We start from the raw sequence: 125,924 nt of genomic DNA, 5'->3' as shown, positions 1-125,924 counted from the left end.
GGGCTATGTGCAGGGCAGAGTGTGAGGTATGAGCTATTGAAACAGTGTTTCAACCTCAGGGCATCCTTAATTATCCTTGCTACTGTTGCAGGCCTACAGTTCTTGAAATCCCACTAAGATGCTACAGAGGGCTTGCTTACTTAGACCTATTTGTGGAAACTTCTTAAAAGGAAATGAGAACAACCTTTTATGCCAGACACAAATCATTTTCTGGGTTTTTTAAAAAATAGTCTCAGACATTTAATGATTTTAAATGTTTAGACATGGGATAGGGACCAGATCAAATTAGTTATTCAGCAGCCAAAAAGTTGATGGTTACTTGTTCGATTTTTTTTTAACCTTTTATTTTATATTGGGATATAGCTGGTTAACAATGTTGTGATAGATTCAGGTGGACAGCAAAGGGACTCAGCTACACACACACATGTATCCATTCTCCCCGAAACTCACCTCCCATCCAGGCTAACATAACACATAATGTTACATAACATTGAGCAGAGTTTGCTGTGCTGTCCAGTAGGACCTTGTTGGTTATGCATTTTAAATATACTTGCTCAATTTTTAAAAGGTTACAAATCTAAAATGCCCCTCAGCTCAGCAGTAAAATAAATCAGCCTGCCAATTTACTTGATCCCTGGCAGGATCGAACCTGTCAGGGAGACGCAGGTTCTGTCCCTGGGTTGAGAAGATACCCCGGAGAAAGAAATGGCAACCCACTCCAGGATTCTTGCTGGGAAATCCCACGAACAGAGGAGTCCAGTGGGCTGCATTCCATGGGGTCTCAAAGAGACCAGACTGAGCACACACACAGAGACATCAGATGGAGGGACATGCACGGGAGTGTGCAGCCAAGACCCTTGAACTGGATCCTGGGTTTACTATGACCGTGACCTCTGGCATCTCCTCTAACTCACCTGTGATGAGTTTTCCTCATCAGCAAAATCAGAATTTATAAGAATTGTACAGGGGGACTAAATGAATCAGTATAAATGAAGCCCTTCCATCAGTTGAATGAACACTCTGTAAGAATGTAAGAACTCTGCACAGAATGAACACTCTGTAAGTGTTGGTACTGCCACTTCTGTTATTACTAGTTGTTTTTCAGTTGCTACATCATGCCTGACTCTCTGGGACCCCATGGACTTCAGCTTGCCAGGCTTCCCTGTCCTTCACTGTCTCCCCGAGTTTGCTCAAATTCAGGTTCATTGAGTCAGTGACTTGAGGATATTTATTTATTCAGAGAAGCATAGAGGAGAAGCATATCCTTAGGGCAGAGGATATTTCTTCACTGGACATGTGCAACTTTCAACATCTAAAGACATATATCTGTCTCCTTAAAGTGAACCCAGTACTCTGGGCCTTCCTGATGGTCTTAGTGGTAATGGCTGGACCTGAAAGTCAGCGAGAGAGTGAGAGCTACCAGCCTTACAGAGAAAGGAAAGAGCTGGGTAAGCTTGGAAGCCTAGTTAGGATATACGGGTGCAGTATGACTGTTCCAAAAAAATTTAGAGCAGATACTGTTTAAAACAGCTGTGGTACCACTGTATATAAAATAGATAATCAGCTAGGATTATCAGTCCTAGCTACAGTACAGTCCTGTCCTACAGTACAGTCCAGGAAACTATTCAATATCCTGTAATGACCTATGTGGGAGAAGAATCTGGAAAAGAATGGATATATGGATATGGATACATGAATCACTTTGCTGTACATCTGAAACTAACACAACATCGTAAATCAACGATGCTCCAACATAAAACAAAAAATTTACAAAATAAAAGGCAACTTAAATAATAGAACAGCTGTGGCAGATACTACTGAAAATCAAAAATAAGATTTTCAGTATAAGAAAATGATCTAACTTTCGTAGCACTTACAACTTTGCTTGCCAGTTGTATGGTTAAAAAAGTAAGAGGATTTAATTACTAAGATTTATATGTGAAATTTATATGTGAAAATATATGGTCATGAGAAACTTTATTCCTGTCATCATTGTCTCTAACACATAGAAAGATTTGCTTTTTTATTATGTCTCTTTAAATACATTAAGTGGATTTTGTAGTAAATGTGTTAAATGTATACATTAAATATGTGCTTTAAAATACATTAACGAATCATTGATGTTTTGCTTTTATTTTTGAAAAATCTCAGCATCTTTTTCACTTATTTTAAAATTTCAGGGACTTCTCTGGTGGTCCAGTGATTAGGACTTTGCCTTGCAATGCAAGGAGTTTGAATTTCATTCCTGATCAGGGAGTTAAGATCCCATATATCTCTCAGCCAAAAAATCAAACATAAAACAGAAACAATATTGTAACAAATTCAATAAAGACTTTAAAAAAAATGTCAACCCCTCATTCTCAATGTGGATTCCCACCTCTTTGATAAGATATGGGTCATTCACAATGAATGCTTACATCTATCTTTTTTTATGTCAGATTACTTTGTACCTACCTTCTTAGTTTCACCTTCCATCCAGGAGCCAAAAATGAACTTACTGTCACAAGGCCACACAATGCCCAGCAGAAATATCAGGTTATTCACATGCCAGTTAACTCATGTGCATATTTTAAATGTAAGTGCAAACATTTCCAACCAGGACCAGTAAGTAACTGGCTGATAAAATAATGTCACTCTCTTTTATGACTTCATATGTCCTTACATGTGGAGTCCATCTCGGAAAATCAGAGACGAGTCAGCCATCTAAGATGTACAAAGAAGCACTCCATGTGTGTCCATTATGTGCTGGAAACATTTACTAAATTATTCTGACACTTTCTTAGAGCAGGTGATAGCTTAGTCACTAAGTCGTGTCCAACTCACTGCGATCCCATGGACTGTGGCCCACCAGGCTCCTCTGCCCATGGGATTCTTCAGGCAAGAATACTGGAGTGGGTTGCCATTTCTTTCTCCACTTTGCCATTTCCTTCTCCACTCTTAGAGCAGAAAGAGACCTTATTACCCAATATTCTAAAGCCTGGAACCTGAGACATGACCAATCCAGGGACCAATCCTGAGCTAGTGTGACAGGCTGGAGCAGAGAGGGTACCATCCCCTCTCTTTGGAATCACCTGTTGCACAGTGAGACTTGAGGGAAGCTGTGGGCACTTTTTGGGGAGATACATTGTACCAGAGGGTCTAGACAGTCTTGCAGAGAGGAAGCAAGGCTGCTTAGGACTGGCTCATGCTATGCATGCTAAGTCACTTCGGTCATGTCTGACTCTGTGACCAGGGGGACTGCAGCCTGCCAGGCTTCTATGTCCATAGGATTCTCCACGCATGAGTACTGGAGTGGGTTGCCATTTTCCTCTCCAGGGGGTCTTCCCAAGTTATGGCTCAGAGGAGGGCAAAAGAGTACAAGGGTTCTTCTAGGCTACTGTGGTAAGGATGGAGGGCAATAACACCCACGTTCTCCACAGGATGGGAATGTACACTCGACCATGGTACCTGCTAAGATACAGGGAGTCAGACCCCTGACAGGTACTAGGAGCGCATCCAATACGGATGCTAGCGGTTGACCAGCTGGCTCCAGAGGACTGTCAGCCAGGTGCAGAGAGGGTGAGCTCCCTGTAGCCATCATCAGCCTGCTCGTCTGAATGAGACACCGGCACAATCGAGTTGGATTGCAGCTCTAAATGCTCAGGGGAAGCAGCTCATCGCATCACCCCGGTATGAGTGCAGCTCTGAGGGAGGAGACCTGGGCTTTGGGGGGGACCAGCTTCCTGAGCAGAAGCTACTCTGAGAAATGGGAGCCTCGCAGGGCTCTTCAGAGAGTGGCCAAACCACAGCTCCAACAGGAAATGGGCTGTGTGTGCTATAGGCAGGACACAGGGCGCCTCCAGCCTCACCTCCAGACCACAGCGATAGTGATCACAAGCCAGGCTGGGAGTGCCGAGACCAACACTGTGTATCTGCGAGAGACTTGTGAAAACCAGCTTTCATCTCTTTGCAACCTACTTTGTGGTTGCCCATACCATCCAGGGGACACATGATACCCCAGTTACACAATAGCCACAACTTGGTGTGCAAGTTTAATAATGGTGAGAACCTGGAGAGGCTTTCACATAGAGTGAAGTAAGTCAGAAAGAGAAAAACAAGTATTGTATATTTACACACATATGTGGATCTAGAAAAATGGTACAGACGAACCTATATGCAAAGCAGAAACAGAGATACAAACATAGAGAACAAGTGTAGGATTCCAAGAGGAAGAGGTGGGCTGGGCTGGGAGACTGGGATTGACAGGTATACACTACTGATACTACGTGTAAAATAGATAACTGATTACTGTAGAGCACGGGGAACCCTATTCAATGCTCTGTGGGGACCTAACCAGGGAGGAAATCCCCAAAGATGGGATATGCCTGTATGTAATACTGATTCATTTTATTGTACAGTAGAAAGTAACGGCATTGTAAAGTAACTATACTCCAGTAAATAATAATAATACTTAGTGGTTAACATATTAAATCAACTTTCAAATTGGGTTTCAGGAATCCCAGGGTTCATGAGAGGTGTCTCAGTGAATATCCAGGCAATGGGATGGAGGGAGAAGGGCACATAGGTGTGCTGGACTCCAGACCTTTCCCCACCTCCCACTCCCTCCAACATGTCAGCCAGACCAGCACTGGTTTTACCCATTTTTATGTTGAGATTTCATGTGACAATTTTATTTGGCAAAATCAAACATGTCTGAATAGGCCATGTTTTAGATGTAATGAATGCAATCAATCCTTTCTAGCTAAACAGAAATAATTATAGAATTGGGTAGAAATGGAAAGAAATAGACTCTAGGCTAATCTTCCAAGGATATCTTCCAAAGTATTAAGTGCTAGTCACTGAGTTGTGTCTGAGTCTTTTTGACCCCAAAGACTGCAGCACAACAGCCTCTCCTATCCTTCGCTATCTCCCAGAGTTTGCTCAAATTCATGTCCATTGAGTCAATGGTGCTATCTAACCATCTCATCCTCTGCTGCCCGCTTCTTATGTCTTCAGTCTTTCCCAGAATCAGGGTCTTTTTCAATGAAAAACATATAGCATTATATGGCTCAGCCACACATAGTATTTACCTGGTCACAATGCTGTAAATATTCAACATTTAACTAAAATTATGGTATATTATTTGGAGGTGGAAAGGGAGGGAAAATGTGTTTGTGGTAGTGGTGGGTTTGGGGGTTAAAGCACAGCTTTCATTGTTAGGAAGGCAACAGACTATATATACTACTTTGTTCAAAGTCAAAGTTCTTAGAAAGGCAGGCTATGCTTGGCTTGCTCATTAATCCTTGATCCATTTGCTGCAGTGTGTGCGGGCTCTGGATCCCCAATTCTAATGGAAACTCTTCAATCCCGCTTGACTTCTCTGCGATAGCCCACAGTAGCCACCTCTCTTTTCCTCTGAAACTTCACTTGGTTTTGTGAGATTCCCTCCTTGTTTTAATGTGTGAACGTGTGCACGCTCAGTCCCTCAGTCATGTCCAACCCTTTGTGACTCCATGGACTGTAGCCTGCCAGGTTCCTCTGTCCATGGGATTTCCCAGGCAAGAATACTGGGTTGCCATTTCCTCCTCCAGAGGATCTTTCCTACCCAGGAATTGAGCCCGTGTCTTTTGAATCTCCTGCAATGGCGATTATAGTCTCCCTCATCTTACTGAGACCAGTCGGCATGACTGTGTCTTTTTTCCAGCCATATTCAGTGGTATATGTTTAACTAGGGGATAGAGTTAGTATTTTTCAAGCTAATGCAATCAAATAGAGTGTCAAGTGAACCAAGGGTATAGGCAAGTGACTGATAATGCTGAATGATGGTAAAACTTAAATTGGAAAATGCAGAAATGGCGGGTATCATATTGGTAAGACCAACAAAGATTCATGTGTGACCACATGATGTCACAAATGAATCCAAATTGGAGTGCTTCAGGGAATAAGCTGATAGGAGGAGACTTTCAGGGTGGAAGGTGCTTGAGATGGAAATCACAGAGGCACGTCAATTACTAGTAACAGAAGGTGTAGGAATAAATGCCTGAGGTAAGTGTGGAGGACAAGACATTTAGAAGAAAGGAAGTTGAAGAACTGAGAGATCAGGGTGTTTCTTGGATCATCTAAGTGAATATGAAAATTACCAAGAATCAGAACAGGGAATGCTCTGGTGAGTATAACAATAAGTGGGGTGCTAAACTCTTCAGGGAATGTGAAACTGAGAGGACCCCTGGGGGGCATTCCCAGGGACAGAACCCCATGTCCCCCACCTCTTGTCTATAGGAGAGCTTTAGCTGCCTAGGCTTTCCTTGAGTTCCAAAGAGCAAATTTAATCCAAGTGAGAAAATGTAAAAACAAAGGATAGCAATAAAGCAAGATGAAACACTAACAGTTTAGCCATAAATCTAAGTCAAGGACCTTTAGTTCCTCCTCAAGGGCTATAGAAAATTTACCTCTCCTGTCAAGCCCTCTTCAAACTCAGATTGAGCCATCAAACTCACTTTAGGAATCACCATCCTGAATCACTTTAGACTCAAATCCTAGGTCTGCGTCAGGATCTCTGAAGCTTCACAAAGACAGCTCCCACATCCCAACTCACTTGAATCTAGTTCAGTTCAACAGGCATTGAATACAGGCCACAGAAAACCCTTATGTTTGGCCTTTCCCTTCCAATCTAGACATATCTCTTCCCAGGTCTTTTTTTTTTTTCCTTTTTTTCATTTATTTTTATTAGTTGGAGGCTAATTACTTTACTATATTGTAGTGGTTTTTGCCATATATTGACATGAATCAGCCATGGATTTACATCTGTTCCCCATCCTGATCCCCCCTCCCACCTCCCTCTCCATCCCATCCCTCTGGGTCTTCCCAATGCACCAGCCCTGAGCACTTGTCTCATGCATCCAACCTGGGCTGGTGATCTGTTTCACCCTTGATAGTATACTTGTTTCAATGCTATTCTCAGAACATCCCACCCTCGCCTTCTCCCACAGAGTCCAAAAGTCTGATCTGTACATCTGTGTCTCTTTTTCTGTTTTGCATATAGGGTTATCGTTACCATCTTTTTAAATTCCATATATATGTGTTAGTATACTGTGTTGGTCTTTATCTTTCTGGCTTACTTCACTCTGTATAATGGGCTCCAGTTTCATCCATCTCATTAGAACTGATTCAAATGAATTCTTTTTAATGGCTGAGTAATATTCCATGGTGTATATGTACCACAGCTTCCTTATCCATTCATCTGCTGATGGGCATCTAGGTTGCTTCCATGTCCTGGCTATTATAAACAGTGCTGCGATGAACATTGGGGTGCAAGTGTCTCTTTCAGTTCTGGTTTCCTCAGTGTGTATTCGCAGCAGTGGGATTGCTGGGTCATATGGCAGTTCTATTTCCAGTTTTTTAAGGAATCTCCACACTGTTCTCCATAGCGGCTGTACTAGTTTGCATTCCCACCAACAGTGTAAGAGGCTTCTCTTTTCTCCACACCCTCTCCAGCATTTACTGCTTGTAGACTTTTGGATAGCAGCCATCCTGACTGGCGTGTAATGGTACCTCATTGTGGTTTTGATTTGCATTTCTCTGATAATGAGTGATGTTGAGCATCTTTTCATGTGTTTGTTAGCCATCTGTATGTCTTCTTTGGAGAAATGTCTGTTTAGTTCTTTGGCCCATTTTTTGATTGGGTCATTTATTTTTCTGGAATTGAGCTGCAGGAGTTGCTTGTATATTTTTGAGATTAATCCTTTGTCTGTTGCTTCATTTGCTATTATTTTCTCCCATTCTGAGGGCTGTCTTTTCACCTTGCTTATAGTTTCCTTTGTTGTGCAAAAACTTTTAAGTTTCATTAGGTCCCATTTGTGTATTTTTGCTTTTATTTCTAATATTCTGGGAGGTGGGTCATAGAGGATCCTGCTGTGATTTATGTCGGAGAGTGTTTTGCCTATGTTCTCCTCTAGAAGTTTTATAGTTTCTGGTCTTACATTTAGATCTTTAATCCATTTTGAGTTTATTTTTGTGTATGGTGTTAGAAGGTGTTCTAGTTTCATTCTTTTACAAGTGGTTGACCAGCTTTCCCAGCATCACTTGTTTATTGCCATGTTGCTCCCTCATGACGCTGTGAGCCTGGAGCTTCATGTGCCTGGAATATCGTTCATCTGCTCCCTATGACCTGTCTGGAAACAGGCCTGGAAGAAACCTCATTTTCTCTTGGAATTCTAGGTAGATTTGTGACCTGGGACGGATATGTTTTGGGGTTCATTCCTAGTTGTAACAACTCACTCCCTTTTTTCTCCTCCATCTCAGGCAAACACTTATTTTGCCTTCATCCCAAAGTGAACATAGTCTTCTTTTGCATTTTACATCACCCTCTAGATAAATGTAGAAACAGCCCTGGAGTGCTCACATGCTCAATGAACAGCCTTATCTTGAGGAAGGATGGTTTCTAGGGTTAACCAAGAAGCTTAATCAAGACTCTTTCTGACCAGGAAGCTCTCAGAGAGTCCTCAGGTTCTTATTAAGCGATTTTATTTGTTCTATGAAAGGAACATTAGTATTCTTAATTGGGATTTCCCACGTGGCTCAGTGGTTAAATAATCTGCCTACCAACGTAAGAGATGAAGGAGACACAGATTTTATCCCTGGTCAGGAAGATCCCCTGGAGTAGGAAACCACTCCAGTATCCTTGCCTGGGAAACCCCATGGACAGAAGAGATTGGTGGGCCAGCCCATGGGATCACAAAGGGTCAGACACAGCTGAGCACACACCACGCAGGGTGTTCTTAATTAGATGTTATATTTTGAATCTTTCTTTTAATCATAAATAGGTGCCAAAAAACCTTGGTGATTTTAGACTTTAAATTCATTTCCATGTCTGTATAAATAAATCATTGCTTCAAAAAAATGTCGATAGAGTTTTTTTTTTTTTTTTTCCTTTTGCAGAATTAGAAAAGTGAATCACAAGAAAAGCTTTAGGCCATATCATAAAGGTTACATTTTTGGGAGTTAGTTTTATAAAACAAAACAGAAAAACCCCAAACCCACAGTTGAGAAGTTGAGTTGAGTGCTAATAATCTGTAGAGGAAATTCCCGTAAAGGAAGTCGGCTTACTCACTCTTTCAACTAAACCTGACCGCAAACCTTATCTAGTCAAGGAGGTTGGCCTGGAGAGAATTCTAGATGCTTCATCTTTCGGTCATTTCCTTCTACTGACAGAGGCAGTTAATCTGATTTTTCTCTTTATGATCATAAATTTGACAATGTCAATGGTCATTTTCCTTTAGTAAAAGATTTTCCTTTTTTTTTTCCTCTCCAATTTTAGCTTATTATTTCTAAACGTGTGTGAGTTAAATGTATCTCTCTGGGCAGGATGACATACTGTATTCCTCTTTCAAAATGGATATGCTCACATTTCTTCATCAGATAGAAAAGCCGGCAGTCACTGAAATAAAGCCTTGAAGTTCCTTCCTCTTTTTCAGTGTCTTAAGGACAGGAAGTACAGGTAAGACATGAGTACATTTTTTTTTTCACTAGATTTCCTAACCAGCAAATTTAAGTTGAGAAAAGAACTTGAAACATTTTCAGAATGGATTGCTAATGCAGTTCCTTTTCATTAACTATTGTATACTGATAGGTGTGGTATTGAACTAGCAAATTTTATATCTCCATATATATGGAGGCCTCACATTATTAAAAAACTTGTGGTTACCAAATAAGCCTTTCTATAATGCTTCGAGTATATTGTGGGAAAGCTGGAGAGTAGAGGGATTTAAGGTGCTTGCTGAATTTCAACATTTGTCTTGACTTGACTGCCGTAAGATCGCTAAGAGTGTGAGCTACACTCTTTAAAAAAAAAAATTTATTTGGCTGCACCAGGTTCTAGTTGTGGCACATGAATGAGATCTTTAGTTGCAGCATGTGGGATCTAGTTCCCTAGCCAAGGATTGAACCCCAGGCCGCCTGCTTTGGGAGCTCAGAGTCTTAGCCACTGGATCAAGCTATACCCTTGATCTTCTGTAATTCCTAGACCATGGTAGATAAAGCTACCATGGATTATGTGAGAACCATAATAATATTAGTTGAATTAAATGGTTGCTATTTCACCAGATCAGATGTCTACATGTACGTGTGTTCTCTGCGTATAATCACCGATGATCCCATGGGAAATTGTCTTTGATGGTGGGATTCCCCTACTTGAGTCTCAGATTCTTTGTTGATACCTGCCTACTCCACCTGCCTTTCCTCTTCTTATTCTCACATCAAAAGTCTGGATCAGCAAAAATAATAATTCATCATCAACCAAAGATATTGAAAGCATAGTCTTGAACAACTAATTGGGGGTGTGTGTGGATCTTCAACAAAGGAAATATGGAAAGCAGGTATGGAAGCTGGTTTGGAGAAGAGACCCGTCAGATACTTGAAGTCACACTGTGACTCTCATTTCCATTTAAAAACTTTATTTATTTGGCTGTGCTGGGTCTTAGTTGCAGCTTGCAGGATTCCTAGTTGTGGCATGCAAACTCTTAGTTAAGGCATGTGGGTTCTGTTCCCTGACCAGGGATGGAACCCAGGCCCTCTGCATTGGGAGCACAGAGTCATAGCCACTGTACCACCAGTGAAGCCCCCTCTCATCTCCTCCTCTGAGGTGATGACATACGGTGATAGGAAAATTAGAGTCTCTGAGACCCTCTTCATATGGACACAAATTCCTCTTCTAATATTTCTAAGATGTGCAATTATTAATAGTGGAGACCACTCTTTCAGCAATGTGCGCCTTGGTTGTCCATCGGTAAAACCAGAAAGATAACAGCTGCCTTCCCAAGTATGAGCATAAAGTATGTAAACAGGCAGGCCCCAGTTAGATTCAGAGCTTCCTGGCTATTGTTTTACTCCCATGAAAGGCTTGCAGCCTGGTTTCTTTAAGTTACTCAGTGCATGATAAATGTTTGGTAAATGCAACTTGGGTAATTGCTTATGACTCTTGGAAGTGTTTTGGTGATGGTGGAATGGAAGGCATCTCATAGATACTGAAAGATCTCAAAGAGGGAGATGTTGACAAACAATACCCATTGAGTTGTCCCACATGGATGGGGTTTCCAGAATGGACTAGCTCCCATGTTCAGTTGACAGCAGTGCAGGCAATAACTGCCGTAACCTAGCACGGACCTACCTCCCCAGGCTCTATGCTTGTCCTTGAGTAGGACTGCCCAAGGTTGCTCCCTGGGTCACAGTGACTTCCCTGACACTTGTTTATATTTTTCATTTATTTATTTATTTTTGGTTGCACTGGGGGTCTTCATTGTTTCACGCAGGCCTTTCTGTAGTTGCAATGAGCAGCGGCTCCTCTTCATCGAGGTGTGCAGGCTTCTCATCGTGGTGTCTTCTCTTGTTACCAGGACAGGCTCTAGGCTCATGGGCCCAGTGATTGTAGCACACAAGCTTAGTTGCTCCACAGCATGTAGGATCTTCCTGGACCAGGGATAGAACCCCTGTCCCCTGCATTGACAGGTGGATTCCTGTCCACTTCACCACCAGGGAAGTCCCCTGACACTTGTTTATAATATAGAGCCCAAAGTTCTTCTCTTTGAGAATCTGATTTAATATGGTTTGGAGAGCTCAGACAGGTGAATTTGTAATAAGTGTCCTGGGTGATTCTTGTAATGGAGGTCATCTGAGAAATGCAATCCCAGAGACAAAGGCCTTGCCTAGAGACAGTCCCAGGCAGCTTGAGGTCCTAACCCAGCAAGTGAGCTTCTCATGGACAGAACATCTGTCCACTCAAGATTTGGATGGGAATTTCTGAGGGCTGGAGACTTACAGGTGTCGTGGTAGCCGATTTTCTATGATTGGTCATTGGTCATTCAATCATGGAATTGTGGAATGTTAGAGCTGAGATAATCTTAGAAATCGTAGAGTCTCATGATTTCCCCAGTCAGGGAACTTAAAAAAAAAAAAAAAAACCAGATTTCAGAGCCAAATCCCCAGAAGTTTGAGCCCCCTAGCTCTAAGGTGGAAGAACAACTATTACAGTCCAAATAATTTATTTTGCCAATAAAAAATCCTGAATTGCAGAGGGAGGCTAAGTGTCTTAGCTAGAGTCACACAGCAAGTTAATTGTCAATATTGATTTTTTTGACTCCTCTTGAATTCTTCTGCACTTATTTGGACAATAGAATCAATTATGATTTATGCACAAAGATTTGTCCTGGGTTTTGGAGATAAGATTTCTGAAACAGGATCTCTGCCTTTAAGGAGCTCCAAACCTGGTGGGAGAACACGGTAAACGAAATGACCAGACAGTGGTGTGGATAAATTCTGAATGAGGACTCACTGAGCTCTGTGTGAGCCACACCCTTCTCCTGGGGACTGTGCATCCCGAGAGACAGGTTCAGTTCCTGCCGGCATGGAGTTTTGATTCTAGTTAGGAGGAAAGTCTCTAAACCAAGATGTTTTTCAGACAATAATGAGTGCTAAGACAAAGTAATCCAACACTTGAGTTAATAAGAGAAATGGCTGCTGGCTGGTGCAGTGGGGAATAGGGAGGGAGGTAGACCACTTGATCGTGCCACAAGTGGTCAATGGAGGTCTCTCTGGGGATGAAGCACAAGATAAGTCAGGAGGGAGCCATATCAGGTCATATAGGGTTTGGCATCTGATGCTTTGGAATGGACTCTTTATCTCATGGGTGGAGGGCTGGTGAGGTTATCAGCACAGAAATGACATTCTCAGGTTTGTTTTCTAGGTAGGTGCTTATAGACCTTGTTTCCAGGCAGTGACTGGAGATGGAGATATTGTCCCTTCAGGGGCTTTGGGGGCAAAGGAAAGGCAAGCAGAGGCGGGAAGCAGACCTCATCTTGAAAGGCAGTTACTTACCCTGCCCTGTTCCTTGCTTACAATCTTGGTAAGAAGATAAGAGCACACCGCCCCCCCCCCACGCCCCCACCCCCGCCATTGTAACCACTGGGAATAACTGATGCAGTGACTCTGGTCCCCTAGGTCTTCCACCATCCTGTGAAGCCCTTTCTTCACTGAGCGTGCCCTCCTCTCAGCGGATCAGCTGCCAGGTGGAAACATCCTGACTTCAGGTCCACCCTGGGCAAACAGATCTGGAGGGAACTCCCAGTGTATATGACTCTTCGCCTCCATCCAGGATAATGTCTCTGTGGTTTTCTGGGTCTGTCTCTTCCTGCCTCCTCAGAGAAGTTGGTGCATGCTATCTCTCCTCACTCTCACTTACACTGGGCCTGCTACCCCTCCAGCTCCTTCTCCTCCAAGGTGGAATGAAGCCAGCACCGGCGGAAACATTTCCTTGTCCTGTCTTCTGTGCGCAGGGGAGCCTGGGGAGGGCGTGGCTTGTCCCCACTCTCCACGCTCCTCTCCGACTCCCTCATCCCCATCACCCTAAACCCTCCACGCTTGCGGATCTGATCGGCCATGGCCAAGCCTAAGAGAAGCTGTCCAGTCTTGCTTGCGCCCAAATTTTCTGTAACTTGACCATCAATATGGAGTCTTTCCTCCAAACTTCCTCTGCACTTCATGTCAGGGTGGTCTCCGTGTTCTATCTCCCTCACATGAGTAGCCCCTTCCACCATATGAGGACAGAGTGAGAAGGTGTCATTTATGAACCAAGAAAAGAGGCCTCACAGAAGGTAACCCTGCCGGTGCCTTGATTTTGGACTTTCCAGACCCCAGAATTTTGAGAAAGATGTTTCTCTTGGGTATAAATCACCCAGTCTTTGGTTCTCTGTTATGGCAATCTGAATGGCAAGAATGCACAGAAGACCTGTACCAAATAGGTCTTAATGACCAGGATAACTGTGATGGTGTGATCACTCACCTAGAACCAGACATCCTGAAGTGTGAAGTCAAGGGGTCCTTAGGAATCATCACTACAAACAAAGCTAGCGGAATGATGGAATTTCAGCTGAGCTATTTCAAATCCTAAAAGATGATGCTGTTAAAGTGCTGTACTTAACATGCCAGCCAATTTGGAAAACTCAGCAGTGGCCACAGGACTGGAAAAGGTCAGTTTTCATTCCAATCCCAAAGAAAGGCAATGTCTTCAAAGAATATTCAAACTGCCGTGCAAACCACGGGGTCACAAAGAGTTGGACACGACTGAGCGACTAAACAATAACAACAACCTGAATGGACCCGGGTACACACCCAGCAACCTCATCCCTCCTCTCTTTCAAATGGTTTGAAAGTTCCAACAGCCACTCTATTAACAAGGTGGACAAAACCACCATGAACACAGTCCAGGGTCTGACATTCTACCTTGGGGTGACCTCCTTTCCTTTCAGACTTCAGAGAATCCTTAGAAATGCCACCCAGCAACAGCGCTCCCTGTCTTTCTTGGGGCAGAGTAAGTCAAGCATCCTTTATTCTCTAACATCTTTTACAAGTCAGCAAAGGACAGACATTCTCATTTATACACGTGAGCTACAGGACTAGCTTCCCTAATGAGGATCTGACATTTTCACTCAACTTGGATCATCTTCTCAGGAAAACTTTCTCCTAACTCTTTCTAAACTGCTCATGAAAATATACGTGATTAGAAGTGAAGTGAAAGTCGCTCAGTCTTGTCTGACTCTGCAACTCCATGGACTGTAGCCTGCCAGGCTCCTCTGTCCATGGGATTCTCCAGGCAAGAATACTGGAATGGGTTGCCATTCCCTTCTCCAGGGATCTTCCCGACCCAGAAGATATCTGGGTGTCCTGCATTGCAGGCAGATTCTTTTCTGTCTGACCCACCAGGGAAGCCCGAAAATATACATACTTGGTCAGAAACTTAAGAAAAGGAAAAAAAAAAAGTATTCCAGGAAGAAATAGCATCAAAAGAACACACTGTACAGAGGGTAATTTCAAGCAGGACCCTGAGTCGGAGATGCCCTTCCTCCTTCAGTTGAGTAAGAAGTGAGATATGCAGGGACTTCCACACACCACTGAAAATACCACTCGAGTGTGGGCATGTGAGGGCTTTTGGGTAGGACCTGCCCTTTCAAAGCTTCCTGTGTGACTTGCGTTTTGATCGCTGGTTCCAATTTCTTCATTTCCCATTTCTTGATTTACAGAAATGAAGAGGATCCTCAGGGTGGAGCTCTGAGGGGCAACGTCCTCTACTCTGACCACAGAACCAATGTCCTGCAGTGATGACAGGGACCCAGGGAGAATGATGCTTTATTTGGGTTGGATATTTCTTTGGCTTATCGCAGGAGGGAGCATCAAAGGACTGAATATTCCAGGTAGGGGTTTTTCACTTTTCCTGCTGAACCTGTAAGTCTTATGTTCCAAAGTAAAAGTGACAGATATTCTGTGATACATGAGAAAATGATATAATTATCCAGAGCGCTTCCTTTCTACTGTTAAAATGCGGGTAGGAGACATGATTGGGCTGAACAGATTTGAGTTGATTCCAAGCGTTGATGGAGAGCCCAGTTACCCTCACTGAGTATTCAGTGGATGCAACTCAAGAGGATTTACAGGTGGGTTGGCCATCTCTAACAGGAAACCTCCATTACTATTAGTGATGCTGAAGACCAGTGGAAGGGAATTAGACCTGAACTTCTTCCCCTCACAAAATGGAAAAGAAGAAGAAGAAAGACACCCATGGGAGTTTAATTCTTTGTGAAACCAAATACTCTTTGGAAATATAAGTTAGAGTGTCTTCTTTTTTTAAAATTACAACTTCGAATATTTATTTAATAGAAAATAGGCAATTTCCAGTCACTGTTTGAAGATAGAGTTACTTTTATTTTTATTGGAATGTGATTGCTTTACAACGTTGTGTGAGTTTCTGCTCTACAACACCGTGACTCAGCCATATGTATACACGTGTCCCCTCCCCCTTGGGCCTCCCTCCTCCCTCCCACCCCACCCCTCGAGGTCATCACAGAGCCCCGAGCTGAGCTCCCTGGGCTGTACAGCTGTTTCCCACTAGATATCTGCTTTATTCTTGATAGTATGTATGCACCAGTGCTATAGAGTTTCATCTTCTAATGTGTTTCTGTGTTGTTTTGCTTATTGTGGTTTTCAGGTTGCTTCACTGAAAAGCCGCTTAGAACATACTCTGCAAGGTGTGGGGAGGAGTTTGTCTTGTTTTGTGATTTGCCAGAGCCCCAGAAATCCCATTTCTACCACGGAGGTCAACTGTCACCCACCCGAGGCTCTGAACACCTGCCTTGTAGTGGTAATAAGAACCTATCTGATGTCCAGTGGTACCTGCAGCCTCAGAATGGAGACCCAACAGTAGAAATCACTCAGAATGCTCCTCATATCATCCAGGAGAAGAGCACCCTTCATTTTCTGACCACAGGGATAAACCATGCTGGGTTATACATGTGTAGACCTAGGATGAGGTAATGTCTCAAATGCATTTCTCTCTGCAAACATCTCCAAGTCCTTTACTATCTGAGTATAGCATCTGTGTTCATGTTGTTGCTGTTGTTGTTTGGTTGCTAAGTTGATCCGACTCTTTGTGACCCCATGGACTGCAGCATGCCAGGCTTCTCTGTCCTTCACTATCTCCCAGAGTTTCCTCAAACGCATGTCCATTGAGTTAATGATGCCATCCAACTATCTCATTCTCAGTCGTCCCCTTCTCCTCCTGCCTTCAATCTTTCCCAGCATCAGGGTCTTTTCCAATGAGTCAGCTCTTCAAATTAGGTGGTCACAGTATTGAAGCTTCAGTTTCAGCATCAGTCCTCCCAATGAATATTCAGGGTTGATTTCCCTTAGGACTGACTGGATTGATCTCCTGTGTTCACGGGACCTTATTAACTTTCCTAGGAGCCCCCAAGAGAATGCCTGCTGTGTCTGGATGATCTTAGAAGTTAAGCCCCAAACAAATATGTCCTGTGAGAGTTCTGTCTCACATGAGCAACACCTTCTTCTTGGTAGCATGAGCTCCATTTACTGCCCAGGTCTCAGCCACCAAAGTGATGCACAAAGTCCAGAGGTGACCTGGTACCAGGTAAGAATAACTTCTCTGAATCTGATGCCAGAGTTTGTCTTTATGGTAATAGCTCTTTAAGTACATTATAGAAGCATGGGTTTGAATCTGAGGTCTAGAGCAGGAGTCCCCAACCTCCAGAATCTAACGTCTGATGGTCTGAGGAGGAGCTGATGTAACAATGATAGAGATAACATGCACAATAATTGTAATGTGCTTGAGTCATCTCAGAACCACCCCCTCCCCCCACCCGGGTCCATGGAAAAACTGTCTTCCATGCAACCTGTTTCTGGTGCTGAAAATGTTGTGGAACCACTGCTCCAGAACTTCCCAAAGCATGGCCTCATGCCTACGGAGAAGATCTGACTTCCTAAAGCAGTCTATCCCCTAGTAGCCGCAGAGTCTGATGTTCTAGTCATTAGAAGCACCCTCCTGATCAGTGCCAGAAAATTTCTGAAATTCAAGTACATGACATGGGAGGTTAAGACATAAACTTATGACTACTCACTCATGCAGAAAACCTGATTTGTTCAACTTTACTGCCTTTGAAAAGCAAAGGGTGTGGTTAAGGTGAAAGGTACACCCAACAAGTGTGTCTTAAAGGGTTTCTAAAAGAAGCAGGAGGCGATAATACTTTCTGAACAGGGCACATCTGGGAAGACCACACAGCCAACACAGGGACTCCCAGGTGACAGGTGTCTCACACAGGCGAGTAGTGCATGGGGGGTTCTAGGGAAAGATAAGTTCCCAAATGGTTCTGAGTTAGGAACGACATGTGAGTAAACCTCACGACAAAAACAAGTTTGTGGTTTTACTAAGTCCTATCAGATACACAGATGCTGCCTGAGCATCTCTTCTAAAGTCATTTGATGTCAGCTGACCCTTGGGTGGCAGAATCTGGGAAGAGAATTTAAATTGCCTCCTACACTTGTAATGCTTGTTTGAAGTTCAATACTTTGCTTTAAGAAATCATGCAAAACTTTAAATTTGACTTCCAAATATATCTGTTTATTAATGTAAAATTATCATTTTAAGTTGCCACTGATCAAATAATTTTTATGATTTCTTTAAACCCCCCCCCCTTTTTTTTTTACTGTACTAGGACTTAGTTGCCTATGGGATCTAGTTCCCTGACCAGCGATCAAACCTGGGCCTCCTGCATTGGAAGCACAGAGTTTTAGCCATTGAACCACTAGGAAAGTCTGTATCTGTTGACTTTTTGTATTCCTAGACTCAGCATCAGATGCTCCTGGAGGTAAAATTACTGTGGGGTGAGATGCTATTTCCTCACCTGATTCTCTTGAGATTCAATGACAACTGGTGTTACGGTCACTGTAGAAGTAAGTGAACAGGGAGGGTGAGTGTGTGCTTAAGGTCTCAATTTTATATTTTAAAGTGACGCTGAAAATATACTGCCCCAGTGAAATCCTAATTTAAGAAACACCTTACTACAGTGAGGAACCATTTCACACTGGTCAGAATGGCCTTCATTAAAAAGTCTACAAATAAAAACTGCTAAAGAGAATGCGGAGAAAAGGAAACCCTCCGACACTGTGGATGGGAATGTGAAATTGGTGCAGCGCTATGGAGAAGCGTATGGAGGATCCTCAGAAAGGAAAAACAGAGTTGCCATACACTCTAACGACTGCACTCCTGAGCACACATGCAGACAGAACTCTAATTTGGAAAGACACGTGCACCCCACTGTTCACTGAAGCACTATTTACTATAGCCCAGATATGGAAGGAACCTAAGTGTCCATCCAGTGAATGGATAGAGAAGATGTGGTCTACACACACATACACACAATACAATATTACTCAGCCGTAAAAAACAATGAAACATTGCCATTTGCAGGAACATGGATGGACCCAGAGATTGGTATGCTAAGTGAAGTAAGTCAGATAGAGAAAGACAAATATCATATGATATCACTTATATGTGGAATCTAAAATAAGACAAAAATGAACTTATTGGTGAGAAGGAAACAGACTGACAGACATAGAAAACAAACTTATGACTACCAAAGTAGAAAGGAGGGGGAGGGATAAGTTAGGAGTTTGGGATTAGCAGATGCAAATGACTGTACATAAAATAAATAAACAACAAGCTTCTACTATATAACACAAGGTCCTACAGTCAATATCCTGTGGAAAACTGTGATGGAAAAGAGTATGCATATGTATATACATATATATGTATATATTTAATGTTTTCATTCCAATCCCAAACAAACGGAACGCCAAAGAACCCTGAAATTACCACACGATTGCAGTCATCTCACACACTAGCAAAGTAATGCTCAAAATTCTCCAAGCCAGGCTTCAACAATACATGAACCGTGAACTTCCAGATGTTCAAGCTGGTTTTAGAAAAGGCAGAGGAACCAGAGATCAAATTGCCAACATCCGTTAGATCATTGAAAAAGCAAGAGAGTTCCAGAAAAACATCTATTTCTGCTTTATTGACTATCAAAGCCTTCGACTGTGTGGATCACAACAAACTGTGGAAAATTCTTCAAGAGATGGGAATACCAGACCACCTGACCTGCCGCTTGAGAAATCTGTATGCAGGTCAGGAAGAAACAGTTAAAACTGGACATGGAACAATAGACTGGTTCAGTTAGGAAAAAGAGTATGCCAAGACTGTATATTGTCACCCTGCTTATTTAACTTATATATCATGAGAAACGCTGGACTGGATGAAGCACAAGCTGGAATCAAGATTGCTGGGAGAAATATCAGTAACCTCAGATATGCAGATGATGCCACACTCATGGCAGAAAGCAAAGAAGAACTAAAGAGCCTCTTGATGAAAGTGAAAGAAGAGAGTGAAAAAATTGGCTTAAAGTTCAACATTCAGAAAACTAAGATCATGGCATCTGGTCCCATCATTTCATGGCAAATAGATGGGGAAACAATGGAAACATTGAGATATTTTATTTTGGGGGGCTCCAAACTCACTGCAGATAGTGACTGCAACCATGAAATTAAAAGACAGTTACTCCTTGGAAGGAAAGTTATGACCAACCTAGATAGCATATTAAAAAGCAGAGACATTACTTTGCCAACAAAAGTCCATCTAGTCAAGACTATGGTTTTTCCATGTAAGGATGTAAGAGTTGGACTATAAAGGAAGCTGAGTGCCAAAGAATTGATGCTGTTGAACTGTGGTGTTGGAGAAGACCCTTGAGAGTCCCTTGGATTGCAAGGAGATCCAACCAGTCCATCCTAAAGGAGATCAGTCCTGAGTGTTCATTGGAAGGACTGATGCTGAAGTTGAAAGTCCAATACTTTGGCCACCTGATGCAAAGAACTGACTCATTTGAAAAGACTCTGATGCTGGGAAAGATTGAAGGTGGGAGGAGAAGGGGATGACAGAGGATGAGATGGTTAGATGGCATCACTGACTCAATGGACATGAGTGTGAGTGAACTCTGGGAGTCAGTGATGGACAGGGAGGCCTGGCGTGCTGCAGTCCATGGGGTCACAAAGAGTCAGAGACAACTGAGCGACTGAACTGAACTGATATATATAGTGTGTGTGTGTGAAGCTGTTTTCTGTACACCAGAAATTAACACAATATTATAGTGAACATCCTTCAATTAAAAAAAAAAACACACATTAATTTCATAACCTCTAAATTGTACTAAGAAAAGTCAGTGGTTCTGTTAATTATTTTCAGTTCTCTCTTAAGAATAAAGCTTCCCACGGTTCAAATGAATCTGTAATCTGGGGTGATCAACATCTTACTATGTCAAGGTGGCTGTTCCAAGTCCCAGAAAGTAAGCTTGTCCCGGTTATTTAAGTTGAAAATGCATTTGAAGTTCTAAAGTTCATGTCCCTGAAATGAAAGCTATTGTTGCTCTATGGTAAGCACAATCTATAGGGTAGTTGACAGCTTTCTGTATAAACCACTCTTACGAACTAAACCCTAACACTCTGTGACATGCACAAAAGGAAGTTTTATTTCTTCTCTGGCTTGCTTGCAAAGGTCACGATGTGTCTAATGGTGAGGAACCATCTGTCTTAAAAGTAGGCAAACAATGACTGTTGTTAAAATTGTATCTTTTTAAAAAGTTTTTATTTTATATTGAAGTGTGATAGTTTCAGGTGGACAGCAAAGGGACTCAGTTGTACATATACATGTATCCATTCTGATTAAGAGTTGGACAGGTCATCATTTAGGTTATGTTTCATGAATTGCATGAAATGCATGCATTGCATGTGTGTGTGCACCCATGCTTACACACACATGCACACACACACATACAGTATCATGGAAAGTCACAAACCTCTTGGAAGCAGCATATCACTAAAAGTGATGACATTAGACCAATGGGGCTTCCCAGGGGCTAGTGGTAAAGAAACAGCCTGCCAGTGCAAGAGACATCAGAGATGTAGGTTAATAATTTAATAATAAATAAATAAATCATGAGAAACGCTGGGCTGGAAGAAGCACAAGCTGGAATCAAGATTGCCGGGAGAAATATCAATAACCTCAGAAATGCAGATGACACCACCCTTAGGGCAGAAAGTGAAGAGGAACTAAAGAGCCTCTTGATGAAAGTGAAAGAGGAGAGAAAAAAAGTTGGCTTAAAGCTAAACATTCAGAAAACTAAGCTCATGGCATCTGGTCCCACCACTTCATGGGAAATAGATGGGGAAAGAATGGAAACAGTGTCAGACTTTATTTTGGGGGGCTTCAAAATCACTGCAGATGGTGATTGCAGCCATGAAATTAAAAGATGCTTACTCCTTGGAAGGAAAGTTATGACCAACCTGGATAGCATATTAAAAAGGAGAGACATTGCTTTGCCAGCAAAGGCCCGTCTAGTCAAGGCTATGATTTTTCCAGTAGTCATGTATGGATGTGAGAGTTGGACTGTGAAGAAAGCTGAGCCCTGAAAAATTGATGCTTTTGAACTGTGGTGTTGGAGAAGACTCTTGAGAGTCCCTTGGACTGCAAGGAGATCCAACCAGTCCATCCTAAAGGAGGTCAGTCCTGGGTGTTCATTGGAAGGACTGACGTTGAAGCTGAAACTCCAGTACTTTGGCCACCTCATGTGAAGAGTTGACCCATTGGAAAAGACCCTGATGTTGGGAGGGATTGGGGACAGGAGGAGAAGGGGGCAACAGAGGATGAGATGGCTGGATGGCATCACTGACTTGATGGACATGAGTTTGAGTAAACTCTGGGAGTTGGTGATGGACAGGGAGGCCTGGCGTGCTGCAATTCATGGGGTCGCAAAGAGTCGGACACGACTGAGCAACTGAACTGAACTGAGTAAATAAATTATTAATTAATTAATGATAAATTTAAAATTAATAATAAATTAATCAATGAACTCAAATAAACTGGACTGTAGCCCAGCAGGCTTCTCTGTCTATGGGATTCTCCAGGCAAGAATACTAGAGTGGGTTGCCATACCTTTCTCCAGGGAATCTTCCTGACCCAGGGATCAAACCCAGGTCTCCCGCATTGCAGGCAGATTCTTTACCATCTGAGCCACCAAGGAAGTCCTAAATAAAAATATAAGGACAAATAACTAGCATAAACAGACTTCATCTAGAGATGATGTTATATTGAGTTGGTCCAAAATTTCCTTTGGGTCTTTCTTTGAGATGTTGTGGAAAAACCCAAATGAAGTTTTTTACCAAGTCAGTATCACTGGGAGAGCTTCCCTGATGGTGCAGATGGTAAAGAATCTGCCTGCAATATGGGATACCTGGGTTTAATCCCTAGGTCGGGAAGATTCCCTGGAGAAGGGGATGGTAATGCACTCTAGTATTCTTGCCTGGAGAATCCCATGGACAGAGACCACAGTCCACGGGGTAACAAAGAGTCCGACAAGACTGAGAGGTTCATTTTTCTAATACTAAGCAGAGTGTGTTTTTCGTTCAATCTTTAGTGAATCTTTGACCCAAGGCAGAGTTAGAGCTGTAGGAGAGGCTCTTCTGGAGGGGCTCGGGGCACTGAACCTGGGTGCCCACGACACGGCCATGACGTTCTGCCAGGAGGACTGTGCCTGAATGACTTTTCCATTGGTGGTTTAAGACGGCCTCACTCGCATGCCACAGCACTGACGTGGCTGCTGCGTCCTCTCTGAACCCTGAGTTCCATGGAAGTTTCACACATAGACCGCCACTTCTTTTCATTTCCTCTGGCCTCATTCTTCTTGTTCCTGGTGCCCAGTGGCACCCTGTGAACCCAGGGTCATGGAGAGCTGGTGAGCAGGTAAGACTCGCCAGACCAAAGGCTGATGTGATGCCAGGGAGGGAAGGGGTTTTGGAAATTATTCCCAAGGTCCATACACTGGCCCATTCAATTGTTCTCACTGTGAAACTTCTGAATCCTGGGCAACTTCCTACCCTCTGTGCAACGCTACAATCCACAGGGTATCAGAGGTGTCAGTTCTCTGTAGGACTCACTGATGCTCTTTATACACTCACGCTGATCCACTCTCCTCCCTCCCTGTTTTGCTCATGACTGTTTCATATCTGAGCGAAACAAAGAATTTCTCATGAGGCCTCAGCGGCACCTGGATCATTTACGATTGTCTTATTAGAAGGGCTTCCCATCCCTCTTGAGACAAATGGTTTACCTGTTTTCTTTGATGTTTCACTTGAGTTCTATCTCATAAACGCTGGTTTTTAAGTTTTTTGATTATTTTCGGCTATGCTGGGTCTCCGGTGCTGTGCAGGTTTCTCTCTGGTTGAGGCAATCGGGGGCTACTCTCTAGCTTAGGTGTACAGGCTTCTCATTGCTGCGGCGTCTCTCGTTACGGAGCATAGGCTCAATAGTTGCTGCACGGCCTAGCTGCTCCTTAGCATGTGGAATCTTCCCTGATCAGGGATTGAACCCTTGACTCTTGTGTGGGCAGGCAGATTCTTTACCACTGAGCCACCAGGGAAGCCTCCATCTCATAAAATCTTAATGATACATACTCAGCCATACTTACTTTTCATTTAAAGAAAAATCAGGCTCATTTAGTAATTACTTAGTAATTACTAATCTTAGTAATTACTCATCTTCCCCATGGCCCAGCTGCAGTCTGGTTCCAACTCTGCATCCTCTTCTCTGTGCTACTTTTTCATATAATTTAAAACCCACCTTCACCAATTTCTGTTCTGCAGGTATATTACCATCTTCTCTAGAAGTTTCATCTCAGTTTTACCCCATGCCCTGAAGCTTCCTTTTAAAAGTTTCTTGATTCTTGAGATCCACTAAACACTGTCTAACCTCATCTGTCCCCCTTCTCGGTCTTGTTTGACTTCCTATCTGCAGTTGCCCAGCTCTGACCAGCTCTGACCTTCTTCTCAGCCCCTGGCCAACCTATTGGAAATTCTTTCTGAGGCCACAGGAAACACACCAGAGACTTGAGGAGGGGAATTCCTGCTTCTGCAAGTCAGCAGGCAAAGTGGAAGGGAAATTCCTTAATCAGAACATGAAACTCAGAATCAGAAAAATGAAGCTGGATTCTCAGGTCTCTCATGAGTTATACGATATAGAGCAAAACACAGACCTCAGAACCTCAGTTTCTCATCTGTAAAATGGAAGCATAGAGTCTGCAAACCCAGCCAGAGAATCCTTGGAATGATCATATGAAACACACACGAGAAAAAGCTTTGCAGTCTACATGCATTGTTGTTTAGTGGCTCAGTCATGTCCAACTCTGGTATGAGCCCATGGACTGCAGCCCGCCAGGCTCCTCTGTCCATGGGATTTTCCAGGCAAGAGCACTGGAGTGGGTTGCCATTGCCTTCTCCAGGGGACCTTCCTGACCCAGAGATTGAACCCTCATCTCCTGCATTAGTAGGTTGATTCTTTATCACTGAGCTACCAAGGAAGTCTCTACATGGGTAATAGGTTATTATTATTTTGTTACTTTTCAAAATCTCTTTTATTTTGACTGCAGTGGTGAGAAATATACCATTGGAATACTTGTTGGTACACTTTTAGTTAATAAGTTGGAAGGCCAGGTGCCACGTGAAGGTTAGAGAATTAATGATTACATGACTAGTGATATACTGATCGCCCATCATTCAGTAAATATCACAGTGCCCCTAAAGATACAAATACAGAATGTTTTCACAATTTGAGGGTAGGACTTTCTGAAATATCCTTATATTAGACTGACCTTCTTCTCTGGTTCAAATTTGTGAAGTTTGGCTATAGGTGAGCTTAATACGAATAGTAATTCTCTGGTTAAGTTATTTAATTTTCTTTTCTCTTGAATTAGAATGGAAAACTTCTCTCTGAAAAGAAGAGAAACCCAATTGAACTGGATGAAGTTTATGACTATCATCAGGGCACGTATGTGTGTGATTACACTCAGACAGATAATTCAAGTTCATGGACAGTAAGAGCTGTTATTCAAGTGAAAACCATTGGTAAGTGAGATTTTTGGTTTCAATATTTGATATTTCAAGTCTAATTACCCAATTAAAGTTATCTTCTTTGGCTTAGTGATTTTTTCCTTTTGGGGGCTGAGGGGAAGGAGATAGTCATAGACTATAGTGATGAAAAGCCTGGAATATTGGCAAACATCAGTTTTCCATTAACCCAGCTTCCATCCTCTGAGGAAGACCTTGTTGTGAATCATATTCAGGTCACAAGTTGGGTTTTCTATGCACTGATTCTTCGTTTTGTGATACAAAAAACAATATTAGGGACTTTCCTGGTGGTTCACTGGTTAAGACTTTGCCTTCCAATGCAGGGGATGTGAGTTCAATCCCTGGGCAGAGAGTCAAGATCCCACATGCCTGCTGGCCCAAAAACCAAAACATAAAACAGAGGCAGTATTGTAACAAGTTCAATAAAGACTTTGAAGATGATCTACCTCAAAAAAAATCCTAATAAAAAAATGAAAGATTCATGCACAGAAATAAAAAAAGGTTAAATATTTCACACATGAGAGATAATATATTTAAAAATAATACTAAATATCTCACACCCAGAGATAAGTGACACTCACATACCTATCACCAGCTTTAATAATGGTTTTTCCATCTCACTGTTTCTTTACTGAAACAAAATGTTATAGATAGAGCTTGAGGTCTATGTCCCCAGCCCTTCCCACTTCCTCTGTTTGCAGATATAGCCCACTCTTTCCACTTATGTGTTTATGCTTTTGCTACATATGTATATTTCCATTAATAAAGTAGGATATCATTTTATGTTATAAAATGAGATTTGTGCTACAAACACATGAGATTGTTCTTAGGCAATATATTGCTAAATTACACTCCCGTGAGCAATGCACAGATTCCTATTTATCCCAAATATTAATAATATTTGGTAGTTTCAGGCTTTCTATTTATTTATTTTTTGAATCATGAAAGTATGATAATACATTTATAAGAAACTTAGAAAATACAGAACAAAGTTACATATAGTTCTATATATTACAATTACTTTTTTAAGTAGATAGATTGACATTTTTAGTTGGAGTTTGAATATCAAGCTCTCAAAAATTAATAGAATGAATATACAGAGAAGTAGAAGGATATAATAGACCTGAAAGCCACTGTGAACCAATTCAACATAATTAAGATTTATACAGCTTTCACACAACAGCAGAATATACATTCTATTCAAGTCTCCATAGACTATAAGCCAGGAGACACTGGGACATATCCAAGGACATAACACAAGGTGTAAAACTTTCATGGTCTAAAGGTACCAAAATCATACAGAGTGTGTCCTCTTATCACTGTGGAATTATGTTAGAAATCAATACCAAAAGGTACTTGAAAATAACCCACGTAGTTTCAAGTGCAATGTGACATTTAGCAAGAGAGATCTTTGACTCAGCCATTGAAAGCCTCAATAAAGTTAGAAGAGGTTTCAGACTTTCTGATTTGTATCAACCGGACTGTCTTTTCCCATTCCAATTTACGTTTCTCTGACGGCTATCAAAGTTGAATATCCTGTCATTCGTTTCTTGGCCCATTGAGCTTATTCTTCTGTGACGAGTCGATTTTCATCCCCAGCTTTCCCTTGGGTCTTTCTCATTAGATTTACAAGTATGCATGGATAAACTATATGATATAATTAATTTAAGTATGGTTGATCTCAAAACATAACCATACAGAACCGTTTACTTAGATCTTAGTAAATCCACTAATTACTTTTACTTCCTCTTCTTTCATTACAAGATACAAACCACATGGGTCACCCTGAGACCTGTCTACTTCCTGGCCCTTGCGCTCACCACCACTTTCGATGTCAGCGACTCACATTTATATGAGATTGTTCCTTGGGTGAGGGGTTAGAAGGCAAATAGCACACTTGCAGTGCTAGCTTCTCCTCCAAGTTCAGTTGCTGTTTCCCTCAGGCATGGTAACTCACCGCATCAAACTTTCAGTGACAGGATTTGCTTTTCTCTCTCCCAGAGGATACCTTGAAACATCCATTGCGACTTTTCATGCCTTCTCTCTCATCATTTCTGTCTTCCTCACTTACTCATTCATCCTCTCATGTATTCATTCTCACACAAGTACTTGTAGAACATCTAATACATTTCAGGCCCTGGGCTTGATGCTAAAGATGTAAGAGTGAGCATCTGGATGTTTCTCTGACCTCCCAGAACTTTCTATCTTGTGGGACAAACCAGGAGGATTCAGGCTGCTACAGTTCAGTAGGATAGAGACAAAGGGAAGCAGCGCAGCTTGTGGGAGGCCCATCAAACCCACACCTGGGTACCCAAGCTGCGTAGTGAGGGGCAAAGACAAATCAGTCCACTGAAGATGGGTAAGACGCTGTTCCAGCCAGAGTGAGCAGCACAGCTAATGTGCGAGAGATGAGAGAGAGCGTGGTGCATTCCAGGGAGAAGAAGAAAGTGAGTTGAGGGTATCTGGAAGCAGAACTGACACCACGCTGTTCTAGTAAGTCTGGACTTTGTCCAAGGAACAACCAGGAGCCATTGAGGGTTCTATGGAGAGTGTCATGAATAGATCTGGTTTTGACATAGATCTCTCTGCTTATTGTGCAGAAAATGGGTTTGGGGGAGCAACAGTGGAGACAGGAAGAAGAGTCAGGAGGCTGCTATGAGTCAAGCAGGCAATTGCTGATGGTGGCCTGAACTAGGAGGGACAGAGGGATAGAGAGAAGTGAATGAACTCCAGAAATATTTAGGAAGTTATTTGTAAAGGGATTTGGAATCAGGAGTGAGGAAGAGGGGAAAGGAGGAGTCCAAGATGAGAGCCAGGTTTTACGTTGGGCGAGGAGGTGGATTTTCTGTACACTGAGGGAAGGTGAGATGGAATGGAGAGGAATGGGATGAGCTGGGATGGGATGGAACAGAAGGACAGGATGTGGTATACGGGGCTGGCAGAGGGAACAGGTGAGAAGCAACAGGTTTGAATTATGCTCTTAAGAGATGTCTCTCGTCACTTTTCAGGGGGAGGGGCTGTGCTGGGTCTTCATTTCGGTGTGGGGCTCCTCTAGTTTCAGTGCGTGGACTTCTCTAGATGTGGCTTGGGCTTAGTTGCCCCATGGCATGTGGGATCTTCATTCCCCAGCTATGGTTGGAACCTTGTCCCCTGTATTGGAAGGTGGATTCTTTACCACTGGACCACCAGGGAAGTCCTCTGTGGGCCCTGTTTGAGCAGACCTAGCAAAGGTGATTAGAGATGGAGTTTAAGTGCAAGATGAAAGAGGGAAATCAAAGATGGTTTACTTTTCTGGCACGATGAGTTGGTAAACAGTGGCATCATGCCATGAGACAGAAGAACACTGTAAAAGAAGTGAGTATGAGGAAGAAATTCACTGTTAGCCTTGAAAGGACTTTCAGTCGTCAAGTCACCGTGACAAGTGGGTATTTGGATACACCAGACTGGGATCTAAGAGCTGGAGCTGTGAACGTGAGAATGGTTGGCATACGGTCGAGGGAGACGGGGTCAGGCTGGCAGTGAGGACAGATAGGAGAGAGCCCAAAGCATCCATTGCTGGGGGTGAGGGAGCATCTCACAGGAGCTGAAGCAGGGGTGTGAGGACAGTGGAAAACTGCCCCGGAACCTGGAAATAACACGTTGCAAGGAGGGAGTGAGGCTCGGCCTCGTGTGTTGAGACCCGGGAATAGATCACTGGCTCTGGAAAGAGAAGGGTCATTATTTACATCAGCAAGTGGGTATCAGTGGAAGGGCAGGAAGGGAGCAGTAGAGGAAGTGAAACTGATGACGCAGGAGAGAGAACCTTTCAAGGGCAGAGACGGCTCACAGGGAAGGTGCCTGCAGCACTGGAGCTGCCCCACGTGGAGAGCAGGTGGAGTGCAGACCGCAGGGACAGAACTGAGGAGTGACGTTCACAAGAGGCAGAGCAGCGCGAGGAGGAGCCCACAGCCCTTCGTGGAGTGAGCAGAGGCTGGGAGGACAGGCCAGCGTCGGGGCAGAGATGCGCAACCCAAGAAGGAGCGGAGAGCATGCCCGGCGCAGCCAAGGCTGCCTGCTGCTGTTTAGTCGCTCAGTCGCGTCTGACTCTTGTGACCCCCGCGGAGGGTCCCACCAGGCTCCTCTGTCCATGGGATTTCCCAGGCAAGAACACTAGAGCGGGCTGCCATTTGCTTCTCTGGGGAATCCTCCTGGCCTAGCTACTAAGAGGGAAGGCAGGTTAAAAACTCAGCCGTGCCCAGTGGAGCTTTGTGCAAGGAGGTCACGGAGGTCGCCGGCAACTTTGGCCAAAGGGGTTTCCGTGGAGAGATGGGAGCAGAAATCAGACACATGGGAGGGGAGGGGAGGGAGGACATGACACACAGTGCTCTTTCCAGAACTCAGCTGGGAAGGAAGGAGAAGGGGTGGGGATGTGAGTTGAAGAGCGTTTTCCCTCTGTTTCAAGATGGAGAGACTGGGGAATTCCCTGGAGGTCCAGTGGTTAGGGCTCCAAGCTCTCACTGCTGAGGTTGCAGGTTCAATCCCTGGTCAGGGAACTAAGATTCCTACAAGATACCACAGGGAGCAGCAAAAAAAAAAAAGAAAGAAAGAAAGAAAGAAAAAGATGGAAAGACTGAGCAAGGATAAATGCTGATGGGAAGAGAGAGAGAGAAAGTCAAAGATACACGAAGAAGGTGGTGTAATTGAAGGAACGAGGTCCCTGAGAAGTAGGAGAGGAGTAGGAGGTGCCCAGAGTAGAAGAGAGGAATTTTCCTATCTTAGGAGATGAGGCATCTTCAGGAGGGACTTTGACAGTGGTGGCACATTTGAAAAGTTTGTGACAGGAAGTTGAGGGATAATGATCCATGAAGGGCTGAACTCACCTTTACTTTGAAATAAATTATAAACTTGAGGATGGCGGGCGAAGTAGACTCCTATCTGGCTGACCTGTGCATTTTCTCAGGTGGGTTCTTCTTCCTGTTCCGTTTCTCCAGACGGACCACAAACCAACCTTAGAGGGAAAAGATGAGGGTTCAAGTCTGTGGTTGGCAAGCAATCTGGCCTGGAAGAAAATGTACCCAGGCGAATATGGACTTATCAAGGATTCATACTTTGCTAAAACCTGCAATCTGATGTCACAGTCGTTTCTGGAAGCATGATTTTCACATACAAACTTCAATTTCTAATCTTATGGGTTATGGATAAAATTTGGAAAAGTTCCCCCAAATTAGATCAAAACGTGACCGTGCAGACCAGGCCTTCAGATTTCCAATGCAAATAATGATTTCTAATTTTATCTTTTAGTGAAGAACACTAATCTCAAACCAGATATTCTGGATCCCATCAAGGACACCTTGGAAGTAGAACTTGGTAAGGTGGGTGGGGTCATCACCCTTGAATGACCTTGTCCTTCTGGGAGCAGGTCTAAGTGTGATTCAAGGAAGAGCATCCGGATTTCAAGTCAAACAGAACCGGGGGTGAATCTAGACTCGGCCACTGACTAGTTCTGTGACCTTATACAGTTGCTAAATCTCCTGAAGCCAGGGTTTGTAAAACTGTAAGTGGACAAAGCCAAAGTGACCTCACAAAATTGCACTGAGAAATAAGGGTGGCTTGAATGTCAACCATGGTTAATAGATTTTTGTAAAAGATTCTTCCTTATTCCACATAAATTGGAACACAGATTGGTTAGGTCCATTGGTTATAGATTTAACCAATTTACCAAATTAGGCAGCACCAAGTATTTATGAATACAGTGTTTGATTTGGCCTTTAAGATAATCACAGGAGAACACTACAATCCCTGTTTAAATGAGTTGTATTCCAAAGTAGTGTCTTCTTTGGAGTGGAGGGGGATGCGACTTCTAGTGGTTCCCTTCGATTTTGTCAGCTTCTATAATATCTACATCTTCCCACATAGCCAAATAAGAACTGCTGTCTTTAAAGTCAAGTGCTGACTGCTCCAGTAAAATAAATGCTATTTTAAGTGCTAATAAAGTATTTATTCTTGTAGAAAGAAAGGAAAAAGCAATATTATAAAAGACCACCGAGCAGCAGTTTCTTTTAGATGCTAATTAGGGCTTTCCTGATGGCTCAGGGATAAGAAACCCAGGAACCAAAGCCAGAGACACTGGTTTGATTCCTGGGTCAGGAAGATCCCCATGGCAACTCACTCCAGTATTCTTGCCTGGAAAATCCCACAGAGGAGCTTGGTAGGCTACAGTCCAAGGGGTCACAGAAGAGTCAGACAAGACTTAGTGACTAAACAAGAAGATAATATATTTCATTATGAAAAGAAATGTCAGAATAGATACGGTAAATTACCACTAGGTGGCGGGAGCGGTATATCCTGATAAGGAAACAGGGCTATTGGGCTGGCTAAAAGGTTCATTGGGTTTTCCCTGTAAGACCTTATGGGAAAACCCAAATGAAGTTTCTTGCCAACTCAATAGTACAAGCAACGTCACAAGAATGAAAGGAAGGAGGAAAGAAGGAGGGAAAGCATTAATTAATATGAAAATAGCCAAGTTACCTCTGTGCTGGGCTAAGCAGCCTCAGTTGTGTCCGACTCTTTGCGACCCTGTGGACTGTAGCCCGCTGGGCTCCTCTGTCCTTGGGTTCTCCAGACAAGCAGACTGGAGTGGGTTGTCATGCCATCCTCCAGGGGATCTCCCTGACCCAGGGCTTGCACCTGAGTGTCTCATGTCTCTTGCATTGGCAGGCTGGTTGTTTATCACTAGTGCCCCCTGGGAAGCCCTAGTTACGTATGGTACCAGTGAATGTTAAAGTTATTACTGTAAGAAAAGCATTGTCAAGGTGTAAAGCTGGGTTTCCAAATAAAGTCCCTAGACTTTATATGGTTAAAATACTGAATTTCTGGATAACCCTTGCCTAGAAAATGGGTAGAAAGAGGGCAGTGTAGTTACATGCACACTTATCCACAGAACACAATTCAAAATAGAGCTGAATATCCAGATAATCACCAAAACCTCAGGGTTTTCATTTAACATGCAAATGCTTTTGGCCACCTGATACGAAGAGCTGACTCATTGGAAAAGACCCTGATGCTGGGAAAGATTGAGGGCAGGAGGAGAAGAGGGTGACAGAGGATTACATGGCTGGATGGCGTCATCAACTCAACGGAGATGAGTTTGAGCAAACTTTGGGAGATAGCGAAGGGCAGGGAAACCTGGCAGGCTGCAGTTCATGGGGTCGCAGAGTTGGGCACGACTGAGTGACTGAACAACAACAAGAAATGCAAGTACTGTCTATAAAATATTCTTCAGTAACACGCTTGTAACTACTTTAGCAGCAGCGTTGGAAGACGGTGCCAGTCATTGTAACTGCTCATTATCCTGGTGTTTATCCTGAAACCACATTAGAACTCTTACTGTATGACCATGCCAGTCTCCATCTGGGTAAATATAGGCATAGGTTTGAGATCTAAGTGTTGCCCAGGAGAGACAAACATTCCTGGTTTTACATGTTTCTCAATGAGAGACAGGTAGACGGTTGGTTATGACCGCCTCAGGGGACAGTTTCCAGGCGGTGTCTTCCTCCTTCACAGGGCACATCATTCTCACCAGCTGCCTTCCTGTTTTTTGCGGCCCCTTCCTTCTCAGGAAAGCCTTTAACTCTTAACTGCACGGCACGATTTGGCTTCGAAATAAACTTTAATCCTGTGTTAAAATGGTACATCAGAGATTCTGACCAGGAGTGGGAAATCAAAACACCCCAGGGAAGAAGGTAAGAAGGAAATGAGCCGACTTGTTCTCTGTAACTCACATGAAAGGCTTTCACCTTTAGAAAACCCCGCAATCGTGCACCCAGAGCTGCGTGCACACAGCCACAGCTGATGGTATGGCCACTAGCGCCAGCTAGTGGAGCAAGCAAAAGCGTAGACATGCAAAATAAGAGCTCATTTTATTTAAAAAAATTTTTTTTTTCATTTATTTTTATTAGTTGGAGGTTTATTCCTTTACAATATTGTAGTGGTTTTTGCCATACATTGACATGAATCAGCCATGGATTTACATGTGTTCCCCATCCCGATCCTCCCTCCCACTTCCCTCCCCATCCCATCCCTCTGGGTCTTCCCAGTGCACCAGCCCTGAGCACTTGTCTCATGCATCCAACCTGTGTTCTGTTTCACCCTTGACAGTATATTTGTTTCAATGCTATTCTCTCAGAACATCCCACCCTCGCCTTCTCCCACAGAGTCCAAAAGTCTGTTCTGTACATCTGTATCTCTTTTTCTGTTTTGCATATAGGGTTACCATTATCACCTTTTAAAATTCCATATATATATGCATTAGTATACTGTAATGGTCTTTATCTTTCTGGCTTACTTCACTCTGTATAATGGGCTCCAGTTTCATCCATCTCATTAGAACTGATTCAAATGAATTCTTTTTAATGGCTGAGTAATATTCCATGGTGTATATGTACCACAGCTTCCTTATCCATTCGTCTGCTGATGGGCATCTAGGTTGCTTCCATGTCCTGGCTATTATAAACAGTGCTGCGATGAACATTGGGGTGCATGTGTCTCTTTCAGATCTGGTTTCCTGAGTGTGTATGCCCAGGAGTGGGATTGCTGGGTCATATGGCAGTTCTATTTTCAGTTTTTTAAGGAATCTCCACACTGTTCTCCATAGTGACTGTACTAGTTTGCATTCCCACCAACAGTGTAAGAGAGTTCCCTTTTCTCCACACCCTCTCCAGCATTTATTGCTTGTAGACTTTTGGATAGCAGCCATCCTGACTGGCGTGTAATGGTACCTCATTGTGGTTTTGATTTGCATTTCTCTGATAATGAGTGATGTTGAGCATCTTTTCATGTGTTTGTGAGCTCATTTTAAACTTGGGGGGCCCAAGGCAGTTTTGTATGGGCTTCCCTGGTGGCTCAGAAGTACAGAATCTGCCTGCCAAGACAAGAGATGTGGGTTCCATCCCTGAGTTGGGAAGGAGTAGGAAATGGCACCCTCCTTCAGTATTGCTGCCTGGGAAATCCCATGAACAGAGGATCCCGGTGCGGTGCAGTCAAGAGGGTCACAGAACTAAATTTTCAGTTGTTTTATTACTTTTTAAATTTAGTTTTTATTTTTGGCCTCATGACTTATGGGAACTTACTTCCCTGACCGGGAATTGAATCCAGGACCCAGGCAATGAAAGCCCAGAATCTTAACCATTAGACTACCAAGGAAGTTCTCCCCCACCTCCTTTTTTTTTTTTTCTGTACCTTTTTTTTTTTTGGTTGCGCTGTGCATCGTGTGGGATCTTAGTTCCCTGACCAGCAACCTGCATCCCTTGCGTTAAGAAATGCAGTCTTAACCACTAGACTACCAGGGAAGTCCCTGAAGTCCCTTTTAAAAAATTACTTAAAGTTTTTTTATTTTTAAAAAATGTTATCAGTTGTTTCAAAGTTCTGTTTGTAGAACAGTTTGCTGTGGCTGCTTGGCTCACCAAGCTAACAAGCAGGGACACTGACCCAGGCTGCTTGAGTAGACTAGGTGTGTCCAACAGACTGGAGAAGACTCTGCACCCCTGCCAGACACTCCCATCCCCCCGCGCAGTCCTCCTTCCACAGTGGGGTGAGTCAGGGTCCGAACTCCATAGTCCTTAAGGGTCCAGAGTGTATGCAGAGGAAAAGGCACAGGAATATGCAGTCTGACCAAAATTATGAGACATGAGAAATAGTTGACGCAATCCGACCTGGAAAATGAGACCCAGAGATGGGATAGCTATTTTTTTGTTATTTTTTAATGCATGTCCACAGCAGCTCTATTTACAATGTTGTTGTTGTTATTGTTTAGTTGCTCAGTCGTGTTTGACTCTTTGTGACCCCATGGACAGTAGCCCATCAGACTCCTCTGTCCATTGGATTTCCCAGACAGGAATACTGGAGTGGGTTGCCATTCCCTGCTCCACAGGATCTTCCTAAGCCATGGACAGAACTTGTGGCTCCTGCAACTACTGGCAGATTCTTTACCGCTGAGCCACCAGGAAGTCCTTTAGTAGAAGTTCAGTTCAGTTCAATCACTCAGTCGTGTCTGACTCTTTGTGACCCCATGAATCCCAGCACGCCAGGCCTCCCGGAGTTTACTCAAACTCATGCCCATCGAGTCAATGATGCCATCCAGCCATCTCATCCTCTGTCATCCCCTTCTCCTCCTGCCCCCAATCCCTCCCAGCATCAGGGTCTTTTCCAGTGAATCAACTCTTCGCAGGAGGTGTCCAAAGTACTGGAGTTTCAGCTTCAGCATCAGTCCTTCCAATGAACACCCAGGATTGATCTCCTTTAGGATGGACTGGTTGGATCTCCTTGCAGTTCAAGGGACTCTCAAGAGTCTTCTCCAACACCACAGTTCAAAAGCATCAATTCTTCGGCGCTCAGCTTTCTTCACAGTCCAACTCTCATATCCATACATGACCACTGGAAAGACCATAGCTTTGACTAGACGGGCCTTTGTTAGCAAAGTAATGTCTCTGCTTTTTAATATGCTATCCAGGTTGGTCATAACTTTCCTTCCAAGGAGTAAGCATCAGTAGAAGTTAGACATTTATAAATTGTAGTATCTGTTTTCAAAGGGAGTTTGTCATGAAAGAAAGATCTGATGAGGCCCACAAGCAATTATCAGTTTAGTTCAGTTGCTCAGTAGTGTCTGACTGTTTGCGACTCCATGGATTGCAGCATGCCAGGCTTCCCTGTCCATTACCATCTCCCGGAGCTTGCTCAAACTCATGTCCATCAAGTTGGTGATGCCATCCAACCATCTCATCTTCAGTCATCCCCTTCTCCTCCTGCCTTCAATCTTTCCCAGCATCAGGGTCTTTTCCAATGAGTCACTTCTTCGCATCAGGTGGCCAAAGTGTTGAAGCTTCAGCTTCAACATCAGTCCTTCCAATGAATAATCAGGACTGATTTCCTTTATGATTGACTGATTTGATCTCCTTGCAGTCCAAGGGACTCTCCAAAGTCTTCTCCAACAACCAATTATATTCTAGTATAAATGCTTAGTATGATGCTTAGCCAACTCCATCATTTTTTAAAAGTGGGTCATCTCTGAGTATCCTCCATCCTTTCAGCATCTCCTTGTGCTATCTGACAGCTCTTCTGAAAGCCGAACAGTTAGTCTGCTTACATAAGTTCCAAAAACTGTTTAATGCATGTCAATCTGTGTTACCCAAGTAGTGTGGTATTTTCCCTCTTTTCCTAGTGTTAAATCCACCTTAAAGGATGAAGTCATAGAACGTGTTGTCTTCTTGGAAAAAGTTACTCAGAGTGATCTTCGCAGGAAGTTCATTTGCTTTGCCCAGAACTCCATCGGGAACACTACTCAGTCCATCCAGCTAAAAAAGAAAACAGGAGGTGAGCCTAAAGGTGGATGCAGAATGCATGCAACTGCTTTTACCTGGGAGGAGAGGAACTTTCCTAAAAAGTAGTCATGGTAATGATAGCCACAAACATGCACTAGATGCCAAGGTTCTAAGTATGCACTTTGCTTGTGTTGATTCACTCAATACCTTCACCAAGGCCACACAATAGTAAGTTTCACATCGGTGATCTAAAGCTAGTCCTCTTACTAATATTCTGCATACAGGGGCTGTGTTGGAAAAACCTATCATTTGTTCATTCACTCATTCATTCTTCCTAGAAAGACCTACAGAACATGCCCTACATGACAGGCATCATGCTAGGACCTAGCCCTCTTTCTTATTTTCCTCCCCTGGCTTCCAAATCCAGAGCATATGATGTTCTGGAGTTTGAGAGTGGAGAAGAGAAAGAAGGGAAATGAAGAAAAATGCTCAATTTAGGAGTTATATGTATATATCACAGATTGTGGCTGGAGAGGAAATTCCTGATAAGGAATGGCTTTTAAATTTCTTTAAGAAGTTCACAGTTGAAGGTGATATCATTCATTCACCAATGAATCGAGATGAGAAAACAAGCACTTTTGGAATGCTTGTGAGGCTTCACTAGGACACACTTCATGCCCGGCGCTTGGTGGATGCTCTGTCGAGGTGTGGGTTGAAGGTGCCATGTGTTAGGTACTTTAGAGGTGAGAAAGCAAGTTGGAAGTAGCTCTGGGCTTCAGGAACTTTAGATTTTAGTAGATTTGATAACACATGAAAGTAAATTATAGTAAGCAATGAGAGGGAAGCTTATCAGGGAAAAGTAAATGAAAGTAGTTTTTGTCAGTTTCCCCGGCCACCCGCAATCAGGAACCAGTCATCATCCTGGGTTCTCTTGAGTTCACTTTATGACAGTTCGTTCAAGATGTGGTTTAAGACATGCCCAGAATCAAGGGAAATGTTTTCAGTGGCAGTGATTCCGGTAAATCTCCTCCGGCAGAGGTGCTCGGGTGCTGCGTGAGTGTGGGGGTGTCGGGGGGTGCTCGGCCTCTGTGACTGCTCACCCACAGCCACGCATCTCTGTCCCCAGCGGTGTTCCTGTATGTCCTCCTGGGCACCGCCTCGGCCCTGGCAGGCCTGCTGACCGCAGGCGCGCTGCTCTACAGGTACTGGATTGAAATAGTGCTGCTCTGCCGAACCTACCAGAGCAAGGATGAGACGCTCGGGGGTAAGCGGCCACCTCACCTCTGCTGTTTCCCCTCTGAATGGACCTAGACAGAGAGAGCGTGGGACAGGCACGTCCCTGAGGGACAAAGTCATGGCCCCAGCCTCTGAGATCCTTCTGCTGGTCTGGTGGTTTACCCCTGGGAGGGTTGGGACCCCAGGGGAGAAACGATCTCTTCTCATTCCAGTTACTAGGAATCTTGCCAACGATGCTATTGTAGGACATCTTGGACTTAAAAATGACGGTCCAGTTGACATCCTAAAGCAAGATGGGGGATGGCTTAGCATCTCCATGCCTCCTTCATTTTCTTTTCTGTAAAGCAGGGTTGTAATCACGATGAATGCCATGTGGGCTCGCTGAATGGACACCCTGAGGGTTTAGAGCAGCATGTAGCACCTCGTAAGCACACAGGACATGTCAGCTCCGGGCTTCCCAGGTGGCGCTATTGGGAAAGAATCTGCCTGCCAATGGCGATTGGCAGAATCCAATCCCCTGGGTCGGGAAGATCCCCTGGAGAAGGGCATGGCAGCCCACTCCAGTATTCCCACCTGGAGAATCCCACGGACAGAGGAGCCTAGTGGGCCGGAGTCCACAGGGTGGCAAAGAGTTAGACACGGCTGAGTGAGCAAACGCACACACATAGCTGCTTTACGACGTTGTGTTAATCTCTGCTGCACAGCAACGTGAATCAGCTGTGTGTACATGTATTTCCCCTCCGTCTGATAATACTATTTGAGAGGCATTATGCAAAGGGCTGGAAAATGAGCCAGGTATGTCCAATTTCAGATCCCAGAGGCTAACTTTTGGGATTTTCTAGTTTCCATTTAGTTCTACAGCACACCTTAGAATCTATGTGTATTTATAATAGTTGAGTCCACAACAGCATTTGTTGTTATTGTTTGGTTGTTGACTCCTATCTGACTCTGTCTGCATGGACTGTAGCCCACCAGGCTCCTCTGTCCATGGAATTCTCCAGACAAGAATACTGGAGTGGGTTGCCATTTCCTTCTCCAGGGGATCTTCCCCACCCAGGGATTGAACCTGCCTCTCCTGAACTGGCAGGCAAATTCTCTGCTGCTGGGAGGCCCCAACAGAATCTTATGAGACCTTAAAAATATCCTAAAACAAGTTCCAAAATATAGTTCTCCATCTGAAAGGGAAAAGAACATGCCTGCTGTAAGTCAGACACTAAACTCTTCGTCTACATTATGCCAGGCAATTCTGACAGCAGCCTGCCAGGGGTTGTTAGTCCCTCATTTTACACACGGGGGTTCAAACGCAGGTATGTGTGCTGTCAGCTCCCAGCGTGCTGGGCCCTCAGAGTGCTTTGCTCACTGGATAGTATCATGCTTTGATGGAGCAGACTGTCCTTTGATGTGCAACTAATGAGCCAGCAGGGCTGCAGCTACAGAGAAAGCTTAGAGGAACTCCAGAGTGTGTGTGGTTTAATCAGAGAAAAAGCCCCGGCTGTTTGATCTGACCTCAGGGAAGACGCAGGAGGGCCTCAGTGATTGGAATCTGATTCTGGGTGCACAGTCGATGACCCTCAGCAGTGTGGTTCTGAAAAAGTGAACACAGATGCTGCTTTTTATTTTCAAAATCAGTTCAGGGCTTCCCCAGTGACTCACCGGTAAAGAATCCGCCTGCTAATCCTGGAGACGTGGGTTTGACCCCTGGGTTGGGAAGATCCCTCTGGAGGAGGAAATGGCAACCCACTCCAATATCCTTGCCTGGAGAATCCCATGGACAGAGGAGTCTGGTGGGTTACAGTGCATGGGGTCACAAAGGGTCAGAACCATCTGAGTAGCTAAACAAGGATCCCAAGTCTTAATTCCTCCCCGCTTACCATAAGGCTTGAGCTTAGGTAGGTATTTACATTCTTTCTTGTTCCTCTTTCCTCAGACCAAAAGGAGTTTGACGCCTTTGTATCCTATGCGAAATGGAACCCCTTTGAGAGTGAGGCCTCTTCATCTCTGAGTGAGGAAAACTTAGCCCTGAATCTTCTCCCTGATGTTTTGGAAAACAAATATGGATACACCCTGTGCTTGCTAGAAAGGGACGTGACCCCCGGGGGAGGTAGGTCTGCAGCCGGCAGAAAACGCAGAAGGAGAGCTACAGGCGTGCACTCTCGGTGTTGTCCTCCATTCTTTCTCTTGGGCTACGGGAAGGTTTCATGAGCTTAGTACATCCTGGGCAACAACACAGAAAGCCATGTGTTGCAGAGACATGCTCCATTGTGGGGGAAAAAAAAATCCATCTTCAGAAAAAAAAAAAAAAAATTGGAGCCCAGAGAGACATCCAGAACAAAGATATCTTTTCTGGCTCCTCAACCGGAAATTAGTCCTGTCCTCCCAAATGAGCGGCCCCTCTCCTTCCTGGGACTGCTAGCCACAGACTCAGCATCGGGCCCAGCAGGCTCCCAGGCCGGGCACCCTTCAGATATGCAGACCTCATGCATCTCACCGTCCTCCTCTGCTCAGAGGCCCCCACCCAGGGGCCAGGGACATTACATGCCCCTCCCTCATTCCAGTCAACTTTGTTCCAATGAGCTTTGATCCAGAAGGGACTGAGAAGATGAGGGGAGAGAACGCAGGGGAGGAAGCTGACACCAACAGTCACTAGACTTGGAAGTGTATCTCCAACTACCCATAGAGTTAGTTGATGCAGTAGAAGTGATCAAGAAAACCAGGCTTCTCCTTTACTTTGCCATCGCAAAGAATCCTGCTGGGTGGATCTGGGCGGTTCAAGGTTATGGTGACTCAAGGTTTAACAATAACAATTGCAAATAATTAAATTCCTTTTCTCTCCAGTGTACACAGAGGACATTGTCAACATTATTAAGAAAAGCAGGAGGGGAATTTTCATCTTGAGCCCCAACTATGTCAGTGGACCCAGCATCTTTGAACTACAAGCAGCGGTGAATCTGGCTTTGGAGGAACAAACACTCAAACTGATTTTAATTAAGTTCTCTTCCTTCCAAGAGCCAGAGTCCCTACCTCATCTAGTGAGAAAAGCTCTCAGGGTTTTGCCTACCATCACCTGGAAAGGCTTAAAATCAGTTCCTCCCAACTCTAGATTCTGGACCCAAATACGCTACCATATGCCTGTGAAAAGCTCCAAGGGAGTCACGTGGAACCATCTGAGAATTATCCCATGGATTTTTTCTCTGGAAAAGACAGAACCCACTGTGAGGAGCTCCCAGCCTGGAGGATGGTAAAATGGATGCTGAACTGCCTCCCCCTGCCTCCCATCCTGTCCCTGGTGAGCAGAGACCTTGATGGATGGAACACACAGCACACACCAGGCTGATATCACCGAGTAGGGTCCTGCCAGCCCTGAGCAAGCTTGGTTGGCACTGGAATGAACGGAAGCTGTGGTGCAAGGCTCTGATTCCCTGGACAGGACAGAGAGAGGGCAAATTCTCCAGACTCCTGCACACATTCAGCCCACAAAGTCCCTAAGATTTTCCTAGTGGTCTGTGCAGAATCGGCAGATACAACCACTTGGTTTTGTGGCCATGGACTGTTGTGTCTGTTATGTATCGTACACATCACTTTTTATATCTTTGCAATCAAATAAATACTACTTTATTAGAAACAAGTGATTGAAACTGCCAGAAGCATCTCTGGCAGAATAAGAAGATGATTCTTATTCTGTGTTCGCCATTCACTGGAGCCCAGAATGCAAGGAGGAAAAGAGATACCAGGAGTCAAGGACCAGACAGGACCTTGGTTCATCTCTACTGTGTCCTCGAGGGAACTAGAAGGAAGACCCCCTTCTTCTTGGCTGACACAGCCCCTAGTCAGGACACAGGCCTTAGGGAGCAGAGTGGGGTTAATTTCAGCTCCTCCTTGTCCCCTGGCCTGGGCCTGAAGTCCATGCTTTACTCTGGATCACAGGAAGTGGGGACCAATTAAGCCAACGTGATTCGGCCAATGCAGAGACAAGGAATCGACTAGTGGTTTTGTATGCATGCGCGTGTGTGTATGTGTGTGTGTGTGTGTGTGAAGTCACTTCAATCCTGTCTGACTCTTTGCAACCCTGTGGACTGTAGCCTGCCAAGTTCCTCTGTTGATGGGATTCTCCAGGCAAGAATACTGGAATGGGTTGCCATATCCTTCTCCAGGAGATCTTCCTGACCCAGGGATCTTATGTGCAAACGACTATGTTGGCCTGAAAGTTCATTCAGGTTTTTCCGTAAGATGTTACGGAGCTTTTTGGCCAACCCAATAGAAAGACAGTGGCAAGAGGCAGCAGCCAAGACAACAGTCTGGGAAATAATTGTCTACACTGGTTAACAGACAGCAGTATTAGGGCTTGAACAGTGCTTAAGTCTGAACCACTGGCCCACTGAGACTGGGGGTCCCCATGTGCTTCCTGCCCCTCAGGTCTCCGTGTGTTCCTCGTAAGTGATGGACCATCCGCTGGGGGACCAAGTACCTATTTCTCCTGCACAAGGCTCATTTCATTCTCACCAGTGCGTTTTCCTGATGAGAGTTCAACCTGCAGTTAAAACAGTGTTCTCGTCACAGGCGGATGTCCGAATGTCACGCTCTGTCTTCCGCACTTGTTGTTCAGTTGCTAAGTCGTGTCCAACTCTTTGCAAACCATGAACTGCAGCATGCCAGGCTTCCCCGTCCTTCACTATCTCCTGGAGCTTGCTCAATCTCATGTCCATTGAGTCAGTGATGCCATCCAACCATCTCATCCTCTGTCTCCCCTTCTCCTCCTACCCTCGGTCTTTCCCAGCATCAGGGTCTTTTCCAATAAGTCGGCTTTTTACATCAGGTGGCCAAAGTATTGGAGCTTCCCCAATAGAAGGGAACGATTCTTTTGTGCAGTAAAGCAAAGCAGCTTCCGGGCTGATTCCCACATTATGTGTCCCATTCACTGGTATGAGCGCGATCCAGGTCTAAAGTCATTGTCATCTGGCCACTGCTTGGTGTCTGTGGGAAAGGCCCTGACGTATCTTTGCACAGAGGCACCCACATCACAAAAACCACGGTGGCCTGGCATCCAGCAGCATCCTTGTTGGGAATTTCAGTGATAAAGTTAAAGATGAGTTCCAGGGTACAAATTATTCCCGGACGGAGTTTCTTGTGGGAAGCCTCATTGCAGGGTCTCAGAAGGGAAGGAGGCACACGGCCGCTGTGCCATGGGGTCAGGGGATGGCTCGAGTCCTTGGTTTTCCGGTCGGTCACTCTCAGAGACCTAAGCCTCAGAAATCTCTTTTGGCCAATTTATCCAGGTTTCTTTTATTCTAGAATAAGCATGGCCATAACTGATATTTCCGGAGGTCCAGAGTTTTGTTCTTTTTAAAATACTTACTTATTTATTTATCTGGCTGCGCTGGGTCTTAGTTGCAGCATGTGAGATCTTCAACCTTCAATTTGGCATGTGAGATCTTTAGTTGAGGCATGTGGAATCTATTTCCCTGACCAGGGATCACACCCAGGCCTGCTGTATTGGGAATGCTGAGTCTTAGCTACTGGACCACCAGGATGTCCTCGGAGTTTTGTTCCTAGATTAACCAAAGCTTATTTCTGCACCCACACAATAAAGAAACTAGGTCTACCACTGACAGAATACACTCTTTCAGGCGAATAGGTGCAACTGAGGATGACAAATTAGCATTTAGGATAAAGCTTTATTTATTTTTCTTATATATTTCTTTATATATATTTCTTATATATTTATTTATATTTCTTCAATCAAATAAGGTGGATGGCCAAAACAAATGTGTATATACAGGAGACTGATGGTAATTAAACAATTGATCTCGGTAAAATACAATGTGAAGGAATAATTGTTTTTTCCCACCGCACCTTCTAAATAAGGTGCCCATATGTTCTGGTTCTGCTTTACACCTGTTGTCCAAGTACAGTTTTCATAGGGAGAGTATAATTTCTGATTCTGAAAATGTGTCCCACTTTAGAGGGTGGTCATCTTTCCTCTAGGGCACGGTGTAGAATGGTCTTTACCGACCCTGAGTGACATCTCAGGCAGATCTGACAATGTCCCTGGTCTCACCTGGGTTTTAATACCCACATTTACTATCTATATTATTGCCTTTCCAGACTGTAGTACCAGATAAGATGGAGTAAACATTCAACCACCCTTTCCCCCACTCACTGTAGCTATGAAGCTTGGATTAGATGCACATAGAAATCAGTTTGATTTTTAAAATATGACACAACCAAACCTATCTATGAAACAGAAACAGAATCACAGACATAGAGGAAAAACTGGTTGCCAAGGGAGCAGGGGTTGGAGGAAGGATGAAGCGGGAAGTTGGGATTAGCAGACGCAAGCTTCTATACATAGGACTGATAAACAACAAGGTCCTCCTGCATAGCACACAGAACTGCATTCAATATCCTATGATAAAACATCATGGAAAAGATACAGTAAAAGGCATATATGTATACATATATGTATAACTTACACTACTGAGTACCTGCTTGGTTTCAAGAGCCTACATCTCTGTGGTGGGGGGCAGGGGGAACTGTCCATTTTGATTCATGGAGCTGTGGTCTCAAGAGGGTGTGGCCAACATCTCTTGATTCTTCTTTCTTTCCCTTACCACCTGGTGGGAGTGCTGGAAGCTGTGGAGGGAAATGCACTGCAGGGTGGGGGGCTTAAGAGCAGCTGCACTCTCGCAGAGGAAACAGGAGATCTGTAGAACCTGAAAGTACCTTGCTGAGTGTAGACAGGAAGGCACTCAGGAAAGCAAACCCTTAAAGCTGCTTTCAAACTTCAGGGCTCACCCCCAGCCTTCATAGGTGTGAATCTGACCCTAAATAGAACAGCATAAACTCTGAGAACTGAACTAAAAGATAGACTGCTCCCTGAGTTCCAGGGACAAGTCCCAACAGAGCTGAAGGACAGTGAAATAAAACTGACATTGAAACCACAAGGCTGGTTAGAATTTTGGGCTTGAGTCCAACTAGGTCAGTTGCCTGCTTAAACAAAGTCGCATACTACATAGGCTTTCATAAGATCCAGAGTTGCATGACATAATATTTCAAATATCCAGGGTACAGTCCATTGAGAGCAAAACATAGTGACATTTGCTGATGGAATTTTCAATGTAGGTAGACACAATATCAACATAAAAGGGATAAGGCAGGGGAATTTGTGTGGTGGTAAGGCACACACAGCTTGAGGTAGTAAAATATTATTTCCAAGTAGAAAGTGAAAGCGTAAATATATTTTTATCCCTTGTGTTGGGCCGTGCTCAAGTCGTGTCCAGCTCTCTGCGACCCTGTGGACTGTAGCCCTCCAGACTTCTCTGTTCATGGACTTTTTCAGGCAAGAAAACCAGTGGGTTGCCATACCCTCCTCCAGAGGGATCCTCCCCACCCAGGGATCGAACCCATGTCTCTGGTACTGGTAGGCGGATTCTTTACCACTAGCACCACCTGGGAAGCCAGCATGCAGCTGAGTCAGAGCAATGTGGGCGTGCACAGGGGCACGGGGCCGGGCGGGGGTGGTCCATCGTGGGCCAGAGGCTTAAGCTGCATGGTGTCCAGGACACATGAGAGACGGTTGACTCTGTGTGTCCAGCCCAGGAGGGGCACCAGCAGGCATCACACACCCACGCTGCTGAGAGATAGGGCAGCAAGAGGAAGAAAGACATGGAACACAGCGGCAGGAAACAGGAAGGCTCTCCTGCACGGTCCTTCCAACTCCCTCTGCTGATGGAGCCGCACGGTGCTCCCCATAAGGAATAAACGCTTCAAAAACCAAGGCCATTCCGTGGAGCAGATACTGAATGGTGAACTTGGGGCCAAGAGGTAATCAAGTGATTCCTGGCATAGCATGCACCAATCTGTCAGTAGCTGTACATGCAAAAATTAAGTACTTCTTAGCAATAGAAGAGAATGTACCACTGAGACACACAACAGTTTGGCTGAAGCTCAAAGCATGATATGCGTGTGTGCGTGCTAAGTCACTTCAGTCATGTCTGACTCTCTGTGACCCTGTGGACTCTAGCCCGCCAGGCTCCTCTCTCCATGGAGTTTCCCAGGCAAGAATACTGGAGTGGGTTGCCATGCGCTCCTCCAAGGGATCTTCTGGACCCAGAGATTGAACCTGAGTCTCTTATGTCTCCTGGATTGGCAGGTGATTTCTTTACCACTAGTGCCACTTCAGAAGCCTGTTGCTGTTTAGTTGCTAAGCGTGTCCAACTCTGCGACCCCATGGACTGTAGTCTGCCAGGTGCCTCTGTCCATGGGATTCTCCAGGCAAGAATGCTGGAGTGGGCTGCCATTTCTTTCTCCAGGAGATCTTCCCAACCCAGGAACTGAACCCACATCTCCTGCATTTGCAGGCAGATTCTTTACCACTGAGCCACCTGGGATATATATACATGTATAAATGATTCAATTTACTATAATAACACAACATTGTAAAGCAATTATATGCCAATAAATTAAAAAAAAAAAGAATCTAAAATTCATCTGGTGGCTATTATGTACTAAGCATATTCCTCTCAGACATGTGTTGCATCACTTAATCTTCACATCATCTTTAAGATAGTCACCATCATCACCACCATCACCATCACCATCATAACCACCATCATCAATAAGGCAGTTGAAGCCCTGTGGTGTTTAGAAGATGCTCAGGATCACACAACTTCAACTTTCTTCTCTCTACAAAATCGCTATTCCCTTAGGGAAGCGATCACATTAGAATTGTAAGACTGAGCCAGGAGCCACACTCTGATGTGAAGACGTGTTTCATTTCAGAGCTCATATTCACACCCGCCCAGCCACCTGCACCACCATGGTGCCTCTCCTCTCCTCACACTGGGGACACTCCCAGAGTATACTGCACCCTTCTGCAGCATCCTCTGTTCCCCTGAGGAGTGGAAGTTTGACTTTGGGGAGCAGAGACAGGGCTCAGCTCTTCTGTCCTGAGAGCGGGGTCAAAGCTCTTGACTTCACTCCAGCGTGGGATGCAGGCTTTCAATTTAGGGTGTGACGTGCCAGCCCTTGATCTGAGGCCATCCAGCTTAATTGCTAGTTGCGGGCTGGGAAAGCAAATGGTGTTTCTGCATAGCGCTGGCCAATTCTCTATCACTGCTTTCTTCTCCTTCTTTCCTAAAAAAAGCATCAAATTTGAGCCCCAACAAAGTAACAAGAGCTTTGGGGCAAGCGATGGATACTTCAATTCCAGAAGCGTTTTATACCGCCTACTAGGGGAAAGAAGAAAAGATGTGCTGGTCATTTTGTTTAAAACTATTCTTGGAGGAAGGTGATTATCTAATTAACCATGGGCAGGCACAGAAAAGTCAATTCTTCTCTTTCAGAACAGAAGTGGCTTTGTGAAACTGAGGGTAAAAAGGAAGAAAACCAGCACTCCCCCACCTCAAACTTTGTTTCCAACTGTGCACAGTTGAAGTCCTAGGTGAAGAGAGATTTCTCTGCTGTGTGCATCACCCCTTAATTAGTCTCTTGAGGGTGGACCGGATTTGGTCACTTAAATTACAAGGGATCCACTGGGAAGAGGATGTCATTCCCTCCACACCACTGGACTCCTTGAGTAGACGGGTTTAGAAGAGCAGATGACAAGGATCACAAGGATTCTTGGGATCTGGCGCCAAAAACGGTCAGAGGAAGCCAGGTTTCTACTGCCAATACAGTCATCAGAGAATTAAACCAAAAGCTTCAGATGGGTCAGTAGTTTGCTGACCTAAAATTCCATAAAAATTCCTTTGGTGCTCTGCTTTGCTAGCTGAGTTTTCCCTCCAACATATTTCAAATCTGTTTGTCTATGAAGCTGGTTTCGATGACAATTACATGATCACCTTAATCCCTGGGCTTCCCCGGTGGCTCAGTAAAGAATCTGCCTGCAATGCAGGACACCCAGGTATGACCTCTGGGTCGGGAAGATCCCCTGGAGAAGGGCATGGCAACCCACTCCAGTATTCTTGCCTGGAGAATCCCATGGACTGAGGAACCTGGGCAGATACAGTCCATGGGGTCACAGAGAGTCGGACACCGCTGAAATGACGAATCAGTTCAGTTCAGTTCAGTCGCTCAGTCATGTCCGATTCTTTGTGACCCCATGAACCGCAGCACACCAGGCCTCCCTGTCCATCACCAACTCCCAGAGCTTACTCAAACTCACGTTCATTGAGTCAGTGATGACATCCAACCATCTCATCCTCTGTCATCCCCTTCTCCTCCTGCCCTCAATTTTCCCCAGTATCAGGCTGTCATTTGAAAAAACGAGTCAGCTCTTTGCATGAGGTGGCCAAAGTATTGGAGTTTCAGCTTCAGCATCAGTCCTTCCAATGAACACCCAGGACTGATCTCCTTTAGGAGGGACTGGTTGGATCTCCTTTCAGTCCATGGGACTCTCAAGAGTCTTCTCCAACACCACAGGTCAAAAGCATCAATTCTTCGGTGCTCAGCTTTCTTTATAGTCCAACTCTCACATTCATACATGACTCCTGGAAAAACCGTAGCCTTGACTAATACTTAATTGTTAATTGAACCTTCCAAGGTGTAGTACTGAGGCTGCCCACGAGGTGTCAGCAGTGTAACTGCCAGAGAACTCAGGGAAAGCATTTCATTACAGAAGTCCAATCTGAACAAATAATTAAGTGTGGGTCAAGAGCTACCTGCAGCCTTGGCCATTCAAACAAGGGAGCTAGCAGGGGGAGGAGAGAAGGAACAAGTGCAGCCCAGGTTTCTGGGAGAGAAGGAAGGACCCTCTTCCTGGTTAGGAGGGCCCGAGTGACTCCTGGAATGCGTACCATGGTGTTCTTTTTAATTTTCGCTCACAAAATGAAACGTGTGCAGTGACGTGAGGAGACAGCTTTAAAGGAACAGGTATTTCTGCTTCACAAATTGCTCTTCGAATCACGATCGGATGGAAGTCACACAGGTGGTTAGTTTCCCGGGCTTTCTCCAGTCTGTTGAGTGACAGGATGCATTTGAGTCAGAGGCTGTGTTGCCTGAACACAAATGCTCTAAAGGTGACCTGAAACCATCTATACCGGAACTCAGTGACACGCTGGGGCTTTTCCCGGAATGACCCATGGACTGTGTGTGCCCCACCTGTGACTCAGGTGGAGGCTGGTGCGCTCTGAAAATCCTCCTCTCTTCACAAGAGCGGCGCATCACGGCGCACACGCCCCGAGAGGAGCCCGCAGCATGGGCGACCGGGCGCTTGTGCCTTTCAGTCCTTGGAGTTGGTGCCTGTTGCTAGCGACCCTCCAGTGTTGTGGAGCATCTTTCGAGTTGAACAGATCCACAGATTCCTCTGCCCAGCGTGAGCTTAATGTTCGGTTTGCTGCTGCCAGCTCCCAGCCAGTCGAGACAATATCTGTCTTCACACTGGATTATGACTATGTGCAAATTCCCTACGAGGTCACCCTCTGGATACTCCTAGCATCACTTGCAAAAATAGGTAAGGGTCCCGAGTGTCTTACCTGGTTTGGGAAGTTGTTTTCTATGTGAGATAATGTGTATGAAAATAAATGCCTTGTAGATGGTGGGTCAAGTGGATTTTAACTATTGCTGCTATTACATAAAAATCTATTCTCTTGACTCAAGGGAAAGTCATAACTGATTTTTGTCTGGCCATTTATTGCTTCAGGTTGTGCTATGAAATTTAAGAACCTACTTTTGGGCTCCAGGTTGTTTCTATTTCATCTCCCTTCAGGGTGCTAGCCATGTGACATTATTTGGTATGTAAAAATCTCAAGTTCTGTGCGTTAAGAAATGCGGAGTAAAGTATGCTGACCTTGGGGTGATGCCCACTGGAAATTTTAGGACCCACATAATGATTCTTCTGTAAAATGTGCTTTTTTCATTCTTGGCTATGGAACCATGGGCTTCATCAATGACTCTCTTTGTTCAATTTTAAAAGTGGTGTGTGATCCTTGAAAACTGACAGAAACCAGGAAACAAGGCAACCAGTGGCAACTTATATCCCTCAGTGATGAGAGAGGATGGAATTAGAGATGGTATCTGTCGGTAAAATCTTGGTTTACACCTGAGCCAAGAGGAGCCAAGGGAGCACTTGTTTCTTCTGCGACATAAAGTGGATTCAAGCTAATGGGTGAAATTCTAGCCAGGGTTCTTACTGCCTCCAACCAAAGTGATGGATTCCACTCTGAGACCATTTAATCCCCAACTTCACCCCCTTGTCTCCTTAAAAACAGGTATTCCAGAGTGGAAAGCGGATACAATTTTCTCAATGGTCAAGCATAACATCTCCTTTGCCTTAGTGATAAACTTTGTTATTTGAGTAGATAGATTGTCTCACTGAAGGAGACACAATGAATCGTGTTGGTGGTTATTTATATGTTTTGTCTGGAATGGCTGTGAAGTGTGAGTTAAGCCAAGAAATCAGACAATTCACTTGGGATGCTGGGCATTTCAGTGACCTCTCTCCTCGTGTGTGTCGGGGACACTGGCATATTCATTAGCTGCCCTTCATAACTGCCATTCATTTTGAGCTCATAAGGTATGAAGATAAATTGTCAGTTTCAAGAACTCTTGTGCAGTCACACGACCCAGTGACACAGAGGGTTTCACATTATTCCTGAGAAGTGCTCAAGTAATCACGGGGTTTCCCAAGGGGATGATATTCTCGCTTCAGAGCTAGGGGTCTACCACCTTTCCTGCAGCCACACGGATGCTAAGAACAGTCCAAGTGATCTTCTGTGACCTTGAGGTGTCCTTTGTCAAAATGCCAGTGATTCTGGTCCCACCCATTCCCTTCCTTTCCACAGGAATGCGTGAAGTTGGTCCGGAACCAGGAAACTAAATCCGCCACTGACTAGCTAGTCACGCTGTCTTTTTTAATCTCCATTTGTTCATCTGTGAAATTATTCCTAAGATCTCCTTTTGGGGCAAATAAGGATTTTCTAATGGAAATGAAGCTTCCATTCTATACCACTAACCATCTCAATGCACACGGTGTATGTTTTATACCACCACAAAACACAGACAGGCCTTTAGAGGTGTTGCATGTGCCCGACTATGTCTACAAGTTGAGAGGCCTGTGAGGATGCTGTTCATTGACCTGCTGCCTAAATGATCTTGATTTTCACATGGATGCAACTCAACATGCTATAGAAAAAAAGACAACCAAAGTGGGTTATCAGTTGGAGCATGCCTAGTGAAAAACAATGTCATATTTGCTGGCCTTTAAGAATTCAGATTATTTTTGTATTGTACATGAAAAGAGGGCTTCCCTGACAGCTCAGTTGGTAAAGAATCTGCCTGCAATGCAGGAGACCCCAGTTCGATTCCTGGGTTGGGAAGCTCCCCTGGAGAAGGGAAAGGCTATCCACTCCAGTATTTTGGCCTGGAGAATTCCGTGGACTATAGTCCATGGGATTGCAAAGAGCTGGACACAAGTGAGCGACTTGAAATGAAGGTCAAATTTAGTGAATCCATAGCGTGACCCAAGTACTGGGCTTATTGTTGTTGCTGTTCAGTCGCTAAGTCGTGCCCGTTTCTTCACAACCCCATGGACTGCAGCACACCAGGCTTCCCTGTCCTTCACTACCTCCCGGAGTTTGTTCAAACTCATGTCCATTGAGTCAGTGATGCCATCCAACCATCTCATCCTCTGTCGCCCCTTCTCCTCTTGCCCTCAGTCTTTCCCAGCATCAGGGTCTTTTCCAATGAGTCGGCTCTTCGAACCAGGTGACCAAAGTATTGGAGCTTCAGCTTAGCAGCAGTCCTTCCCGTGAATATTCAGGGTTGATTTCCTTTAGGATTGACTGGATCCTTTATATATGATAGCAAAAAAAATAATGACATAAACTTAAACACTTAAGGAGTCCACAAAGATTTTTTAGATTCTATATTATAAAGCTTGAATCAAAATATGATTAATAATTGCCAGTATTATCATTCATTATTTTATTCAATCTTTCTACCAAGACACATGTATTTTTTAAATTAATTAATTAATTAATTTATTTATTTTTTCCAATTATTTTTATTAGTTGGAGGCTAATTACTTCACAACATTGCAGTGGGTTTTGTCTTACATTGACATGAATCAGCCATGGAGTTACATGTATTCCCCATCCCGATCCCCCCTCCCACCTCCCTCTCCATCCGATTCCTCTGGGTTTTCCCAAAGACACATGTATTGAGGGCCCAGGCAATGTGTGGGAATCATTTCGGTCCCCAGCTTCAAAGGAGAAGATGGGTGAGTGAGTCTATCCTGCCGCATAGGTGCTCCAACAAGGGCCACCTTTGACTTTCAGGCAGGACTTAGTTATCTGTGGCCATTTACGTTTCAGGCCCTGAAACTGTAGTCTAAAAGTGAGTGACTGTTTTATGGAAAGGAGAAGAGCTGCGAAATGTGAAATTCACCCAGTATTTCCCTGAAAGGGCCCCGTTCACAGGCCGAACCCTCTTTCTGCCCTGTGTGTAGATGCACCCTAGGTTCAGGCAGGTGACGCGGACTCATTGTGGGAAACTCAATTCCTGGAAGCAGGACCGCCTCGGGGAGACACAGGGCCTGGAAAAAATCACACGGGGGCTCTTCTGCCTGCCTTACGTATTATAAAAGTTAAGTGTGATTAAAATAAGCACTCATTGAAGAAGGAAGAGGAGCAAGAGAGGGGAGAAGGAGAAGAAGGAAGCTGTTAGTAAGAAATGGAGAGCGCTTCCCTGGGGATCCAGTGCTTAAGAATCTGCCTGCCAGTGCAGGGGACACGGGTTCGATCCCCGGTCCGGGAAGATTCCACATGCTGCGGGGCAACCGAGCCTGTGTGCCACAACTACTGAAGCCTGGGCACTCCAGCCCGTGCTCTGTAATCAAAAAAGCCACCACAATGAGAAGCCTGAGCACCGCAACTTGAGAGTAGCTTCCACCCACCTTAACTGAAGAAAGCCCTCATGCAGCAATGCTGCACAGCCAAAAATAAATAAATAAGAAAAAAAAAAAAAGAAACAGAGAAAGCAGCACTCTAGAGGGAGAACTTAAACTGGTCTTGAAGCCAGTGGGTGGGGGGTGTGGTTTGGCATGTCTCTGGATACTAATTAAAGTCCATTGTATTAAGCTGCCTGCTAAAGGTAGATGGAGAAATTCACAGCTGTGGTCAGGGAAGCCCAAAGGCTCTGAATCTGAAAATTCCTAAGAAGACCATCCATGGCCCCCGAGGCCAAAGGGAGGGAGAAAGGAAATGGCAACCCACTCCAGTATTCTTGCCTGGAGAATTCCATGCACAGAGGAGCCTGGTGGGCTACATGCAGTCCGTAGGGTTGCATAGATTCAGACACGACTGAGGGACTAACACTACGTCTTTAGCCTTGAATTTCACGCCCTCCATTGTTTGGCTCAAAATCATCTTGCAACTCTTCCCCTAATAATCTTCCCAATTAAAATGTGCTCCAGTCAGATCGTTGCGGGGAAGAACAAAATCTGACTACAGGTCGGATCTGTATCTTTTACTTTACCCTCTGCTTCTCGTTGCGTCTGTTCACTCAGAGGATACTGTCTGTACATGATGGCCTGCCTCGGTGAACCCAGCCCCTTGGCCTGAAGGTTAAACCAAAGTGCCTTTGTTCAGGGAAACCCTCTGACAGGGTCCACCTGTGGATGGCTGCAGAAAGGAAGAAATTAACACATCTCCTCCCAAGCTAGCCACCCCAGGAGATATTTGCAAGATTATAGGGCTTTTTACTTTAATTCCTCACCTCCTCTGTGTCTGTGTTTTACAAAAGAAACTGGCATCCAGACCCCCAAACAGAGTTATTTTGAGACACTCTTTTGCCATCTTCTCCATCTACCAACTTTCCAAATAAAGTTGCCATTCCTTGCCTCAACACCTCATCTCCTAGTGCAGTGAGCAGAGCAAGCTTGGACTCAGTAACAAGGTGAATCTACTCAATGAACGAAGATATTTTTGAAACTATCTAGCTGGGCTCTTCCTGACTCTCCCCTATTTCTCTCTGAGTTCTCCCCTTCTAAAATGCCTTCCCTTCTGTTATTCGACTGTGTAAGTCCTTGTTGTTGTTCGGCTGCTCAGTCGTGTCTGACTTTTTATGACCCCATGGACCTGTTTCCCTTCACTGGGGATTTGACACCCAGATATACATGGTGTAGACACCTAGCAGCAGGATGTGGAATGGGCTGGGAGATGGGGGGTGAAGTAGGAGGTCAGGAAGACACTGCAGTGCGTGGATGAGAAGTGGGGAGGCCCGGCCCTCAGTGAAAGTCACGGGAGTGAAGAAGAGTAGATATGCGTCAGGGGCAGCGAGCGAGTGGAATACTTAAGTGATAAAATAGGTTGCTGCTGCATGAAGGAGCAGAGGTGATGGAGTCCCCATAAGAATGCCACTTGACCTCCTCTTAAGTGGCTGACTGGGTGGCAGCATCATTGGCTAAATCAGGGAAACAAAGATTTTTCATCTTTATTTATCAGTTTGGTTGAGAAGGAGGTGTAAGTTTGGAAGGAGCTGGTGTTAAATCCCCATGATAGACTTTTTTTTTAAAGTTAAAAGTGCTTGTTCTATTTTAATTTTAGTTGAAGTGCAGGTGTATATATAAGTTACAGGTATACAACATAGTGATTCATAATTTTTAAAGGTTATATTCCATTTATGCATGGGTGCTAAGTCTTCAGTTGTGTCTGACTCTTTTCAACCCTATGGACTGTAGCCAGCCAGGTTCCTGTGTCCATGCAATTTTCCAAAAAAGAATACTGGAATGGGTTGCCATTTCCTTCTCCAGGAGACCTTCCTCACCCAGGGATCAGAACCTGTGTCTTTCTCATCTGCTGCATTGGCAGGCGGGTTCTGTACTACTAACACCACCTGGGAAGATATGCTCTATTTATAGTTATTATAAAATATTGGCTGTATTCTCCACGCTGTACAATACATCCTTGTAGCTTAAGCTTCACCTAATGGTTTGCACCTCTTACTCCCCTACCTATATCATGCCCTTCCCCCGTCCTCCTCCCCACTGGTAACTACTAGTTTGTTCTCTATACCTGTGAAGTTGCTTATTTTTTGTCAAATTTGCTAGTTTGTCCTGTGGATCCCTCAAGATTCTTGCTTGAGCTTCAAAGGCGAATTTTGCATGAGAGCAGAGTTCTCCCTCTCATAGCCCTCGGGATGGAGGAGGCAGAAAGCAGGAGGAGGCAGGAGGGCACAGAGGGACTGAGAGGATTCTAGAACCTGCACAGGGTGTGGGAAGCACTTGATCTTGTCAAGTTCCAGCCTTGACAGGGATGCTGAGGCTGGGGAATGCGTGCTGGCTTGCCTGGGTACCCATCCGCGTGACTCTGAAAGGTCCCTGGCACCTACCTCCCCTGGTGTCCCAGAGGCCAGAGCCGGATTACCTGCCCACCTCTCATCGTGGTTCTCTGCTCCGCAGGCTTCCACCTCCACCGCAGGCTACCCGGCCTCATGCCGGAGAGTTGCCTTCTCATCCTCGTGGGGGCGCTGGTAGGCGCGGTCATCTTCGGAACCGACCACAAGTCCCCGCCGGTGATGGACTCGAGCATCTATTTCTTGTACCTCCTCCCGCCCATCGTCCTGGAGAGTGGCTACTTCATGCCCACACGGCCCTTCTTCGAGAACCTCGGCTCCATCCTCTGGTGGGCGGGCCTGGGCGCGCTGCTCAACGCCTTCGGCATCGGCCTCTCACTCTACCTGATCTGCCAGGTCCCGGCCTTTGGGCTGGGCGACATCAACCTGCTTCAGAACCTGCTGTTCGGGAGCCTCATCTCGGCCGTGGACCCGGTGGCCGTCCTGGCCGTGTTCGAGGAGGCGCGTGTGAACGAGCAGCTGTACATGATGATCTTCGGGGAGGCGCTGCTCAATGACGGCATCAGCGTGGTGAGATGTCCCCACGGTCCCCAGGGAGGGAAGAGGGCAGCGCAGAGGTGGACCCCGGGCGGCCTGGCCACGCGCTGCCATTGGGATCTGCCGGGTGCCCACACTGGCTTGCCACACTGCTCACCTTCACTAGCTTCTTTTTTTAATTTATGGGGTTTTTTTGTTTTTGTTTTTGATGCGGACCATTTAAAAACTCTCTATTGACTTTGTTACAATATTGCTTCTGTTTTAAGTTTTGTGTTTTTAGGCCAAGAAGGATGTGAGATATTAGTGCCTCCACCAGAGATTGAACCTGCAACCCCCTGCGTTGGAAGGCAAAGTCCTAACCGCTGGACTGCCAGGGAAATCCCCACTATCTTCTTTCAAGGGAGAAACAGAGGCGAGGATGCATAAGTCTAGTTTTTCACTTTGCAGAAACCCTTGCTAAAGGCTCTTCTGGGTTTTCACACTGGCACGAGCAACATTATTTTGTTTAGTTTCTAAGTCGTCTCCAACTCTTTTACAGCCCCATGGACTATAGTTGGCAGGCTCCGCTGTCCATGGGATTCCCCAGGCAGGAATACTGGAGCGGGTTGTCATTCCCTTCTCCAGGGGATCTTCCCAATCCAGTGGTTGAACCTGTGGCTCTCGTGTCTCCTGCCTTGGCAGGAGGATTCTTTACCACTGACAGCTGGGAAGCCTGGGAGAAGCAGAACTTCGGATTTAATGTTCTCTCAGCATCAGACCTCACCTTTTAGATTTCTTTCTTAAGTCCTGATTTAGATGATGAAGTTAAATAAAAGATAGGGGTCGGGAGAGAGATGATGGTGGATTTGCACGAATGCATTGGCTTGTCTGTCAGCCTCAGCTGTGTGACTCCCATAGAGAATGTGAGGGGGCACCTTTGCTTAGGAGTCCTTCGGGAGAGAAGCGGAGAAGGGTTTACAGAGAATCAACCCAGAGGTGTCTTTGGCTACAGGTGCTGGAATATTCTAGACTGGCTGTTGCACTGCGGTTTCCCTATGTTACTGTAAACCTTCACCAGGGGTTAGTCTCCGTGATTTTATATGAATTGTGATGCACTTTTCTTATTTTTACATTGATATCACCTCACGTAACAAATACTAGAATGCACTTTCAGTGTAAAAGACTCCAACAGTACAAAATTACACCGCGTAAAACAAAAGCCTCCGCCTGGCTCTCTCCTCGCCGCCCTGGATCCAGTTTCCATATCCCTTCCAGCCTTTATCTGGAACACAGGCATATACATACGCATATGTAAGTGGTGGTGTTGTTCAGTCGCTAAGTTGTATTGGAGAACTCCAGGCTTCCTTGTCCTTCACTGTCTCCTGGAATTTGCGCAAACTCATGTCCACTGAGTTGGTGATGTCATCTAACAATCTTATCCTCTGCCATCCACTTCTCCTCCCTTCAATCTTTCCCAGCATCAGGGTCTTTTCCAGTGAGTCACTTCCTCACATCAGGTGGCCAAAGTATTGGAGCTTCAGCTTCAGCATCAGTCCTCCAGTGAATATTCAGGGTTGATTTCCTTAAGGATTGACTGGTTGGATCTCCGTGCATGATTCTACATAAATTGGGTGGGATTACATCAGATGTATGCTTAGATGTAACAAATCTTAGACTTCTTTCTAGATCTTTTCCACTGTTGCAGTATTTCATAGATGAAGTTTGCAGTGATTTATTTAGCCACTTCCCCATGGATGGATATTCCCGTGCTTGCCAATTTTTCACTTTCAAAAACAATACTACAATAAGTATTCTTGTTTCTACATGCATCTCTCTTTTGTACTTGTGTGCCTTTATATTGGATAGTTTTTTGAAAGTAAAGTTTCTGGGTTAAAAAGTAGTTGTACTCGGGGGCTCCCCTGGTGGGACAATGGTTAAGACTTCACTTTCCAGTGCATGGGGTAAGGGTGCGACCTCTGGTTGGGGAACTTAGATCTTGCATGCCTCACAGCAAAACAAACAAACAAACAAACAAACAAACATGAAACAGAAGCAATATTGTAACAAATTTGATAAAGATTTAAAAAATGGTCCATGCTGAAAAAAACCTAAAAAAATAAAGACTTTAAAGGTAGGCGCACCTAAAAAGTTGAGAGATGCTGTTCTAATCACCTCTTCTTCATTCAGCTGATAAAGGAAGGATTCCCACCGAGGGTTAAGGAGTGACTCCAACAGTTAACAACTGAGACTAATGACGGTGTATTAGTCACTTATCCTCACAGCTCAGGGGAGGAGGACACAACACGTCCCACGGGGTCACGCGGGAGCTGCACTTGGAAACATCGTGAGCTCTCAATGTCTGCAGAACACACTGTTAGAAGGATGGGGTACCTCCTGGTTCCTAGGGAAAGATGTGCTTGACTTTTTTCTTAAACAAACACTTTTCTGGTACCTGTTTTGTTCTAGGCACTATACTAGCCACTTGGGTGGCAATAATGAGAATGAGACGAGGTTCTTGGCTCTTTTTTAGAATTTTTTTTATATTGGAGCATAATTGATTAACAATGTTGTATCAGTTCCAGGTGTACAGCCAAGTGATTCAGTTATGCATGTATCTATTCTTTATCAAATTCTTCTGAGTAATTCCGCAAGCTGGCGGGGAACTGGCCCCCAGTTCACATGGATATGCAAGCACCGGTCCCTGAATAAGGAGCTTATTGGCTGGAGGACCTTACTGTGGTGTCAGGTTGCAGGGGCAACTTGCAGTAGGGTCACTTAGGACCCCGCCCCGTTTTACCACATAAAATATTAAACCTTAATTTCAGTGTTTATGTACACAGCTGCCAAGATTTCCTGGAAATCTATATGGGCTTATATTTCCATAGAAAATGTGTTATTAATAAATGCATATTTCCTTGTGTTACTGTCAACAAAGGGCCTTGTTTTCTTAATGTTTTCCCATCTAATGAGAAAAAAGGATGACACGTGTTTGTTGTAATTTGCATGATGATTAAGCATCTTTTCAACAATTGTAGATCATTAGTGCTTCTTATCCTGCAAATTGGAGGTTCATGTCCTCTCAGGGTTGTCAGACTTAAATAAATATATAGGATACCCAGTTAAACTTGGATTTCATATAAACAATGAATCATATTTAATAAGTGTGTCCCAATTATTGCATGCAAACGCTGATTTTTGTCCACTTTTCTTTGAGACCATTTGCTGGCCTTTTTTTTTTTTTTTTCTTTTTTAAAGAAAACTTTAAAAAGGAACTTTTTAAACTTTCTAAATTTTAAACTTTTGGATGCTACATAAAAAACAAATATTTTCTCCCATTCTGTTCCTTAATTTTTTTAAATCTTGGTATCCTGTAAAAGTTTTAAATTTGTATGTAGTCAAACCTATCATCATATTTTTTTATGGCCCTGGGCTTCATATTTTGCTTTCTAACATTGTACATAACCAAAAATCATACAAACTTTAAAAAAAAATTTCCCCCTTTTACAAATAATTATGTAAGTCAGCTAGCACACAGTTTTTTTAGTATTGTTAGTCATAATTTTCTTTATTTTCTCTTTTTAGAATTTTCATGTATTGGTTTTATTGAAGTATAGCTGATTTACAATGCTGGGTTAACTTCTGATGTACAGCAAAGAGACTCAGTTGTATACACACATACCTTCCTTTTAAAATTCTTTTCCACTGTGGTTTATCCCAAGATATTGAATGTAGCTCCCTCAGCTCTACGGTAGGACCTTGTTCATCCTGGCACATGATATTTTATAGTGAGAATTTGCTGTCAAAATAGATAGCGCTGGGGGCAGGGGAAGGCTTTGAAAATAATCCAAGATATGGGGGTGGATTCACCAGGTGGTAGAGACCCACACTTGAAATTAGAAATCACTTCACTTATTCATAATGAGAGTGTCTAAGTGTTGAGCATGACTCCAGGCTCATCAGGCTGGCACAAGCTTTCCTGCTGGGTGAGCATCTCAGAAGGCCACGTTGTCAGCGAGTCGCCGTAGGACCCTGGACTCCAGCCTGCCAACCCATTCAGAGACCTCATTTCTCAGGATGTGGCCCTCAAGCTGTGTGCCTCAGAATCCTCCAAGGGGGTCTGATGGGCACTCAGACATCCAAACCCCACCCCAGACCCACCAATCCACACCCTCTGGGAATGGAGCCTGGGAATCTGTATTTTTAACCAGCATCTCAGACAGTGGCTAGTGTTTGGGAACTCCTGGTTCATGGCCTTTAAGTGGCAGAAACTGACCCATCTGGATATAAAATGTTTCTACATTTGGGAAAGGGCTGGGCTAGGCTCATCTTGGAGATCCCATTTCCCTCACTCTTTCTTTCTTTAGATGCTCTCTTACTTTGGGTTTTGTTACAGTAGAATAAGTGACGCCAGCGGGGAACCAGTTCTCCCTCCTAAGGCAGCCTCTCTGAGCTATGATGCCTCCAGAGGTCATCTCATTGTACTCATATCCAAGTTCCTTGGGGTCCCTTACTGACTGTAATGCCATGTAAGGCCTCTTGGCAACCCATCATGAGGTCATTATTCTACTACCTCTTCATAAATCTTTAGCGTCATGGTCTGTGCACCAAGTGGAGAAGGATTTGCAGACACGAGACAGAATGAGAGGTGAATAGAGTCTTTTAGAGTGAGAGATGCTGTTAAGAACAGTGGGCCATCGCAAGGGAGAGCCAACACCTTTCATGGGCTAGTAGCCAATTATTATAGCCTCAAGACAGAGGAAACTCCTGCTGGAAGGCTGACATTAGTTGATTGGTTAGGATCCTATAGGGTGGGCATTTTTACCTGATATGCGGTCCCAGGAGCTGTCTGGTTCAGGTCAGGGGAATTCAAGGCAATGGTTGCTATGGGGCTCGGTCACTTCCAAAGGTGACCTTGGTACAGGGTTCCACATCTGTGGCCTTGGTAAAAGCCTTTACACCTGTGATCTTGGTATAGGGCTCCACAGTTAGAGAAACTTAGAAATGACAGTATCACCTCACTTAATTTTCATAGAACAATCTCTTTCTTGATGCAACCTGTAAGCTTTCTTGCCGAGACATAGTCTTTATTGTTGTCCAGTTGCTAAGTCAAGTCTGACTCTTTGTGACCCCCATGGATGCTTTCCTTCGCTATCTCCCAGAGTTTGCTAAAATTCATGTCCATTGATTTGGTGATGCCTTCCAATCATCTCATCCTCCGTCACCCTCTTCTCTTGCCTTTAGTCTTTCCCAGCATCAAGCTCTTTTCCAATGAGTCAGCTCTTTGCATCAGGCGGCCATGAAAATACGGGGCTCTGCTATCTCTCTGGCTACCTCTGAACTTGAGACTCACTTTAGCCTGAATTGTCTCTAGATTTTACATCTAGACCCATCACGGCTTGGGGGTTCTTTGCTGATGACATTTGTTTGACTTTCCCAAAGTTTAATTGCTTCCACTTGGACTCTTTTTTATAAATGATCATTTCAAAATAAAATTGCAATTTTTAGCTGACCAGAGTATCTGCGGAGGGCCCTGCTGTGACCTCCATGCGGCAAAGCTGCTGTGGCGTCGGCTCTGGGTTGAGATGGGGGCTTGCTCACATGTCACTCCGGGTCACTCTGTGGTCACCCACAGCACAGTGATATTAAGTGTGTGCTGGGGCCCTTCTGCATCCCTGCGTGAAATTGGAGAAGCTCGGGGCTGGATTTAGAAAGCAGTTTGAGAGCAACTGGTATTTAATGCAGGGCAGTTGTATTTTGAGCGCTGGGCTTGGACTCACCCTTTCATTGAGGAGGGCAGCCATCACACGCGGGCTCTTCCAGCAGAAAGTCTGAGTCAGCAGAGAGAGGCCTGTGATTTGCGGGTGACTTGAGACAACTTTGCAGATCCTCGTCCACGGAAGGGCTGCCTGGCACTGAAGGGAAGATGTTGCAGAACCATGGAAAAGAGGGATGACCCTAACCCTCCAGGCCTCTTGTCCACTTACCTTCTCCCTCTTGCTGCATATTTTAGGTTATGACTCTAATCATGAGAACTTCCTTAGTGGTGGGCAGAGGAAGCAGAGACGAAACCCAAATACCTTTTAAATACTAACTAGTATCCTCAGCAGATGCTTCCCAGGTGGCTCAGTGGTAAAGAACTGTCCTGCCAGTGCAGGAGATGTGGGTTCAATCCCTGGGTCAGGGAGATCCCCTGGAGAAGGAACTGGCCACTTCAGTATTCTTGCCTGGGAAATCCCATAGATGGAGGATCCTGGCAGGTTACAGTCCATGGGGTCACAAGAATCAGACACGACGTAGCAACTAAACCACCACCCATCCTCAGCTGAATCTCATGGCCAACTTCACAGCAGAAAGAGAGAAGCAGCTGCTATGTCCAGACTCCATATGGGGTCACTTGTGCATTTACTATTTGATCCAATCCCTAGATTTTTACTGTCAGGCCTGAATGAATAACCATATTTCACAGATGAAGAAACTATAGCAGAGGGAGTAAAGTTGCAGAAGGGCCTCCAGCCTGGCCATGATGGACCAGACGTGGGTGCACAAGAAGATTTCTTCCCATTCTCTTTTCTTCTTTTTCATTTTATTTGTATTTGGCTATGTTGGCTTTTCACTGATGCTTAGGCTTTTTTCTAGTTGCAGTGAGCAGGGGGCTACTCTCCATTGCAGTGCATGGATTTCTCATTGTGTTGGCTCCTCTCGTTGCAGAGCATGGGATCTGGAACTAAAAAGTTGTGGTGCCGGGGCTTAGTTGTTTGTGGGCATGTGAGATCTTCCTGACCCAGGGATCAACCCTGTGTGTCCTGCATTGGCAGGTGGATTCTTTACCACTGAGCCACCAGGGAAGTCCCCCTTTCTCTTCTCTCTTATTCTTACCCTTTGAATGTTCAACTCATGGAGCTGGAAAGACAAGAGAGAACACACATGTTCCCGATGAGGACTGGGCTCATGTCCAGTGGTCAGGAAATCTAGCAGTCTTTCTCCAAAACAGAGTTGGCTTGTTTGGCCAAGTCCAGTGTGTGAATCCAAGAAAGATTCTGGTCATCTCTGTGCCAGAGTTCTGTAAAATTAGGGTGATGGTATTACTTAGCTCTTAAGATCATTAGAAAATTCCTGTTAAGCTTTTAGACCAGTGAGTGCTCAACATGCAGGGAGAACCCCATGCACGCTGGCTGTTGTTTTATATCACACCAACTCTTGCCAAAGCCATTGACTGTGTGGATCACAATCAACTGGAAAATTCTTCAAGAGATGGGAATACCAGACCACCTGACCTGCCTCTTGAAAAATCTGTATGCAGTTCAGGAAGCAACAGAACTGAACATGGAACAACAGACAGGTTGCAAATAGGAAAAGGAGTACATCAAGGCTGTATATTGTCACCCTGCTTCTTTAACTTCTATGCAGAGTACATCATGAGAAACACTGGGCTGGATGAGGCACAAGCTGGAATCAAGATTGCTGGGAGAAATATCAATAACCTCAGATATGCAGTTGACACCACCCTTATGGCAGAAAGTGAAGAAGAACTAAAGAGCCTCTTGATGAAAGTGAAAGAAGAGAGTGAAAAAGTTGGCTTAAAGCTCAACATTCAGAAAACTAAGATCATGGCATTTGGTCCCATCACTTCATGGGAAATAGATGGGGAGACAGTGGAAACAGTGTCAGACTTTATTTTTGGGGGCTCCAAGGTCACTGCGAATGGTGATTGCAGCCATGAAATTAAAAGACACTTGCTGCTTGGAAGGAAAGTTATGACCAACCTAAACAGCATATTAAAAAGCAGACATTAGTTTGCCAACAAAGGTCTGTCTAGTCAAGGCTATGGTTTTTCCAGTACTCATGTATGGATGTGAGAGTTGGACTCTAAAGAAAGCTGAGCACTGAAGAATTGATACTTTTGAGCTGTAGTGTTGGAGAAGACTCTTGAGAGTCCCTTGGACTGCAAGGAAATCTGACCAGTCCATCCTAAAGGAAATCAGTCCTGAATATTCATTGGAAGGACTGATGTTGAAGCTGAAACTCTAATACTTTAGCTACCTGATGTGAAGAGCTGACTCATTGGAAAAGACCCTGATGTTGGGAAAGATCGAAGGTGGGAAAAGAAGGGGACAACAGAGGATGAGGTGGTTGGATGGCATCACTGACTCAATGGACATGAGTTTGAGTAAGCTCCAGGAGTTGGTGATGAACAGGGAGGCCTGGTGTGCTGCAGTCCATGGGGTCACAAAGGGTCGGACATGACTGAGCAACTGAACTGAACTGAACTGAACTCATGGATGCCTGTGCTGGTTAGCTCCCTCTTAGTAGGCATTTGGTTTTAAATATGGCACTTCTTCAGGTACTGTAGGCCCTTTGTTCTTATATTTGTATTCCTTCCTGGTTTTCCTGCATCAGTTTGCTGAATAAGCAGCAAGGTTCATGGGGTTGCAAAGAGTCAGACACGACTGAGCAACTGAACTGAACTGAACTGAAGGCCACCAAGGTTCCTATTGCCTCTCATCTCACCCCATACCCTCCTCCTTAACCTCACTGAGAGGTCTCAGCATCCCCCCCTCCACCTCATCTGAGGGATCCCTACAGCCCCTCCCAGCTCACTGAGAAGTCCCTACATCCCCCCTCCTCCATCTCACTGAGAGGACCCCAAGTCCGCTTGGCCAAGGCTGAGATTTGAACCTGGGCAGCCTGCCTCCAGAGCATCTCTGCTTCTAACTGCTACTCCATGCTGTCTCTTCACCCCTTGCTCGCTGTTTCCCTACTTTCTTCTCCTCTAGTTTTTCTCCTTCCTCTGATAATGTCTTCATTTGGCATCTTGCTGCCACTATAGTCCATTCTTTGGGAACACAGTGGATGAGAGAGTGGTAGAAGGAACCCCTGAAAGTTTCTGAGCAGGAACCTTCGGCCAGCCACATTGGCAGGTATTTTACATACTTTTGCTTCTTGCATGCTTAGTCACTCGGTTGTGTCTGACTTTGCGATCCCATGGACTGTAGCTCGCCAGGCTCCTCTATCCATGGGAACAAGAATACTGGAGTGGATTATCATTTCCTTCTCCAGAGGATAGTCCTGACCCAGGTGGTATGGATGACGTGGTAAATTCAAAGCAAGCTAGGATGGCAGGGAACAGCTTGCCAGAGGAAACTGTCTAATTTGGAAAAGATTTTTAAAAACTTTCATTTGGGGGTGAATTTTCCACCATAAGTCTCTCTGGTTTATATTAATATTTTCCTGCCTCAAAGAAATCCTAGCTCCAGGAACATCCCATTCAAGAGGCAGTAAACTGTGCCCATGAGCATAGACAGGGAGACCATATGCCCTAGTTCAAGTCCTGGCTTCTTTACCTGCAAACTGTGTGACTTTAGTTGAATGACTTAACCCCTCTGACCCTCAATTTCCTTTCTGCAAACTGGAGACCAGGATGTCTGAGGGTTCAAGTGAGTTGATACATGTAAGCATTTAAAACAACTCCTGGCACAGAGTTAAGTACAGACCTTTGGTGTTTGTAATATTATGATTTACAAGAAGAAACATATATATTTGGTCTTTGTCTCCATTCAGGGCATTGCTACTGTTGTTCAGTTGCTCAGTTGTGTCCGACTCTTTGCAACCCAACTCCATAGACTGCAGCACACCAGGCTTCCCTGTCCTTCACCATCTCCCAGAATTTGCTCAAACTCATGTCCATTGAGTCAGTGATGCCATCCAACCAGCTCATGCTCATTCAGGGCATTGAGCTCATTAAAACCCTTGGAATTTCCTAAGTGAAGAGAGCTGAGTATGTTATGCTAATGAGCTGACTTTTGGAAAGCCCCTACATAACCTTAGGAAGATGGCTGGCTGCCAGTGGAATCAGCCTTATGATTAAGGAGTTGGACTTCTCAGTCTCCATCCTTAAGTCTCCCCACTCCCACCTCCAGGAAAGGGAGCTGAACTGGATTAAAGTCAGTCACCCATGGCCAGTGATTTAATCAACCCAGCCTGTGTAGCGAAGCCTCCGTAAAAAGCCTAGAGGATTGGCTTTGGAGAACTTTCAGGTTGGCGGAGATTTGGGGAGGGTGGTGGTCCTGGGGAGGGCACAGGAGCCCCACAGCCCTGCCCCCATCCTCTGTCCTAAGAGTCTCTTCCATCTAGCTGTGCCTTCTGTATAAACCAGTCATCAAGCTAGCAAGATGTTTCTCTGAGTTCTGTGAGCCATTCTAGCAAATTAACCAACCCCAAGGAGGGTCCATGGCTGCTGAGTCAGAAACCCAGGTGACAACCTGGGCCTACTTGTGCTGGGCATCTGAAGCAGAGGAGGGGCTGTCCTGCGGGGCTGAGCCCTTAATCTGTAGGATCAAACTCCCTTCTGGTCTTGTGGGGGGACTAATGCCAGATGGTGAAATCAGCCCTCTGGGCATCTGCCCCAAGTTGGCATGGAGGTGATGAGAGATGTCAGGGTGGTTGGTTCCTTGATGGGATCAGGGGTGCAGAGCAGTTGTCGGTGAGTGGTCACTATTGGACCTTCCCTGGTGATTCAGACGGTAAAGAATTTGCGTGCAGTGAGGGAGACCCAAGTTCCATTCCTGGCTTGGGAAGACCCCCTGGAGAAGGGAATGGCACTCTCCATTTGAAGACTTACTCCACATTCCTACTTAGAGAATCCCATGGACAGAGAAGCCTGGTGGGCTACAGTCCATGGGGTCGAAAAGAGTTGGACACAACTGAGTGACTAACACTTTGACAAGATCACTCTTAGTTCTGAACTGCTAAGTCTGAGATACCGTCAGCCCACTGAAAAGAAATTTTCCCTAGTTTCAGAAATAGGAGTCTAGAGCCTGGGAGAGAGATTGGAGGGAGATGCGTATTTGAAAGTCATTGGCCGGTAGGTGATAACAGCAGCTATGAAGTATGATCTGTCCTTCACCCTATCATGTTTTAAGCTGAGAAGGAGTGTCAGACTTTTTAAATTGAAAGAAGCTCCTTAAAGAGACTGCTTTGCTGTGTCCTAAATGAATAAAATCCTGCCACTCTTTGTTAAATTTTCTGACCTTTCTTTAGAAGTAAGGTAAAAGTTTCTTCCCTTCTGTCATTTTTTAAAGCTTTTTTTTCCTAATTTAAATTGAACTGTAGTTTATTTACAGTGTTGTGTTAGTTTCAGATATATAGCAAGGTGATTCAGTAATATATTGAATATATGTGTGTGTATATATATATATATATATTACTGAATCACCTTGAGATATATATATACACACACACACATAATGTTGATTTTTTAGTCGCTAAGTCACGTCTGAGTCTTTGTAACCCCATAGACTGTAGCCCACCAGGCTTCCCTGAACATGGAATTGCCCAGCATGATTACTCAAGTGGATTGCCATTTCCTTCTCCAGGGGATCTTCCCGACCCAGGAATTGAACTGCATCTCCAGTTTATCATTTGTATATCATTCCTCAATAAAGCTGATAAGGAAACAAATATCAGCACATTTGAAATTGACTCTCCACTTCTGCTAAACCTTGGGTGGTGGGCAGGTGTCTTTCATCATTATTTTCTGTGTTGAAGAACTTTACAAACTTTTACAGTGGTGTCCATAAAGGGTTACCAGTACCGTGATCTTGGGAGGTTGGTGAGCTTGTTAAAAGTAACAGAAAAGGACCACTTTCTGAAACTTCTCTAAACCGTTTTTTAACAGCGTGACTTCTGAGAGCGAATGTGTGCATGTTTTTCCCAATTCCAACCAGTTCTCCAAATCTTGAGATACCAACTTACTGTCCTACAGTCTGATTCGGCTCCGACACTAAGTATTCAGAATTTGCACAAACGCCACAGGTTAAGGGCTCAGTCCCATAAGAGTCCTTCCTCGACCTCAGGCACCGATCGCAGATAACACACTTCTGACTGACTGGCTAGAAAATTGGGCGTCCCCACAACTCGCGCTTTAGGTTTGACAGTTTTGCCAGAACAGCTTATAGAACTCAGGGAAGCAGCTTAATTTTTATTTCCAGTTTATTGTCAGTGTTAAAGGACAGCAACCCTGAATAGTCACTGGAAGGATTGACGCTGAAGTTCCAATACTTTGGCCACCTGATGTAAAGAGCTGACTCGTTGGAGAAGACCCTGATGCTGGGAAGGTTTGAGGGAGGAAGAGAAAGGGAGGACAGAGGATGAGATGGCTGGATGTCATCATCTACTCAGGGACGTGAGTTTAAGCAAACTCCAGGAGATAGTGGAGGATGGGAAAGCCTGGCATACAGTCCATGGGGTCTCAAAGAATCGGACACGCCTGAGGGACTGAACAGCAACAAGCCGTTTACTGGAAAGGGTGCAACTCAGGAACAGCCAGATGGAAGGGGTGCGTAGGGGCAGGTCCCGGGAAATGTGTGCAGAGCTTCCGTGTCTCCTCCGGGCGCACCACCCTCCCAGCACCAACCCGTAAGCTTTCTGAACACTGTTCTTCGGGGTTTCTTTCTGGAAGCTTCATTACCTAGGCCTGACTGATGAAGTTGTTGGCCACTGATTATTGAAATCAAGCTCCAGCCTTTCTCCTCTTCCTGGAGGATCAGGGAGTGGGCATGGAAAATGCAACGTTATCATCACATGGTGGTTTCCTCCAGCCACCAGTCCCCCTCCTTGGGGGCAGGTTAAGAGGGAACCCCAGCAAGAGGCACCTCATGAGTATAAATTCAGGGCTGGTTGAAAAGTACTCATTACAAGTGACTCAGGGAATTACTAGATCTTTAGGGACTTTGTGCCAGGTACTGGGGACAAAGACAAACTTATACATTTATTTTTTTCTTTTTAATATTTTATTTTTAAAAATTTGTTTATTTGGCTGCACTGGGTTTTAGTTGCAGCACACGGGATCTCCCCCATCCCCCACCGCTGCCCCGCCAGCATCTTTTAGTTGTGGCATATGGGATCTTTAGTTGTGACATGCAAACTCTTAGTTGTAGCATATGGGATCTACTTCCCAGACCGGGGATGGAACCAGGGCCCCCTGCATTGAGGACATGGAGTCTTGGCCACCAGACCACCAGGGAAGTTCTCCAAAATATATATGTCTTATTTTGTCCCGATGTGGCACCTGCCCACTGAGCGAAGAGGGTAAATCTGATTTTGTTTCCCCTTAGTGCCAGGGATGTGTTCAGTATTAGCACTGGCTGAGTTTCCCCTTCCAACATATTAAAAATATGCACACATGATTGTGATTTGAAAGGAATCCAAAGAAAATCTTTCATAACTGTAATGACATCCAGAGCCATATAATTTGAAAGATAAGAATTGTTTTCCATGTAGTCGTATGGATTATGTCTGTAAGTGTAATCTTCTTAATTATACGTATGACTTTAACTTCTGAAAATGCCATAGCCTCTTCCTGGCAGCGCGCACCGGTGTCTGGGGCCAGGGCTAGTCCTGTTGACTTTCCCAGGTCCTAGGAACAGATCAGGCTGCTTCTTATAATCTGTAAAACAATGCAAAAGAGTTTTTGTTTGTGGCCTAAATATGCACATCTTTGAGTCTCAATCATACTCTGTGAGTTTCTTTGGCCTTAAGAGTCAAATAAACTCCCAGAGTCCAAGTTAAACTCATTCAAGCTTGCTTTTTGAGTTTCATGCTAGCTTCTGGCTTTTCATCTTGGCTTCACTCCTTGGAACATCAACACAGCTCCGAAGGTGCAACACCCAGGGCTTCTAAGACCTGCACATGGGTTGCTCCAGGGTCAGGCAAAAGGTTAAATCGAACTAAATAAAGTCACCGAGTTGGGATACAACCACTAAGTTTCTTTTGGATTCATTTTGAAACCGTAAGTCACAATTTTCTTGCAAAAACTCAGGCAAGGTTTTTCTTAGAGCTTGGGTTTGCTTGGCTTTGCTTAAATAATATCCGTGCTTGTGTACTCAGCCGTATCCGACTCTTTGAGACCCCATGGACTGTAACCCGCCAGGCTCCTCCGCCCAGGGGGTCTCCTAGGCAAGAATTCTGGAGTGGGTTGCCATTTCCTCCTCTAGGGGATCTTCCCAACCCAGGGATTGAACCCTCGTGTCTCTGCATTGCAGGTGGGTTCTTTACCATTAGTGCCCCCAGGAAGCCTTGTTACAGCAGCCCTCGGGAGCGAACATAGAAGGCAGTGTGGCCAAGCTGCTCTGGAGCGGGGCCTGAGGGCCTGTGAGCAGAGGGGCCATTGCGTCCCCCCTCCATGTCCTCTCCTCCATTAGTAGAATTCACTGGATGAAGCCACCCAGATGAAGACGGGTAACACTTGAACTACTTTCAGGAATGTTGCTCTCTGCCAACTCACATTCCAAAGACAAAACCTGTGCTGGGCTGGATAACATTCTGGATCTTCATGTGCAAATGGACGGCAAAACGTGTATGAATCGATTCCATTATGACTCCGGAGAGCAATAAAAGACTTTTATTGTTTATTATGGAGCCTATGTTGAAGGGTGCATTCAGAGCCAGAGGAGATCAGTTGATAATGACACCAAACTTAGCGAAGAGACTGGCACGTAGTAGGTGCTCCGTGCTTTAAAGCTGTATTATACTTCTTGGGTGGGGCTGCCCAGGTAGTTTAGTGGTAAAGAAACCTCTGCCAATGCAGGAGACACAAGAGACGCAGTTTTGATCCCTGGGTCAGGAAAATCCCCTGGAGGAGGGAATGGCAACCCACTCCAGTATTCTTGCCTGAAGAATCCCATGGACAGAGGAGCCTGGTACGCCACAGTCTATAGGGTCACACAGAGACAGACATGACTGAGCACAGGACAGATTGTACTTACTCCCTGAAGCTGAATAGATTTAAATTATTTGCCATGCATATAATTTTAGGCAGCTGTGTCAATATTTCTTGTTATGTAATTTATTGTGGTATATTATTCAACTAGACCCAAAGTTAAGAATCTGTGTGTAAACCAACCATGTATAAAGTAGATAACTAATGAGAACCTACCGTACAGCACAGTGGGGGGAAAATTAAGGTACAGTCTGTTTATAGAACATGTTTTAAGCTAAGTTTTAAAATGCATTACAATATACAGTAAGTGCAGACACATAGGTTTTGATTCCACTCATACGAGGTACCTAGAATAGGTGACTAATTCATAGAGTCAGAAAGTATATTAGATTGTGTGGCTGGGGACTTAGTGTTTATCAGGGACAGAGTTTAAGTTTAGGAAGGTGGAAAATTGGGAAATGGATGATGGTGAGAGTTGCAGAACCATGTGAATGTACTTAGTACCACTGAACTGTCCAGTTAAACCTGGTCAAAATAGTATGTTTTATATTATGTGACTTTACCACAATGAAACAATTAAAAAAAAGAAGAAGAAACTGTGTGTAAACTGTTTTTCATTTGTTTTTTAGATTTAGTTACATTAATTTTAATGAATAATTTAAGCAAATTAACATCTGAATTCATGGGAAGGACTGGTTGGTATTACTAGCTGGAAAATTTATGTAGATGACTTTGTAAAGGCTACCTTGATTTCTATTTCTTTTTTTTTTTTTTTAAGACGCTTTAAATTTTTTTAAATTTATTTTTATTTTTCCCAAACTTTAAACTTTTTGTTTTGTATTGGGGTAATAAAAATATGGAACTCCTCACAAATTTGCCTGTCATCCTTGAGCAGGGGCAGCGCTGGTCTTCTCTATCATTCTAGTTTTAGTCTATGTGCTGCCAAAGCAAGCACAACCGTTTCTCCTTTCTAATTTAAGTCTGCTTTCCTTTTTCTCATTTTCTTTTCATTTAGGTCTTGTATAACATCTTAATTGCCTTCACGAAGATGCACAAATTTGAAGACATAGAACCCGTGGATATTTTGGCTGGATGTGCCCGATTCATCATCGTTGGGTGCGGGGGTGTGTTTTTTGGTGTCATTTTTGGATTCATTTCTGCGTTTATCACCCGCTTCACCCAGAACATCTCTGCGATCGAACCCCTCATCGTCTTCATGTTCAGCTACTTGTCCTACTTGGTGGCCGAGACGCTCTACCTCTCTGGCATCCTGGCGTGAGTACAAACGAAGGACCAACTCACATCCAATAAGGAGAGTTTAGGACCACATCTTGTGGACCAGAATTAGGAAAGGCCTGACTTCTAGAGCTAGTCCTCAAAAGCAATGCAGGATTCAGTTTCCTTGAACTTCTGTCAAATTTGGTTTAGGTCCTTTGCCAAACAAATGTTCTCCTCAACACCTGCATTTGCTGTCCTGGTGATTTGCCTGAAGAGAGCTTGCTGAGCAAGTACAAGGTCAATTTATAATGCTCAGAAAACCTGGTGCAGAGATGAGCTGGGAGAGGTTCAAGGTTAAGGTCTCACTTCAGTTGTTATCTTTTTTCCTTGAAAAATGCATTATTTTAAAGGGAAGCATGCCAGGAACTACTGTCATTCCTGGACTCTGCTTTCTGCTCTTTTACTTAAGTCACGTCATTGCTCCAGGACTGGTCAGTGTGGAGTAAAACTCAAGAGATAGGATGAGACTAGAAATTCAGATTTTTTTTTCCCTAATGAAAATGTTTTTGAAATGTTTATCCTTGTTTAGATCTTGGAATAAGGCTTCTCAACTTGATTTATTATATCTGATCATGTTGCCTTTTTTTAAATGACATTATCCTCATACCCAGATCCTTGGGCACAATTTTATTGTATAGAAATATTTATTTTGATTACATACAGTAGTGTAAAGTCTAGGCAGCTTCCCTAGTGGCTCAGACAGTAAAGAAACTGGTTGCAATGCAAAAGACCCGGGTTCATCCCCTGGGTCGGGAAGATCCCCCAGAGAAGGGAATGGCTACCCACTGCAGTATTCTTGCCTGGAGAATCCCATGGACAGGGGAGCCTGGTGGGCTACAGTCCACGGGGCCACATAGAGACAGACACAACTGAGCAACTAGCACTTTAACTTTCACAAAGTCTAGGCACTCATCGTTCTCTCTCCTTAAAAGTGAATGTGGATGGACCCAGAGTCTGTTGTACAGAGTGAAGTAAGACAAAAAGAGGAAAACAAATATCATATACTAGCGCATATGTGTGGAATCTAGAACAATGGTACTGATGAATCTGTTTGCAGGGCAGTAATAGAGCTGCAGACATAAAGAGAACAGACTTGTGTACACAGATGGGGAAGGAGAGGGTGGGACGAATTGGGAGAGAGGCCCTGCATATGTACACGACCATGTGTAAATATGGTGGGAAGCTGCTGTTTTGCACAAGGAGGTCAGCCTGGTGCTCTGTGATGACCTAGAGGGTGGGATGGGGGTAGGGGGCGGTGGGAGGAAAGACCGAGAGGGAGGGGATATATGTATACTTATGGCTGGTTCACACTGCAGAAAGCAACACGACACTGTAAAGCAATTATATTCCAAGGATAAATAACTAAATACCGTCAGCAAAAGGAAATTTCTAGTTGTCATCAGGAAGTCGCAAGTCTAAAATTAAGTAGCGATTCTGCCAATTTATGCAAATTAATGTATTTGGCTCATATAACCTATCTTGCATTTTTGAAACCCACCTGATTTATTTGGTATAGTATACTAAAAGTATACGTATATTTTGAAGAATAAAAAACCTACTATGTACTGAAGAAAATTGAGCAAACTATTAAGACAAAGCAAATCCTTTCTTTCTTTTCCAAACTTGCTAAGTGGCTCTAGAACAAAGCATTTTAAGTGAAAATGTTCCATTAAATTTTTGTAGGGAACATTATAGTATGAGGGGTCTTGCCGAATTATTCTTCCTAGGCGACTGCACTGGCTTTATTTCGGTTTAAAGCAAGTGAAGCTGAGAGTAAGAGGTAGAGCTGATATAGCTTTTGATGAGGAGAGCAAGAAAGAAACAGTCCTGCTTCTGGCTCCTGCATGAATTATGCACCATTTTGTTTTTGGGAAACCATGCCACTGCCACCTCCCCCATCACAGTCAACTTTTGCAGACCCCCTGGGTAGTGAGAAGAAGAGGAAGAAAGAAAATGACCATCTGCAGTTGGAGAAGATGTTCTGTCTAGATAAAAACAGGATTCGTGTCTCTGTGCCATCACTGGGCTTCCCAGGTAGCTCAGTGGTAAAGAATCCGCCCACCAATGCAGGAGGGTCGGGAAAATTCCCTGGAGGAGGAAATGGCAAACCACTCCAGTATTCTTGCCTGGGTAAAGCCCATGCACAAAGGAGCCTGAGGGGTTACAATCCACGGTGTCACAAAGACATCAGACACAACGGAGTGACTGAACACCCACATATGCCATTACCAAAAGAGAGGATTTTCCCATGAGGGGACAAGGTCCTGGGCTTCTCTCTGTTCCTTCTGCAGAATCACAGCCTGTGCAGTGACAATGAAAAAGTATGTGGAAGAAAACGTGTCCCAGACCTCATACACGACCATCAAGTACTTCATGAAGATGCTGAGCAGCGTCAGCGAGACCCTGATCTTCATCTTCATGGGCGTGTCCACCATTGGAAAGAACCACGAGTGGAACTGGGCCTTTATCTGCTTCACCCTGGTCTTCTGCCAGATCTGGAGAGCCATCAGTAAGACGTGGCAGGGCCCATAGAGTCCTACCTGCTTCTCTTTTTATTTTTCTTGTTCCTTCCTGCAAGGTTAAAGCATAAGCAATAAGATGATGTCAACTGGTTTCACTGGTCTGGGGTGGCGATAGAGGGGTTAGGTACCAATAAGGAACGTTCTCTGGTTGCTTCCTCAGTCAGTTCAAAATAATTTCTGGCTGATAAGTTTCTGCACTAAAACAAGGCTGGAGCCAGAGCACTTTTATTTTTTTAATTGAGGAGAGAAATTTCACAAAGACACATTTAAATATAACTCAGTACATTTACCTTTTGCTCATCATGTCTTTGCCAATTTGTACCTTCTTGCACCTTAAATTAGATATAGATTATAAACTGCAGGCTCTCCTTTACACTTTTGTTATAAGAAAAGTTCAATCTCACAAATTGTAGTCTATAGAAGGCAAATCCTGCTGGAAAAGAATCTCCTAAATATTACAGGTGGTTTTAGTCAAGGATTGAGTATGATGTATAGAAAACAAAGGAAGTGGATCCTTTTTTTAAAAAAATGCTTTGTAAAGGCAACTCTGCAGTGTGACTGTCTGTTGTTCAGTCCCTAAGTCCTGCCCAAATCCTTGCGATCCCAGGGACTCCTGCACGCCGGGCTCCCCTGTCCGATTAGCCCTATCAAATATGTCATTTAAAAACGTGAGATGTCTTGTTGAAGGCCTTTTAATTTAACTTGTATATTTGTTTCTGGAATTAGTAAGAACAGTCATTACTGAACTACAAGATTTCTTTTGATTAGAAGCAGTTATATTTTAAAGTGATTTTTGACCAATATTTGAAACATTTTTTTTACATGACTTTGATGGGTAGTTTCAAGCCAATTACTCAGAGAGAAATTAGGAGAAATGGCTGAGAACTCATCTTGAATATATCCATTCTAAATTTAGAATGGTTTTTCGGATGTAGGAAAGAATAACAGGAATGCAGAAATATTAAAAACATTCATAAAAGTAACTCTGAATATGTGTGCCTTGGGTCTTCAGAGGAGAAGAGAATTAAGAATACTCCGATATAAATTTATAATCGCACATCAAGTCTTATCACTAATTAGCTATTTGACCTTGGGAAGACAGTTAACTGTGCTTCCTAGGTGGCACAGTGGTGAAGAATACACCTGCCAACGCAGGAGATGTGAGTTCAGTCCCCGGGTTGGGAAGATCCCCCGGAGAAGGAAATGGGAACCCACTTCAGTATTCTTGCCTGGACTATCCCATAGACAGAGGAGGCTGGTGGGCTACAATCCATAGGGTCAAAAAGAGTCGGAGGCGACTGAGCACATGTACAGAAGGTTAACTACTGAAAAGCTTCTTCCCCAACCACAAAACAGTGTACATGGGCAAATTTCTTAGGTCCGTTTAAGTTCTAATACTACAGGGATCTACAGAGTCAAGTTAAGGTCAAGAGGAGCATCAGATTCAGAGCTTCAGCCCAGCCAACAAGAATAGAAACCATCTAGGAGATTAATGTTGTGGAGACTTCATCATGGTTGACCCTTGGCGACCATCCAGCCCAGCTCCTGTATTTTCCATCCAAGGGAAATGATGGAGCAGTTCCCAAGAAAATGACTTGGCCACATCAGGGTGAGGGACAGAGCCAGGTGTCAGAGTCCAGCTCTCTGGCTACTACCTGACTCATCGTAGCTAAGAATAGTTCTCACTCATGAAGGGTTATAACATAGAAGGTCATGTTTTCTGTTATTTATAAATATTGAGTTTATTGAACTTTACCTCCATCTTCTGATATAAATACTGTCAGCATCTCCATAAAGCAGGTGAGGACCTGAGTATCTGACAAGATTAAGACACTTGTCCAAGGTCACATGACTAGCCCATGGAGGAGCCGGGACAAACCAAACAAAGTGAAAAACATTAAATTGTATTGTCTCCTGCATTTTCAATGTCCCTACTATGAAAAGATGCTAAGAAAGAATAACAAGAATGTGAAAATATTTAAATTATTCATAAAATTAACTCTGAATATGTGTGCCTATTGGATCTTCAGAGGAGAAAAGAATTAAGAATACTCTGATATAAATTTATAATGTCACATCAAGTCTTGTCATATCACTAAGTAGCCATTTGACCTTGGTGGTGGTGGTGGTTGTTGAGTAGCTAAGTCATGTCCGACTCTGTAATCCCATGAATTGTAGCACTCCAGGCTCCTCTGTCTTCCACCATCTCCCAGAGTTTGCTCAACTTCTTGTCTCTTGAGTTTGTGATATTATTTGACCTTGAACAGACAGTTAATTACTCAAAAACTTCTACCCCAAGCACACAACAGTGGGTGTGGACCAATTCGTTAGGTCCCTTTCAGTTCTAATACTACAGTGATCTATAGTAGAGTTAGTGTCAAGGATGCTTGCTGTGATGTCTGTGTCATTAGAAGTCACATGAGGATACTGAGTGCTTTATTATTCTCTGATTAGTCAGGGCTTAAGTGAAGGGACCTCTCTCACCAGGAAATCTTGCACTGGTTGCAATTCAGTCTTGTGGGCCACTGGGAGATGGAGAAAGATGTGATAGACAACAGCTGTCTCCAATAAGTTTTCCCACGCTCCACTTCTGACACTTACTGACAGTAAGAAGCCCCGTGGTGACCTCTTGCCAACTTCCTTTCTTGTTTGCATTGAGTCTCGAGAAGAACCAAACCACCCACACAAGCTCTGCTCACCTGCAGAGAACCCCCAGGCACTGCGAGGGCCCCTCTCACCTTCAAAGTCACACACCTCTTCTGCTGACTCAGTGAGAGTAGGAGTTGATAGACAGGCTTGTACCCTCCAAGCAATACCCTTGCTTTTCTTAATTTTGAAAGGCAGAGCAAAGCTTATGAAAATAGATTAGAAAATAGATGCCATTTCTTATAGTAAAAGTGTCAAGATGTATTCCTCTAAATACACACACGTGCTCAGTCATTAAGTTGTGTCCGACTCTATGCAACCCCATGGACCATGGCCTGCCTGGCTTCTCTGTCCATGGTATTGTCCTGGTAAGACTACTGGAGTGGGCTGCCATGTCCTTTTCCTAGATCTTCCCAAGCCGGGGATCAAACCCTTGTCTCCTGCATTGCAGGCTGATTCTTTACCACTGAGTCACCTGGGAAATCCCAAATACACACACACACTGAAACACACAGACTTGTGAACATTCCTGTCGGGAACAAGACTTCCGACTTGAAGCACTGCTGTGCCACAACTAGCCTAGAAGTGAAAAGCTCTGTAAGCTGATCTGTTTGGCGTGGACAGTCACGGGTGTGATGGAATTCAATTGCCTTGTTTGGGGGCACATGACATGACCTGTACTCACTAGCACTGCTGTGTCTCGGCTCACCCGTGATCCCCTCCTCTAATACATATTTCCCCCCTTCTAGGCGTGTTTGCTCTCTTCTATGTCAGTAACCGGTTTCGGACTTTCCCCTTCTCCGTCAAGGACCAATGCGTAATTTTCTACAGTGGTGTCCGAGGAGCTGGAAGTTTTTCTCTTGCGTTTTTGCTTCCTCCATCTCTTTTTCCTAGGAAGAAATTGTTTGTCACTGCTACTCTCGTCGTTATATATTTTACCGTGTTTATTCAGGTAGATTTCCTTCCTATTTGAAAAAAGTCTATTCTTCTCAGCATTGTGTGTTAAATTAATAAAATACCAAGACAAGGGTACTGTTATCTGATTTTCAGATATGTATTCAATACTGAAACCAAATTCCCAAATATGTCTAGATCATGTTTTGGGTCATCCCATAAACTCTAAATTTTGATGACTTTTGAATAATAGAATCGAAATGTTCTAACATACAGGCGAATGATAGCACCTCTAATGTGTATTACTGAAAATAAGATTCCAGTTAGTACTAAATAGTTTTTATTTTAACTGGAATTAGTGCTTAGCAAACTAATGGGAGTTTATTTTAAAGAATGAAACTAGGTCCTTGGTTTAAAATATAGATATAATACCTGTTTTTATTGCAGAATTTAAAAACATTAAATAAGAACGAAAGTAAACACTGGAGCATTTATTCAGGAGAAACTAGTACAAAAAAGACGTAAAAATTGAGTCCCCATAGTTTTGCTAATAGACTTGTGGTCTCTACAGTGACAATCTTCTCTACAACAAAACCCTTTATTTTGTTGTTTACAACCTAGGGAATCACAGTTGGCCCTCTGGTCAGGTATCTGGATGTTAGAAAGACCAATAAAAAAGAATCCATCAACGAAGAACTCCATACTCGTGTAAGTCATCTCTCAGTCATGATTAGTAAGTTAGTGAGATGTCCCCTCTTGGTCGCCTATGGGAGCTGATTTAGAAGTGTGGAAAAGTCACTAGACATGGTCTCTTTCCTCCCCAGCTCCACAGCAGTGTTGCTGTAGGAAATTGCCACAAACTCAGTTGCTTGAATCTTACAGTTATCTTATAGTTCTGGAAGTCAGAAGTTCACAGTGAGTCTCACTGGGATGAAATCAAGATCTTGCAGGATTGACTTTCTTTCTGAAGGTTCTAGGAAAGGGTCTGTTTTTTTCTAGATTTTTTTTTTCCCATATAGGTCATTATGGGCTTTCCTTATGGCTCAGATGGTAAAGAATCTGCCTGCAATGCAGGACACCCAGGTTTGATCTCTGGGCCTGGAAGATCCCCTGGAGAAGGAAATGGCAACCCACTCCAGTATTCTTGCCTGGAGAATCCCATGGACAGAGGAACCTGACATGCTGCAGTCCATGGGGTCACAAAGAGTCAGACACAACTGAGCGACTGAACAACAAATGGCTCTGGGGAATAGAAATGGGAACTAATGCACGGAAGATGTACTGTGAGAAGCTTCAGCTCCTAATGAAGAGCATCTGGACAATGGTTTCTTGTATGGCACAGTCACAGGTGAAGTACGAGTGGTAACTGGGGACCCTCGGCACACGTGCTGTCCAGGAGATTCAGGCTTTCAGCCATAGGCTTTGAGACCATTGACCCATATAATGTGTAGTTTTCTTTCATGTCTGAGAGTCCTTAACTCTGGTGCTGGAAAAACTGATGAAGTCAAAGTCAGAGCAGAATTTCATGGCCAAAGTCACCTACGGAAATAAAATAATTTTAATTCCAGGAAATCCAAATCAAAAATTTTCCAAGCCCATTTGGAAGTATTAAACAGTTGGAGATAAAGGAGTGAGTATTTTAAAAGAAGTATTCCTCTAAACACAGTGGAATACAGCCCGAGTGCTTTGGGGTTCCCTGGTGGTTCAGTGGTAAAGAATCTGCCTGCTAATGTGGGAGACACAGATTCCATCCCTGGTCCTGGAAGACCCCACCTGCCTCAGAGTAACAAAGCCTGTGCTCTAGAGCTGGGAGCCGCAACTACTAAAGCCTGCATGCCCTAGAGCCCGTGCTCTGCAACAAGAGAAGCCCCCACAATGAGAAGAACACACACTGCTACTAAAAAGAGTGGCCCCCAATTGCCTCAGCTAGAGAAAAGTCCAGGTAGCGACCAAAACCCAGAATAGCCAACAATAAATAATAAATAAATAGAACTTTAAAAAAAATTGTGCTTTAATCTGATTGAAGATTTTTGTCTCTATCTTTATCCCCTCTATTCATTATATTAAGAAATTAGATAGTATACCTAAATAATAGAACCTGGATATTTCACCCCTTTCTTATTTATCTCTTTTTATCACAAAAGATATAATTATTGGTAGAGAGTACATAATTGTTTCAGAATTAATTATTTTCATCTACTTTCTCCCCAGAATTTAGAAGCCATGATAAACTTCACTGATTGCAAACTTAGATTATTTGTAAATTAACAAATTATATAGAGATTGTGTTTTTCCCTAAATTCTTATAAACAATTGGGATGAAGCAAATGTAGTATAACTGGCATGGATGGTGAAATGTAAATACTGAGACAAAAAGATCAGATAAAAACAGATGTAATTCTGTCCTTATAATTTTGTTGCTTAGTCATGTCTGACTCCTTTTGTGACCCCACGGACTGTAGCCCACCAGGCTCCTCAGTCCATGGGATTTCCCAGGCAAGAATACTGGCGTAGGCTGCCATTTCCTTCTCCAGGAGATATTATAATAGAATATCCATAAAACTATATTTTTACAAACTACATAAAAAGGGACTGGCATTTTCTTTTCTTTTTGCAATGAAATTAGAGTGATAGTTAGTTATTAGACTTTATATCCATGTCATTTCAGTCATGAGAAACTTTCTTGATCATTCTAGAGAGGTAGTATTCATAGCAAAGCAAGTACCTTGTTTTCCTTGGAAGTTATGTGCTTTATTGAAGAACTTATCTACAGAACCTTTGAATTATGAAAGGCATTGGTGGCATTACTGGGAAAGGCATTGTAAGCTTCAGTTCTATCAGCAGAGTGATAGAAAAGAGGATATGAGCTAGGAAAGTAAAGCCTCCTTTGTTTTTCAGGGTGTGGTAGCTTTCCTGGGGTGTCTTGTAGGGCTAATGTGTCACTAGCAGTCACTTTTCTGTGTCTGTTGCCAGCTGATGGACCACCTGAAAGCTGGAGTCGAAGATGTGTGTGGGCAGTGGAGCCACTACCAAGTGAGAGACAAGTAAGGACTGCGCTTTCAGCACCGAGGAGGGGTAGATGCCTCGGAAGCTCCCCCTAGAAGCTGAGCATGAAGCTCGAAAGAGTCCCGAGACAGGGAAGCAGGAAGACAAAGGGCCCAGGAGTCATGCCATATAGGAAGCAGGAAGAAGTCCTGGGAAATGGACTCCCAGGGGCTGGAGGCAGTGAACTTGGAACCGAGTGCTTTAGAGAGAACTAGTACAGCTTGCTTCCCAGGTGGCTCAGCAATAAAGAATCCTCCTGCCAATGCAGGAGATGCGGGTTTGATCCCTGGCTCAGGAAGATCCCCCTGGAGAAGGAAATGTCAACCCACTCCAGTACCTTGCCTGGAGAATCCCATGGACAGAGGAGCCTGGCGGGCTACAGTCCATGGTGTACAAAGAGTTGGACAAGACTGAGTGACTGAGCCTGCATGGGGCATGTTATAACAGAGGCAAATGCATAAACTGTATGATAATGTGGGAGTGGGTTTGGAAAATAAATGAGGCAGAGAATGCAGAGAAGAATGTAAGCCTGCCAAGCATCAGCAATAGCAGTGTATTTCCATATGCAAAGGCAAGGGAGAGCATGTCCTGGTTTGGATATGGTCAGAGAGATGAGACAAGGTGAAAGATTGGAAAGACAAGGACGCACTTTTACAGTGCAGAGTCCAGCATCTCTGTACAGCCATTGATACTATAAAGTTCAATTTGACCGTTAAAACTCATATCAAAAGGCTATTAAATAGGAGCATAGCCATACTTGGACTTCGGAAAGCAAACTACACAACGATGTGGAAGCTGGATTAGAAAGAGAAAAATTAAATGGGGAGACACATAGCATTGGCATATATACACTACCATGTGTAAAACAGCTAGCTAGTGAGAAGCTGCTATACAGAATAGAGAGCTTGGCTTGGTGCTCTGTGATGACCTAGAGGGTGGGATGCAGGGGTGGGAGGGAGGCTCCAGAGGGAGGGAGCATATTTTACTACATAAATCGTGAGTATATTAACGCAATATTTTAAAGCAATTATACTCCAATAAAAAGAGAGGAATTATCTCTCATACCAGTTATCTCTCACATGACCTCCTTAACTGTCCTGTGTTGTCATTCTTATTTTAAAGATGAGAAAACCAACTCTGAGAAGTCAGTTAACCTGCCGTACAGTGGAACCTGGGTATGCGTTTAGGTCTCTTGTTTTCAATGAGCCACAGAGCTTCCAGACCAGTGAAGGTCAGGAATTAGCAGAAGGGATATTGAAATACTTCTAGGAGAGACTGTCCTATGTCCTATGTCCATAGGCTGGCTATGACATCAGAAAAGGAAGATGAAGCAAGGGATAATGAGAATGACCATCTGGTCTGCAGATAGCGAGCAGAGGGAGGTAATAATGTCATGGTTAAGTTTATAGACTGTAGAAGAATGTTTAGAGTTAATAGCAGATTCTGCTTAAGTGTCTCATACTCACTCAACCCCTTTTAGAACTGAGTTTAAAGTTCAGGAGGAAATCGTGACTGGTGATAGAGATTGTGAATTGTCAGTATTTGGTACCCAAATCTGTGGATGTGGCTGAGATGACTGGGATCCTGGGAAGAGGGGAAGCTCCCTGAGGACAGGACTCAGAGAAGCTTTCCCTGTTTTCCTTTCCTCTGAGGCAGGAAAGGGAGAGGAAGGACAGAGGAGACTGGGAAGAAGTCATGAGAAAGGCTAGAAGGGAAGCAGGACATGCAGGGTTCACAGGAACCACCAAGTCGTCCATCAGGTGGGGCCAGTGGCTAATAGCACAAGGGCAGTGGCGACCACTGGTCTTGACCAGACAAGGTCAAGGTGAGCCCAGGTTGAGGAACTCAGACAAGTCCTAGTAGTTGAGGGGTCAATGGCAATAGATTGAGGAATAAACATAAACCATTGCTTCTCATGAAGAAGGCTGAGGAGTGACCCTGTTGGAGCCAGAATGAGTCTGGTAAACCAAACACAGATCACAGAGCCCATGAATCAGAGCCTGCTCAACCCAGAGGAGCTTTGGCTGATTAAGAGTCCATTCACCCCACAGACCAGGAGACCAATCACCAGATGACATTCCAGCAACCCAGGAAATAAAGCAGCAGCCACATTACTCCTTGAATGGAAGATGACTGGAGGTGTTGAAAATTCCCCCTCCAAACGATTGGCTGACACTGAAGTCACCACCTTCTCTGTCTGGCTCAGTCTGATGGGTCAGCCCGAGCTTTGAGACAGTGGTGGCAGCCGTCAGCGGCCGGCGTATTCAGATGCGCCATCACTCAGGGTATATGTGGGCTCTCTCACCAGCCCCCACCTAATTGGCAGGATTCAAAATGATCTGCAGCACAATGAGTGAAACTACTGTAACTACCAGGCTATTTAAACTTATGGGTTCTGGTTGAATAGGCCAGCATCGCTGTAAGTGCAGCTGCCACTGTTACCAGTTACTAGGATGGACCAACAAAAGGCCCGATCAACCCCGCCTTTCTTCTCCCACAATTGGAGCTGAACTGGTCTCTCCCACTTCCCATTTAATGCCTACTTTTTGCGCTGATTATAGCTCGTCCCTTCCTTTTGTTAGGTTGATTTTCAATGTATTCAGGCCATCTGGACATTCTTTCTTTATTTTAAAAAAATGTATGAATTCTATGATTTAAAAAAATGCATTCAGAGTCATGAATTTCAGGCACTGTCCTGGTGTTTTTGAGAATAAACTTAAGTGGTAGTTTATTTCAAGAAAAGTATATATACTTACATGACATGTACAGAGATTGAAGATTTCCAAAATATTGGTTTTCGTTTATAGGTTTAAGAAGTTTGATCATAAGTATTTACGGAAAATCCTCATCCGAAAGAATCTGCCAAAATCGAGCCTTGTTTCTTTGTACAAGAAGCTGGAAATGAAGCAAGCGATTGAGATGGTGGAGTCGGGGGTTCTAAGTTCTACAGCCTTTTCCATCCCCCATCAGTAAGTGACATAGCCCTTGATCTGGACTTTCAGTGTCAGAATTACAGAGAGCAGTAGCTCCTGTTCTATTTAAAGGTAACCAACCCTAGGAGTGAAGAGGCAGAGATATAACAAAGGAAAAATGAGATGAATAACACCTACATCTTGGCACCTTGTAGCTTGGTCCATGCTCCATCTATTTCACCTAATTTCTGAAAAGTACTTTCTAGCAAAAAAAAAAAAAAAAAAAAGAGTTTTTTGACATCTTTCTTTGAGAGGGAGGGGTGAATGAGTTTGTAGAATATTTTTAGCATGTTTTAGAAGTCTTTCTCTTCCTGGTTAGACAGGTCTACCCTTTAAGCCCTGCTGATTAGCCTCTGCTAGTCTTACGTTGTCTTCTCCCATGAGCTGTCTCTTCCTGTCTTCTATGAAAGACCAGGTCCGCATCCTAGGATGCTACTGGGACTGGGGGAAGGGGGTAGGAGCAAGAGCTGTGGCAATTGGTGGGATATTTAAAGAGAAGGCTGTTTGTAACTGTGTCTCAGGCAACAATCTGTGGGAATTTGGGAGATGGCTTGAATCTCTGTGAGACCAGCTGTGAGCAGGAGCACAGAGGAGCCAGGGGACTTTAGGGAGTTGGTAAAGAGGCAGTGTAGGGAGGGGTAAGTCTGGTACATGCTCCATCATTATGAGAGGATCCCCCTTGAAGCCTGGTGCTTCAGCCAGAGCACCTGGAAAGCTATAGTCCCAAGAGTTGCTAGACATTTTTATAAAGCTGCTTCAAGCCTCTGAAGGAGGCTTCCCAAGTGATGCAGTGATAAAGAATCTGCCTGCTGATGCTGGAGACATGGATTCAATCCCTGGGTCAGGAAGATACCCCGGAGAAGGAAATGGCAACCCACTGCAATATTCTTGCCTGGGAAATCTCATGGACAGAGGAGTCAGGCTACAGTCCATCAGGTCGAAAAAAGTGGGGCTAAGCACACTGACATTGATCTGAATTTAATAAGGACCCCTTCAGTGTCATAAGAATTATTCCATCCCCTACCAAAGATGCCCAATTTTCCTCCAAGAAACTGTACACATTGGGGGAAGTAGTCACGATGTGTATTTAGCATAAGTGACTCTAGCCTCTCCACCCTGGCATCTTTGGAAGATCATGAGTATCCATCTTCTCCTAACCTCCTCATGTTTGAAAAGCAGATTGAGACAAGAGATAAGAATAGACAGCAATCAACTTGTCATCAATGCTGGAGTGTTATTTCTCACCCTTAGTTGTTAATGAATCAGAAAAACCATCACCTTTCTTAAGTGGGAAAAATCCCAGTCTGGGAAAAAGATCTAAAGGAGCATCCCTGAGGGCATCTCGGTATAAACAGAAAGCTTTCTGCCCTATTTCTTGGTGAGACTGTTTTTGTGGTTGGTTGGTTGGTTGGTTTTACATGGCTTTAAGGAAACTTCCGATCCTAAAATGAGAAGATGCTGACAAGTATTAATTGGCAATGCCATGATGAGCCATATGAGAGCCTGAGACAGGAAGAAAAGTGGGGGATATTGATCTTGTCTTTGTTTAAAATGCTGCTATTAATTATTTCATTCATCATTGATAAGTTTGAATTTACTTTTATTTTTATAGCATTGCAATCAAATCCTACTTCACTTAATTCCTGAACTTTTGGGCATCCCCTTACCCAAGGTTTCCCTGGTGGCTCAGACAGTAAAGAATCTGCCTGCAATGCAGGAGACCTAAGTTTGATCCCTGGATGGGGAGGATCCCTTGGAGAAGGGAATGGCTGGCTACTCACTCCAGTATTCTTGCCTGGAGAATCCCATGGACAGAGGAGTCTGGTGGGCTATAGTCCATGGGGTCACAAAGAGTTGGACACAACTGAGCAATTAACACTTTCACTTTTTTCACTTTTCACGCTCAACAGGAGAAGTGCAGACAGTTTAGACCAGGAACATCCTCAAACATCTACTCACTAATGGTGTGAGGACTTGTCTGGGAATGTAGGGGTGCTTATCTCAAATGAGACCAACCTCTTGTGTGCCAAAACATATTTTGGATCTCTGTATTATTTTGTATTGGTCATAAGCAGGTGCTGCTACTGCTGCTGCTGCTGCTACTAAGTCGCTTCAGTCGTGTCCGACTTCTAGCGACCCCATGGACTGCAGCCCACCAGGCTCCCCCGTCCATGGGACTCCCCACAAGCAGGTGACCTCAAGGCAAATTTTAATCCAATTTCATTTGGAGGTTGTGTTTGGGTTGAGTCAGTTATTTTTCCAACACTTGAGATTAGTAAGAGAGCCTTATAGCTTAGAGATACCCCTCCTGTAGCCCAAACTAGTTAGTTAACCGAGGTGGGAGAGGTTTTTTAAAATCGATATTTACTACAAGTCTAGTATTTAAATTGCCTTCATTTGATCTCATCAGAAATCTGTAGGACATCAAGCAAAGAGGAATTCCTCTCCTAAGATCAAAGCAGCTAATTTTTTAAAAAACAAACCATCATACAATAATAGGAAAAAGAAGTGTGTACTCAGCTCGCTTTTTGTGATTCTCTACGAGAGGATAACAACAAGACGCGCACATATTTTTTTCTTTAGAAGTTGAAGCAATTGTTCTACAAGAGGTTAAGATTTCCAAACTCGGTGACCTTCAGGAGAACACTACCCCCAGAAGTTGTCTATGGCATGCTATAGACGATGCTGATTCTAGGGAATTCTGTTACTTTTACATGTATTATTTTGACTCTCAAAACAACTCTGTGGAGTAGACAGAGTATGTATTTCGATTATTATTCTAAATATGAGGCACCTTGCTTTACCCATGAGCTGTAAGCTCTCAGAAACATCGGTGGGTGGAGGTTCAAGCTGATTAAAAAATATTTGGTTGCTATTAAAGTGCTAGTGGTAGAGAATCCTCTTGCCAGTGCAGGAGACATAAGAGACTGATTCGATCTTGGGGTCAGGAAGATCCCCTGGAGGAGGGCATAGCAACCCACTCCAGTATTCTTGCCTGGAGAATCCCATAGACAGAGGAGCTTGGCAGGCTATAGTTCTTGAGGTCACAAAGAGTCAGACATGACTGAAACAACTCCGCACACAAAGAGATATTAAAGTATTTATAATAAATGCATAGGCATAACACACTACAGCTATACGACTTCAGAATATTGTCTTTAAAAACTCCCAAATACTTACAAGGTCATTTATAAAAGAAGCACATATTGGTTGATTATAGCTAAAGAATTTTTCAATTGATCACATATTGCCAGGTACAGGTTTACAGTCATGCATGCCGACACCAGAGACTCTAGAATGAAGACTCTCATCCTGTGTTCCCCTCTGTGCTGGAATATTGTCCTGTGGGGAGCTGGGGCCACAATTCTGCAGTCTTCACTCATCCTCAGTGATGGTCACTTGGGTGACCTTTCTAAGAAGAAACAAGGCAGCCACACAAAGAGCAGAGCTGTTGGTACCATTGTTCACTCAGTGGGCATGTCCTTTAGTTAACATACGTTTTCCAGGATTTCATGTATATAACTACTAAAGGAGCATGAATTTTTCCAGATAAATCCAGGTATATTTGATCTTTTGCGACTTCAGATTATGGCAAGAATATAACTTCTACTAGATTTCATACCTATATTGCTGTGTTTAGAATTGAGACCTCCTTTTAAAAATAACTATTTATTTATTGTTGCTTTTGACCACTCTGGGTCTTCCTTGCTGTGAGGGCTTCCCTCTAGTTCTGGTGCTCCTCACTGCACTGGATTCTCTTGCTGTGGAGCACCGGCTCTCGTACATGCAGGCTTCAGTACTTGTGGCACACGGACTTAGCTGCTCCGCGGCATGTGAGATCTTCCAGGGCCAGGGATCGAACCCGTGTCCCCTGCATTAGCAGGCAGATTCTTAACCACTGAACCACCAGGGAAGTCCTGAAAATTCTTTTTACATTATTAGAGCCTCTGATTTTTTAAAAAAGATTAAGAGAAATCTGGATCTTTTATTTAAATACGTTTACATCCTAATGTTCCCAATTTGATCTTAATGGCCATGAAATTACCAGTGACCTTTTCTTTAAGGTGTTCAAGACTTCCTTTACATCTTGTTCCAGTGCCAAGAGTCTTTTAGTTTATAGTTTTACTTTTTTGACTTAGAGATTACTAACATTCAGTTTTTCTATGGTTTTTATCTTCAGTGCTCACAATATGATCATTTCAGGGGTGATTTTGCTAATGAAGTAGCAGGTAGGAAAATATTTGCATCACCTTGCTTGGGTCAGTAATTCTTCCTTATAATTTTATAGCTACAGCTTCTCAGTGTGGATTAATACAAGGCAGTGCCTCTGGGACCCCTGCATTACATATCCAGCCAGCAACTTAAATGGGCTTTAACTCAACCTGGTTCTTCCCAAACGGTTAATTATAAACTGGGGAGAATGCCAAATTAGATCTCCTGTCTCGAGTTTAACTTTATCATTTCCTTTACCCGTGGTTTTTCCCTCTTTGGTCAGTTTATTATGAACACAGAAAGTGGAACTGTTTGATTAGCTGTAGTTTCTGTTTAGCGATAGAGTCCTTCCACCATAATAAAGGAATGTATGCAGATGTGGATTGCGGGAACTCGTGGGTGTATCTACATCAGAATGAATTTTGTTTGAAGGACATTTAAATAGTTAGGTTGAAATAGCCTGATAATATTGTTTAAATCACTGAGGGTGGTAACTGAATATCAATACTGTTGACATTTTCAGCACTGAGATATAGAAACTGATTTCACTTATTTTGTAGAAAGTGTATTAGCCATGGCAGATCGTATTGCTAAATAAGTCCTGTGATTTTTCAGGATTCAAATGCTTGAAATTCTTTATCCGGTTTTACATTACTTACAAAATATCTTTGCTATTTATTGGCAATGACGCTACTGTTTGGGGGGAAAAAGACTTAAAAAGTGGCCTGTATTGAAACCAGTTATTACTCATCTTTACAATCCTAAGACCTTTAGAAGCAGGTAATAAAGAATCCACCTGCCTATGCAAGGGATGCAGGTTTGATCCCTGGGTTGGGAAGATCCCCTGGAGAAGGAAATGACAACCCACTCCAATATTCTTGCCTGGGAAATTCCATGAACAGAGGAGACTGGCGGGCTGCAGTCCATGAGGCCTCAGAGTCGGACACAGCTGGACACACGTGGAAAATAGTCAATCAGCTCATGTGTGCATTACAAAAAACTGCAGCTAGAAAAGAAAAAAAAAAACACAACTCCTTAAGGGTTTATACCAAGATGTCAAGGGAGGTGACAGTATTAAAAGATAGGTTTAATTTTCCTTAGTTCTCTCTTTTTTTGTTCATATGTTCTACAGTGAGCATATATTATTCATACAGTTAAGTTTTTAGGAATTACAACCACTAGACCCAAGTGATTGAAATTGAATATGTATGTCACATGAGAATTCTGCACATAGCGATGTCATGACTGAGAACCTCTGAGGACAATTGTGCATTGTTGGCTAACCTGGCCCTGACTTGGCTTTTGAGCCCATTTAGGAGGGAGTCGGGGGTGGAGGTGCTCATGGTCAAGAAGGCCAGAAGAAGTCAACTGCTTCTAGAATCTCAGAGGGTCCAGTGTCTCCAAGCTGGGCTGGTTTTCCTGGTGGAGGTGGAGATAGTTTAACTCTCTTTGTAAAATATGATTTTAGTTTCTTCCCATTATTCTCTAACCAGAGATAAAATCCCCAAGAGAGAATTCCAAGATAAATGTACTCAAAGTTTTAATACTGGATAGGTTGTTGTTGTTTAGTTGCTAAGTCATGTCCAACTCTTTGCAACCTGGGGCCTGTCAGGCTCCTTTGTCCACGGAATTACCCAGGCAAGAATACTGGAGTGGGTTGCCATTCCCTTCTCTAGGGGATCTTTCCCGAACCTGTGTCTTCTGCATTAGCATGCAGAGTCTTTACCACCGAACTACCTGGGAAGCATAAACTAGTGCTATTCCAAATGTGGTGACTACATGGTGCTATCTGTGAGCCTTCAAGGAATAAGCTTATTTGTGTTGACGCTAACAGTGAATTATTTGATGTACACTTTGTGGTATCCTTTCTAAGAATGTATTTTCTAATCATTGATTTATATTTTTTTTATAAACATGTCTGTTCATAATAGATATGGAGGAAAAAATTACTGGTTTGTCATCACCACTTTTTATTTTTTATTTTTTTTCAGTTCCAAATTGTTTATTTTTATTTCATTTATTTTTATTAGTTGGAAGCTAATTACTTTACAATATTGTAGTGGTTTTTGCCATACAATGACATGAATCAGCCATGGATTTACATGTATTCCCTATCTCGATCCCCCCTCCCGCCTCCCTCCCCATCCCATCCCTCTGGGTCTTCCCAGTGCACCAGCCCTGAGTACTTGTCTCATGCATCCAACCTGGGCTGGTGATCTGTTTTACCCTTGATAGTATACTTGATTCAATGCTATTCTCTCAGAACATCCCACCCTCACCTTCTCCCACAGAGTCCCAAAGTCTGTTCTGTACATCTGTGTCTCTTTTTCTGTTTTGCATGTAGGGTTACCATTAACCATCTTTTTAAATTCCATACACGTGTGTTAGTATACTGTATTGGTCTTTATCTTTCTGGCTTACTTCACTCTGTATAATGGGCTCCAGTTTCATCCATCTCATTAGAACTGATTCAGATGAATTCTTTTTAATGGCTGAGTAATATTCCATGGTGTATATGTACCACAGCTTCCTTATCCATTCATCTGCTGATGAGCATCTAGGTTGCTTCCATGTCCTGCCTATTATAAACAGTGCTGCGATGAACATTGGGATGCACATGTCTCTTTCAGATCTGGTTTCCTCGGTGTGTATGCCCAAGAGTGGGATTGCTGGGTCGTATGGCAGTTCTATTTCCAGTGTTTTAAGGAATCTCCACACTGTTCTCCATAGTGGCTGTACTAGTTTGCATTCCCACCAACAGTGTAAGAGGGTTCCCATTTCTCCACACCCTCTCCAGCATTTATTTCTTGTAGACTTTTGGATAGCAGCCATCCTGACTGGTGTGTAATGGTACCTCATTGTGGTTTTGATTTGCATTTCTCTGATAATGAGTGATGTTGAGCATCTTTTCATGTGTTTGTTAGCCATCTGTATGTCTTCTCTGGAGAAATGTCTGTTTAGTTCTTTGGTCCATTTTTTGATTGGGTCAGTTATTTTTCCGGAATTGAGCTGCAGGAGTTGCTTGTATATTTTTGAGATTAATCCTTTGTCTGTTGCTTCATTTGCTATTATTTTCTCCCATTCTGAGGGCTGTCTTTTCACCTTGCTTATAGTTTCCTTTGTTGTGCAAAAGCTTTTAAGTTTCATTAGGTTCCATTTGTGTATTTTTGCTTTTATTTCCAATATTCTGGGAGGTGGGTCATAGAGGATCCTGCTGTGATTTATGGCGGAGAGTGTTTTGCCTATGTTCTCCTCTAGGAGTTTTATAGTTTCTGGTCTTACACTTAGATCTTTAATCCATTTTGAGTTTATTTTTGTGTATGGTGTTAGAAAGTGTTCTAGTTTCATTCTTTTACAAGTGGTTGACTGGTTTTCTCAGCACCACTTGTTAAAGAGGTTGTCTTTTTTCCATTGCATATTCTTGCCTCCTTTGCCGAAGATAAGGTGTCTGTAGGTACGTGGATTTATCTCTGGGCTTTCTATTCTGTTCCATTGATCTATATTTCTGTCTTTGTGCCAGTACCATACTGTCTTGATGACTGTGGCTTTGTAGTAGAGCCTGAAGTCAGGCATGTTGACTCCTCCAGTTCTATTCTTCTTTCTCAAGATTACTTTGGCTATTCAAGGTTTTTTGTATTTCCATACAAATTGTGAAATTATTTGTTTTAGTTCTATGAAGAATACCAGTGGTAGCTTGATAGGGATTGCATTGAATCTATAGATTGCTTTGGGGAGTATACTCATTTTCAAAATATTGATTCTTCCAATCCATGAACACAGTATATTTCTCCATCTATTTGTGTCCTCTTTGATTTCTTTCATCAGTGTTTTATAGTTTTCTATATATAGGTCTTTCATTTCTTTAGATAGATGTACTCCTAAGTATTTTATTCTTTTTGTTGCAATGATGAATGGTATTGTTTCCTTCATTTCTCTTTCTGTTTTCTCGTTGTTAGTGTATAGGAATGCAAGGGATTTCTGTGTGTTAATTTTATATCCTGCAACATTACTGTATTCATTGATTAGCTTTAATAATTTTCTGGTAGAGTCTTCAGTGTTTTCTATGTAGAGGATCATGCCGTCTGCAAACAGTGAGAGTTTTACTACTTCTTTTCCTATCTGGATTCCTTTTATTTCTTTTTCTGCTCTGATTGCTGTGGTCAACACTTCCAAAACTATGTTGAATAGTAGTGGTGAGAGTGGGCACCCTTGTCTTGTTCCTGACTTTAAGGAAAATGCTTTCAATTTCTCACCATTGAGGATAATGTTTGCTGTGGGTTTGTCATATATAGCTTTTATTATGTTGAGGTATGTTCCTTCTATTCCTGCTTTCTGGAAAGTTTTAATCATAAATGGATGTTGAATTTTGTCAAAGGATTTTTCTGCATCTATTGAGATAATCGTATGGTTTTTATCTTTCAATTTGTTAATGTGGTGTATTACATTAATTGATTTGTGGATATTAAAGAATCCTTGTATTCCTGGGATAAAGCCCACTTGGTCATGATGTATGATCTTTTTAATATGTTGTTGGGTTCTGTTTGCTAGAATTTTGGTAAGGATTTTTGCATCTATGTTCATCAGTGGTATTGGCCTGTAGTTTTCTTTTTTTGTGGCATCTTTATCTGGTTTTGGTATTAGGGTGATTCACCACCACTTTTTTAAAATGCATTAGACAGTGGAGGGACAACTACAAAATTCTCAGACTTGATTACTTCTGAAATGTTCAGGGAGAGACAAAGAGGAGGAAAAACTAATTACTTATAATGTTGTTTCTATGCTGTATGGTGGATGTGTGCATACTTTATTATTATATTGTTCTTTACACCTTACATATAGTAGATATTTTTTATGGGCAAAAATATTTTGTAAGACTTTAAAATAGGAAATTTATATTGTTAATGTAAATAAGTGGTTTGATATGCTGGTAATAATTTTTCCTAATGTACTTTGAAATAAAAACAAGCCTATTAAATTTTTCTCATATAATTCTCATATAAAAGTTATAGACAAAGAAGCCATATGTTCAAAATGCAAGACAAGACACATGTGGCAATATTTTCTATGAATTTCCTAAAACAATATGAAAGCTTATGGAAAAACAGGAGTTCTGGGTATTGGAACTTCTAAAAGTAAATTGACGGTTTTGTGGTTGTCTTGCCAAGATGAAAAAATAATGCTTGGCTTCCCTCCAATTATGTTTCCAGGGCCCAGAAGACACAAGAAACCAAAAGACTTTCCCCTGAAGACGTGGAGTCCATGAGGGACATTCTGACACGCAACATGTACCAAGTTCGACAAAGGGTGTGTATATAAGACTTGTCCCTGCTGCTGTTCTTGGAGCCAGTCCTCCAGACATCAGTTCTTGTTCAGGTTACCCTCTCCCAAGCAGCCTTCCTGCTGAGCAATTTCTCTCTGCTTAGTTAGGAAAACAGAAAGTTAACTCTTGTGTTTCTGCAGCAAAATTGGCCCCCATGGTAGAAAAAGAAATGCAGATCTAGTTGCTAGCCCTAGGGGTCAGGCTGCCCCAGTCCTGCAGACCTGGCTTTCCAGAATTAGCAGGGCTCCCTCCCCCTTCAGAGTCAGACCAATGATGGAACTTGTCCACCAGGGAAGAAATATGGCCCTAGGATGCCAGTGGGGACGGAGCTGTCTCAGCATGATTGGTTGTAATAGAGCTTAGAAAACTGGAATGGTTTAGATTAGAATATCAAAACCACAGTGCTGAAAGCCTGAGGAAAAAAGGGAGACATATCAGGGACTTCCCTGGCAGTGGTTAACACACCAAGTTTCTAAGGCATGTTCAATCCCTGGTCTGGGAACTAAGATCCACTTGGCATACACACACACACACACACACACACATGTATATATACATATATGTGTGTGTGTGTATATATATTTTTTCTTCTAGTTAGGAGCTATTTAAGGTTGCGTATTCAGTGGAACATCCCAATTATTGAGTAGGGTTATAAGTGAGTTTACTGCTAAGGCCTTGGTTTTTGTGACTATGTCATGGGATCCCCCAAAATCATTCAGTCACAGTTACTCATTTTCAAGTAGAAGATACTGAGGTTAGAAGAGTTGTGGTTTTTGTTTTTGTTTTCTGTTATCATCATGTCTGACTCTTTGTGACCCCATGGACTCTAGCCTACCAGGCTCCTCTGTCCATGGGATTTTCCAGGCTAGAATACTGGAGTGGGTTGCCATTTTCCTCTCCAGGAGGTATTCCCAATCCAGGGCTCAAACCCAAATCTTCTGCATTGGCTGGTGGGTTCTTTACCACTGAGCCACCCAGGAAGCCCTAGGAGAGTTATCTCACTTGTTTAAGGTCACAAAACAAATTTGAGTTAAGAACCCAGGTCTTCCAACTGCCTAGCCATGGCTCTTTCCATGACTTCAGAATTACATGATCCAGGGTAGGTGAATGTCTTCTGGCTGCTGTTTTGAGAAGGTCAGTGATCAAGGGGAATGTGTCAACAAAAGGCCCTGCACCTGCTGGAGGAACATGGGTCAGCAGCAAATAACACACGTCTAGTAAACCCAGCAACTTTCAAATCTTTCCAAGTTAAACCATTTCAGCAAGACTATCACTTTCTGCTTAGATAAGTAGGTAAGAATTTCCTGGTTGAAAGAACGCCAGCCTGCTGAGGGAGGGTCACAACCCAAGGGTACCTGGTACTGAGACTTTCCCCGTGGAGGTGGAGAGTGAGGTTAGGGAAAGTCCTCAGTTGGTAAAGAATCTGCCTGCAATGCAGGAGACCGCAGTTCGATTCCTGGATCAGGAAGATCCGCTGGAGAAGGGAATGGCTACCCACTCCAGTATTCTTGGGCTTCTCTTGTGGTTCAACTGGTAAAGAATCTGCCTGCAATGTGGGAGACCTGGGTTTGATCCTTGGGTTGGGAAGATAACCTGAGGAGGAGAAAGGCTACCCATTCCAGTTTTCCAGTCTGGAGAATTCCATGGACTGTATAGTCCATGGGGTTGCAAAGAGTCGGACACAACTGAGTGATTTTCACTCACTCACTCAGAAATAAGAGACATACTGGAACTCCAACCCACTGTAAAATGAGGCTAACTGTCCATTGTCTCTTTTCTTATCAGGTTCCTAGATAGTCATCTTTCTTCTTTTATCAGCGCCTATTCAGTCTGCCTCCAGGTTTCTCACTTCTAAGCTTTGTAGGATCTCCCTTCCTTATTGCCCGAGATGAGTGGATAGGTGATAGAGTCCTGTGGGGAGAACATACATGGTAAACAGGGGCTCTACCGGAGACGACTTTTGCTTCCACTTTTGTTACATGAGAGAATGAGACTCACCTGTCCTGCCCTTTCTGTCTTTCCTTTCTCATCCCATCTTTTCTTTTTAAATTTCATAATATATTTTATTTAACCCACTTTATGAGCTAATGGTAAAAGAACCTGCCTGCCAATGCAGGAGACATAAGAGACGCAGGTTCTATCCTTGAGTTGGACAGACCCCCTGGAGGAGGGCATGGCAACCTACTCCAGTATTTTTGCCTGGAGAATCACATGAACCTGGAAGGCTATAGTCCATGGGGTCACAAAGAGTCAGACACGACTAAAGTGACTTAGCACGCACGCATGGGCACACATCAAAAATATTTCAATGTGTCATAAATATAAAAATTACCAGTAATATATTTTCTACTCTTTAAAAAATTAATGTCTTCAGAATCAGTATGTAGCTAATACAGTACAGTGCAGTTGGAATTAGCCACATTTTTCCCCTTAAAGTCTCCTTTATTTTTTTCTTATTTTTAAAAAATCTTGTTTTTTATTTGTGTCATTGATTAATGATGTGTTAGTTTTAGGTGTATAGCATGGTGATTCAGTTATACATCTATATGTGTCAATTCTTTTTCAGATTCTTTTCCCCTTTAGCTCTTGATAGAATACTGAGCAGAGTTCCAAGAGCTATCCTGGTTGGTTATCATCTTGTCTTGACATAGGTCATGTGACTCCTCCCTCCACCATGGTTCTCCTGTTCTCTTGGAGGAAAATTCAAGGATGCAGCTCAGGACAACCGTCTGTCTACTTCATTGCTTGTGGAAGACCACTAGCAACACTGACCATTCCACAGTGCTGAGGATGGTCACAGAGGTGGCATCTGTAGTTGGGCATCTGTACCTCTGGGAGGACCACTATGAGGGTCGCAGGATGACAGCACAGTGGATACCACTGCCCCTGTGAGCCAGAGGCACGGGCTCCAACTGCAGCTCTGTCCTGGTGGGCTGGCCCAGATCGCAGACCTTTCCTCCAGAGCCGCAGATTGCATCTCTGTAATGGAGGCAAAGGCTCAGAGGGCGTGGGTGTCACCTTCCCCTTCTACTAATCATTTTTTAAAATATTTATTTATTTGGGTGCACCAGATCTTAGTTGTGGCACACAGGATCTTCTGTCTTCATTACTTCCGTCTTGCGGGATCTTTAGTGGCAGCAAGTAGACTCTTAGTTGCCTCATGTGATATCTGGTTCCCTGACCAGGGATGGAACCTGGGTCCCCTGCATTGGCAGCCTGGGGCCTTAGCTTCTGCACCACCAGGGGAGTCCTTCTATTAGTTTCTGTTTGTGACTTTCCCGTGGTCTCCAGAGGCTGGAAGACGTGCAGAGATGTCAGTACATGCCTGATGTCCCCTTCTTTCTGCAGACCTTGTCCTACAACAAATACAACCTCCAGCCCCAGACGAGCGAGAAGCAGGCGAAGGAGATTCTGATCCGCCGTCGGAACACCTTCAGGGAGAGCATGAAGAAAGGGCACAGCCTGCCCTGGGGAAAGCCGGTAAGGGGCAGATGCCAACTCACCCCAAGCTGGGCCAGTCCCCGACCGGAGCCTCCTCAGGTGACTCCTTTCACTGTTTAAACAAACAACCACTCCCTTGGTGCCAGGGTAAGACAAAGCGAAGGGGGTACGGGACAGCAGACACCGCCTTCTCTGAGCCCAGGGCTTTTGGGCCCAAGCTCCAACTCACACTAACGTGAGGCTAACTTTCCATTGTCTGTTTTTAATCAGGTTCCTAGGGGGCCTCTGGGGCCCGAACTGTCCCCGGGGTGGTTGTTGCTTGGTCAGTCAGTTGTGTCCAACTCTTCGACCCTATGAACTGTAGTTCACCAGGCTCCTCTGTCCATGGATTTGCTAGGGAAGAATACTGGAGTGGGTTGCCATTTCCTTCTCTGGGGGATCTTCCCGACCTAGAGATCAAACCCAGGTCTCCTGCATTGACAGGTGGCTTCCTTACCACTGAGCCACCTGGAAGTCCATGGGGTACGTGGCAGCAAACTGCACCTGCTCAGGATGGGCCAGTGACTGGGACGTACTCCCTGGACTGTAAGGCTAGACGAACTCCCATGGTGGCCAGAGACTGGACTCCAGGGGACCCCCATGGACAGGGTCCCTGGCTGCTCTGGGAAGCTTGCTTCTCTACCAGGGAGATACAGGGAGGAATTTGTTCTTGCCAAGATTCTTGGACCTTATCTTCATGGCACCAGCTGTGTGTCTCAACTGCTCCTTTTGAGGCCACATCTTGGGCTTCCCAGGTGGCTCATTGGTAAAGAATTTGCCTGCAATGAAAGAGACACAGGAGATGCGGGTTTGATCCCTGGATCAGGAAGACCCCCTGGAGAAGGGCATGGCAACCCACTCCAGTATTTTTGCCTGAGAAATCCCATGGACAGAGGAGCCTGGCAGGCTACAGTCCATGGAGTCACAAAGAGTTGGACACAACTGAGCACACACCAGGCAATCTTATAAGGAGACACTGGATGGATGGATGTTGAGTCTGGAGTAGCCCCTAATCTCTACCCTAATCCCTGTGGGGCCACAGGAGGAACTTGGAGAGGTTTATCGTGGTCTGTTTCATTAGGAGAGGGAAGGGAAAAATATTGAAGGTGGAAGCATTGTTTTTCTTAAACCAAAGTAACTGAAAGGCAGTGATGCAAACAGGATGCTCCACTGTGACTCTGTCCTCCTTGTTTGCCATGTGGCACCCTCAGTTACAGGGGCTAACTCTTCTCTTTATTTTTCCTTGTTGCCCACAGGCTGGTACCAAGAACATCCGCTACCTCTCCTTCCCCTATAGCAGCCCTCTGCCAGCAGGCAGAGACGTGAAGATGGCTGAATTCACAGGTAACTTGCATCCGTGGCTGCTTCTCTTTATTTTCAGCCTTGTAGGTCAAAAGGCAAAATCAAGAATATTACACAAGTGCATATATGACCAGCAGAAGAGAACGAAATTGTTGTTGTTCAGTAGCTAAGTCATGACTCTGCCCATGGCCTGCAGCACTCCAGGCTTCCTGTCTTCACCATCTCCAGGAGTTTGCTCAAACTCATGTCCATTGAGTCGGTGCTGCTATCCAATCATTGCATCCTCTGTCATCCCCTTCTCCTCCTGTCCTCAATCTTTCCTAGCATCAGGGTCTTTTCCAATGAGTTGGCTCTTAGCATCAGGTGACCAAAGTATTGAAGCTTCAGCTTCAGCATTAGTCTTTCCAATGAATATTCACAGTTGATTTCTTTTAGGTTTGACTGGTTTATCTCCTTTCAGTCTAAGGGACTCTCAAGAGTTTTCTCTAGTACCACAGTTTGAAAGCATCAGTTCTCCAGCACTCAGCCTTCTTTATGGTCCAACTCTCATATCCATACATGACTACCGGAAAAGTCATAGCTTTATTAATTGAATTAATAACTTTAGTGATAAACAGTGAAATTTGTGTAGTTTTTACTTATTGAGAAATATTCTTAAATTTTTTTTCAGCCACTTAGAAACGTAACAACCAACCTTAGCTCAGGAGCCGTACCAAAAGATATAGCAGGGTGATATACCTGGGAGTCATCAATTGCCGACCTCTGACTTAGAGAAGCATAAAATGGGCACTTTTTTGAAGTTATGGGATTTACCTATGGTTTATAAATTAGAAGAATTCTCCAAAGTCAGCCAAATTTTACTGAAATACTTTCACTAAGTTTACTGATTGAATGTTTCCCATTTAATAGCTAATGCATGCCTAGTCATGTCTGACTCTTTGTGACCCTATAGGCTGTAGCCGCTAGGCTTGTCTGTCCATGGGATTCTCCAGGGAAGGATACTGGAGTGGGTTGCCATGACCACCTCCAAGGGATCTTCCCAACCCAGGGGTCAAACCAGCGTCTCATACATCAGGTGGATTCTTTACCACTGGGCCACCGAGGAAGCCCTTAATATCTAATACTTAAATAGAATTTTAGAATTATTGAAACTGCCTATTGTGCTCATAAAAGCTAAGTTATTTTTAAATGTATATAAATTGATTTTCTATTAGCATAAACTGACATATGATATGCCATGTTCTCTGTTTCAATATTACAGAATTTTAAGACTAAAAATCACATTGGAAATTTAAATAAACTAAACACATAGGATTTGAGAACTAAACATTTGAAGAATGAATATAATTATTCCTTACAATGAAACTTTTTCTGATATAAAAGCATGTTTGATATAAACTCAAAATCAACTAGTAGAGAAAAGCATAAAAAAAGAAAGTTGAAAGCACTTGAAACTCCACCACCTGGAGATATTCACTGTAGAGTATTTTGGTATTTTGGTAAGCATCCTGCTATAATTCTATCTATATCATCCTGATCCTTATTCTACCAGAACCTGCTTTTTTAAAAAATCACACAGAGCACTACATGATACATTGTCACAGTATAGTCATTGTTTGGGAATTTTTATAAATTGTCCAGTTCATTCAGCCGTATGTTGTGGAAACATTTTGATGTCAATAGATAGGAACCTAGTAATCATTTAATGATTTAATGATAGTCAATTATATGAGAGCCCCATGGGCTTCCCAGATGGCATTGTGCTAAGGAATCTACCTGCCAATGCAAGTTGGATCCCTGGATTAGGAAGATCCCTTGGAGGAGGAAATGGCAACCCACTCCAGTATTCTTGCGTGGGAAATCCCAAGGAGAGAGGAGCCTGGTGGGCTGTTATCACAGGCTCACAAATACTCAGACAGGACTAAGCAACTGAGCATGCCTAAAGAGGGTTTTGGACTCTTAATTCTGGTTCATTGATCTAGTCATCTATTCCCAGGTCACACTCTTGTAAGTAGTAGTATTTTATGATAAACAGAGCTATAACACAAAAGCAAACAAGCAAAACAAAACAAAATAACACCAGCTATAGGGTGTATAATAGTTTAATTTTTAAAACTCTTCTGGGTACAAACAGCTGGTGCTGTTAGGTTGCTTGAGTGATAGACAGCCTGACAGTCTCCAGTCATTTCTTGAGATGAATGTCAATATCACAAGCTATGGTAGCAGCTTCAACTCAGTTCAGTTCAATTCAGTTCAGTTGCTCAGTCGTGTCTGACTCTTTGCGACCCCGTGAATCGCAGCATGCCAGGCCTCCCTGTCCATCACCAACTCCTGGAGTTTACTCAAACTCATGCCCATCGAGTTGGTGATGTCATCCAGCCATCTCATCCTCTGTCGTCCCCTTCTCCTCCTGCCCCCAATCCCTTCCAGCATCAGGGTCTTTTCCAATAAGTCAACTCTTCGCATGCGGTGGCCAAAGTATTGGAGTTTCAGCTTCAGCATCAGTCCTTCCAATGAACACCCAGGACTGATCTCCTTTAGGATGGACTGGTTGGATCTCCTTGAGGTCCAAGGGACTCCCAAGAGTCTTCTCCAACACCACAGTTCAAAAGCATCAATTTTTCGGCACTCAGCTTTCTTCACAGTCCAACTCTCACATCCATACATGACCATTGGAAAAACCATAGCCTTGACCAGATGGACCTTTGTTGGCAACTTCAACTACTAATGTAGTAGCTTCAACTACTAATGTACAAATCTTACATAGTCTTATAAATAAAATAACAGCAGAATTTTAAAGGCTTACTATACCTTACAAAATAGGACTTATCCCAGAGGTGGGGTTTGTTTAACATTTGGAAATGCATTTGCATTATTCACCAGGTAAATAGGTCTAATGGCCCTTTCAATAGATGCCCTAAAAGACATCTCACATATCTTTCAATAAAAATGACAAGGTCCTAGGAAAATATATATAAGACGTACATGAAGAAGCATAAAATTCTACTTTTCCATGCTTCGTTACCTCTTTGTAAAAAGGAGAATGTTGATACCCACCCCCGCCAGAGAAAAGTGTTGCCCTGAGTGAAGCCATTTAGCACAGATAAAACTCTTAGAACAATGCCTGCAACCAAGTAAGTGTGCAAGAAATATCCACGCTTGTGCTCAGTCGTGTCCAACTCTTTGAGACCCAATGAACTGTAACCTGCCAGGCTTCTCTGTCTGTGGGTTTCTCCAGGCAAGAATACTGGAGTGGGTTGCCATACCCTCCTTCAAGGGATCTTCCCAACCCAGGGATTAAACAGGTCTCCTGCATTGATAGGCACGTTCTTTACTGTCTGAGCCACCAGAGAAGTGCCTCTAAATTTTGTTAGGTGAGCAAAAAGAGTGGGTAACCCAGAAATCTGAGAAGGAAAAGTAGTGAAGTGGGCCTAATTTTATAAGTTTTCTTAAGTTTTAGAGAATTGTAATCAAATGTCAGATAATTGATATTTGAGATAATGCCCCATCTGTATCTGGGCACAATTGTTTGCACCCACCTTCTCCCCAAATCTGAAGTCTTTACCCTGCAGGACAAGGTCAGCAAATGCACATCAGGGCTCTAGGGTAGGGCATGGAGGGAAGGAGGGCATTCAGCAGATAGTCCCCTGGTGTCCCCACAGCTCACTGGGCTGTGATGTGGGGATCACTGTCTCTCCTTGCTCAGCCCTTGTCCTCCTGGGTTAGGACACCCCTTCCCTAGATGTATGGGAACTTCCTGCTGGATTGAGGCCTACATATAACTTCCAAGGCTCTTTTGCCTTTGGGGCTCACTTGGTGGTAAAAATAGAGAGGTCCTGCCTGGACACCCCTCCTAAAGCCCAGGAAGACTGGGACAGAGGGAGCAAGCTCTGTGGATGGACCGTGGTGATGGATGCCCAGCCATGTGACTTTACCTGATGCCACAGGTGAGCGGAGGAGCTGAAACACCAGCAGGACTACGCCACCCTCTTAGCTCCTGCATCTCGGATCTTAAGTCTGTTCTTTCTTCTTTTCATCATACTTTCCCAGATCACGACGGCAGTGACTCAGAACTCCCTCCCATCATGTTCAACACACACTCTCCAGCGAAGTCGATACAGGAAAGACGATGGACAGCTGAAGTCATCCCGATGAAGAGCTTACACGGAGCAGGGACGCCACCGCGCTTTGGTTATCGAAGAAGCACGAGCAGAGAAGAGCGCCTGGGCAGGGGCAGAAGGGCGATTTTGAGGCCCAAACCGCTCTTTCACGCTGTGGATGAGGAGTTCGAATCCGAGGAGGAGGGTGAGGAGGAGGCCCCAGCATTTGGGTCCCTACTGTCATCAGAGCTCAGACCTGGCGGGGACTGCAACTTGTCCCACAGCCCTTTGCTCCAAAGGAAGTAGTATCGTGGTGTCACGTCCACGGGATTGTTTCTGGGTTTTTCCAGAGTCCACTGCCTTCTGATTATGCTGAAAGCAGGATGTTCAGAGGTCTGGAGAGAGTTATTGAGTTTGGGTCTTTGGAAGCTATTAGACACCAAGACTCTGTATTCTATAAGACATGATTCTGTAAGACTCTATCAGGGAGATTTTTCAGAGGACCAGGAACACACTTGCTGGTTCTGCTGTGTTCTCAGCTGTGCTTCATAGCTGCAGTCTCTGTGAAAGACAAACATCCATCACCCCAGGAACTATTCACTAAGTGTGCCCTTCATGTCATTTACTGAGATACAAGACTGGTCAGTAATTCCCATTGACTCTACTCATGTCTGTGTGTGCGTAGTTTCTCAGTCATGTCTGACTCCTTTCGACCCTTTGGGCTATAGCCTGCCAGGCTCCTCTGTCCATGGAATTCTCCAGGCAAGAATACTGGAGTGGGTTGTCATTTCCTTCTCCAGGGAATCTTCCTGGCCCAGGGACTGAACTCACATCTCCTGCACTGGCAGAGGGGTCCTTAACCACTGAGCCACCAGGGAAGCCCCTTGTACAGCGTCAATGGCCTATAAGACATCTCAGAGCTGGGGAGACATTAGAGAAGGTGGTATCAGACATTCTTATTTTCCAGGGGACAAAAGTGAGGCCTTGAGAAGCTGGCTGGTGCCTCTTCAGGGCCTGCTTCCCTCGGAGGACGTGGGTTCTCTCTAGGACCAACGGACACCAGGGGCGGACAAGGGCTGTCTTAACTGTCCTGGATTTCTGTTTTGTAAATGGTGTCGGCTCAGGGTTCTGCAGCCGTGGCGGAGGTGACATCAGAGCAGCCTTCTGTCTCTCTGCTTCCCAACCTGAGCTTTAAGACTGCTTCTAATATGTTTGCGCTGTGTAGCTCAGTCACATCCGATTCTTTTGTGACCCCAGGGACTGTAGCCTGCCAGGCTCCTCTGTCCATGGAATTTTCTAGGCAAGAATACCGGAGTGGGTTTCCATTTTCTCCTCCAGGGGATCTTCCTGACCCAGGGATCAAACTCACGTCTCTTGTGTCTCCTGCATTGACAGGCAGATTCTTTACCACTGCGCCGCCTGGGAAGCCTAGTATGTTTGACCACTTTCTAAATTAGGAAAAGTCATTTTTTAATATAAATAAAATCAGCAAATATGTTGATGTTGTCTAAAGATTTTGCAAGTATGTTTTATCCACAAATAATGCAGGTGGTTTCTTGGAGTTTTTAATTGTTTTTTCCAAACTCAACTCTGTCAAGTATCTTATTTCTAACTCCTCCTGAGAAAACCCAGCCACACAGACAGAAAGCTCTTTCTTAGAACATCAGTCGGTGTTAATTGTTAATTGGGCCATAAGCCACTGGGAATAAAAGAGACAACCGCCTCAGTGCGGGCCACTCCTCTAATTAGCAAGTGATATGTTGTTTCATCTGCCCACAGGATTTGATTTAATAAATTCTTTTTCTTTCTGAGACTCTAACCAGCTTTCAAGCCAAGGATGCTCAGGAAGTATGACAGGTAAGAAGTCACAATTCCTACCCTACTCCCAGACATTTTACTCAGCAGAGAGACTGGAACTGTTGTAAAATGAATGAAGGGGGTCACTACTCTGTTTTCATGCAGAGCAATGCAGATTTGGGATCAATATGCATGGGTGTGCTAGTTGTGTCCGACTCTGTGTGACCCCATGGACTGTAGCCAGCTAGGCTCCTCTGTCCATGGAATTTCTCAGGCAAGATTACTGGAGTGGGCTGCCATTTCCTCCTCGAGGGGATCTTCCCAACCCAGGGATGGAACTTGGGTCTCTTCTGTCTCCTGCATTGGCAGCCGGGTTCTTTGTCTCTATTGCCTCCTGGGAAGCTCGCAGCGGCTGTAGCCAAATCATTGATTGGGAATGTGCCTCTTACATTGACCACAGTGAAGTGAAAACGTGAATTATCCTTTCAGCAATTATTTGTGTTTCTGTATTTTTATTTCTATTGACATATTATCTTTGAACTCAAGGAGGTACGAGAAATAGAGCCTGTTAGAAACTTATAAAATTAAGGGTCGCCTAGCACCGTGGCTCTGGACCAGTTTAAAAGGAAGGAAGGTCCCATGGGGTTTCATTTATTTTGTTTCCTCCCAGGAGTTTTTTTGGGTGACTAAGCGCAAGTGAAACTCGGATTCTGGGTTTCGCTGGTGTTCTGTTTCACAGGTGAAGGCTGCCCTTGTTTTGCGTTTGTACTTGTCCCAGATCCGGTTCAGGAGGCAGCCTTGTTATTTAACTATACTGTATTTAAAAGGGACTGTGTGTGGGGGGGGGACAAGGGTGTCCCCAAAGTTACATGTGCAGAGTTTAAAAAACACAGCGAATCAGAAAGAGGAAAGGAGGGGAAAGTTTTGTCCTCCAAGAAGGGGGTATTCTTCGAGGCCGAAAGGACAGGTCCTCATCCAGGGACCCGCCCACGGGAAAGTCACACAGAGCAGGCCGCACAAACCAGCATGGGTTTAGCAAACAATGCTTGCTGCCTTCCACCCACACCCCTGGAGCTGAATTTCAAGTTCTGAATTTAGATAATACTGCTGGAATTCTTGCAGTTTTGCTACACACTTGGGACTTCAGGCAGCTCTCTGTTAACAATATCTGCAAAGAATATTCATTATATTTCAGTCATGACAAGAATGAAAATGAGTATTTGCAGAGTAGGGCTTCCCAGTGGCTCAGTGGCCAGGCACACTCCTGCCAGTGCAAGGGATGCAGCTTCCTTCCCTGTGTGGGGAAAACCGCTTGGAGGAAGGCATGGCAGCCCACTCCAGTGTTCTCGCCTGAGGATCCCGTGGACAGAAGAACCTGGCGGGTTACAGTCCACAGGGTCACAAAGAGTAAGACACCACTGAACAACAACAATATATTTTGTAGTATTTTTATTTTATATGTGTTATGTGTTGATGTTTGCTTTAGTCTCTAAGTCGTGTCTGACTTTTTTGCAACCCCACAGACTGTGGCCCTCCAGGCTCTTCTGTCCATGGGATTTTCCAGGTAAGAATACTGGAGTGGGTTGCCATTCCCTTCTCTAGGGTATCTTCCCAATCCAGGGATTGAATCGAGGCCCAGTCCTGGGTCTCCTGCATTGGCAGGTGGGTTCTTTACCACTGAGTCACCAGAGTGTCTCCTATTTATGTTAGAGTATTTATATTTTATATATTTCATATATATTAGTAGAGATTATATATAATATATATAAATATAAAATATTTCATGTATTAATAGAGATTATATATATGTATATAAAATATAAAAAATATATAAAATATAAAAAAAATATATATATATATATTTGCAAACTGGAGATCCAGGAAAGTCAACGGTACAGTCCCACTGAGTCCAAAGGCATGATAACCAGGAATGCTGATGGTGAAGGTCTCAACCCAGTGGCAAAATAAAATCAATATCTCAGCTCAAACCATCAAAGAGACAAAATTCATCTCTTCTCAGTTCAGTTCAAGCCATCATGGGTTGGATGATGTCTGTCCACAGTGGGAAGGATTGTCTGTTTTACTCATTCCATGAATCTGAATGCTAATGTCTTCCTAAACACCTTCACAAGGGTGAATGAAGAAATCAATGAATGAATACTGGTGGCTTAAAAATATGTACAACGTGAGAGTTGCAAATTAAGTTTTATTTGGGGCAAAATGAGCAGTGCAGCCTAGGAGATGGCACCTCAGATAGCTCTGAGAAACTTCTCCAAAGAGGTGGATGGGGGTGGGGGGAGGTCAGTAGGTATGTGATTTTGGTGAAGGAGGAGTATATGCTTAATTAAGCACATATTTTTTTGTAGAAAGTTTCTACTAGTCTCATGAAACTTTGCTAGTCATGAGGAACAGTCATTACCATGAAGGATTTTAGTGTTTTTCTAGATTTCAGGAGATACAGGAATAGGGCTCATAAAATCAGCTCCTGAGAATATCTGAAGACCTGCCCTGCCAGTTTCTGCCCCCAAGCACAGAGTGCCTCATTTCTGCTATCCATCCTGAGTTCCTTCAGGGAATGTTGAGGGTCAGCAGCTGCAGTAGCACGTGGCTTTGTACTTGTAGAGGTAGATGCAAGTGCCCATGGATGGCAAGTGCCGATTTGTAGTTAACAAAACCATCTAGGTGGGCTTCTTGATTTATGGCCTGCTGTGATGCACACTAATGTGTGCAAGGTTTACTGTTGTTTTTTTCTAGAATCTAAAATTAGCGTTTGAAATATGTGTATTCAGTCGTTAAATCTTTTCTGACACTTTGTAACTCCATGGACTGTAGCATACCAGGTTCCTCTTTACTTGGGATTTCCCAGGTAAAAATACTCGAGTGAGTTGCCATTTACTCCTCCAGGGGATCTTCCTGACCCAGGGATTGAACCCTCATTTCCTGCACTGGCTAGAGCTACCTGGGCTTGAAATATAGCAATTACTGAGCAATATTTGAGCAACTCAATATCAATAATTGAGCAAGTTACTCAATTAATGGTAATTATTCTTTTGAAGTAGGACAAATACTACTTTTACTTTTAGAAAAATAATTTGTCTGAGTCTACCCAGTTAGTGAAAATATGTGATATTGGTGATAAAAATATGTTCTGTAGTCAGACTATTTTTAATTGAAAATATGGTTTCATCTTCTCCAGCTAGGTGACCCCCAGAAAGTCACTCTACTTTTCTATGCCTCTATGTCCTTATCTATGAAAAAGGGGTGATAATAGTTACTATCTACTTTGTGAGGTTGCAGTGAGTTTTAAAAATTCTTCTCGAAGATCCTGAAAACGGGGGTTTCCTTGGTGGTCCAGAGGTTTAAAACTTCACCTTCCATTGCAGGGGGTGCGGGTTCAACCCCTGGTCAGGGAGTAAGATCACACAAGGCTTATGGTCAAAAAAACAAAACATAAAGCAGGAACAATACTGTAACAAATTCAATAAAGACTTGAAAAATAAAGAAAAAGGCCCTCAAACAAAGACTTCCACATGGTAGGCCTTCACTTGCTGTTTATTTAGTTTTTGCAAATGACCAGTTCCCCTGATCCTACATGGAAATGTGGTTCCTGCAGTTGCAAGGTCAATCTGGGAGTCAGAATTCTTGCTTCTCTGCTTGGGTTTCTTCTCTAGACTCTCTCTAGCTCCACACAAGGGTCTATTAACGATCTGCCACTGAATCGTTCACTAACTGCTTGGGGGCAATCACCAGGTCTTATTCATTTTTATTTCTTGAAAGCCTAATAGGGTACCTAACACTTAGCAAACTGATTTTCATCTTTACCTTAAACAGACTCAGATAAAAGAAGCACACATACCAAGTTCTTGCTCCATCAGGGTTGTTTAAGAATTCTGTAGGTTTTCTGAGAGAGTGTTTGGTTTGGTATAAGATAAGGAAATGAACACGAGTTTCTCTGAAACTTAGATAGTTCGTACAAAGGAGAATATGGAAACCAAGAAGCAATAACGGTAAATATGACTCAGAGAGGTAACCAGTCATACTCTGAAAATATAGCAGTACATCTCTGCATAGACTGGTAACAAGGAAAACAGGTTGAGTACAGGGTGGGGAAGTGTTTGTCAAAGGAGGCTATAAAAAATGAGAATGGTGTTTCTGATATGAATGTTTAGAGCACTTGTGCCTTGGTATTATGCAAGTAATCCAATTACACACAACCCTGTGAGTAAGTGGAAAGCACATTTAGGAAATTTTAGGAAGGCATCCTCAGATACACATACCTCATGGCTACTAGGGTTTGTTTTAAAGTAGTCCAAGTGGGAAATGTGGCAAGAGTTGCGAAGATCAAATGTGGAGGGAAATGCCGAGAAAAGGCAACAAAAATATTTGTTTTTGAGGCGTAGATATAGGCCAGCGGTTAAGAGGGTAGCTCTGGAGCCTGACTGCCTAATTTTTTTATATAAGATTCTATATTGGTGACTCAGATGGTAAAGAATCTGCCTGCAATGCAGGAGACCCAGGTTCTATCCTTGGTGGGGAAGATCTCCTGGAGAAAGGAATGGTGACCCACTCCAGTACTCTTGCCTGGATAATCCCATGGACAGAGGAACCTGGTGGGTCCATGGATCACAAAGAGTTGGGCATAACTGAGCGACTAAAACACACGTATATCAATTGGTTTTATGATGTTGGGCAAGTAAATTTTGGTTTTCTCATCTCAAAACTGATAATAGTGGTCATGTGATTTGGGAAATTAATAGATTTCTTGGGAGGCATTTAAGATTCCAGAAAAACATCTATTTCTGCTTTATTGACTATGCCAAAGCCTTTGACTGTGTGGATCACTATAAACTGTGGAAAATTCTGAAAGAGATGGGAATACCAGACCACCTGACCTGCCTCTTGAGAAACCTCTATGCAGGTCAGGAAGCAAGAAGAAGCAACAGTTAGGACTGGACTTGGAACAACAGACTGGTTCCAAATAGGAAAAGGAGTACGTCAAGGCTGTATATTGTCACCCTGCTTACTTAACTTCTATGCAGAGTACATCATGAGAAACGCTGGGCTGGAGGAAGCACAAGCTAGAATCAAGATTGCTGGGAGAAATATCAATAACCTCAGATATGCAGATGAAGCCACCCTTATGGCAGAAAGTGAAGAAGAACTAAAGAGCCTCTTGATGAAAGTGAAAGAGGAGAGTGAAAAAGTTGGGTTAAAACTCAACATTCAGAAAACTAAGATCATGGCATCCGGTCCCATCACTTCTTGGCAAATATATGGGGAAACAGTGGAAACAGTGGCTGACTTTACTTTTCTGGGCTCCAAGATTGCTGCAGATGGTGATTGCAGCCATGAAATTAAAAGACGCTTACTCCTTGGAAGGAAAGCTATGACCAGCCTAGACAACATATTAAAAAGTAGATACATTACTTTGCCAACAAAGGTCCGTCTAGTCAAGGCTATGGTTTTTCCAGTGGTCATGTATGGATGTGAGAGCTTTATAGAAAGCTGAGCACCAAAGAATTGATGCCTTTGAACTATAGTATTGGAGAAGACTCTTGAGAGTCCCCTGGACTGCAAGGAGATCCAATCAGTCCATCCTAAGGAGATCGGTCCTGGGTGTTCATTGGAAGGACTGATGTTGAAGCTGAAACTCCGAAACTTTGGCCACCTGATGCTAAGAGCTGACTCATTTGAAAAGACCGTGATGCTGGGAAAAATTGAGGGATTGAACTTGTGTCTCTTGCATCTCCTGCATTAGCAGACAGATTCTTTACCTTGCACACTTGGGAAGCCCCCTTGAATGTGAATCCACCTTAAATGTTTAGAGAAACTTATAAGGTGTGACTTTAATAAATTTTTTGTCAACTTCTTTGTGTGTGTATTTTTTTTTAATTATCAAAGATTATAATTGTACAATCTTGAAAAGCATAGAACAAAATACAGTTGTTGAAGGACAGTTGCTCTACAATATTGTGTTGGCCTCTGCCATACATCAACTCGAATCACTCACAGGTTAATTTATTGCCAAGTTTTTAAAAGCAAAGTAAACCTCCAAATAGTTTTTCCACTGCCCTGTATAAATAGTATAAAACTGCCCTGCAGGGCGCCAAAACGCACATATTTAATGTGAACTAATCTCTCGCTAACCTTTCTGCCTATTTGACTTTGCATTTGGCTATTCTTCAAATTCTCTTAGAAAATGCCTTCAGACTTGGGTGTGGCAGTGTGGAGCTGAGGACAGAATCTCAAGGTGACACCCCAAGACCATGAAGAATTACTCGATGAGGGGTGGTGTGTGTGACCACCGCCAGGTTCTCAGCTAGGAGAGGACCAGGGGAGGCTTTGGTCCAATGGAAATTTCTCAAGAGACTCCAGATGACCTCTGCCTACAATTTGGAGAACCCGGACCTATAAAGCCTAAACACATGCCGTACTCCTCCACCAGAGGGATCCAGTTCTCCACATTTGGTCTTGATGATAAGGGACCAAGGCTTAAGAGCATGTTTCTGAGATTACCTTTTGTTATTCTGTGCCTGTTGGAGTTTTGTCTTTCCCTAAGCGTGAGTTCCCTGGCAGAATGGCCCACTCCCTTCTCCACGTGGATGCTTTAGCTGGCAAAAGAACTGAGGCTGAAATCTGAGATTGGCTTTATGGGTGAGGTTCCTGTTTGTTCAAAGCCACCTCCTATCTTTCCCCTCTGAAGCCACCAAAGAAAGCTCAGAAGATCCTGGAGTGACCCTTAATTAGCTCAGCTCCGGGAGGAGGCCCAGAGTCGCTGAAATAGAATGCCTTTCTTTTTCTCTATGGCAAATATGGTCTGGGTGAAAGGCTTTTATGGATTTATCTCTTCTCCCTGGTTTGATCTATTATCTGGATAAAGTGAAACAGGCTTTCTTTACTCTGTTCTTTTCAGACCAGGGACCAGAATTAAGAGTTAAGGCTTCCTTAGCTCCAGCAGTTTTGCTTCAGGTAGCCCAAGGCATTGCCTCCAAATTCCTAGTCCTTTCCCTTTAGGGGAAGGAAATGGAGACCAGCCGGCTGGCCCCAGGAAAAGGAAAGAGGCAACTCTGTGAAGCATCAGTCTTTTGGTGCTGTGCAGACTTCCCCCGTCCTCTGGGCTTCCTCTTGCTCCTTTTACTAAATATTCCCTTTTTAAGAAAGTTATGAATGAGCAACTCACATTTTGGCATGTTAGCTCTCTCAGAGTCCTAGCATTTAAGCCTCACTTGAGAAAAATGAGTTTCAGGCATCAAAGTGGTTGAAAAGAGTTTTTGAGGGAAAGAGAGACTTCCTTTTCACTGTGAAATGAAATATCTCCTGCCATATCAACAAATGGGAAATGACAGCCGTCAGTGATTTCTGACTTCCAAATGTGAATGAGTGCTCACAAAACTGTGATGGGGGTGGGAGGAGGGGGGGTTGATGAAAAAACAGTCATCTACCATTTCTTAAGGCAAATAAGGAAACAGGATTTGACCCCAGATAGTTCAGTCCAGTTCAGTCACTCAGTCGTGTCCAACTCTTTGTGATCCCATGGACTACAGCACACTAGGCTTCCCTATCCATCACCAACTCCCAGAGCTTACTCAAACTCATGTCCATTGAATCGGTGAAGCCATCCAACCATCTCATCCTCTGTCGTCCCCTTCTCCTCCTGCCGTCAATCTTTCCCAGCATCACAGTCTTATCCAATGAGTCAGTTCTTCAAATCAGATGGCCGAAGTATTGGAGTTTCAGCTTCATCATCAGTCCTTCCAATGAATACTCAGGACTGATCTCCTTTAGGATGGACTGGTTTGATCTCCTTGCAGTCCAAGTGACTCTCAAGAGTCTTCTCCAACACCATAGTTCAAAAGCATCAATTCTTCAGCACTCAGCTTTCTTTATAGTCCAACTCTCACATCCATACATGACCACTGGAAAAACCATAGCTTTGACTAGATTGACCTTTCTTGGCAAAATAATGTCTCTGCTTTTTAATATGCTGTCTAGGTTGGTCATAACTTTCCTTCCAAAGAGTAAGCATCTTTTAATTTCATGGCTGCAGTCACCGTCTGCAGTGATTTTGGAGCCCAAAAAAATAAAATCTCTCACTGTTTCCATTGTTTCCCAATCTATTTGGGATGAAGTGACAGGACCAGATGCCATGATCTTAGTTTTCTGAATGTTGAGTTTTAACCCAACTTTTTCACTCTCCTCTTTCACTTTCATCAGGAGGCTCTTTAGTTCTTCTTCACTTTCTGCCATAAGGGTGGCATCATCTGCATATCTGAGGTTATTGATATTTCTTCCAGCAATCTTGATTCCAGCTTGTGTTTCATCCAGTCCAGCATTTCTCATGATGTACTCTGCATATAAGTTAAATAAGCAGGGTGACAATATACAGCCTTGACCTACTCCTTTCCTAATTTGGAACCAGTGTGTTGTTCCATGTCCAGTTCTAACTGTTGCTTCTTGACCTGTGTACATATTTCTCAGGGGTCAGGTCAGGTGGTCTGGTATTCCCATCTCTTGAAGAGTTTTCCACAGTTTGTTGTGATCCACACAGTCAAAGGCTTTGGCGTAGTCAGTAAAGCAAAAGTAAATGTTTCTCTGATATTCTCTAGCTTTTTCGATGATCCAAGGGACCCCAGATAGCTGAGGTACATGTGAAAGGAATGAATTCAATGAGCCCAGAGGTTTGCATCTTCCCGTACATAGAACACTAGATTCCTTAATTTGATATTTGATCTTTGATGTTCAGACTGCCTGCTCCCTTTGTTGCAAGCTTGTGTATAGCCTGACTCCCCCTCCCACCTACTTGGAGCAATTTTCTCAAAGCTACTGAGATGCTGTTTCCTGGGTTTGGAGTCTTAAATGTTCCCACTAAATAAAATAACTCTACTTTTCAGGTTATGACTCTATTTTTTTTCAGTTGACTTCACTCTAACAACAGCTTCTTCATAGTCCTGGAATGTACTTCCCACACGGCCACCCACTTAATCTCAAGTTAGCTTTTGGGATTTGCCAGGTAAATTCACCTTTGGGTTTGTGAAGTTTTTATCTTTATTTTAATCCAAGCTTTAAAATGTGTTTGCACCGAATAATAGAGAAAACTCTGTAATCATTCTTTTAATTAACTCTTATGATTCCATTTTTATATTTAACTCTTGAATTCACATGGAATTTACTTCTGTATGAAGAATAGGTAATAAATAATTTTTTTCCTTCAAATAACTAAAATTCAATAAACTAATAACAGACAACAAAGGTTCGTCTAGTCAAAGCTATGGTTTTTCCAGTAGTCATGTAAGGATGTGAGAGTTGGATTATAAAAAAACCTGAGTGCAGAAGAATTGATGCTTTTGAACTGTGGTGTTGGAGAAGACTCTTGAGAGTTCCTTGGACTACAAGGAGATCCAACCAGTCCATCCTAAAGGAGATCAGTCCTGAGTGTTCATTGGAAGGACTGATGATGAAGCTGAAACTCCAATACTTTGGCCACCTGATGTAGAGAGCTGACTCACTGGAAAAGACCCTGATGCTGGGAAAGATTGAAGGCAGAAGGAGAAGAGGACGAGAGAGGATGAGGTGGTTGGACGGCATCACTGACTCAATGGACAGGAGTTTGAGCAGGCTCTGGGAGCTGGTGGTGGACAGGGAAGCCTGGTGTGCTGCAGTCCATGGGGTTGCAAAAAGTTGGACAGGACTGAGCAACTGAACTGAACCGAGTAACAGCTTCTTGAAGAGAAGTGGGACATACTCAGATCTGTGTACAAACCCAAATAGTGATCTGAATCAGACCTTGCACAAAACTTACATGAAGTCACCCCTTTCAGCCCAATTTAGTGCAAGAAAAACCAGAGAGCACTTAGGAGTGTCTCTTTAAGCTCAGTTGAAGAGAATATGAAAAGAAAAGAAAATGAAATTGTTTTTGCCACACAAATTTAAACCACCTTCTTTTGGGAGGTCTTTCAACAGAGGACAAGTTGAAAGTTTAAAATGTTATTTTCTGAATGTTTGAAAATATGAAATATTTTCTTAAGAACAAGTGTAATTACATGCAAAAGTAATGCTTGTTTATCATATCAACATTTTATCTTCAAACTTTATTTCTGTATTTGGCTGTGCCGGGTCTTAGTTCTGGCATGTGGAATCTTTTATTTGTGCCATGCAAACTCCTAGTTGTGATATGTGGCTTCTAGTTCTCAGACCAGGGAGTGAACCTAGGCTCCTGCCTTGGGAGCACAGAGTTTTAACCACTGAACTGTCAGGCAAGTCCCACCTATGAACATTTTGTCTTAATGATTCTTGAACTTTATTGTGCATAAGACTCACCTGTGAAATTTGTTCAAAGCATGAGTATTGGCACTTTCTCCCTCTCATGTCCCCTGAAACGAACCACAAGGTCTATGCTGGGACCAAGGCGTCTGTATTTTGACAGATGTATACAGTGTCCATTCTTTGCTGAACTAGAAGTTGTCATTTATCTGCAGGACCACGGAGTCCACCCTCTTTCTTGGCCTTGGCTATGTCGGGGGCTCCCCTGGTCCTTCCTTTTCTACCCTTGCCTGTTCTGCTCTTCTCCCTGGGTGGGGGGTGGTGGGGGGGATGCAAGCTCCATGCATCAAATCCCTGGACTTTGTAAGATTAAAATGGTAGAGAAGGTTCCATATGAAGAAGAATAAATCAGTCAGTGTCTATTTATCTGGAAAGTCAACAACTGCCCAGTAACACCACAGATTCAGAAGGGCAGAACTGGTTGTATAATGAAGACGGAGGGGGTGCGAACCTCTTAGAATCACTGAAGAAACATGTGAGAAAGAACAACATCACGTGGCCTTGAATCCTAAAGGAAACGTTTGATCACAGCCTGAAAAAGTTTGGGGAAGGTAAAAGATGACCCAACCAATGATGTATTGAACATGAACACCTTATTATCAGCAAATAAATTATGTTAAAGATTTTAAGAACATTCTGGAGACGTTTATGCATGTTGGATACATGTTCTTACATATGATTCTATGTGTGTGTGCTCAGGCACTCAATCATATCCGACTCTTCTTGACCCCATCGACTGTAGCCCGCCAGGCTCCTCTGTTCATGAAATTTTCCAGGCAAGAATACTGGAGTGGGTTGCCATTTCCTACTCCAGAAGATCTTCCCCACCTCAGGATCAAACCTTAGTCTCTAGTATCGGCAGGCAGATTCTTTATCACTGTGCCACCTCTCACCTCTCATAGTGTTTAAATATATTGTTACAAACACCATATATTATAGAAATATTACTTGCTTGTTATTACTTAGGGTATGAATTCGTCAAAGCTCTTAAAAGTATTTTCAAGTTATTTTTCAAATTCTTTCTGCTACTTTATATGGTCTCCAGCAATGGCCAGGTACCCCAATTCCATTTACATCTTCAACACAGACTGTAATTTTTTAAATTATGCAGGCTCTTTATCATTGCTTTCATTTGAGATCTTCCACTATAAATGCAGTTGGACAATTTTCAGTTGACTCACATACCTTTATTTACGTCCCCATACTTTGTCCATAATGCAGAAGAAAGTATTTTAGTGATTTTTATGCCTTAAAAATAATCACCACATATAGGGGAGAAGAGATCCATGTATATGTATGGCTGAGTTGCTCTGCTTCACATCTGAAACTATCATAGCATTGTTAATAGTCTATACTCCAATATAAAATAAAAAGTTAAAAAAAATAATTTTATTAAATGACATTTTTATACAAGCTTTTTAAACTAAAGCCGATTCTCTTCCTGCAGTTAGTCTTCACATAGGTTAAAGCTCACATCAGTGAAAAGAGTAGTTATTTCACTTAAGAAAGAAGTAAAAATAAAGTCATGCTCTTTTCCTTGGTGGGATGAGAACCAGTAAGTATGCTGGGCAGAAAGGTCTCTTTGTAATCAATTACAGAACCAGGGCGGAGGTGGGAGTCACAGTTTCTGTTTAAGAACAAACTAGGGGAAAGGGAGCCCACTTGTTTGGTGACACGAAGCAGGTCAAACTCAGTTCCTTTCCAGGCCCCACGTTTGTTTGCTTATTTACCTAGGCGAAAGGGCTTAACTGCACAGAAAAACCAGCTTCTACTCTATTGACATAAATCTCATTTCACCCGACCCACAAATGATGGTTTTCTTTGTTGTTTAGCCGCTAAGTCATGTCTGACTGTTTGTGACCCCACTTTGGACTCTGTGACTGCAACACACCAGGCTTCCCTATTAATACTTCACTGTCTCCTGGAGTTTGCTCAAACTCATGTCCAATGAATGCCATCCTACCATCTCATCCTCTGTCGCCCCCCCTCCCACTCTTGTCCCCAATCTTTCCCAGCATCAGGGATTTTGACAATGGGTCGACTCTTTGCATCAGGTGACCAAAGTATTGGAGTTTCAGCTTCAGCATCAGTACTTCCAGTGACAACTCAGGGTTGATTTTCTTTAGGATTGACTGGTTTGGTCTCCTTGCTAAGGGACTCTCAAGAGTCTTCTCCAGCACCACAGTTCGAAAGCATCAATTCTTCGGTGCTCAGCCTTCTTTAAGGTCCAGCTCTCACATCCGTACATGTCTACTGGAAAGGCCATATGATAATGGTTGGCAGCCCTCAAAAGGGTACCAGCGCACAACCCCAACACTTTTCCCAAAGGAACTGCAGTACCAGCTCTACATTCAGGTTGTACAATTTTTTTAAAAGAACTGAATGGCTCTACATTTGTAAAGTATTTCCATGAAATGGACTTTTCTTCAGTCATTTATAAAATTGCATTTCAGAGTTGGATGAGAAGCCAATTTGATGACATTGTCCTGCAGGAGCTCCCTACCCTGGCGGCACACTGGACTCTCCTGGGGGGCTTTAAAAGATACCAGTGTTCCCACCCCCACCCCCAAGGTTCTGATGTATTGGCCTGGGGATTTCTATAAGACCCTCAACCAAGTAAAGAAGCCCTCAGCACTCTAGTAGGGGGATAATGAAAGTGCTAGTCGCTCAGTTGTGTCCGACTTTGCGACCCCATCGACCGTAGCCTACCAGGCTCCTCTGTCCATGGAATTCTCCAGACAAAAATACTTGAGTGGGTACCATGCCCTCCTCCAGGGGATCTTCCCAACCCAGGGATCGAACCTGGATCTCCTGTATTGCAGATAGATTCTTTACCATCTGAGCCACAAGGGAGGCCCCGGTGGGGCATAATGGATATTGTTTAACTGTTCCCTCATGTTGGGCTCTCTATTCATAACAAATGGATAATAACATAGTAGTTTATTTCTCAAAGGAAAAGATTCATGAGGATATTTTTGGTCTGTTTAAATCTGTTTGTTTCGAAGAAATACCTACAAGGTATCTTGAAATAGAGACAGGATCAAAATGATGCAAGCTAGTCAAATCTTTTAAAAAGTAGTTCTTCATGTTTGAGACTTTACATTGCTGTTGATCAGTCACTAAGTCGTGTCCAACTCTAAGCGACCTCATGGACTGCAGCATGCGAGGCTCCTCTGGCCTCCAGTATCTCCTTACATAAATGCTGTCAACACAATGCCTACCAAAGGCAACTAGGACCTTAATGCTTTCGCTTGTGATCTGGCCCGTATTCACTGATTTAGCCTGTTTAACCATATCCTCTGTTCCTCCTCGTCTATGTTCCTATGCTGTCCAGACCACCTCCTTCACATACCTCTTTATCCCTACTGGCTGGCCATGTGCCTAATTCTGTATACCACATGGTTGTTGACTGACTGACTGCATTTTTCTATTGTTTAGGGAGCCAGAGAGACTGTTATTAGTAGCAGAGCCACAGTGACCTCTCTTGATGAAACCAGAAAGTGCAGTGAGAGAAACTCCAGAAAGGAGTCCAGTTGAGGTTGAAAGGTGAGCTATTCCTGGTTTCAGGCTGGGAACTGTGATCAGAGGTGAATGAGCTTAAGGAAGATGTGGAGAACAGAGCGGTGAGCTGCAGTCCGGCCCAGTATTTTTCTTAAATACTTGTCTGATTCTGTCTCTCGGTGGCCATATTCCAGAGGCCCAAGTTTGAATTCACTTTTTAAAATGCTTTTGCTAGTTTTTCATCATTCAAAGAACTAAACATTTTGTACTGTGCTTTTTTTTTTTTTTTTTTTAATGAGCCACCCAAGGTAGTCTAATTTAGGCAATTTAAAAACTCCCAGCCACATTTTAAAAGAAAATGTCGCAATGCTTTAGGGTAGTTTTAAAACATGTTCTTTTAATTTTTATTTGTTCTTATTGTTTATGTACTGATGGGTGGAACCATGCATCCAATTCCATGTCTCCAGCTCCCCCTAATTTCCTACATACTCTTATTGCTCGCTGTCAACCAGGAGAAAACAGAAATGGAAGAGACGGCTTCCTATAACAGTGTCAAGGTGATAGCTTTTATAAGCCATTTCAGAAATTCAGTGTATGCCAAGACATGGAGACAACCAGAATATCCACTGACCGGGGAATGGATGGAGAAGTGTGTGTTTGCATGCTAAGTCGCTTCAGTCATGTCCGACTCTTTTGCGACCCCGTGGACTATATTTCTTTTTTAAAAAGAAATTAAATGTAAGACACTTTAATCCTATGAAAGAAGTAAAAATGGGAATACCAATCATAAACACTTCTGCTAGGGGGTATCAAGCCAGCCAGGAGTTAACTTGGACTTTGGTTCTCAGTGAAGTATTCAAATTTTATCCTTTAGACTGACTGAATCCCTTAACTTTCTGCCCAATTAACTCAACTTTCAGATGGAACTACACGTAAAGCAAACCATAAGGACAGCCATCCTGTTTCCTTGTCAACAAGGATGTATAATATGGCTTATCTGCCTTTTGATAACGTAGAGGTTAAAGAAAGAGATGGGAGGTAGGGTATTTATTTGACTGGAAATAAGATATTAATACAAATGTTATTTGAACAAAACAATGATTTTAGAGGTGGTGATGAAGGAAAGAGTATACAAAAGAACAGGTGAAGAATTCACTTTCTTTTCTGGATGGAGAATGGAGACACCATCTTGACTCCATCAACATCTTCAGGGCTTCAGCCGTGGGAACCCCTTCACTGTGGGCCAAAGCTATAGACCTCCACGCAGCAATAAGTAAATCTTTAGCCACAAAACCACTTGAGATGGGATTCAAAACAACGAATTCCTCATCAAATTATCAAATTATTTTTGTAAGACTGCCTAAGATGCCAGGTTTGGCCTATTTATTTTTCCTCACACACCCTGTCCCTGGGGCTTTTGAACAGTGCTAAAAAATGATACAAAACCCGAGAAAATAACAATAACATAGTTAGAAGCAACAGAGGAAAGGAAACCAAAGATGGGGCCAGAAAGGCTAAAAATAAGCATAAACATGGTACGCATGTGTCTCTTAGACTTGGATGGGCCACAAATGTGTCTTTAAGCCTTTTAGCAGCCAAAGTGAAAACAGGAGCCTGACCAAGCACTCCTGTGCAGACCTTCTACGATAAAAACAAACGAATTTCACAAAAGACATCCAAGGCTTCCTGGTATTAAAACCGAGAGAGAGAGAGAGAGAAAACACCTTATGCTTGGTCCCTATGAAGAAGAAACTACACAGTAAAATAAACAATATCCTCAACAGCATATTAATACAAACTTTCATAGGACTTTTCCTTAAGTTACTTCTCAGGATGGGGTGCCCATGTTAACTTGAATTCCAGATAGACAAGGGAGAATACTCTCATAAAACAATGATTCTTTGTTTAAGTGTGATACAAATTTAGCTGGCACCCTGTACTATTTGTGAAATAGTGCACTATTTGTGAATTTGTGTACTATTTGTGAAATCTGGCAGCACTAGCCTTGTATAGAAATGTAGATCCCTAAGTCTGCATGTGTTTGCAGTATTGATCAGAGAATATGACTGTGTGCCGGGGCCAGCAGCAAGATCAGTGGTGTAGCTTAGTCATCGTAAGTATCCAGGGGAAAAAATAGTCACACGAGCTCAGAAGTGATACCATCTGATGAGAAAACACTTCTGGGCTAGTTAAGAATTACAGGAGGTTTCATTTTAAAAAGCACATAAATCTACTATACAGGCAGGTTGTTACTGCTCCCCTACAATTTGTGGAATTGTGTTTTGGCTTGCTTATTTTTCTGTTTGGTGCCATATACAATAACTGGACACTGACATAGATTAATACCTTAAAATAATGTTTTCAATGTATACAATGGGGCATGAGAAATGAATAAGACTTCCCAAATGCATTTTTAAAAAGATTTTTGTTGTTGTTGCTGTTTCGATGTGGACCATTTTTTAAAGGGGCCCCCCCAGGTGGTGCTAGTGGTAAAGAATCTGCCTGCCAATGCAGGAGACATAAAGGATGCGAGTTTGATCCTTGGGTCAGGAAGATGCCCCAGAGAAGGGCGTGGCAACCCACTTCAGTATTCTTGCCTGGAGCATCCCATGGACAAAGGAGCCTGGAGGGCTACCATCCAAAGGATCGCACAGAGTCATACCCTACTGAAGTGACATAGTATGCATGCAAGCATTTTTTAAAGATGTTTTTGCATTTATTACAATATTTCTTCTGTGTTAGGTTTTGGTTTTTTGACTGCAAGTCACTGTAGGATCTTAGCTCTCTGACCAGGGATCGAACTGGCACCCTCTGCATTGGAAGGTGGAGTTTTAACCACTAGACTGTCAGGAAAGTTCCCCAAATGCATTTTTAAGCATTGATTATTGATAAAGAGGCATTTGACAGCCAGTGTTCTGTGACAACCTAGAGGGGTAAGATGGGGAGGGAAGAGGAAGGGGGGCTCCAGAGGGATGGGCCTTATGTATACCTATGGCTGATTCATGTTGATGTATGGTGGAAACCATCACAATATTGTAAAGTAATTATCCTCTGAAAAAAAATTGAAGAAAAGGCATTTGACAAAAATGACAGTTTTAAAAGTGTTTTTAAGTTTGAATGCATTAGATCTAGCTACAGATACAATAAAGCTTAGAAATATTTCTAAACACTAGTAAACTATTTAGTATGACATTTTAAAACTAAATTTAGATGCTTAGGAAAAAATTCCTGTCACCAAAGCCATTTGAGTTTTCCTCATTTTTTTCCTAGAGGGATCACCCCCCATCATGTTTAGTTGTTGATACCAGGAAGGATAAATGGAACTACTGTATTCATTTGATAACTTATTCTACTAATTTTAGCCTGAAAAAAATCAAGTGCTGCATGTTTCAGCATATCCACATAAACACATAACCAAGATGGGGAACGGAATTTTCTTTTCACATTCAACTCGCTAAATATATTTAAAGATAGTTTTCAAAATCTGTCTTTTAGGGACAGGTTAAGACTCTGCACTTCCAATGCAAGGGGTGAGGGTTTGATTCTTGGCCGAGTAACTAAGATCCTACATGTTGTGTGGTGTAGCCAAGAATAAACAAATAAAAGATAATTAATATTGTAAAAAGAGTCTGCCTTCTAAAATTTTGTATCTGTAATAATAAAATGTACTCCTAATACTTTAGAATTCAAAATTAATCACTGATTTGACATTCAAGATTCTTATTGAATTCACAAAGCAAAATTTGAGGTATAAAATTTATTGATGTTTATTAATCTGTTGAGACACTGGCCAATGAAGGGGTCAATTCTTCCAGGTTGATTAGTGCCAAGCTTTTTTTACAAAGTGACCTGAACATTAGTCCATAAATTTTGAGGGAAACAAAACAATTTATTCTATATTCTAATTAAATTTGTATTGGCTCTTAGGGAGAAAATAAAGTTGATCTCTCAGATCAGTTATGTCTTGGGACAAAATGGGGACCAGCAGTCTGATTAGGAGTCTGCAAACCAGAGAAAATTCTTTACCCACTTTGACCGGTTTTGATACCTCAACCACTTCACTTCTCTGATTCCCAGGTTTTAAGCTCCCAACATGGAATTTGCTGTTGGCAAACTTTGTATCCATCCCACCCTCTCCTCCCCTCACTGTGTCCACAAGTCTTGGGACCCCATGGACTGTAGCCTGCCAGGCTCCACTGTCCACGGGGTTTTCCAGGCAGGAATACTGGAGTGGGTTTCCATTCCCTTCTCTAGGGGATCGTCCTGACCCAGGGATTGAACTCAGGTCTCCTGCTTTACAGGTGGATTCTTTACCTTCTGAGCCAGCAGGGAAGCCCTAAGTATGAAGAAGGCTACAAAGAACATTCTTCAGTAAGGTTTTCTTTGTGGACAGGGAGTCTTTACTTCTGGTGAATAGTAACTAGGAGTGAAATTGCTGGGTCATTAGGTAAAGCTTATCTCTATGAAAAATGGCAAAAAAGTTCTCCAGTGTGGTCGAACACCTCTGCACCCCTACCAGCAATAGATGATGTTCCAGTTTTTCACAGGCTCCTCAACATTTGCTCTGTCGGATTGTCAAGTTTGGTGGTAATAGCTCCACTAGTGTGAGGGAAGTAGTATCTCATTGTGGTTTTAATTTGCATTTCCCTATGGCTGATGATGGTGAGTACCTTTTCATGTGATTACTAGTCATTTGTATTCCTTCTTTTGTGAAATATTCTTCCCAAGGTGAGGTGGATGTTTTTGTTTTTGGAGGTTTTTTTTTTTTTTTTTTGCCATTCTAAATTGTCTTTTTTATTATTGCTTGATATGAGTTCTCTTTTTTTGGTGGTGGTGGGTGGGTGTGGGTTCTTCAGTTCCTTAGTTCCTTGACCACGGATCAAACCCATGCCCTGTGCAGTGGAGGGATGGAGTTCTAATCAAGAAATTGCCTGAGTTCTTGATACATTCTGGATTCAACTCTTTAGTCAGACATATATATTACAAATACTTTTTTTAAAGTTCATTTTTTAAAATGAACAACGGCAAGTTTATATCATAACTATTCTCTGGAATAGCTGTACCCAAACATTCAAGTGACAGACATATCAGGAAGTGACTGCTACAATAATTTAGTGTTAAAAAAAAAAAAAAGCTATCCTGAAACTCAATAACTTAAGCCCATAAACCTCTATATAACAACAATGGGTCCAGGTCAGTTGGGGTGAGCTGAGTTAGGCTGGGGTCAGCTGAAGTACTCTGGCTGGGGGAGCTCTGCTCCATGGGTCTCTTGTTCTGCTCTGGAGGCAGTGGGTGAACATGGCAATATTCTCCTGGGTGAGGCTGAGGCACAAAACGACCAAGAGAAACACGCACGTCTTCTTGAGCCTTAGACTCAGAAGGACACAGGGCCGTCTTCACATCCATCTATTAAGCAAAGCAGACATCGTGGTTGAAACCAGAGTCAGAGGTGGGGAAGCTGTGTCTGCTGCCCACAGTTAGAGAGCTGTGCAAAATCATGTGACAAGTGACACAGACAGGGAGGAGAGGAGAATGAGAATAATGGAAATCTATCACAAGTGGCCCTAGTGGTAAAGAGCCTGCCTGCTGATGCAGGAGACGTAAGAGGCGTGGGTTCCATCCCTGGGTCAGGGAGATCCCCTGGAGGAGGAAACAGCAACGCACCTCAGTATTCTTGCTGGGAAATTCCATGGACAGAGGAGCCTGGTGGGCTACAGTCCATGGGGTCGTGAGAGTCGGACAGGACTGAGAGATTCAATATACGTCACAAAACAAGTAAATGTTGTAAGTTTACAAACGTGTTTTTAAGTACTAATGATAGAATGCAGGCATTTAAAATGATTTTTAGACTATTTTGCCCTCATGCACCACTTCACTGTTTGATATTTCCTCCCTCAAACCAATTTATTTCCATTTAGTCTTCAGCAAGTCCTAAAACAATTTGCTTATCTAGGAACTCATGAACTAAAGAGTTATGTAGCACATTTCCTCTCTGCTACAGCCACTATATGCCAGGTTCTAGAATTACAGCAGTGAACCAGACAGGCAAGGTTTCTGAAATTCTGAAGTAGGGAATTCAAGTTCAACAGTATGTTACAGGAGTCCCCTGGGAGGGCTGTTGACCTGGACTCATGGCGTAAAGAAGTGCTTTTACAAAGAAAATGACATCTAGGCTAAAGCCCAACAGGTAAGTGTGGATTAAAAAGACAAAGGTGAAAACCCACTACAATATTGCAAAGTAATTAGCCTCCAACTAATAAAAATAAATGAAAAAAAAAAAAAAAGACAAAGGTGGAGAAGACTGTTAGTATGTGCAAGAGGTAGTGGAGGGCAGGAAGACTTAGAAGTTAAAATAGTTGGACGCAGGACTTCCCTGGTGGTCCAGTGGTTAAGAATCTGCATGCCAACACAGTGGGGACATGGCTTCGATCCCTGGTCCGGGAAGATTCCACATGCCCTGGGGCAAGTAAGCACATGTGCCACAACTACTGAGCCCAAACCTTGAACCTGTGCTCCACAAGAGAAGCCCTACAGTGAGAAGCCCCGGAACCATCACTGGAGAGGGAGAGTAGCCCCTGCTGCTGCAAGTAGAGAAAGCCTATGTGCAGCAACAGAGACCTAGCGCAACCAAAAATTTTTTAAAAAAATAGCTGGATGTAGCATGGAGGTTGAATGAAAAGATCCCCATGGCCACAGAATGGGAGTGGATTTCAGGCATGGAGAAACAGGTGGCAAGGAGGCTACTGCGTTATCTAGGCCAGAGGTGATGGTGGAAAACATGGGTGGATGCAATAGGGGTGGACAGATATAAACGGCTTCCATTGAGATTTGGAGTCACCGTGAGGAGTCATGGAGTTTGATTCTATGTAGGATTAAGGGGGAGTGAGAAATGCCAACATGTCTTAAGCAATCAACATATGGTTTTGTGTTTAATGAAACAAGGATTAGAGGGAAGTGTGCGTGCTTAGTGAGCGGGCGTGTCCAACTCTGCGGGATCCCATGGACCGTAGCCCGCCAGGCTCCTCTGTCCATGGGATTTCCCAGGCAAGAATACTGGAGTGGGCTGCCATTTCATCCTCCAGGGGATCTTCTCGACCCAGGGATCAAACCCAAGTCTCCCGAGTCTCCTGTATTGGCAGGCAAATTCTTTACCCACTGAGCCATGGGAAAAGCCTTAGAGGAAAGGGTTACATGGAACTGATGGGAGAAACAGACAATAAGCTTTATTCTAAAAATAGAGTTACCTGTGTTAAAAGATACATTAGCAGTAGCAGTAGTAGTAATAGTGTTAGATGCTTAGTTGTGTCTGACTCTTTGTGACCCCGTGGACTGTAGCCCACCAGGCTCCTCTGTCCACGGGATTTCCCAGGCAAGAATACTGGAGTGGGTTGCCATTCCCTTCTCCAGGGGAAAAGGTAACTTATTTTATCTTAAATTATTTTAAGAATTTATTTGAGCAAAACTGGACTCTAATCAGGCAACAGCCAATCTAACAGATGGAAAGGAGCTCGGAGGAGGTGTACAGAAGGAGAGATTTTTATCAGCAGACAAGAGTGGAAACAAAGAAGTTACACTAGGCAAAAAAAGCAGGCTGGTTATGGCAAGATTCCTTTCCTTTAGGGCTAATGGCAGGGTCTATTAGGCAGGTGACCTTGCTAGTGCTGGCGAGGTGATTTCTGATGAACTGGTTTAAGATTCCATTTCTGGGAGAGCTGAAACTGTAATTTAATTAAGTCTGGGTTTGGTGACTTGGAGCTTAGATAAGTGATTCCATTTGGGGCTGTTGTCTTATTTTTAATAACTGTGAAATATCCTGAAGGCATTGTTCTGCAATAAATATGAATCTGAGTTCCACAGAGCATTTAGGCATGCATGCATCCTCAGTCCACATCCGACTCTTTGTGACCCCATGAACTGTAGCTCTGCCAGGCCCCTCTGTCCATGGGACTTCTCAGGCAAGAATGCTGGAGTGGGTTGTGATTTCCTTCTCCAGGGGATCTTCTTGACCCAGGGATTGAACCTAGTCTGCTGCATTGGCAGGTGTATTCTTTACCACTGAGCCACCTAAGAAGTCCAGAGAGTTTAGAGCTGGTGGTCAATTTATGTATCACAAGATTGGCAGATCTGGACACTGGGGTGAAGGAGGAAACGTTCATGCAAAATA

The 125,924-nt window shown here is 43.6% G+C and overlaps 2 protein-coding genes and 1 non-coding gene across 3 annotated transcripts; 2 read left to right on the top strand and 1 right to left on the bottom strand.

Moving 5' to 3' along the window:
• Nucleotides 1-15,115: 15,115 nt before the first annotated feature.
• IL18RAP (interleukin 18 receptor accessory protein) lies at nt 15,116-41,362 on the top strand. The gene is made up of 10 exons (XM_065927427.1): nt 15,116-15,218; nt 16,010-16,331; nt 16,762-16,945; nt 25,167-25,317; nt 30,601-30,666; nt 32,918-33,041; nt 36,515-36,666; nt 37,741-37,878; nt 39,778-39,951; nt 40,686-41,362. Exons 1-10 carry the CDS (start codon nt 15,146-15,148, stop codon nt 41,090-41,092), a joined length of 1,791 nt encoding a protein of 596 aa, XP_065783499.1. The 5' UTR covers nt 15,116-15,145; the 3' UTR covers nt 41,093-41,362.
• A 7,681-nt stretch (nt 41,363-49,043) lies between these two features.
• Nucleotides 49,044-102,773, top strand: SLC9A4 (solute carrier family 9 member A4). Its single transcript, XM_065928864.1, has 12 exons — nt 49,044-49,299; nt 55,246-55,709; nt 71,387-71,646; nt 73,941-74,158; nt 77,567-77,769; nt 78,333-78,419; nt 80,685-80,755; nt 83,564-83,725; nt 93,148-93,244; nt 96,609-96,740; nt 97,997-98,084; nt 102,093-102,773. The coding sequence occupies exons 1-12, from the start codon at nt 49,044-49,046 to the stop codon at nt 102,446-102,448; spliced, it is 2,394 nt and encodes a 797-aa protein (XP_065784936.1). The 3' UTR covers nt 102,449-102,773.
• On the bottom strand, nt 71,222-71,326 carry LOC136165721 (U6 spliceosomal RNA). Its single transcript, XR_010662718.1, has one exon. It is a non-coding gene; the product is annotated as a U6 spliceosomal RNA (small nuclear RNA).
• Nucleotides 102,774-125,924: the final 23,151 nt, after the last annotated feature.

This window comes from Muntiacus reevesi, chromosome 3 (assembly GCF_963930625.1).
Source record: "Muntiacus reevesi chromosome 3, mMunRee1.1, whole genome shotgun sequence".
Taxonomy (NCBI): domain Eukaryota; kingdom Metazoa; phylum Chordata; class Mammalia; order Artiodactyla; family Cervidae; genus Muntiacus; species Muntiacus reevesi.
This window is presented reverse-complemented; position numbering and strand designations above follow the sequence as displayed.

What these genes read in the sequence shown, in the direction of transcription:
- SLC9A4 (XM_065928864.1), top strand. Translation starts at nt 49,044, where the DNA reads ATGGGCGACCGGGCGCTTGTGCCTTTCAGTCCTTGGAGTTGGTGCCTG. An exon ending in AGCATCACTTGCAAAAATAG is followed by an intron (nt 49,300 to 55,245) that starts GTAAGGGTCCCG and finishes TCTGCTCCGCAG; the next exon opens with GCTTCCACCTCCACCGCAGG. An exon ending in GAAGATGGCTGAATTCACAG is followed by an intron (nt 98,085 to 102,092) that starts GTAACTTGCATC and finishes ATACTTTCCCAG; the next exon opens with ATCACGACGGCAGTGACTCA.
- IL18RAP (XM_065927427.1), top strand. Translation starts at nt 15,146, where the DNA reads ATGATGCTTTATTTGGGTTGGATATTTCTTTGGCTTATCGCAGGAGGG. An exon ending in CAAAGGACTGAATATTCCAG is followed by an intron (nt 15,219 to 16,009) that starts GTAGGGGTTTTT and finishes TGTGGTTTTCAG; the next exon opens with GTTGCTTCACTGAAAAGCCG. An exon ending in CAGAGGTGACCTGGTACCAG is followed by an intron (nt 16,946 to 25,166) that starts GTAAGAATAACT and finishes CTCTTGAATTAG; the next exon opens with AATGGAAAACTTCTCTCTGA.